General features: G+C 49.5%; 2 protein-coding genes across 14 annotated transcripts; both read left to right on the top strand.

Annotated features, from left to right (window-relative positions):
* Positions 1 to 16,267: 16,267 nt before the first annotated feature.
* On the top strand, positions 16,268 to 38,614 carry LOC116952822 (protein FAM3C-like). Of its 3 annotated transcripts, none has more exons than XM_032972512.2 (10): positions 16,269 to 16,512; positions 23,533 to 23,593; positions 25,108 to 25,206; positions 25,644 to 25,673; positions 27,813 to 27,936; positions 28,286 to 28,344; positions 29,814 to 29,864; positions 30,563 to 30,647; positions 31,927 to 32,053; positions 33,089 to 38,614. In XM_032972512.2, exons 2-10 carry the CDS (start codon positions 23,578 to 23,580, stop codon positions 33,176 to 33,178), a joined length of 681 nt encoding a protein of 226 aa, XP_032828403.1. In that variant the 5' UTR covers positions 16,269 to 16,512; positions 23,533 to 23,577; the 3' UTR covers positions 33,179 to 38,614. The 3 variants fall into 3 exon arrangements, with proteins under 3 accessions (XP_075930641.1, XP_032828403.1, XP_032828401.1); XM_032972510.2 differs by having other exon boundaries at positions 27,810 to 27,936; XM_076074526.1 differs by lacking the exon at positions 23,533 to 23,593 and having other exon boundaries at positions 16,268 to 16,512; positions 27,810 to 27,936.
* Positions 38,615 to 47,407: 8,793 nt separating this feature from the next.
* On the top strand, positions 47,408 to 115,515 carry LOC116952782 (cyclin-dependent kinase 17-like). Of its 11 annotated transcripts, XM_032972413.2 has the most exons (19): positions 58,591 to 59,940; positions 60,984 to 61,059; positions 87,890 to 88,037; positions 91,922 to 92,191; positions 95,748 to 95,881; positions 96,691 to 96,816; positions 97,134 to 97,190; positions 99,686 to 99,800; positions 100,456 to 100,550; positions 100,730 to 100,792; positions 102,447 to 102,570; positions 102,729 to 102,849; positions 103,563 to 103,660; positions 105,914 to 106,019; positions 107,215 to 107,257; positions 108,605 to 108,695; positions 109,441 to 109,518; positions 110,698 to 110,769; positions 111,813 to 115,515. In XM_032972413.2, exons 3-19 carry the CDS (start codon positions 87,899 to 87,901, stop codon positions 111,848 to 111,850), a joined length of 1,770 nt encoding a protein of 589 aa, XP_032828304.2. In that variant the 5' UTR covers positions 58,591 to 59,940; positions 60,984 to 61,059; positions 87,890 to 87,898; the 3' UTR covers positions 111,851 to 115,515. The 11 variants fall into 11 exon arrangements, with proteins under 11 accessions (XP_032828303.2, XP_032828300.2, XP_032828299.2 ...); XM_032972412.2 differs by lacking the exons at positions 58,591 to 59,940; positions 60,984 to 61,059 and adding an exon at positions 47,408 to 47,530; XM_032972409.2 differs by lacking the exons at positions 58,591 to 59,940; positions 60,984 to 61,059 and adding an exon at positions 48,290 to 48,367 and having other exon boundaries at positions 87,890 to 88,025.
* Positions 115,516 to 116,387: the final 872 nt, after the last annotated feature.

The raw sequence follows: 116,387 nt of genomic DNA, 5'->3' as shown, positions 1-116,387 counted from the left end.
CGAGTGAAAGTTGTTTGGAAGTTTGACGTTCGTTTGCTATTCGCAAGCACGGCACTTAAGTTAATGTCGTCACAGATGTCACGTAAAGGAAGGCAATTGTGTAAATGGGTGGTACCATTGATTTCACTGTGAATCCTAAACAAACAAAAGCAATTACAAAGCCGACAAAATAAATCCTACAACACAACTGCACTATGATCATTGTGGACGTCTGCTGCTGGCCACGACGAGAGAGAGAGGGCTTCAGGCGTGCATGGTCCATAGTTTGGGTTGCATGGACACAACAATCAAATCCTCCTATTAATATATCAACGTGCACAGCATTGCACAACAATGCTCCACGTACTCTTCGGTTTTTTCGGTAAAGTCACGTAGAGAGAAAATAAAATAATAGAATACGACGTTTCGATTGCAACACAAGTAACCGTCATCAGGTGTGAATGAATGCAAGCTCGGAGAGAGACACATATACAGAGACACATAAAGAAACACAGAGAGACACATAGAGAGAGACACGCAGAGAGAGAGAGAGACACACAAAGACACAGAGCTCCACTTTACATCAGAAACCTCACTCACACACTCACTCACTCATCCACTCACCCACTCACTCATCCACACACCCACTCACTCACCCACTCGCTCACTCATCCACACACCCACTCACTCACCCACTTACTCACCAACTCACTCACCCACTCACCCACCCACTCACACTCACTCAACATCACAGCCATCATCACTATCAACATCACAGCCATCACCATGACAACTATCACGACCATCATAGCAACCATCAACATCACAGCCATCATCAACATCACAGCCATCATGAGCATCACAGCAATCAACATGGCAACTATCACTACCATCATCATAGCAACCATCAACATCACAGCCATCATCACTATCAACATCACAGCCATCATGAGCATCACAGCCATCAACATGGCAACTATCACTACCATCGTCATAGCAACCATCAACATCACAACCATCATCACCATCAACATCACAGCCATCACCATGACAAATATCACTACCATCATCATAGCAACCATCAACATCACAACCATCATCACTATCAACATCACAGCCATCACGATGACAACTATCACTACCATCATCATAGCAACCATCAACATCACAGCCATCATCACTATCAACATCACAGCCATCATGAGCATCACAGCCATCAACATGGCAACTATCACTACCATCGTCATAGCAACCATCAACATCACAACCATCATCACCATCAACATCACAGCCATCACCATGACAACTATCACTACCATCATCATAGCAACCATCAACATCACAGCCATCATCACTATCAACATCACATCCATCACGATGACAACTATCACTACCATCATCATAGCAACCATCAACATCACAGCCATCATCACTATCAACATCACAGCCATCATGAGCATCACAGCCATCACCATGACAACTATCACTACCATCATCATAGCAACCATCAACATCACAGCCATCATCACTATCAACATCACAGCCATCACCATGACAACTATCACTACCATCATCATAGCAACTATCAACATCACAGCCATCATCACCATCAAAATCACAGCCATCATGAGCATCACAGCCATCAACATGGCAACTATCACTACCATCATCATAGCAACCATCAACATCACAGCCATCAACATGGCAACTATCACAACCATCGTCATAGCATCCATCAACATCACAGCCATCATCAACATCACAACAGCAAATCATCGCCACCGCTACAACCTTCGTCTTGGCTAAGAGGTCAGTGCACGTAGCCTGGCACCGCTGAGATCATAGCGCACTGTGACAGCTGTCAAGGGGCCGTCAATAAATGACGTCACGCACCTGGGGGGGCGGAGTCAGACATTTGTGACGATGAGTGACGAGACGGGGGGGTGAGAAATGTGACGTCACATCTAAATGCGCAACTTTAAATAAATATAGACAACACGTTCTACTTAAATTTTGATTTAAAGCTTTCGTGACTGCAGTAATTCATATTCTTAGTTCTTTCGGTAAAGTCACGTTGAAGGGAAACAATAAAATAATTATTATATATAATAAAATATTATTATTATTATATATAATAAAATATTATTGTTTCCCTGCAACGTGACTTTACCGAAAGAACTAAGAATACGTTCTACTTAATTAAATAGACTTTTTAATAAATGTTTTCTCCTACAACATCAGAGTGCAGCGCCACATTAAATACGCACTACAATGACAATAGTTTAAAGCGAATTGAAGCATGTTTTATTTTTAAAATGGAAATCTGGTTTTGGGGGGGGTGGGGGTGAAGAACTTTGTGACGTCATATTTGAGGGTGGGGGGTCTGACTTTTAGTGACGCCGTGTGACGAGGGGGAGGGGTAAAAAAATCCCCCAAAATCGCGTGACGTCATTTATGGACGGCGCCCAATGTGTTTTTGAGTTTCCAGGCCAGTCTTAAATGGCGAAGCTGTTGAGTTGTTTTGGGTGCCAAGTGCTGCACCCATTTCCAATGCGTACAATGCTTCAAAAATCGTATTGTTCAACAAGTTGACGTTATTGTTATGAATTTTAGGCGTTTCAAATGTGTTCATTTTTTTCTACCTACCACGTGACTTTACCGAAAGTACCAAAGAGTACGGATTCCCGCAGTCACGAAAGCTTCAAATCAAGAGTGGTTCATTCTTTATTTAACATAATACCATATTTTGGCAGGGAATGAGAATCCCAATTGGATGTTTTCTTTAATTGTGTGTAGCGCAGGTGGCAGGTCAATGAGTCTGCGCCACCAAATATCGTGGGTTTGAATGCCGGCATGCGACCCGTGATTCAACTGGTATATCAAGTACTAGCTTTACCTACCCGGCCGCCTTTGTCTCCCCAGTTGGCGATGTTCACACACCACAGCAGTTACTCGTTTGAGGCTGAGTCGACCTAGGGGAGGCCCAGGACCGGTTAAAATAATCGTCCCCGGTTTGTGGCAGTGAACGGGAATCGAAGTCGGGTCGCCGGGTTCGTAGCGCGGCGTAGCGCTAACCACTACACTATAATGCGTTACGCTTCCATACACACAGACAGACACACACACAGACACATACACAGCGCGCTAACCGCTACATTCCAATGCGTTACGCTTCCACACACACAGACAGACACACACACAGACACATACACAGCGCGCTAACCACTACACTATAATGCGTTACACTTCCACAACAACAACAACAACCGCCATTCGCCACTAAGTGGCGGTGACGTCACCACGACGCTTGTGCCAGGCTATGTACACCCTGAGGCCACGTGAAGTGTCGAACGCCCGCTGGCAGGAGGTCACGGGGCAGACCCAGGTGCCACGGGTCGACTGACTGAGATGACTGGCTGATGCACCACCTGTGCCCCCTACTGTGCCAACCTGCTGTGCTTTAGCCACCCGGCGCTCCGCTCGCTGTTGTGAGCGTCGCTCCTCCGCCCTCCGTTGTTGTTGGAGGGCGACTGCCTCCAACTGCCCAGTAGCATCCTTCACGAGCCTCCTCCACAGAGGCCGATCTTGACACCGCTGGTACCAGTCATCGGCAAGTCCACTCAGCTCCACGTCCTCCCGTACCACATCACTCCATCTCTTCTCTAGCCCGTGCCGCGCCCGCTTAGCCCCCTCAATCCGGCCAAACAAAAGCTGTTTCGGCATGCGGTGGCTGGGCATGCGGGCTACATGACCCAGCCATCGCAGCCTTGCCTGCCGGAGGAGCTCACCGATGGGACCCTGCCCAGATCTTTCAAGGATTTGTGAGCTCCTCACACAATCCAGTCTGGTTAAACCCAGGATGGATCATAGGCAGGCCAGCCTCAATGCTTCCAACCGGCGAAGATGTTCCATTAGGGGGGTCCACGTTTCGCAAGCGTAGAGAAGGGAGGGAATGACCGTGGCCGAGAAGACCTGAAGCTTAGTGCGGAGCGACAGACCAGGTAGCTTCCACACAGCGTTACGCAACCGATGAAAAGATATTGCCGCTCGACTGATTCGGAGTGAGACCTCTGCTGTTAAACTGGAGCCAGTCATAAGCACACTGCCCAGGTATGGGAAACTCTCCACTCTCTCCACAACTGCCCCATCACCGATTGGGAGTTGTGGGGGTGGAGTGTCCGATGGTACAAAATACCCAGGCAGGTGCTTAGTTTTGGTGGGGCTGATAGTAAGGCCCCACCTCTTAGTGGCACGCTCCAGTCTCAGCAGCAGCGTCTCCAACTCCTCCTCTGACTGAGCAGCTATTACCAAGTCATCAGCATACATAACGTGGTTGAGCAATAGGGAGCCATCCCTTGACCGCACCCGGGCATCGATTAGCCTCCCATTATATCTGTACCATATGGAGATTCCCCCGGTACAGCTATTGAAGGCTTCACGAACTACGTGGTCAAAATAGATGTTAAATAATGTGGGAGCCAGAGGACATCCCTGTCGCACCCCAAGGTGTACAGGGAATGGCTCTGACTCCTGGCCACGTAGTTTTACCCGGGCCCGCTCACCATCATGAAGGTCCTTAATGATCGTGAGCAGAGGGTCAGGTACTCCAAAAGCACGAAGAACGACCCAGAGCCCAGGCCTACTGATGGTATCATAGGCCTTGACCAGGTCAATAAAGCAGAGATGTAGGTCTTGTTGGAATTCCCTACACCTCTGCTGTAGCAGACGGACAGAAAATATGGCATCTGTGCAGGACCGCCCTTTCCTGAAACCGCATTGGGGCTCCGCAAGCCTCTCCTCAGCGTGCCTGGCAAGGCGATGCTGAATAATCCTTGCCAGGACCTTTCCCGGCACACTGAGGAGTGAGATGCCCCTGTAGTTGTTACAGTCTGTGCGGTCCCCCTTCTTAAAAAGGGGGACCACCAGGGCATCCTTCCAATCCTGCGGAACCCGTCCAGTGGTCCAGACTGTTGTTATGATGTCATATAGGGCAGTCTGTGCACAAACGCCACCCTCCCTCAGCATTTCGCTTGGGAGATCATCTCTGCCCGCTGCCTTTCCTGGTCTCAGACTCCGGATCGCCTTCAATACTTCATCAGCAGCTGGCACCTCAGCCAGCCACTCACAGGGGGTGACTTCATCCAATATTTGAGGCACCGCAGCCTCAGCAGGGTCATCCTCACTTTGTGCCACGATGTTTTCCTGGCTGAGGGATTTTCCCTCCCCCAGGACCTCACAGAAATGCTCAGCAAATCTGCGAACCTGTTCCTGGGGGTCGGAAATTGGATCACCGTTTTTTCCCCTAACGATGGTAATAGGTGTGGCGCTGCAGGTTACTTTTTTGATGGAGTTAAATAGAGATTTGTGATCACGGGCCACTGAGGCAGACTCCATCTCCTCAGCAACCCGCGACCACCACCCATCCTTGCAGCGCCTCACGGCTCTCCGAACCTCCGAGCGAAGGCTGCGGTAAGCCTCCTCATTCTCTGACGTGGGATTCTGTAGCCGATGACAGTGGGCCTGTCGCTTTTTCTCAACCATCCTGAACAACTCCTCTGTCATCCAGGGTGTCTGGGGAGGTCTGGACCGCGTACCCAAAGCAGCCATTGCAGCTGCATGAGTCACAGTCCTAAACCTCGCCCATTTACCCTCGACATCAGGAGGAGTCGGGGACGATGCCAATCCCAGCCGCAAGCGATGATGAAATTCTCGCTTGCAACTTTCATCAGATAACTGAGACCAGGCCACTTTAGGTTGGAATGGGGTCCTGGGTGTACACCCACCACCGGAGTGGAAGAATGGCAGGCGCATCTTACAGATGACTAGTCGATGGTCAGAGGGCAGATCAGCTCCACGGTAGGTCCTGGTGTCAAGGACATGGGCTCGCATTCGCTGGTCCGTCACTATGTAGTCCAGCAGATGTTCTTGCTTGGACCCGGCATGCATCCATGATGTTGTGTGGATGCGCCGATGCCGGAACAGCGTGTTGGTAATTACAAGCCCATGGGCTGCACAAAAATCTAGCAGCCTCCTACCGTTGTTATTGAACTGATCTGGCCCATGCCCTCCAATCACTTCAGACCAGGTGCCAGTATCATGACCAACTCGGGCATTGAAGTCACCCAACATGATGACTCTATCCCGAGGGGCCACTTTAGCCAGCACCTGTGACAGGAGGTCATAGAAGGCATCTGACTCATCGGCTTTGCCTGCATCCCTCCATGGATGTTCATCTTCGGTGGGGGCATAAGTAACCACGACCACCATTCCTCGCCTCCGGTTGATGGGAAGGCGAGCCCAAAGTAGCCTGGGGCTTACAGCTTCCCACACCTCACCGCCACGCTCCCACGCCCCCTTCATTCTTTTGTTCAAAAGAAGACCCACACCCTGTTGTTTGGCAGTCTGCTGCCCCGAGTAGAGGACTGTCCACCCCTCATGGTGGCAGGAGCCAGAGCCGGTCCACCGGACCTCCTGAATGCCGCATAGATCCAGGCGGTACCGGTCCAGCTCCCGACAGAGGAGTGGCAGCCTCTCCTCTGCAGTGAGCGTTCGAACATTCCACGTGGCCAACCGTAGTGGCTTTTCGTTGTTTCTGGAGTAGCCCCGAGGGTAGGTATTCAATCTCCTGGCTCCGCCAATTGGGGTTTGGCCAGGAGACGTCATAGACGCCTGGCCCCCCGGGGCCTCCGGCACAAGCTTAGTTGTTACATATTTCAGTTTAATTCGTAGTTTCGTGGTAATTAATTGAAGGTGGAGGGGTTACCAGCCGCTCGCACCCGTCCAGAGCCCCCGTTTAGCCCCTGTGGTGGACACATATGCCATGAGGGGAGGAGCCAATCAAAATTGGATCTCCCCCCACAGCGCTGTCCACGACAGAGTTGCCCGTCCGGCACCGCGAGGAGGTAGGGGGTTGTTTTGCCGGACTACACACACACACAGACACATACACAGCGCGCTAACCACTACACTACAATGCGTTACGCTTCCACACAGACACACACACAGACACATACACAGCGTGCTAACCACTACACTACAATGCGTTACGCTACCACACACAAAGACACACACAGACACACACACAGACACATACACAGCGCGCTAACCACTGCACTACAATGCGTTACGCTTCCACACACACAGACACACACACAGACACATACACAGACACACACATACACACAGACACATACACAGCGCGCTAACCACTACACAACAATTCGTTACGCTTCCACACAGACACACACAGACACATACACAGACAACAACAACAACACCGCCATTCGCCACTAAGTGGCGGTGACGTCACCACAACGCTTGTGCCAGGCTATGTGCACCCTGAGGCCACGTGAAGTGTCGAACGCCCGCTGGCAGGAGGTCACGGGGCAGACCCAGGTGGCACGGGTCGACTGACTGAGATGACTGGCTGATGCACCACCTGTGCCCCCTACTGTGCCAACCTGCTGTGCTTTAGCCACCCGGCGCTCCGCTCGCTGTTGTGAGCGTCGCTCCTCCGCCCTCCATTGTTGTTGGAGGGCGACTGCCTCCAACTGCCCAGTAGCATCCTTCACGAGCCTCCTCCACAGAGGCCGATCTTGACACCGCTGGTACCAGTCATCGGCAAGTCCACTCAGCTCCACGTCCTCCTGTACCACATCACTCCATCTCTTCTCTAGCCCGTGCCGCGCCCGCTTAGCCCCCTCAATCCGGCCGAACAAAAGCTGTTTCGGCATGCGGTGGCTGGGCATGCGGGCTACATGACCCAGCCATCGCAGCCTTGCCTGCCGGAGGAGCTCACTGATGGGACCCTGCCCAGATCTTTCAAGGATTTGTGAGCTCCTCACACAATCCAGTCTGGTTAAACCCAGGATGGATCGTAGGCAGGCCAGCCTAAATGTTTCTAACCGGCGAAGATGTTCCATTAGGGGGGTCCACGTTTCACAAGCGTAGAGAAGGGAGGGAATGACCGTGGCCGAGAAGACCTGAAGCTTAGTGCGGAGCGACAGACCAGGTAGCTTCCACACAGCGTTACGCAACCGATGAAAAGATATTGCCGCTCGACTGATTCGGAGTGAGACCTCTGCTGTTAAACTGGAGCCAGTCATAAGCACACTGCCCAGGTATGGGAAACTCTCCACTCTCTCCACAACTGCCCCATCACCGATTGGGAGTTGTGGGGGTGGAGTGTCCGATGGTACAAAATACCCAGGCAGGTGCTTAGTTTTGGTGGGGCTGATGGTAAGGCCCCACCTCTTAGTGGCACGCTCCAGTCTCAGCAGCAGCGTCTCCAACTCCTCCTCTGACTGAGCAGCTATTACCAAATCATCAGCATACATAACGTGGTTGAGCAATAGGGAGCCATCCCTTGACCGCACCCGGGCATCGATTAACCTCCCATTATATCTGTACCATATGGAGATTCCCCCGGTACAGCTATTGAAGGCTTCACGAACTACGTGGTCAAAATAGATGTTAAATAATGTGGGAGCCAGAGGACATCCCTGTCACACCCCAAGGTGTACAGTGAATGGCTCTGACTCCCGGTCACGTAGTTTTACCCGGGTCCGCTCACCATCATGAAGGTCCTTAATGATCGTGAGCAGAGGGTGAGGTACTCCAAAAGCACGAAGAACGACCCAGAGCCCAGGCCTACTGATGGTATCATAGGCCTTGACCAGGTCAATAAAGCAGAAATGTAGGTTTTGTTGGAATTCCCTACACCTCTGCTGTAGCAGACGGACAGAAAATATGGCATCTGTGCAGGACCGCCCTTTCCTGAAACCGCATTGGGGCTCCGCAAGCCTCTCCTCAGCGTGCCTGGCAAGGCGATGCTGAATAATCCTTGCCAGGACCTTTCCCGGCACACTGAGGAGTGAGATGCCCCTGTAGTTGTTACAGTCTGTGCGGTCCCCCTTCTTAAAAAGGGGGACCACCAGGGCATCCTTCCAATCCTGCGGAACCCGTCCAGTGGTCCAGACTGTTGTTATGATGTCATATAGGGCAGTCTTTGCACAAACGCCACCCTCCCTCAGCATTTCGCTTGGGAGATCATCTCTGCCCGCTGCCTTTCCTGGTCTCAGACTCCGGATCGCCTTCAATACTTCCTCAGCAGATGGCACCTCAGCCAGCCACTCACAGGGGGTGACTTCATCCAATATTTGAGGCACCGCAGCCTCAGCAGGGTCATCCTCACTTTGTGCCACGATGTTTTCCTGGCTGAGGGATTTTCCCTCCCCCAGGACCTCACAGAAATGCTCAGCAAATCTGCGAACCTGTTCCTGGGGGTCGGAAATTGGATCACCGTTTTTTCCCCTAATGATGGTAATAGGTGTGGCGCTGCAGGTTACTTTTTTGATGGAGTTAAATAGAGATTTGTGATCACGGGCCACTGAGGCAGACTCCATCTCCTCAGCAACCCGCGACCACCACCCATCCTTGCAGCGACTCACGGCTCTCCGAACCTCCGAGCGAAGGCTGCGGTAAGCCTCCTCATTCTCTGACGTGGGATTCTGTAGCCGATGACAGTGGGCCTGTCGCTTTTTCTCAACCATCCTGAACAACTCCTCTGTCAGCCAGGGTGTCTGGGGAGGTCTGGACCGCGTACCCAAAGCAGCCATTGCAGCTGCATGAGTCACAGTCCTAAACCTCGCCCATTTACCCTCGACATCAGGAGGAGTCGGGGACGATGCCAATCCCAGCCGCAAGCGATGATGAAATTCTCGCTTGCAACTTTCATCAGATAACTGAGACCAGGCCACTTTAGGTTGGAATGGGGTCCTGGGTGTACACCCACCACCGGAGTGGAAGAATGGCAGGCGCATCTTACAGATGACTAGTCGATGGTCAGAGGGCAGATCAGCTCCACGGTAGGTCCTGGTGTCAAGGACATGGGCTCGCATTCGCTGGTCCGTCACTATGTAGTCCAGCAGATGTTCTTGCTTGGACCCGGCATGCATCCATGATGTTGTGTGGATGCGCCGATGCCGGAACAGCGTGTTGGTAATTACAAGCCCATGGGCTGCACAAAAATCTAGCAGCCTCCTACCGTTGTTATTGAACTGATCTGGCCCATGCCCTCCAATCACTCCAGACCAGGTGCCAGTATCATGACCAACTCGGGCATTGAAGTCACCCAACATGATGACTCTATCCCGAGGGGCCACTTTAGCCAGCACCTGTGACAGGAGGTCATAGAAGGCATCTGACTCATCGGCTTTGCCTGCATCCCTCCACGGATGTTCATCTTCGGTGGGGGCATAAGTAACCACGACCACCATTCCTCGCCTCCGGTTGATGGGAAGGCGAGCCCAAAGTAGCCTGGGGCTTACAGCTTCCCACACCTCACCGCCACGCTCCCACGCCCCCTTCATTCTTTTGTTCAAAAGAAGACCCACACCCTGTTGTTTGGCAGTCTGCTGCCCCGAGTAGAGGACTGTCCACCCCTCATGGTGGCAGGAGCCAGAGCCGGTCCACCGGACCTCCTGAATGCCGCATAGATCCAGGCGGTACCGGTCCAGCTCCCGACAGAGGAGTGGCAGCCTCTCCTCTGCAGTGAGCGTTCGAACATTCCACGTGGCCACCCGTAGTGGCTTTTCGTTGTTTCTGGAGTAGCCCCGAGGGTAGGTATTCAATCTCCTGGCTCCGCCAATTGGGGTTTGGCCAGGAGACGTCATAGACGCCTGGCCCCCCGGGGCCTCCGGCACAAGCTTAGTTGTTACATATTTCAGTTTAATTCGTGGTTTCGTGGTAATTAATTGAAGGTGAAGGGGTTACCAGCCCCTCGCACCCGTCCAGAGCCCCCGTTTAGCCCCTGTGGTGGACACATATGCCATGAGGGGAGGAGCCAATCAAAATTGGATCTCCCCCCACAGCGCTGTCCACGACAGAGTTGCCCGTCCGGCACCGCGAGGAGGTAGGGGGTTGTTTTGCCGGACATACACAGACACACACATACACACACACAGACACAGCGCGCTAACCACTACACTACAATGCGTTACGCTTCCACATGCGCGGGTCACATGACAGATTTGACGTCACAGCTCACTTACCGTGCAAAAAATATATTGATTATATGAGCATCCCCCCCTAAAAAAAAGGTGTATTTTTATAATTTTCGCATGATGTACAGTCTGGAAAGTACCCACATGGCAAATGTCAAGTTTGTTGCATGTCGGGAAGTACGCCAAACATTTTGAACAGACACACATATTCACAACTTTGCCTTTTATATATATGGAGATAGTGAGTCCATGATGGTTTCAGCATTGCCACTAATTATTCTATAACGCTTGTTTAACGAGGAGAGCCTCGTCGAGTCTAATAACGCTTATTTATTACGAGAGTCCTGGCAAGGTTTCTCAATCGGTGGGAGGGGGGGGGGTAATTATTACGTGTGATAACCTCATTCCAGTTATTTGGGGGGGCGGGGGGGGGATGGGAAATTGATCTAATTTGGCCCATGGGGCTCGTATATGAGTCTCGGCGCCTCTCGCCTGCCTCACTCTCACTGAGGTGGCTGTTAGCCGGGCGAAACAAAAATAAAGTGAAATTTTGATTTAAAGCTTTCGTGACTGCAGTAATTCACATTCTTAGCTCTTTCGGTAAAGTCACGTTGGAGGGAAACAATAAAATAATAAAATATATATAAACCACTATATATTATATATAAACCACTATATATTATTTTATTGTTTCCCTTAAACGTGACTTTACCGAAAGAGCTAAGATATAAAAATAAAGTGCTTCAGAAAGTTTGAAAAACTCTTGAAAAAGGTGATTGTCGAGTTTTTATTTTGACAAAAAAACATATTCGTAAAATAAATAGTTGGAAAGAGAGGTGAGTGTCACGGTATTGTTCAACACACAAATCTATTTCATTAGACCTCCTTCGCCTTTTGGCGTCATCTGGTCCAGCACTAATTGGGTCGAGGCTCAAAAGAAAGCCGTCCCTTGGTGTGAACCAATCAGTTTCAAGGACAATGCATATATTATCATAGTATGTTTTTTGTTTGCATTTTGACTGCAGGTATTGTGGTTAATGCAGACATGAATCCTTGTAAAAAGGTTTCAGTTTTGTTGCCAGAAAAAAGGGGAAAACACCTACGTGACTTTACCGAATAGAACCAAAGAGTATGGATCCTTGCAGTCACGAAAGCTTCAAATCTAGAATTCCGAGGTAAAGTTAAACAGTTGCGTTGCTTCACCGGTTTAGTTCGTACATGTTTTAAAGTTATAAAGTGCTTCTACCGCGATGTGATGTGTGTGTGTGTATATACAACGTAGGTGACTGAGTTCATCAACAACACTTGTTTTTGGATGTCGGTGGTTATCACGCGATTATTTAGATAAATCGATTTGATGAGGTGGCCCCACTTAAGTTGTAATAGGGCTGAATGACCGCTGTAAAGTATGGTCTTGAGTTTTGATTATAGTGTGTGCTGACCTTTAAAGGTGTATTGAAAATGTTGATACTGCTTCTGATACTCCAGCTGTTATAGAGTGACTCGTGCAGCCCAGCTATGGCTGCAAATTTGGTCGTACGTGTTATGTACATATCGTTTATTGTTAAATTTGAATCACAGTGCCTACGATCACTGTTGCATTGTTTTTATAGCTTTGTTTTGGTGATTTTGAAAACGTTTTAGTTTTGCCATGTTTGTTGTAGTACAGAGTTAGCCTGATAACTTTAATCAAAATAGTTTTATGGTTGTTATTGTTTGACTTGCATCCCACTGGGATTTTTGCACACAGCGTTGAAATACGGTGTTTTTTTCCGGAAGACTTTGCTGTTTTTTTTCCTGGATTTTTCTGTTGCGCGTAGTCACTTTAAGATGTTTCTTGTTCGTGTTTTTGTCTTGTTGCTGTTGCACCCGAGTGAAGAGCCACGTGGCTATACCTAACAAATGAAACTCCACAACAACGCCGCTCTCTGCACTTGCATACAGCAGCTAACTCGCAGCCACAACTTGCTGATCTTTTATTTCTTCACCGTAGTATCGTTTGTAAGAAGTGTAATGAATATCTTGATTTAAAGCTTTCGTGACTGCTAGGATCCATACTCTTTGGTTCTATTGCGTAAAGTCACGTAGGTGAAAATAAAATAACAAAAAATCACGACACTCCAGCGCTGTCCTCCAGACAGTCTCGTCCCTTCACCTGATGAAGGCCGCTTGTGTTGTGGCCGAAACGTCGTGATTTTTTGTTATTTTATTTTCACCTACATGACTTTACCCAATAGAACCAAAGAGTAATGAATATCTTCTCTCATTGTTTGGAATCTTTCTAATTTGATGGTGGGCCTGAACGAGGAGATGATTTGTGCTCGAAAGGCGGCCACGTGTGTCAACAAAAGTAGGACGGACTCGACGATCGTGGGACGGCGACTATCTTTCATCTTCAGTTCGTGAAGTCTGTGCGCGCGTTCAGCCCGGCCGGTGATGTTCTTATGCGGTTAAGGGTTCCGCCAGAGTTTAAGTTTGGCTAAACGGGGATCATCCGTGGAACAGAACAGTTTCTTCGATATGAATCTTGATTTGAAGCTTTCGTGACTGCAGTGATCAATACTCTTTGGTTCTTTCGGTAAAGTCACGTTGAAGGGAAACAATGAAATAATTTAAAAATATATATATAAAACAAAAACATTTCTCACGACGTTTCGACCGTAACACAAACAGCCATCGTCAGGTGTGTGAAAACCAACGGCAAGAAGCATTTGAAAGAAGTGGCGGTTTGTATTTATTTATTTAGTTTACTCTTTGGTTCTTTCGGTAAAGTCAACGTCTTTGACACGGGAGATCCGTGGTGCTTGGTGAGCACAATAACATAAACACAATGGGAGTGCAGAGTTACAGGAAAGGTAGACAAATCACCCAGACACAAAAAAATACAACACGAAACCATCCCCGTCCTACCAGACAAAGCCCACTGAGGTGTTAACTTAGGGCCCCGACCATAAATGACGTCACGCACCTCGGGGGGGGGGGGGTCAGACATTTGTGACGAGGGGGGGGGGTTTGAGAAATGTGACGTCACATCAAAATGCGCAACTTTAAATAAATATAGACACCTTCTGCTTATATTCTTGGTTCTTTCGCTAAAGTCACGTAGAAGGGAAACAATAAAATAATAAAAATATAAAACAATACAATTTTCACGACGTTTCGACTGCAACACAAGCAATCACCATGGTTTTCACACCTGATGATCATTGCTTGTGTTGCAGTCGAAACGTCGTGAGAATTTTATTGTTTTATATTTTTATTATTTTGTTTCCCTTCTACGTGGTGACTTTACCGAAAGAACCAAGAATATGAATCCCTGCAGTCACGAAAGCTTTAAATCACGTTCTACTTAATTAAATAGAATTGTTATAAGAACACTAATTTTGATTAATTTTCATTATTAACTATTTGATTATTTAAATTTACCAAGGTCACCTTTTTATTCCATGAAGGAGCATTTAATTATTTGAATGATTGATTGATATTAAACATTTTCATTTTTATGATTCTACCAGGGCTTTTCATTCTGTGGAATGAATATTTGAATGTTATAATTGTACTCTCCATTTTGTTTCGTACTACTTTCAAGTATTTTTTAATAGTTATAATTGATTTTAATATTTGATAATTATAAGAGAATTTCAATAAAATATTCGGAACATCTGCAGTTTTAGTTTGACGTTGAATATTTTCAAGTGACTTTTATGCTAAATTTCAGCTTTCCGACGACTCCTTTTTAATAAATGTTTTCTCCTACAACATCAGAGTGCAGCGCCACATTAAATACGCACTACAATGACAATAGTTAAAAGTTATTTGAAGCATGTTTTATTTCCAAAATGGAAATGTTTTTTTTGGGGGGGGGGCAGAGCTTTGTGACGTCATATTTGAGGGGGGTCTGACTTGTGACGGGGGGGGAGGTAAAAAAATCGGCCAAATTCGCGTGACGTCATTTATGGACGGCCCTCTAATGTTGCCCAACAAAAAGACCGGTGTCTTCGAGGAGGAATGTCAAAGCCAGCAGGAGGGTGAGACGATGGAGTCTCGACTGAGGAGGCGTTTGCTCTGTTTGCGCGTAGTCACTTTAAGATGTTTTCTTGTTCATGTTTTTGTTTGTTGCGGTTGCACCCGAGTCAAGAGCCGCACGGCTCACAGGGCTATACCAAAACATTCCTGCGGGGGGAGCTGGTAGGAACGTTGGGTTGCTCGGTCAATGGCCAGGGTCAACGGTGGCACCACCACGTGGTGTATTCCGCACAATATGCCCGACTGTGAGGGCGGGCACAAGCCGGCGTGAGTAGGTTAAACGTTGAATTTTATAAGGGCACCACGGGGTGACCAGCCCAGCCCCTCCCTACCCAGCCCCTCCCCACCCTCCCCTCTCCACCCAGCCCCACCCCTCCCATTTTATCCGGGTGTCCGGATACACGTGGACAGACATCCACAGACGTACACAATTAATCCCCTGCCTCCTGTGAATTAATCCCGGTTGGGCTTCCAGTCCACTGCGTTTCCTACCAGTATAAATGAAATGTAAGGCACGGTGTCCCCCCCTCTCTCTCTCTCTGCGTGATCTGCTCACGGGGAAAAGGGAGCCTTGCAGAGCAAGGACGTTGAGCTTGCAGACTGCCCGGCTGCCCACGCATTTCACTCCGCTTAGGGGCCGTCCATAAATGACGTCACGCGATTTTTGACCCCCCCCTCCCTTCGTCACGCGGCGTCACAAAAAGTCAGACGCCCCTCAAATATGACGTCACAAAGCTCTGCCCCCCCCCCCCAAAATATATATAAAACATGCTTCAAATCGCATTCAACTATTGTCATTGTAGTGCGTGTTTAATGTGGCGCTGCACTCTGATGTTGTAGGATTGTAGGACAAAACATTTATTAAAAAGTATATTTAATTAAGTAGAACGTGTTGTCTATATTTATTTAAAGTTGCGCATTTTGATGTGACGTCACATTTCTAACCCCCCCCTCTCTCGTCACACATCGTCACAAATGTCTGACCCCCCCCCACCCCTCTAGGTGCGTGACGTCATTTATGGACGGCCACTAATAATAATAGGTTCACAGGTGAAGAGGTCTCGTTGAGCTTGCGCGTCGCATCTGGCCGGGAATTAAGCTGTGTTGGCGTGCGTGCGATTACAATAAGCGACATACGAGGTCGGTGATTGACAGCTCGCCTTAGTCCCTCCCCCTACCGCGACCCCTCCTTCCCCCGTGCATTAGCTCCGCCCCTTGTCTGGGCCCCTCCCCCTCGCGACCCCCCGCAGCAGGCCGCTCGTTGTGGTGGAGGGGGGAGGCGCCTCCGGAAGTGACGTCGCGCGCAGGGCGTCGCCATGGCCACGTGAGGAGGTGGAGGAGATGGAGCGGCGGGGTTTGTAGCGTAGAGCGATTGGCAGTGCGGGGCCCCCGTGCAGCAACAACAACAGCAGCAGCAACAACATCAGCGGCGGCGGCGGCAGCAGCGGGGGAAGCAGCAGCCGCACAAGGGGGAGCGCCCGCGCTTCGCAGCGCGGCGGGCAAGGTACGAACCTGTCACGTGTACTGCAGCACTGTACAGTGTTGCTCTTGTACTGTACAGTGCGTTACGGTCTCAAGTGCTGCAGCAGTACAGTGGCTGCCCATTCAGTCAAGTCTCGCTGCGTGTGGGACGTCGAGGTTGTTGTGGCCAGACTTCACGGCGGTCGGTGCGGGTTTGTGAAGGCGGAGGCGGTTAGACGTACAGTACAGGCAGGGCAGCACCGAGGCGCTACAGATCCCCGTGAGAAACCGATTTGTTCGCATGTTTCTAACCGTCCTAGATTTAAAGCTTTCGTGACTGCTAGGATCCATACTCTTTGGTTCTATTGGGTAAAGTCACGTAGGTGAAAATAAAATAACAAAAAGTCACGACGTTTCGGCCACAACACAAGGGGCCTTCATCAGGTGAAGGGACGAGACTGTCCGGAGGACAGCGCTGGAGTGGGAGAAGCCACGCTTAGATCACGACCTTTAAGCTTGTGATCGTGATCTAAGCGTGGCTTCTCCCACTCCAGCGCTGTCCTCCAGACAGCCCCGTCCCTTCACCTGATGAAGGCCGCTTGTGTTGTGGCCGAAACGTCGTGATTTTTCTAACCGTCGTTCATTCGGTCAGAACAAGCACCGTGGCACGTCTCACGACTCTGGTTTTGCCGATTGGCAAACACAAAGGGAGGAGGCGTCATCACGGCGAGGCCACTGCAACCCACGGAATTACCTCAACGCAGTTGTTGCTTTACGATGTCAACATCGACCATACGAAGAAGAAGAAGTTCCATTCACTATCCAGGCCTTAAGCCCAGCTTAAAGTACTCTCGTCATATTATCATACGTTTTGATACCGTAAGTGTTCAATGTACAATGACGGCTACTTTAGGTGTCGTGCAATGTGAAATGTAGCACTGTCGTATTTGTACTATGATATACGTTGCTGTGTGATGTGTATTATAATATACAACATCGTGCAAGCCGCGTGAGAGGTGGCGGTGTTTGCCAAGCCACTGTCTCGCCTCCGTCCCTGCCAGTGCCTGTGGGCGACACGGGAATCCGTGGCCAGCCGCACGAGACGACTTGGCTGTAGAGTGTAGACGGACCAGCAAAGCTTTTCAATGGTCACAATGTAACCATTTGTTTTTTGTTCCTGGTTACTAAGTGGTGTTATTTCCTAATTTCGTATGCCCAAGAGTACGGGGAAACTGGCTATTATTCCCCGCAAACTTTGCTTTTGCGACCGGGGACGGTGATGTTTTGAAATGTACCTATTTTCGATGGGGAGAACGGGCGAATTCGTGCGTGCGTCTGCATGTATTTATGCTAAAGTAATACAAAAATGACTACGAAAGATGTGGACACCGAGGCACACTACCACAGGCGGGACTGGCCACAGCGGACCGAGTTCTCTGTGGGGAGGAGGAGCAACGTCAAGTGGGAGCCACTGGTGGACCCCCGGGAGGTGCTGATGCCACCACTGCACATCAAATTGGGCCTCGTGAAACAATGTGTCAGAGTTATTCTTGGTTCTTTCGGTAAAGTCACGTGGATAGAAAAATAATAATAAAATAATAAATATCCAATAATTAAAGCATAAAAAATCCACGACATTTCGATCGTAACACAAGCGGGCTTGTATTATTTTTATTTTTTTTAACCGAAAGAACCAAGAATATGAAGTCCTGCAGTCACGAAAGTTTTAAGTGAAAATTTTAATATGTCAGAGCTGTAGATAAGGAGTCGGCAGCCTTCAAGTACCTTCAAGACTTCTAAGCTGTCTGAGGCAAAGGTCAAAGCCGGTGTCTTCGTCAGACCACAGATAAAGAAGATCCTGGAGTGCAGTGAATTCCCCAAGAAGCTCACTAGTAAGGAGAAAGCTGCTTGGACCAGCTTTGTCGCAGTGGTTCGTGGCTTCCTGGGCAATAACAAGGTCGAAAACTATGCGAAGCTGGTTGAGACTGGTGAAGAACTACAGCACAGTGGGCTGTAGGATGTCCCTCAAAGTCCATATCCTTGATGCTCTTCTTGATAAATTCAAGGAGAGCATGGGAGCGTACTCGGAGGAGCAAGGCGAGCGCTTCCACCAGGATATACTGAGACTTTGAATGCCGCTACCAAGGACAGTATAACGAGAACATGATGGGAGGCTACGTTTGGGGGCTGATTCGTGAAAATGATTTACAGTATAATCGTAAATCTCGATAAACTACTAAATCTTTTGTAGTCATTTTTGTATTACTTTAGTATAAATACATGTTGATTTTGATTAATATGTAGGTTTTTTCTGATTTTATGTGAACGAAAAAAACACAAATTCGCCCGTTTTCTCATTGAAAAAAGATAAATTTTTAAATATCACTGTCGTGGTCACGAAAGGAAAGTTTGTGGGGAATAATAGGCATGTTCTATACTTTTTAGGCATTAAGCAATTACGAAATAACACTTACTACCCAGGAACAAACATTGTGTTACATAGCGTCATCAGTGTGGATGCAACTCTTCACGACTTTCGACACGTCTGGTGACATAGCAGTGATATTTTAGGTTTGGTGACCAGCTTTTAAGGAGTTAGCAACACTGCAAACATTAACCAACACGAGACATTCATGCAAAGAAAAAAAAACTTTCTTTAACAGCATAACATAAATTCCAGCATGCTTTGTACCTCGAAAATTTTCAGTATAGTGGTTTACCATGGCCCCCGGTTCCTTTTATTCACTCATAATTTTGTTCGTAGGACAGTGATGTAGATGTTTATATCAGTAACGTCGAACTTGATTTTGTCTATCACTGTCTTAAATTTCACACTTAACTTACAATTTAACAACCTTTGAAACAGCTAATTCAACCAAACCATGCGTTAATTGTGTTTTAACCGACCGTCTGTGTTGCGTTATATAGTTTACAAATTTTGCTAAACCCTGTTTGATTTCTTTGTGATGTTCCGTCTCTCTGTATCTCCTGGTATATATCTGTGTTAATTCCCCCTACTTAAGACTTTAAGTAGGGGGAATAATCTGGGAATAATCTGCGGTTATGTGTTTCCTCTACCTGATGATGATTGCTTGTGTTGCGATCAAAACGTCGTATGCTATTATATAATTTTATTTTTTATTATTTCTACGTGACTTTACCGAAAAAACCAAAGAGTAATCAGTAACGTCGTCTGATGTTACCGCGTAACGTAATCGATGAGAGTTAATACGTTTCTTGAATTTAACAAGGTTATTATCAGAACTTGGGAAACAAGACGAGGATAGGGAATTGACAATTAGAGCAGTGCAAGGGAAGAAGCAGAAAGAGAATTGTCGTCACATGCAGTGTGTGAGTGGGTGGGTGAGTGAGTGTGTTGTTGTGACCTGCAGTGGTACTGGTGGTTGAACACAGTATGGATGATAGACCGGATCCTTGGCATGCGCAGAACAAAAATGAACGAGTGACGTTTATGGGAACCGGTGGCTTGATCCGGCACACACCGATTCACGAGCGGTCAGTCGTCTTGTTATCTCTCTTCTATCCCCACTTCCATGGTTGCCGTTTCCCATACATTTCACTCGTTACATTTTTGTACCCGTGTTGACGACGCGGTCGGTCCACCATACACCCTTTGTTGACTCATCTCTACTGCGTTTTACCGCCATACTGTAGGTCACAGCACTTCCCTTTCTGATTATTTCCTTGAACTGCTGCACTTGGGAATTCTCTCCCATTTCCCGCAATATAAAAAAAAATGCCTGTCCTTGTGAAGCGGATTACGCTGTGTTACGTATTTAAACGTTACTATCACTTTTAGAACATTGTCTAGCAACATGACCTGCTTCGGCACCTGTTGGATGGGGGGGGGGTGGGGGCAGTAGAGTGGCTTTGTGTGCAACCATAACTGTGGCGTTCCACCAAGGAGCGTGAACTTGGGTGGAGGGCCAGAGGGACATGTGGTGGTGGTGCAGGACCCACCCCAGCGCCCTCTGAGTGGCAAGATGCAGATACCGTGGGCCCTCGTGTACATATCGGGTGGGTACCGAGGGCCCATGTGTAAGAGGCAGGCCAGCATTTGTAGACCGCTGAAACCTCACCTCTTGGGCTAAGTCCAATCTACATCATTAGACCTCCTTTGCCAGTACAAAAATGTAATAATAGGGTTTTTCCCCTTTTTTATGGCAGCAAAACTGAAACTTTTTACAAGGATTCATGTCTGCATTAACCGCCTTTTGTAGTGTACTTGGCGTCATCTGGTCGAGCACCAATTGTGTCGAGGCTCAAAAGAAAGCCGTCCCTTGGTGTGGACCAATCAGTTTCAAGGACAATGCATATATTATCATAGTATGTTTTTTGTTTGCATTTTGACTGCAGGTATTGTGGTTAATGCAGACATGAATCCTTGTAAAAAGGTTTCGGTCTTGTTGCCAGAAAAACGGGGGAAAACCCTATTATTACTAAGTCAATCTGTTAGCCTTTAGCGACCCCCCCCCAGTAATGTAAGCCACTTGTGTGTTGTGTGTAGATGTATTGTCCCTACAGGATGCACTGCAAAGAGCAAGGCATGTTCATTCTTGTAAATACGCTTACGTAAGTGCTGTTAATTTTAAAACCATTGCCCACCGCTGCTAATTAGCGCGGTTGGCTACGTACGCTGCAAGAGAAGTTCAACATACATGCACGCTGGGCGAGGACCTTCCCCGTGCCGTGAGGGTTGTTTGACGATAAGGTGGGGAGCATAGGTGCAAGAGCACACAAGTACACTACAACAATAGATTGTGCTGGATTTGCCTCCTGCTGCCCACAGGTTAATATGGAGACAACTCTATTCGTTGCTCTTTTGTCAGCACACCTGCTATTTTATGGCCACTCCATTGGTTGTGGGATTTCTACCACTGGCTCTGCGCTACCACAAGCAATGCCCTGTTTGAGCACGGGGACACGTTAACTTGCCTATTGGTATATTATTATTGTGTTGGGCTGTTGCCAAACCAGACATTTGGCTGTTTGATGGCTGGAGCAAACGGAAATCAGCAGCGTAAGAGCAGACTCGTGCATTTCAAGCACATTAACTGTATGCAAGTCATACCGATTTAATTTGTATTTATCCATTTGTGATTCAAAATTATGTACAATTATTAATGCAAATGAATCGCAAATATATTTCAGACATCATTCTCGGTCTCTCCATTTCGGCAATCTGCCACGGACCTGCTTAATGAAGTATGGTCATCTGTCAGTGGACTTACGGAGCTGTATTATTATTTATTGTTACGAAGGAGGAATTTGGAGACCGCAGAAGCAGCAACCCCCTCAATGAGGGGCGTTAAATGGTGTGGTTCCAAGGTCTTAGTCGCTTGGCATGTCATCATTATTTTGGCCATTGTATATGCTTTGAATATTACGTGTATAAATAAATTATTCAAAATTTATACCAATGCACATTTGATAGAATACGACGAAACAAAACCAGACGATACAAACACAACCGAACCCTTCAGAACACAGGAGATCTCATTCACGAAATATATCTCAGATTTTTCTTGGCACTCGACATAGTAATGTGGAATTTCGGCTGCTGATTCAGAGGCTGCAGACAGAGGTAGCACTGCCCCATGCTCGGTTGAGCACGAATACTCTACGATGGCTTTACATATATATGTGTTGGGCTGTGATTCATAATCCTGTACAGAACCTGTCCCCTATGTAATGATAATTGCTGTCCTGCATGCGCATAACCTGTTTCTCATGTGCAGGCTATAATTAGCGAGCACACCGCAGGCCAGCGATCAAAACGCAAAACACGCGGCTGTTGTACTTTTGAATGAGATGCTCTCTTCAGACCGCACCGATGACATCAACTGCTGTCCAGCGATATGAAGGCTCTTGGGTTTGTGTGCCTGGTGGTCACTCATCCAAGCGCTATCCAGGCTCCAATTTGCTTAGCTTCCAAAGTCTGACGAGATTGGGCACATTCCGGAAGATTTTGTCTGGGTCAAATCATTACATTTATATAACTTGAAATAAAACATTGATTTTCAAATGCGCAATACAGACATACTGGTTACATAACAGCATACGCTCGTTGCTACTATATTAGTGTTTTATTTTTTGGCAATTAAATGTTCGATTTATGGTGGAAACCACAGAAATGTCTGGGCAGCAGTGGATAAATCAGCCAAGAAGAAGAAAACAACACACGTTGGAAACATTAACGTATTACAATTTTGGAAAGAATTTCCAGAAAGTTATTTGCTGATTTATTATATAGTCTCATTCACTACTTGTGCCAAATTTAATTGGTGTAAAGTTCACGTTATGTAGCCATCTGGAACTCTGGACTCTGTCTGGCAGGACTACCAACTATCTCCCAAACTGATTCGCATCAGGCCTACTAAAGCCTTCATGTGACCCGCTCTTGCACGCCTCTGTTATTTTTATCCCCACCTAAACAAGCATCTGATATAGGATCCTCCCATCGCTGAGCCACCTGGTACGGACTAAAAGCAACAAACCAATCTGCACGACCCACAATGCTAGGTCAGGTCACCATTTTCATTTGTGGAAAAAACAGAGGAAGCCCGAAATGCGACTGCGGACACCTTGACCAAAACACACAGCGCATTGTGAACCATTCAGTGAACGTCGAATCTTGGAGCGCGTTATGAACCAGCGCCAACTTTGCAAATTCAATGGAAGTATGGCAGCAGGAGCAGTTCATTCAGCTTCACCTGAAACAGTCACGTGGTTCTCAAACGTGTATATACATCTCTAAATTGTTATTCACTTTGTCATACACAACAATAAGAATTGCCACTTCTGACGACATGAAACGTTTCCTTTGATCGGATGATTCCCCACCCCTCACTGCAAGGTTTTGTAAGTGCAATGCTGCACTCCTTTGTGTGTTAACGCTGTTCGTTTCCAGCCTGCATTGATTGCTCCGTTGTGATAGATTTTCCCATCATGTACAGACGAGTGCTTCACCAAAGCCTACCAAGTGTGCATTTACGCACACACTCACACACTTTGGTGTGGGTGTCTCTGTGTCCCATTGCAGCGTGAGCGACGTCGTAAGGGAACGGTTTCTGCTGCTGCACCGAGAATGATGAGGTTACGAGGTGCGACGGGGTTCACACGCATTCGCCGGGGCCGTGAGACCACATCGCCACAGTCCGCGGATCCCTCCACTGGCTCCCGGCCCACTCTTGTCAATTACAAGAGTCCCTCGCCGTTCTCAGTACCCTCCATGGACTCGTCCCTATCTGCCTCTCCCCTCTCCTCATCTCACATTATTCCCCATCACATACACTCCTAATCTCACCCATGTCCTATCACTCTACTCCCTTCCGCACATTCTCCATTGTCTCCCATGTCATCTCACTTCTCCGCCATATGCTCACTCCTACCTCTCATCTCACTCTACGACCCTACACCTGCTGGAGCAACCAAAACATTGACAGAATCTCGATTTAAAGCTTTCGTGACTGCAATGATTCATCTTCTTTGGTTCTTTCGGTAAAGTCACGTAGAATGAGAATAAAATAATAAATTGATAAAATAAAATAACACAATAATATTCTCACGACGTCCCTTCACCTGATGAAGGCCGCTTGTGTTGTGGCCGAAACGTCGTGAGAATATTATTGTGTTATTTTATTTTATCAATTTATTATTTTATTCTCATTCTACGTGACTTTACCGAAAGAACCAAAGAAGATTGACAGAATCATCAACCAACCGTCTTGTCAGCTGCTGCTCTGTGATCTGTGCTATTGACATTCTGCTGCTGTTCATGTTGCGGACTCGAGACCTCCCTCATTTCCCCTCCCTGTCAATTGCTGTCTCCCACCTATAAAGGTTAATCAAGGAGGTGTATATCAATATATTAAATAGTTGATAGCATGGATGGCTGGGGGGAGGTTCAGAACACACAGGTAGCAGAGGAAAATGAGCAACCTCCCACTGAATGAAGATTGACTTGTTACTCTGGTATATATCCTGCTTTGCTGGAGCGCAGAGCACGTGGTGGGGAGTAGAGTGAGATGAAAGGGGAGGGGCAAGGTAAAAAGGGGCATTGAAAGCGCAGAGGGTTCTTGTACTTGACTCGAAATGGATTGGGAGCAAGTGCCGGGATCCGAGGTAGGAAACTGCGTCATCCACTCACCTCCGATTAGCATGGTTGGCTAGAAGTTGGACATACATACATCTAAACGTGCTTCATTACTTCCCGCTCGGGCTCGCTGAGCGGCAGGATGTCGCAGTGGGTAACACCTGTGCCTCGTAGCAAGAAGCACCTCGGCTCGATTCCTGACTGGGGAACCTTTCTGGGTTGTGTTTGTTTTGAAACCTGTTCCGCATAGATTCCCTCTGGGTTCTCCAGTTTCCTGCCATTGCTGAAAAAAAACCTACAATGTCATTCGTGTTGGCCAAATACCCCAATACAGGACCCTCCTTCAAAAGAGTGTCCGTACTCTGTTATTCCTGGGTAAATAAGTAATTTGAAAAAATTATCGCATGTGCAGATGCAGGCTTCCATGCCTGTAGGATGAATGCCCCCGTTGGGAGAGTGAATCGCTCACTGCCAGCTGTGTGACTCTACCCCCCTGCCGTGCGCCCGCTGGCTGTGCCGTAGGTGTGGTGCGTCTGGCCATGGTCACCACCACCGTGCTGCTCATGTGGTACATGGCCACACAGCTCTTGGACATCCGGCTGGAAGCCAGCTTTCGCAGAGGTGAGGCTCGCCGCAGGTGCGCGCGAGAACCAGCACGTGACACCGCAAGCCTTGCGACGGCGTTCCTGAGCTCACCGACGCCGAGTCTCGGCGTTTAACGCTGAACATTTAACTTGAAGAACACTCCTCTTATCCGAGACCCTATCATCCATACTTCCTTTCATTCGTGCACTTGGCACTAGTCACAGTTTATACCACCCACCACCTTCTTCAAGGTCAAGAGGTCATTATGAACAATGCCAACACACACCTTGCCATCGCTTCCCTTGCTCTGCCAGATTGTACAATTGTCACGCAGTTGAAATCGAACCTTAAAACACCACAAATTGTTGTCATTTTGCTGTCCCAGGTCACCTTTGCAAATGATAATATCCTAGTCTCTGGAGTTCTCACCGGGGTTATCTTCACCTTTGTCTTGTTTCTCTTTTCATTTACAGATCAAGTGACATCGCAGTCAACAAATGGCAGTACGTTGTTACTTCTCAACTGCTTGGGTTTTTACCTACACGGGTTTGGCAACTGGATAATTCCAATTGTGATTTCATACAGTGAGGGAAAAAAGTATTTGATCCCCTGCTGATTTTGTACGTTTGCCCACTGACAAAGAAATGATTAGTCTCTAATTTTAAAGGTAGGTTTATTTAAACAGTGAGAGAATAACAACAAAAAAATCCAGAAAGACGCATGTCAAAAATGTTATAAATTGATTTGCATTTTAATGAGGGAAATAAGTATTTGACCCCCTTTCAATCAGAAAGATTTCTGGCTCCCAGGTGTCTTTTATACAGGTAACGAGCTGAGATTAGGAGCACACTCTTAAAGGGAGTGCTCCTAATCTCAGCTTGTTACCTGTATAAAATACACCTGTCCACAGAAGCAATCAATCAGATTCCAAACTCTCCACCATGGCCAAGACCAAAGAGCTCTCCAAGGATGTCAGGGACATGATTGTAGACCTACACAAGGCTGGAATGGGCTACAAGACCATTGCCAAGCAGCTTGGTGGGAAGGTGACAACAGTTGGTGCGATTATTCGCAAATGAAAGAAACACAAAAGAACTGTCAATCTCCCTCGGCCTGGGGCTCCATGCAAGATCTCACTTCGTGGAGTTGCAATGATCATGAGAACGGTGAGGAATCAGCCCAGAACTACACGGGAGGATTTTGTCAATGATCTCAAGGCAGCTGGGACCATAGTCACCAAGAAAACAATTGGTAACACACTACGCCATGAAGGACTGAAATCCTGCAGTGCCCGCAAGGTCCCCCTGCTCAAGAAAGCAGAGGATAACTGGGTGAAAGTGTTGTGGTCAGATCAGACCAAAATGGAGCTCTTTGGCATCAACTCAACTCGCCGTGTTTGGAGGAGGAGGAATGCTACATATGACCCCAAGAACACCATCCTCACCGTCAAACATGGAGGTGGAAACATTATGCTTTGAGGGTGTTTTTCTGCTAAGAGGACAGGACAACTTCACCGCATCAAAGGGACGATGGACGGGGCCATGTACCGTCAAATCTTGGGTGAGAACTTCCTTCCCTCAGCCAGGGCATTGAAAATGGGTCGTGGATGGGTATCCCATCATGACAATGACCCAAAACACACGGCCAAAGCAACAAAGGAGTGGTTCAAGAAGAAGCACATTAAAGTCCTGGAGTGGCCTAGCCAGTCTCCAGACCTTAATCCCATAGAAAATCTGTGGAGGGAGCTGAAGGTTTGAGTTGCCAAACGTCAGACTCGAATCCTTAATGACTTGGAGAAGATCTGCAAAGAGGAGGAGTGGGACAAATTCCTCCTGAGATGTGTGCAAACCTGGTGGCCAACTACAAGAAACGTCTGACCTCTGTGATTGCCAACAAGGGTTTTTCCACCAAGTACTAAGTCATGTTTTGCAGAGGGGTCAAATACTTATTTCCCTCATTAAAATGCAAATCAATATATTACATTTTTGACATACGTTTTTCTGGATTTTTGTTGTTATTCTGTCTCTCACTGTTCAAATAAATCTACCATTAAAATTATAGACTGATCATTTTTTTTGTCAGTGGGCAAACGTACAAAATCAGCAGGGGATCAAATACTTTTTTCCCTCACTGTAAGTATTTAGAGTTCCGAGTATTTTGACGAGAAGTCGCCTGCAATATAAATGATAGTGCTTGACCATACTTCACCATGCTGGTCAGTGTGGATTAATGAGAAGGGGGAGCTGGGACCAGTTCAGATATCATTCGCCACTGACTTTTAGGTGTGGCCAGGAATCAAACTCAGCTTTCCAGGTTCATCGTGCACTGTGCCAATCGGTGCGCTGCCGTTTCACTCTGATGAATACATTGGCCATTGTCAAATCAAAATCAATCAATCTTTATTTTGCGTACCAGTATTTCCCTGAATAAAGTTAGCATCACTGCACATTGCAACGAATTCATAAAAACAACCACGGCTCTCCAGAAAAGATGCGAGGCTTATGTCATTCAGAAAATATACGCTGCGACCGTTGCCTTGACCTGGCGACACGGGGCTGCTGAGCATTTTGAGGAGCTCGCCGCCGCTCTGCCGAGCCGCTCGCGAAGCCGGGGACCTGTCCCGTGTTCCCCCTTTCCAGCAGCGCCCCGACCCGTTCGCTTCAAGTGCGGCCTCACCGAGCCCTGCCCCGACAAGCACTTCTCCTTCCGGGTCGTCAGCGGCTCGGCCAGCATCGTCGGGCCCAAGATCTGCTTCGAGGACGTCGTGTGAGGCCCGGCAGAGCGAGCCGCTCGCGTTTGCGCAGACGCACACACGCGCCGTGAGAACCGAGCGCCGCCACCGGTGGCGGGGGGGGGATGCAGCCCCGTTGCGGATATTGAGCAGGGGTCGCTTTGCGACGCACGCGTCGGTGCATGCCTCCCCGTGAGGCACCGGTAGGGAAGGGATTGCCGCACCACGACCGATGTCGCTTCGCGTAACTTGCCTAGTCGCTGGACGTTCACCGGTGGTAACGCTCGGCAGCGGTCTGAAAAAAACCTGTTCAGCATCGTGTTTCTGTTCATTGATGACCGAGCACGAGCCCTTGTTGTTTTTGTGCCCTGTTGTGTCTCTCAGACTGATGAGCAGCATAAAAAATAACGTGGGGAGAGGCCTCAACTTTGCTGTGGTTAATGGTGAGTTGTGCGAGTGTTAACACGCGCTTACATTGCGGGGGTATTCGTGGTTTATTATCAACTGTAACGTGTAGCGAGTCCAACTGAGTCGCAGACGTTATTCTTACGAGGCAACACATTTATTATATCAACACGTAATACACAAAGGGGTAACTGCCCCTTCACCAGATACAGCCTAGGGTGGTGACCACCCAGCTAACTACACTATACGGAGGAGTTACAGCTACGAAGGGTCGGACCCTCACTCGGGTCCCGGCCACTTGTTGATGCTCCTCGTAGGACGTAGAGCTTCCAGTTTGTAAAACGAAGTGACTCTCCCGCTCCCCCTTGTGGGAGCCCGCGCTGCACGCTATGCGCGGTGCCCGTGCTATACCAGCGCTCACCAAACCCCGCTAGGGCTGGTACTACACCCATGTACGGGGTGTACGCGATGACGGTGCATCGCACGCCGTGCTGTAGTAAACCCGGCATCACACAGCAAACTCACCCGGTGCTGTCCGCGACGTAGGAACGTCGCATGCCACGACCCTCCCCGGCCGGCACCATACAGTGACATCCCCGATGTCACTGCACATGCATTTCACGGTTGCCCTACGTACGGTGCGAAAGAAGTTCAACACACGTGTATTTAATTCGTTATGTGTCGTGCATTGTGGGAGCCGGCACGACTATCGCGTTGTGATATGCAGTGCATGCTGGGAGTTGTCTACGCTAACCCAGTGAAAATTGGACGCACTCTGGGCGATCTCCAGACGCAAGGTGGTCGCAGCCCGGGGGGCGGGGGGGGGGCTGTGAGATGGGACTACAGAGACAAATTTAAAAGTTGCTGTTTATGCCAGCAGTTTCGCACTGCTCGCGCAGTGCCGTGCTTTGATATCACTTGAATAATGAAGCACCACCAATTAGTTTTGCTGTGTTTTCCAACTAAGGGTGAAAGCGTTGATGCATGAGCTTTTGGTGAAAGGGTGGCCCAGTGGCAACGTTTGTGCCTCGCAGCAAGAAGGGGCTGATTTCGATTCCCGACTCGGGTGCCTCTGTGTAGAGCTCGCGTGTTCTCTTGCCCTGCTCCGCGTGTTTTCCGGGTTCTCTGGTTTACTCTCATAGCTACAAAAAGCACTCAACGTAACTGGTATTGGGCCAGACATCCCAATGTCAACAAATTACCCGTAAATTACTGACTTGGGAGGACACACTACAACTTGATGGTAAAAAAAACCAGTGTAAATCAACTTAATCATGCCATGTGCGTGCCACGCTTCCATGCACCGTCATCACGCGTGATGTCACACGCCACCTTAACACGTGGCTTGGAAGGTATCGTAATTGTCAATAGCTGCTGGACACTTCCCATAACAAATGCTATTTTTACATGGTTAGACAATCCATGAATATGCATGGTTTTGCTTCCTTGTGGTGTTTTGTTTTCTCTTTCCGTAAGCGAGTGCGATGCTTGTGTCCCCCCGCCGCAGGTGTGACGGGAGCCCTCCTCGACGTGCGGACGTTCGACATGTGGGCGGGCGGTGAGTGCGCAGGATGCACAAGTCTGCATGATGCGGCAACACCGCGGTACATCGCGCACAGTTTCAGGGTGGCGGTGCAGTGGTAACACGCGCACCTCGCGGCAAGAAGCGCAAGGGTTCGATTCCTGACTCGGCACCTCTCCGTGTGGAGTCTGTATGTTTGTCCCTCTGTTGTTCAGCATTGCTTTCCTCCGGGTCCTTCAGTTTTTTCTTCTCTAGCTAAAAGAAGACATGCATTCTAACTGGCGTTGGCCAAACACCCCATTGCTTAAAGATGACCTGCGCATTACTCACTTGGGATTGCACGTGGCAACATCGCCCCCTCTGCGAAATCCTGAATAGAAGCTTGAAGCTCGCTGAGGCCTCGCTGGGTTAACAAGCTTTGTTATAATATGCGTGGGAAACTGATATTGTGATAATTGTGACGTCGTGAGAAATGATATTGCAGGAACGCCGATTTGGACAAAGCTCTCTAACACGCGAATGCTGTCCAGTTGTACGCTACTGGTGCCCAGGTAGTTTACTCCCACGGATCATTAATTGTAAAAGGAATTAATCGGACTTGGAAAATTCGTGAATATTCAGGCCTTTATCAAATCGCTGCTTCATCAAGCCCTTCCCACTGGCGTGACTGAGCAGGGAGAGGCGTCGTGAGTGACGGCGCATGCTCGCTGTGTCTGTGTGCTTTCGCGTGTCAGACGTGGAGGAGCTCCTCAAGTTTCTGAGGACCATCCAGCGTGGCTCTATTGTGCTGGTGGCCACCTTCGATGATGGGGCCACAAAGTAAGATCATCTTCGCCACACCGCTGTGACACACATCACTTGTGTGCCATGGTCACGCTCGTCCCTCACTGCAAGAAGGGTATTTGTTTGATTCCCGACTCGGCGGCCTGTTTGTTTGGAGTTTGTATTGTTCTCCCCTTGTTCTGTATACTATTCGTCCGGGCTCTCCGGTTTCCTCCCATAGCTAAGAAAACATACAATGTGTGACCGATATTGGCCAAACATTCCAATGTAAAAACAAAAAATACATCTTCAAATTGCTCGGTTGGGATACACACAGCAGCATCATCTCTCCCCCTTGCGCAAAAACTTGGCAGGACCCCTCCTGAAACAAGAGTCTTGAGTCTCGGTGAGCCTTCCCTTGGTAACAAGCATACAAATAATAGCACGAAACTAACATGTAATTGCGAAGGAAGTGGACAGCGTCCCCCAGTGCTGTTTAGATTTCACAACTCTCGGTTTCCCAATCACCGTGGTCTCTTTCGGCGAGGGAGTAGCGTCCCGCGGAAACGGTCCGCTGTTTGTAGAAGCTGTAATACCGTATCTCGTCTTTGAAGCCAACATTGCGTGCACGCTTGATACTTTATGATGACTATGACTCCTACTGTTCCCGTGCACAATTCGATCATTGGGGCGCCCTGCAGGATGCTTCCACCCGTCGGTATCCTCCGACATGCGGTCTTGGGACTTGTGATGGAGCAGCTCCGGTAGCGTTGCTCTGCTCCACTGCATGACATCATCCGAACCAGGTCTTTTGTTTTTCTCGTTCTACCGCTGCCTCGTGAAGCACCGTTTTCAAGAAGTGGGTGTTGCTTCTCATGCGACGGACAAACCATTGCAGTTTCATCTTCATGATGGCGTTAAAGAGAGACGCTCTCTCTTTAACACCATCTGCTATTACACGTTGATAACATTTATTTAGATGAATCCTCAGGATCCTAGGGTAATATTTCATTTCAAATGCTTGCAGATGTTTTTCTATCTCGGCTGTCAGTCCACTTTTCACAGACATGCATGACATGGCAAATTGTTAATACATTTATTGTTATGCTTGTTACAAAAGAAAGGCTTACTGAGTCTCAAGACTTTTTCAGGAGGGTCCTTCCAAGCTTTCCCGGTTGGGGTTGATGTTGCAGCTGTGTTGTAATCCAAATTGAGTAACTTGTAGGTAATGTTTCAGCATTTAGATGTTTGACCAATACCAGTCGCATTGTATAATCCATGCAAACAAATACTCTTCCTAAAGCAAAGTGAGGTGGTGTGAATTGTTTCTGTGCAGGCTCAGCGTGGAGGCCCGTCAGCTGCTGTCCCATCTGGGCAGCACGGCAGTGAACAGCCTCGCGTTCCGGGACAGCTGGGTGTTTGTCGGGGCTCAGGGAATCTACGCCAAGAGCCCATTTGAGCTGGTGAGCGTGGGGGGTAGAGCTGGTTGGTGAGCGTGGGGGGTTGAGCTGGTGAGCGTGGGGGGTAGAGCTGGTTGGTGAGTGTGGGGGGTTGAGCTGGTGAGCGTGGGGGGTTGAGCTGGTTGGTGAGCGTGGGGGGTTGAGCTGGTGAGCGTGGGGGGTTGAGCTGGTTGGTGAGTGTGGGGGTAGAGCTGGTTGGTGAGCGTGGGGGGTTGAGCTGGTGAGCGTGGGGGGTAGAGCTGGTTGGTGAGCGTGGGGGGTAGAGTTGGTGAGCGTGGGGGGTAGAGCTGGTTGGTGAGCATGGGGGTAGAGCTGGTGAGCGTGGGGGTAGAGCTGGTGAGTGTGGGGGGTGGAGCTGGTGAGCGTGGGGGTAGAGCTGGTTGGTGAGTGTGGGGGTAGAGCTGGTTGGTGAGTGTGGGGGTAGAGCTGGTTGGTGAGCGTGGGGGGTTGAGCTGGTGAGCGTGGGGGGTAGAGCTGGTTGGTGAGCGTGGGGGGTAGAGTTGGTGAGCGTGGGGGGTTGAGCTGGTGAGCGTGGGGGGTAGAGCTGGTGAGCGTGGGGGTAGAGCTAGTTGGTGAGCGTGGGGGGTGGAGCTGGTTGGTGAGTGTGGGGGGTGGAGCTGGTTGGTGAGCGTGGGGAGTAGAGCTGGTGAGCGTGGGGGGTGTAGAGTTGGTGAGCGTGGGGGGTAGACCTGGTGAGTGTGGGTGTAGAGCTGGTGAGTGTGGGGGGTGGAGCTGGTGAGCGTGGGGGTAGAGCTGGTGAGCGTGGGGGGTGGAGCTGGTGAGCGTGGGGGTTGCAGTGTTGTTGCTTGTATGTAATCCCACTTGAGTAATTTGCAGGTTATTTTTCAGCTTTGGGGTGTTTGCCCAATAGCAGTTGCATCTTGTCGTTTCATTAGCTATGGGGGGGAAACTGGAGAACCTGGAGCAAACCCATGCCACCCCGCTGCCCAATTCATACGCGCTCAGTGTAGATGTTCACCGTCTCGCCACTTGAACTCGCGTGTGCCTCCTCTCTCCGTCTGTGCGTGACACCGCTAGCATGTGAGGAACAACCAGGACACAAACAAGTACGAAGGCTGGCCCGAAGCCCTGGAGCTTGAGGGCTGTGTTCCCGTGAAGGAGAACTGAAAGGAGGAGGCCTGCTGTGAAGGTCACGTGATGAGGAACCACCGTGAAGGAAATGGCAGTGCTCAAGCCACAGAGAGAGGGGGGCGGGGGGGGGACCCTTGGCTGGTGAGAGATTCTCACGGCCAGTCCAGCTGATGCCACTGCACCTCTCCGCTGCTCACTTCTGCCACATCCCATAGCTGCTGAAACCAACACCCAAGCAGCAGAGCCAGCTCCTGTAATACCCCCCACCCCACCCACCACCTCCAGGGCTGTAGAGAGATGGGTGGTGGGGTGGGGGGGGGGCTTCAGGGCTTCCCCTTGACCGCAGAGCTGTGGACACCACTCCAATGCCGGTCTCAGCGACCTGCCCTCCTCCCCCACACGTCCCCTCCACCGTAACCTCCTCTTTCTGAATATAACCCCCCGTCTCTTTTCTGCCACGTTCCTGCCACGTTCTTGCCACGTTCTTTTCTAAACGTCCACGTTGCGAACGTTCTCCTGCCAGGATATTCCTAGAATTCTCCATGTGCAATTATACACGTACGGTGAATATCTTTAAGCCCGGTTTTCTAGATGTTTATAGCAACGTCCACATTAATCCTGTCTATCTCTGATAGGGCATCTTCTCTGTTTTTTTTTTTAAAGTAGGAGTTTATATCGTTGGTGAAAATCAAAGCGGTTTACGTATTCCATTAAAACCCAACTCGTATAGTGCAATACTTAGCTTGAGCTCCTCACACCTCTTATGTAACCGACGGAAATCCACAAAGTCCTCTACTACCTCCACGCTCTCTCTTCCTGCTGACAACCTGAGATGAAGGTGCTGCAAGGGCCCCCTTTCTCAGCAGCATCACTGCCAACAACGTAGTTGCGGGGAGCTCACTCCGAGACCCCCGTCTCTAGAGCCCTTGAGCAGCTCCAAAGTCCCAGCCGAGGTCCTCGCGACCAAACCTCCCAAATTTGCATCATCTACACGCTCCAAGTCTCCCAGCTATCCGTCTGAGCCACTGCGCTCTCCAAGATGTCTTCACGGCGACCTTGTCCGTGGTTCGGTGAACACGCGGGTGACCGGTGAAAACGGACGCCTGTTGACGCCGGCTTTTAGTGCAAGTCACTCGGTCGGTCTCTCCTCGATGGCACACACGAGTTCTTAAGCCGCTCTGCTCAACTTATCTTAAATGCCCTAACATCGATATCCCCCGTTCTCTATCTACCAACGGATCTATGCTTGCTTAAAGTCTACAACAACAAAAATCCAAAGATCCTTGCGATATTCCCCGAATTTCATTGCTATCTGCCTGAAAGTGAACGTCAAGATTGCTACAGCCCAATCTTATTTTTATTATGAATATGATGCTCTTTCACTCAGGACAGTCTCACTAATCAATAATCTTTTCAGGGGCCATGCTTGTATGTGCAAACTCTATCCATTTATTTTCAGGTTATTTTTCAGCATTGGTATGTTTGGTCAATACCAGTTACATTGCGTGGCCTTTCAGCCATGAGAACCAGAAGGAAACCCTTGCAGCGCAGGAGAAGAACATACAAACGTCACACAAAGGCATCCAAGTCGGTCGTTGAACCCAGGTCCGAGTTGCCGTGAGGCGCGAGTATTGCCACTGCGTTGCCACCCCTGCCCCACGCTGTTTCTCAATCGTACTTGCATATATATTTATACCGCAAAGCTCTGCTAAACACCTTCCTCGGAATGCCGAATGAACCTACCTCTAGAGGTATCGCACTTCTCTCTCCCTTTGTCCACGTGGTTTAAAGCCATTGGCGGCCGCTGACGGGATCGGTTCCTATGCGAAGGGCGAGCCGCTCTATTCTCCGCCCTGCCCGCTCCTTCGTGTGGACGTTGTGTAGCGATGGGGCGCACGCCCACGCTGCTTTCCTGGATGTCTCGTTTGCCTCCTGTTGGCTTAATGGTTGTGCGAGCTGCGCCGCGCAGTGTTATTTTGCTTTCTGTGGTGATTATTTATTGGAAAAGGATTTCTCGCTGCCTCGGCATCAGCTTCGACACAGAGGCCCGCCACCACGCGTGACCGCACAAAGGGAACCGGCGTCTCCATTGCCGTAAGGTGCCCCGATTGGCTCGGCGGGACCGCAGTGGCCATGTCTGAGCCGCAGAGCCGACACCACGGAGGGTCTTGGTACGAACACGGCGTTCGACGGCCGCTGATGGCGCTGGGCTTTCGAGTGTCGCGTGTCGACGGTCTCGACCCATTCGCCGCAGACAACCGAGAAGCCCTTCGCGTTGTTAAACTTGGCGTGTCTCGCAATGCCACGCGGGGAATACACGTTTCGGTTTGGTTGTCATGGAATGGGCAATATTTATAGACCGCATAAGGGGAGTGCCCTTGTGTTGAGCGAGGGATATTGGTTTGACTCCAGAAGTGTTGCACCGTTCTCTTGGGTGCGCTGGAAAGTGATTTCATCGCATGGCATGAGACTGATGGCACTTGGAATGTAGCTGAGAAGAAAGATGAAACAAAACTGCGTAAGATTTTTTTTGTATTTCCGCTCCATGAGCAGCAGCAGCAGCACATGCTCGCGCCCACGTGGGTAGGCCTCTGTAGCTGTGCCAGGGCAGAAAATAATGTAGCATCATTTGTGTTGTCCGTCTCCTTCCAAAGCGCTTTGGTTGGAAATGTAGAAATGGTTGGAAGGGCCACGCACACTGCCCTCATCGCAGCCTTTAGTGGTTGTGCAAGAACGCACTTTCGGTACAAACTCAACCCATAGTTCCTTGCCATGAGACAGTCGGTGAGGTTTAAGGCCCCGTGTGAAATTGTGCCTTTTACTAAACACGTCGGTATAGGAATAGGTGCATAGGTGCAGCTCAAAACGCAAACAAGTATTGTTTTAGTTGCTCTCCTTGGCTGTGTGGTACCATGGGATGAGATGAAGCCTAGTTGAGCAAAATTATTTTACTTCCTAGCCATGTGACTTTTCACCGCTGCAGCGCCCTCTACTCGCTAGGTGGTGGCCCCGTAAGCTCCCTCCGTGACCTCCTGCCGTGACCCTGGCGTCACGGCACCCAGTGCGTGTTGCAGGGATCCGCTCCAGTTCAGTCGGTGCAGCACTCCCCCTACCTGTAGCTGCAAACCCAGGGTGAGTGGTGATTCAATAGCTTTTATTTACAGATGCGGATTTCCAACTCCAGCATCGCCACGTATCGATATTCTTTTGACGCTCGTTTATATTGGGTAGCATCTTTTAAAGTACGAAAGGTCAAATCACGGAAGTTACGAATTAAGTGTACTAAAAAAAAGTGCAATATGCTGACGCTGATGAAAGTAAATTAGTTGATTTTGTGAAGGTTGCCTGTCGTGGAAGTCTCGAAGTGCACAGCGAGGATGCTGCTTAAACGCGCGCGAGCCTTGGGCTGACGGCATTGTAAATGGTGCTTTGTTTTTAACTTCATTCATGCCACTTTCCCCGCACAGTGCTGCATAAGTGTGTGAATTTACGTACGATATTTTTTATTTAGAATATTAAAACAATACACTACGCTCTCGGGTGACACTGGTTAAATCGCCTAGCACCACAATTGGAACTTTCGGATCTCAGTCACGGGTCGTCAAAATCGACCATCCTTCAGGAGAGGGAAAAAATGCGTACTTACTTAGGTTTGCATTGCTCATCTTGTGGAGAGCCTCTCTGCTGCCATGGGAATGTGGATTTTGTTGGCGCTGGCTCGTGCTCGTGATGAAGAAGACCTTTTGAGCATTGGAAAATAACTTTTTTCTTTGATCTATAAAATAACTTTCACGTTAAATATGACAATCTTCATTTGAAGTTTTCGTGACTGTAGGAATCCATACTCTTTGGTTCTTTCGGTAAAGTCGACGTAGGTAGAAAATTAATAATAGATCACGACGTTTCACGCAAGCGACCGTCGCTTGTGTTGCGATCTATTAATTAAATATCACAGGCTAAAATTCCATTGAAAAGTTAAAGTGTTACTTTCAAATGCATTTTTTGACAATAAGTCAATCTAAAAAGATGTCCCCTTGCATGAGTGAGCAATGTGGTTCTCCGTAATGCCCATAGGTGACTTAGCCGGAAATTCCACTTTTCATGATGGCAACGGTTTATCCATATGATGACCACATGATTTCTATACAATGCGGAAAGATGATGTCCAGAGTTGACTAATGGGAAATTATGGTTGGTTCGGCAACATCCAATGCTTCAAGAGCATTTTCAGAGAACGCAGTTGACCACCACACACCTAGGCTTCACATTTGTTCGTGCTGGTGGAGTTCGTGTGATTGTGGTAAATATTAATCGAGTAACAATCCCTGCCAACAGCATCATCATCGCCAATGTGAGGCACTGATGAAAGAAAACTCGTATATTTGGGGAACACGTTTCTTTCCACCCTCTCATCGCACCCTGGGCAGCCTTACCCCACTCTGATTTGCGATGGCCTCATCTCGTATTGATTCTGTGGATCAAATTCCCCACTAGGGGGGCTCTCGACAACTCCCGTCACTTGGCAAAAACTCGTAACACTCCGATCACATTTTATGCCCTCTCTACGATCAAATAATAAGTCCTTTTTATTTTCTTTAAGTTTTGCACACCGTCACGGCCTGAGTAGATGAATCATGTTCGATAAGACTTGTGCAAGACATTTGTACTCGGTGAGGCTTATCATATTACCCTGGGAACTCTTGGACATGAGATATTCCATTCAGATAAAATAGTTTAATGAATACAATTAAAAGCATGTACTCCGTGGGTAAGAACATAGCCCACACAGAAATACCGCAGGGTGCTTCTCATCGGAAAGCCCTCCAGTTATACACAAATTCAAACTCGTGTACACAGCAGCCCTGTATGGTTTAATTAACAACTTTATTGATACTCTACCATACTTATTTAAAGAGGTGATCGTGTGGCTCACGGGCCGAGTTGACCCTACCACACACAACCTGCCGATCGACTCGCTGTAGCGAACCAAATTCTACTGCTGCGTTGAGGGGCGGCAGGGGCCATTTAAGAAACTTGAACTGATGTTTGCGGCAAATCGACAACCGGTTTATTTCTATCGTTTATTCGCCATGAGGTTACCGCTAATGGACACAAATTGAGTTTAACAATCCTGATGTATACTATAGACACGGTACACCAGAGGTACAACGCAAATCTGCCGATGAATGAAAAATAATGTTATCAATCAGCTGCTGCCTGTGTAATGTGTGCGATGTGTATCCCTTTAATTATATTTATATTTGACTGTAAGATCAGTTTATAAACAAGTGTTTGTATTTCATACAGGTACGCAGTGACCTTAATTGTCTAGCATTTACCGAATTGGCTTTTAAACATAATTGTTCAATTTATACTACGTAAATAGTCATGTAATTTGCACATTGCCGTTTGAGTGCTGTGTTGTACGTTTAAAGGTCGTGTTTGTTTTCGCAAGTAAAGGTAATTTCAGCACGTCACGTGTACCATTGTTTTTACTACAAGTCACGCGGTGAGCCAGATAGTCCTGCCCATTCCAGACAACTGATCCTGCCATAGGAATGTGGAATTTACAACACTGGGTGGTGACCTCCACTGGAGATGTCAATCGGCTGCCTGGTGGGTCGCCCTGCTCGTCACGAGGGCATGGGTTGGCACACCTCCCTGGGTGACCCTGAGCCAGTGGTGGAAATTACCCATTCCGAAAGCATAACCCCATTTTACCACTGGAAAACCGGTGACTTTCCACAAAGTGGTACCTATTTTATCTTCATTCTTGATTTGAAGCTTTCGTGACTGCAGGAACCCATACTCTTTGGTCCTTTCGGTCAAGTCACGTAGATAGAAAAATAAAATAAAACAAAATCTATCGCGACGTTTCGATCGCAACACAAGCGGTCCGTCCTCGGGCAGAAAAAAATATATTTCTATAAATAACCCCTTGTTGTTGTAACAGCTCTCTCGCTGGTTCAGCAATTCCACTGCTGGATTGTTTCTTTTTCCGCCTGAGGACGGACCGCTTGTGTTGCGATCGAAACGTCGTGATTTTTTTATTTATATTTTCTACCTACGTGACTTTACCGAAAGCACCAAAGAGTATTTTGTCATCCCCGTGGTATGTGGGAGCACATCTCCGCTCTGTTTTACATGGTCTGTCCCAGATGATGTGTGCATTTAGCTGTAATGCCTATGAGCAAGCCACGCTGAATCCACCTCGTCTCATCAGATATCAGAAGCTCAGCTGGTTCGAGTCTGGTAAGTTACTGTATGGGAGACTGCACGGGAATAGCAAGTGTGAAAGTGTCAAGCATGAGGTGGGTGCAGTGGTAATACTCGAGCCTTTCACACAAAATGCCCTGCGTTCGATTCCCGAATCGGGCACCTTTCTGCGCGCAGTTTGTTCTCGCCCTGTTTTCCATGGGTTTCCTCCCACAGCTAAAAAGTATATAAGGGGCCATCCCTAAATGACGTCACGCACCGGGGGGGGGGGGGGGGGGGTCAGACATTTGTGACGAGAGAGGGAGGGGGTGAGAAATGTGACGTCACACCAAAATGCGCAACTTTAAAATAAATATAGACAACACGTTCTACTTAATTAAATAGACTTTTTAATGTTTTATCCAACAGAGTGCAGCGGCACATTAAATACGCACTACAATGACAATAGTTTAAAGCGATTTGAAGCATGTTTTTTGGTTCTTTCGGTAAAGTCACGTAGAATGAGAATAAAATAATAAATTGATTAAATAAAATAACACTATTCTCACGACGTTTCGGCCACAACACAAGCGGCCTTCATCAGGTGTTGTGGCCGAAACGTAAGAATATTGTGTTATTTTATCAATTTATTATTTTATTCTCATTCTACGTGACTTTACCGAAAGAACCAAAGAAGATGAATCATTGCAGTCACGAAAGCTTTAGATTTGAAGCATGTTTTATTTTTGGGGGGGGGGGGGGTGGGCAGAGCTTTGTGACGTCATATTTGAGGGGGGGGGGTCTGACTTTTTTGTGGCGATGAGGGGGGCGGGTCAAAAATCGTCCAAAATCACGTGACGTCGTTTATGGACGGCCCCTAATGCATCTGCTATTGGTGAAATATCCCAGTGGTGGAAAAGGACATGCACATTACTCGATCGGAATTACACGCAGCAGCAGCAGCAACATTGCCCCCTTCCGACAAAACTTGTCAAAAACCCTGTTGGAAAAAAAAAAGTTCAGACCAAATGAGGAGGCTTTTCGAAGTAAACAATCGTAATCTTCAAACATTGTACAGTAATTGAATTATTGAATATGTGCAGCGCTTTGCCGGTTAGTGTATCGTATACATGGATTGGATAGCTTATCGCTGATGGACTTATAAACACACACTCTCTGAAATTGTGCGGAGACAAATGTAGGTCAAGCTCCATGACCCGTGCCGCTCCATGACACCGCGGGACATCAATGGGTCTTGTGTAACGTGGACAGCCGCACCTCAGGCGTATCAGGAGGGGGCGCTACGGTTTCTCGGTCAACGGAGGCGAGGAGGCTTCTGGCTGGTATCGGGCAGCCTCACGTCGGCTGGCTTGCCTGGTGGTGGCGAAGGGGAACCCATTTCGGAGCAGTTGTAACCTATTTTGGAGAGAACGGAGGCCTAGCGAATTTCGTTTGAACAGCCCTGGGCCAAGAGAATATTCTCCATGCCTATGGTGGGGGTGAATATCTCGATTGGCCGATCATGGTCCACTTCCCCAGCAAGAAAACCTGGGTTCGACTCCCAACTCGGACATCTCTTTGTATGGAGAGGCGTCCTGCATGGGATTTCTCCCAAGTTTTTTTGTTTTCATCCCATGGCAACAAAAAAAAACTTGACATTGTATTCTTTGAGTCTTTAAGTAAAGCCACATAGATAGAAAAATAATAAAAACATCACGACGTTTCGATCATAACACAAGCAATCGTCATCAGGTGAATTGTTTTTATAATGTATTTCACCTGATGACGATTGCTTGTGTTGCGATCGAAACGTCGTGATATGTTTTATTATTTTTCTATCTACGTGGCTTTACCGAAAGACCCAAAGAATATGAATTCCTGCAGTCACGAAAGCTTTAAATTGTCGGAACTTCCCAATGCTGAATATAACCTGGAATTTACTCTATTGGGATTCCACACACGGCATTAGCAACATCACCCACTACACGCCACATTGTAGGACTCCCCCATCCTCCCCCGTGAACAATTGACAGGACCCTCCTAAACAGAGAGAATAGACACCGAGTGAGGCTTGCCTAGGGTAAACAATCTTAATATCAATACAAATGGTGAGCAAACTCCACAGCACCGGCCGGCGGCAGGAGGAGCAAGTGCGTGTCCCTGAACCCGTAGAACTCGATGCTGATCACGAGATGAGACTGCTGCTGCTGCCGCAGATGACGATTCCACCATCAACAGAGGTGAGAAGCCAGGGGTGAACAAACACGCCGTGTTTGCTTTGGCTACATCAGCGGGCGCGCGTGAGAGCGAGAGAGCGAGAGCGAGAGAGAGGCTGCCCAAAGCGAAACACGAACTCGAAGCGACACTTTGCCTCCGGCTCGCCCGCTCGCCAACTCGGTCTGGATTTGCCGGTTCGATTTCCCGGCGCGGCATGTTTCTGAAATATACTCCTTGCCCCCTGCCGCGGCTATGGGGCCGTCCATAAATGACGTCACGCACCTGGGGGGGGGGGAGTCAGACATTTGTGACGATGTGGACGATGGGGGGGAGGGGTGATAAATGTGACGTCACATCAAAATGCGCAACTTTAAATAAATATAGACAACACGTTCTACTTAATTAAATAGACTTTAAAAAAATGTTTCTTCCTACAACATCAGAGTGCAGCGCCACATTAAATACGCACTACAATGACAATAGTTTAAAGCGATTTGAAGCATGTTTCATGTTTAAAATAGAAATATGGTTTTGGTGGCGGAGGGGGGGCAGAGCTTTGTGACGTCATATGAGGGGGGGGTCTGACTTTTTGTGACGCCGTGTGACGAGGGGGGGGGGGTTCAAAAAGCGTCCAAAATCGCGTGACGTCATTTATGGACAGCCCTTTATGCACCCAGCAGCAGAAGTCCGTCCAATACACCGCAGTCGATGGGCAGGTGGGGTCAAGGTGCGCGTACGCCCACCACTTCCAAGAGGTCCGCTCGGCGTGGAAGAGTAGGCCAAATATCAACGAGGGCTCCCTCCTGAGCTCCGCTTTTGCCAGCCGTGGCGTGGGCAAGCGGGCGACGGGAGATGGAAGCCACGAGCTGTCCGACGCTTCCGTTCCGGTGTATCGCTCTCGGAAGCCAACTCGGTGCGATGGGTTCCCCGGGTAGTTCTTGTCACTTCCACTCCGAGCCTCTCCGCCCGTGTTCTCGCCCCGTAGCGGGCACACGACGGCCTCCTCTTGCCAATGACGCCACGGCCATCTCAAACGTGCGCTGTGCGGCACCAGCAAGCAAGTGGTGCGTGCTCGGGCTGAGCGATTAATCGATTTGAAATCGATTAATCGCTATGTGAAAAATGCGATTAGCAGATCGCAAAGGCTGAGATTTTTTTTTTCGATTTGAAAAGTCCTATTACTTTACTCTTTGGTTCTATTCGGTAAAGTCACGTAGGTAAAAAAATAAAACAACAAAAATCACGACGTTTCGGCCACAACACAAGCGGCCTTCATCAGGTGAAGGGACCAGACTGTCTCGAGGACAGCGCTGGAGTGAACACAGCCAAGCTCAGACCGCGACCTTTAAGCTGTGTGAGAGAAATTAAGGTGCCTTGACAAAGGAATTAGCATAAAAATTTGCATTTTAATAGGCGGACTTAACATGATGAAAGGTAGGGAGGGGGTCGACCTGTGCAGGCTGGCGAGGGGGCACGGTAGCGTCCACATGCTGGTGGTGTGAAAAGGGGATTTTAAGCTGCGAAAGTTTGGGGTTTCACTCCAGCACTGTCCTCGAGACAGTCTGGTCCCTTCACTTGATGAAGGCCGCTTGTGTTGTGGCCGAAACGTGATTTTTGTTGTTTTATTTTTTACCTACGTGACTTTACCGAATAGAACCAAAGAGTATGGATCCTTGCAGTCACGAAAGCTTCAAATCTAGAATCCTATTACTTTCTTATTGGAATTGTTTTATTTTTTATTCTTATAAATTTAACACGTAGGCTTTCGCGACCAATATTATTCATAATAAAGGTTTTTGGGTTAGATCGCGTTATTTACAAATGTGTCGCAACCCTCCACCACCCGACACGGCCAATCAGCAAAAAAAAGTGTCACGTTGTCAGAAGACAAATAGTTCACTACTTTATCCCCACCGGTGTGTTGAAGAGTGAATCCACAACATTTACAATTTTTGAGTACGACGTTTCGCTGGTAATTACATCCAGCATCATCGGGCAATTTGCCAGCATCGTGAGGCCCCCTCCACTTGCTCCCGGTCTTAAATAGAGCAGCGGCATGGTGACGTCATCGTCATTTAACCCATTCAGGTGCAGTGATTTGAGGCGGAGAGATTAGTAATCAGTTAATTGTTATGATTAGTAATGAGTTGTAGATTAGTAATTAGTTGTAATGTGTGTTATTTAATAACTAAACCCAATTACTATAACCACTCAGGTGCAGAAATTAGAGGTGAGGGGGGTATTGTAATTATATAATAGATTAGTAATCAGTTAATTATTATTCAATAACTTAATCCAATTATTATACCCAAGCAGGTGCAGAAATCAGAAGGGCGCAGAGGGGGGGAGATGGTTATTGTAATTATATACTACGTTAGTAATCAGTTAATTAGTATGTTTCCCCTATAAGGAATTGTAATATGCATTATTTATTTATATTATTATCACTTTTTTATTTAACTTAACAATTGTACGTTTGATTGTTCTATTTCAAATAAAACATTTTAATAAATACATGTTGGAAGCAATTCATATCTTTTAAGTTCTCATCCTTGCATTATAATATATAGAACAGTTCATATTTTGATGGTATCACGTGGTAACGCTCCATCACGTGGTTTAAATCTATTACACAGTGAATATTGAACTAAAGTTCGACTTTGAAAAAATGTAATCGCAAATCAAATCGCAATGTCAATGAGATATTTTCATATTCTTTGGGTCTTTCGGTAAAGTCACGTAGATACGTTCAAAGAACATAACAAAAAAAATACAAAAAACTACGACGTTTCGATCGCAACACAAGCGTTCGTCATCAGCCACAGTGGTGCATTGTCGTAGTAGAGTGGTGTTGCTGCTGCTGCTGCACTGGCAGTGATGCACAAACAACATAACACGAAGCGATGAATGGCCGTTGCTCGAAACGTCGCCCCACGTATCTATACATATATAAAATATATAAAAGGCAAAGTTGTGATTATGTGTGTCTGTTCAAGATGTTTACCGTACTTCCCGACATGCAACAAACTTGAAATTTGCCATTTGGGGTACTTTCCAGACTGTACACCATGCAAAAAATAATAAAAATACACTTTTTTTTAGGGGGGGGGGGGGAGCTCAAAAATGCACATTTAGTGCAAGGCAAGTGAGCTGTGACGTCAAATCTGTCATGTGACCCGCGCATGTGGAAGCGTAACGCATTGTAGTGTAGCGGTTAGCGCTACGCCGCGCTACGAAGCCGGCGACCCGAGTTTGATTCCCGCTCAGGGCCACCACCGGTGACGATTATTTCAACCGCTCCTGGGCCTCCCCAAGGTCGACTCAGCCTCAAACGAGTAATTGCTGTGGTGTGTGAACATCGCCACTGGGGAGACAAAGGCGGCCGCGCGTGGTGGATCCAAGTCCCGGGCGAAGCCGGGTAGTACAGCTAGTTTATAATAAAATAAAAAAAATTGTGCGTGGGTTTGTGTGTTCGCACGCTTGGCTCTCCAACGGTGGGGTTTACGTAAAATAAAAATAGCCAGGTACCACGCCGCAAGCCCCGCCGTGAGCAAGCGCTCTTCCTTTTTCACATCTGTCAACTTTAAATTAGTTTAATTAGCGATTTAGTGCGATTTTTGTGCGCTATCTATTTATGTATTTATGCTGCGTGCATGACCATACCAACTCACACACCTTCGGTGAGAGTGAGGGGGTCATTTTCTTTCGCGTTAAAAATCCTATAAAAAATACACTAAACGCTGAAGTAAATTCTTCACTGTGTCATGCCCCCCCCACCCCCCACCCCGATGCGTGCAGTTACTACTACTGTACAATCGGTAGATGCTACCACTATCGGCCCTAGATATTACTCCAGAGCGGCTGGGGAGATCGTGGCTGGGGGGGTGGGGGGGTTCAGGGGTAGCAGCCCAGCCTGCCAAGGTGCCACCTCGGCCGGCTGGACAATCTAGGCGAGGCCGGAGGCTCTGCACGGGACTAGGCCTCACCACGCCACTCTGTCAGGTGAGTACTTTGTACTATAGAGTCCATAAATACTGCTATAGAATCAGCACGTACTATTGGAGTGATAGCAGGTACCACCACAGTCGGTATGCACTGCTGTAATCATAGCAGGTACCACCACAGTATGCACTGCTGTAATCATAGCAGGTACCACCACAGTCGGTATGCACTGCTGTAATCATAGCAGGTACCACCACAGTCAGTATGCACTGCTGTAATCATAGCAGGTAACACCACAGTCGGCATGCACTGCTGTAATCATAGCAGGTACCACCACAGTCGGCATGCACTGCTGTAATCATAGCAGGTACCACCACAGTCGGCATGCACTGCTGTAATCATAGCAGGTACCACCACAGTCGGTATGCACTGCTGTAATCATAGCAGGTACCACCACAATCGGTATGCACTGCTGTAATCATAGCAGCATAGCAGGTACCACCACAGTATGCACTGCTGTTAGATTTTTAAGAGTAGTTTTGAAATATTTTTTTGACCCGGGCAACGCCGGTTTTGTCCCGCTAATATTGTATAAATTGGATACAGCGCAGAGTTTGTGGCATTCGCAGAGCTGTCGAACCATCACGGTTTAGCTCGGAGTCTTGTACAGGGGAAGTTCATTCGCCAGGTTTCAATGCAGGAAACAACAACAAATGTGTTATCTATTTGTTTGTGTTCCTCCCTTGCGATGGGACTTTGTAGGATGAACGTTGAGATGTATAAGGGGCACGGGGTGACCAGTAATGTCTGAATTGTTCTGTAATAAGAAGGCAATGATAAGGGGTTGACAGGTTTGGGTGGTCTTTTCACCCCCTCACAGTAGGCCTCGGCAAGGTAAGGTAAAAACGAGCCTACCTTTACTCTACCCTTTACCTTACCACAATACAATCACTCTACCCTTACCTTTTACACTTCAGCAGGTAAGGTAGGTAAAAGGTTAAAAGCAACGAGCCTACCTTTACCCTACCTTTTACCCTTACCCCATACAAATTACCCGATCACAGGGTAATTACTGGGGTACTACACATGAACAAGGTTTATAACAGGTAAATGCTAGGTAGAGCGCTTTATTCATATAGAATACTCTCGATTATTCCAATTTTACACGCTTTCTTTAAACTCGCTCTGTTGTAGTATCTTCCAATCTTGTAACTCAATGTTAACCCACTTCCCAATGTGGTTTCGACTGCGAACTTGGTATACTTATGTCATACTGATGACAATACTATATTCTATCATTAAAAATAAAATATTTGTAAACATTTTTTTTTAATACTTTATGTTTTGGCTTGGGTCTAATTGTCCACGGTAAACTGACGTTGGCTGTAATTACGTTGTGGCGAGCTTCGGGGCCACCTCCTGGAGTCGTGGAGTTCTGCCATGACTTGTACATTTCTTAAAAGCGTGTTTTTAAAATAAGTTTTGTTAAAAAAAAATATAACTTATTAAATGGGGGGCCACGGACTGCGCCACGGAGCTTTTAGCGGTAAACAAGGCACCGTATAATTCTTGCCGAGCTACCCTTTACCTTACCCTTTACCTTACCCCTCGGCATGTCGACTCCTTTACCTTTTTACCCGGTAAAAAAAGGTAAATTACTTTACCTTAAATTTTGATTTAAAGCTTTCGTGACTGCAGTAATTCATACTCTTAGTTCTGTCGGTAAAGTCACGTTGAAGGGAAACAACAAAATAATAAAATATATATAAAACAATTATTACTTTACCTTGTCGAGGCCTACCTCACAGCCCCTCCTCCCTTATAGCCACGCCCCCCTCAAATCCCCGCCCCCCCCTCAAATCCCCGCCCCCCTCAAATCCCCGCCCCCCTCACCACTCGAGCCCCTCCCCCTTATAGCCCCGCCCCCTCCCGTGTGTGTGCGCGGGGCACGCTGGGAGCAGCAGCAGCAGCGAGTGGCGGCGGCGGCGGCGCTGCGTGACGGAGCCGCGCGGACCTCGCGCCACCACCACCCAGGTGAGGACGGGGGGCGCCTCGCATCGCCTCGCCCGGCCGGCCCGCTCGCGCGCTACTCGGCAAGCCGCGCAGCAGCAGCTACAGCAGCTGCTGTTGTTGTCGGGGCGCTCAGAGGACACAGCGGCGTAGGTGGTGGTGGGGGCGCTATTGTTGTAAGGGGAGGTAGCGTGTTGTGGCGGCGCGCTCCGCAGTGTGCGCCGTCTCCGCGATTTAGCTACCCCCCCCCCTTCTCACCCCCCCCCCTTCTCACCCCCCCCCCTTCTCACCCCCCCCCCTTCTCACCCCCCCCGTCTCACCCCCCCCGTCTCACCCCCCCTTCTCACCCCCCCCCTTCTCACCCCCCGTCTCACCCCCCCGTCTCTTCCCCCAGTCCCCCCCTCCTCTCTCCCCCCCCCTTCTCACCCCCCCCCCACTTCTCCCTCCCCCCGTCTCTTCCCCCGGTACCCCCCCTCCTCTCTCCCCCCCTTCTCCCCCCCCCTTCTCCCTCCCCCCGTCTCACCCCCCCCCCCCGTCTCACCCCCCCCCCTCTCCCCCATCTCACCCCCCCCCCCGTCTCACCCCCCCTTCCCCCCCCTTCCCCCCCCCCCCTTCTCCTCTCTCCCCGCGCCTCACACCGGGCCGGCTCGCGTTGTAATTCCCAGCCCGCATAAGCGGCCGCTTGTCGCCGCTGATTGGCTGGCGGTATGGGGGGGAGAGGGGAGTCCCCCCCCCGGTGGGGTGCGCGAAGTCGCCGCTGATTGGCCGCAGGCCGCGAGGCCCTCGTCCATTGGAATGGCGTCGCGGCCTGCGGGTGCCGCCGCCTGTGCGCAGTGGGGAATGTGGCGGCGAGGTGATGAGGTGATGATGATGATGAGGTGATGATGATGATGATGAGGTGATGATGATGATGATGACAGTGGTGGTCATCGCGGTGTCCTTCCACTCGGTTCCTTCCGCCTCTCGTCTCCTCGGTTAGTCTCACGACTCTCTCGAAGCGACACGGGGGGGTCGAGGCCGGTTGTTGGGTTGGCCCCGCTTGGTTGACTTCTGGGTGCCGAGTTGGTGACTTCATTACGACGCCTTTATTACCTTAGCGAGGTTTTTTTTCTTTCCCCCTACGGTATCCGATTGTTACACGGTTACCGTGTTGTTCGGTGGAGGGAGGAGGGCTCCTTGGCGCGAGCTGCTTGTTTGTACGGGCTGAGGTGGCTGGATGGCAACAACTTTTAAAATGTCACGTTCGTTCGGGCGGTGAAGCGAGACTAAGCGGAGTTGTCGCCTTCGTCGAGCGGACTTTGCGTCGTTGTACTTACAAAAAAAAAATTCCGCAGACTACCTGCTGGATCTCCTCTCTGTTTCAAAGAACAAATTTGACCTCAGGTCTTCGCTCATTTACCAGCTTCACATTCCCTATTGCCGTACTAAAACTGGAGGGAAGGGCCTTTGCTATTGATGCCCCCAGGGTCTGGAATGTTATTGCCAATAAACTGCAACTTGAATCACTACCTGTGAGATCTTCACTCAAAACTGCTCTAGAGGAGTTGTACAACCCCTAGCTGCCACTGCTATTCGGTGGCCTAAAATATGGCTCTAGATTTTGGTGTTAAAATTTATTTATGTAGTTTATTGTAAAAAATTCGGTCAGTCCCTATGATCACTGTTACATTGGATTTATGGCTTTTATTTTGGTGATTTCGAAAAGTTTTTTTTTGTTTTGGCCATGTTTTTGTTTATTGTAGTACGGAGTTAGACTGATGGCTTTAATCTTAGTTGTCTTGTGGTGGTTGTTGTTATTTGACTTGCATCCCACTGGGATTTTTGCACACAGCGTTGGTGTACGGTGCTATTTCAGGAATATTTTGATGTTTTTTTCCTGTATTTTCTGTTTGCACAGTCACATAATCACTTTAAGATGTTTTCTTGTTCATGTTTTTTGTTTGTTGCGGTTGCACCCGATTCAAGAGCCGAATGGCTCACAGGGCGATACCAACATAAATGAACTGTGAACTATGAACTATGCTATGTTGCACCGCCGTCTCTTCTGGAAGACCGCAGTTGTGGTCCCTGTGTAATGACGGAGTCGTCGTCCCTGAGTCATGACGGAGTCGTGGTCCCTGTGTCGTGACGGAGTCGTGGTCCCTGTGTCATGGTGGAGTCGTGGTCCCTGTGTCATGGTGGAGTCGTGGTCCCTGTGTCGTGACGGAGTCGTGGTCCCTGTATCATGGTGGAGTCGTGGTCCCTGTCTCATGGTGGAGTCGTGGTCCCTGTGTCATGACGGAGTCGTGGTCCCTGAGTCATGACGGAGTCGTGGTCCCTGAGTCATGACGGAGTCGTGGTCCCTGTGTCATGACGGAGTCGTGGTCCCTGTGTCGTGGTGGAGTCGTGGTCCCTGTGTCATGGTGGAGTCGTGGTCCCTGAGTCATGACGGAGTCGTGGTCCCTGTGTCGTGGTGGAGTCGTGGTCCCTGTGTCATGATGGAGTCGTGGTCCCTGTGTCATGGTGGAGTCGTGGTCCCTGTCATGGTGGAGTCGTGGTCCCTGTGTCATGACGGAGTCGTGGTCCCTGTGTCATGGTGGTGTCGTGGTCCCTGTGTCATGATGGAGTCGTGGTCCCTGTGTCATGGTGGAGTCGTGGTCCCTGTGTCATGGTGGAGTCGTGGTCCCTGTGTCATGGTGGAGTCGTGGTCCCTGTGTCATGACGGAGTCGTGGTCCCTGTGTCATGGTGGTGTCGTGGTCCCTGTGTCATGGTGGAGTCGTGGTCCCTGTGTCAATGTGGAGTCGTGGTCCCTGTGTCATGGTGGAGTCGTGGTCCCTGTGTCATGGTGGAGTCGTGGTCCCTGTGTCAATGTGGAGTCGTGGTCCCTGTGTCGTGGTGGAGTCGTGGTCCCTGTGTCGTGGTGGAGTCGTGGTCCCTGTGTCATGGTGGAGTCGTGGTCCCTGTGTCATGACGGAGTCGTGGTCTCTGTGTAATGATGGAGTCGTGGTCCCTGTGTCATGACGGAGTCGTGGTCCCTGTGTCATGGTGGAGTCGTGGTCCCTGTGTCGTGACGGAGTCGTGGTCCCTGTGTCATGGTGGAGTCGTGGTCCCTGTGTCGTGACGGAGTCGTGGTCCCTGTGTCATGACGGAGTCGTGGTCCCTGTGTCATGACGGAGTCGTGGTCCCTGTGTAATGATGGAGTCGTGGTCCCTGTGTCATGGTGGAGTCGTGGTCCCTGTGTCATGACGGAGTCGTGGTCCCTGTGTCATGACGGAGTCGTGGTCCCTGTGTAATGATGGAGTCGTGGTCCCTGTGTCATGGTGGAGTCGTGGTCCCTGTGTCATGACGGAGTCGTGGTCCCTGTGTCATGACGGAGTCGTGGTCCCTGTGTAATGATGGAGTCGTGGTCCCTGTGTCATGATGGAGTCGTGGTCCCTGAGTCGTGGTGGAGTCGTGGTCCCTGTGTCATGGTGGAGTCGTGGTCCCTGTGTCATGGTGGAGTCGTGGTCCCTGTGTCATGGTGGAGTCGTGGTCCCTGTGTCATGGTGGAGTCGTGGTCCCTGAGTCATGGTGGAGTCGTGGTCCCTGTGTCATGGTGGAGTCGTGGTCCCTGTGTCATGACGGAGTCGTGGTCTCTGTGTAATGATGGAGTCGTGGTCCCTGTGTCATGACGGAGTCGTGGTCCCTGTGTCATGGTGGAGTCGTGGTCCCTGAGTCATGACGGAGTCGTGGTCCCTGAGTCATGACGGAGTCGTGGTCCCTGAGTCATGACGGAGTCGTGGTCCCTGAGTCATGACGGAGTCGTGGTCCCTGTGTCATGACGGAGTCGTGGTCCCTGTGTCATGGTGGAGTCGTGGTCCCTGTGTCATGGTGGAGTCGTGGTCCCTGTGTCGTGACGGAGTCGTGGTCCCTGTGTCATGGTGGAGTCGTGGTCCCTGTGTCGTGACGGAGTCGTGGTCCCTGTGTCATGACGGAGTCGTGGTCCCTGTGTCATGACGGAGTCGTGGTCCCTGTGTAATGATGGAGTCGTGGTCCCTGTGTCATGGTGGAGTCGTGGTCCCTGTGTCATGACGGAGTCGTGGTCCCTGTGTCATGACGGAGTCGTGGTCCCTGTGTAATGATGGAGTCGTGGTCCCTGTGTCATGGTGGAGTCGTGGTCCCTGTGTCATGACGGAGTCGTGGTCCCTGTGTCATGACGGAGTCGTGGTCCCTGTGTAATGATGGAGTCGTGGTCCCTGTGTAATGATGGAGTCGTGGTCCCTGTGTCATGATGGAGTCGTGGTCCCTGAGTCGTGGTGGAGTCGTGGTCCCTGTGTCATGGTGGAGTCGTGGTCCCTGTGTCATGGTGGAGTCGTGGTCCCTGTGTCATGGTGGAGTCGTGGTCCCTGTGTCATGGTGGAGTCGTGGTCCCTGAGTCATGGTGGAGTCGTGGTCCCTGTGTCATGGTGGAGTCGTGGTCCCTGTGTCATGATGGAGTCGTGGTCCCTGAGTCGTGGTGGAGTCGTGGTCCCTGTGTCATGGTGGAGTCGTGGTCCCTGTGTCATGGTGGAGTCGTGGTCCCTGTGTCATGGTGGAGTCGTGGTCCCTGTGTCATGGTGGAGTCGTGGGCCCTGTGTCGTGGTGGAGTCGTGGTCCCTGAGTCGTGGTGGAGTCGTGGTCCCTGTGTCATGGTGGAGTCGTGGTCCCTGAGTCATGACGGAGTCGTGGTCCCTGTGTCATGATGGAGTCGTGGTCCCTGTGTCATGGTGGTGTCGTGGTCCCTGTCATGGTGGAGTCGTGGTCCCTGTGTCATGACGGAGTCGTGGTCCCTGTGTCATGACGGAGTCGTGGTCCCTGTGTCATGGTGGAGTCGTGGTCCCTGTGTCATGGTGGAGTCGTGGTCCCTGTGTCATGGTGGAGTCGTGGTCCCTGTGTCGTGACGGAGTCGTGGTCCCTGTGTCATGACGGAGTCGTGGTCCCTGTGTCATGACGGAGTCGTGGTCCCTGTGTCATGACGGAGTCGTGGTCCCTGTGTAATGATGGAGTCGTGGTCCCTGTGTCATGGTGGAGTCGTGTCCCTGTGTCATGACGGAGTCGTGGTCCCTGTGTCATGACGGAGTCGTGGTCCCTGTGTAATGATGGAGTCGTGGTCCCTGTGTCATGATGGAGTCGTGGTCCCTGAGTCGTGGTGGAGTCGTGGTCCCTGTGTCATGGTGGAGTCGTGGTCCCTGTGTCATGGTGGAGTCGTGGTCCCTGTGTCATGGTGGAGTCGTGGTCCCTGTGTCATGGTGGAGTCGTGGTCCCTGTGTCATGGTGGAGTCGTGGTCCCTGAGTCATGGTGGAGTCGTGGTCCCTGAGTCATGGTGGAGTCGTGGTCCCTGTGTCATGGTGGAGTCGTGGTCCCTGTGTCATGGTGGAGTCGTGGTCCCTGTGTCGTGGTGGAGTCGTGGTCCCTGAGTCGTGGTGGAGTCGTGGTCCCTGTGTCATGGTGGAGTCGTGGTCCCTGAGTCATGACGGAGTCGTGGTCCCTGTGTCATGATGGAGTCGTGGTCCCTGTGTCATGGTGGTGTCGTGGTCCCTGTCATGGTGGAGTCGTGGTCCCTGTGTCATGACGGAGTCGTGGTCCCTGTGTCATGACGGAGTCGTGGTCCCTGTGTCATGGTGGAGTCGTGGTCCCTGTGTCATGGTGGAGTCGTGGTCCCTGTGTCATGGTGGAGTCGTGGTCCCTGAGTCGTGGTGGAGTCGTGGTCCCTGTGTCATGGTGGAGTCGTGGTCCCTGTGTCATGACGGAGTCGTGGTCCCTGTGTCGTGACGGAGTCGTGGTCCCTGTGTCATGGTGGAGTCGTGGTCCCTGAGTCGTGGTGGAGTCGTGGTCCCTGTGTAATCATGGAATCGTCGTTATCTGAAAGGCGTTTTGATGTCACGGGGGTGGGGGGGGGAGTGACTTTGTATGTCTACACGTACAGTAGGACTTACTACCACACTGGCAGTGAGGTCATCCTCCCGCTGCGCCACCCCCACCGTCTGGAACACAGTCAATAGATCTTCATCGCCAATGCCGTTCACGGCGTCACACTTCAACATCGCGTCCCGCCTTCCTGCCAGGTTTACACAACACTAGAACAGTATCCACTCAACCTTCAAGAACCCCTTATGTGGGACCGTCGCTATCTGCCTTGAGGTCTGCCGTCTAGGTGTCACCCTATCTATCACCCGTCCATCATGCACCGGGTCCGACTAATCACAAGCTGCTCCTCCTCTTCCTGATTATACCTCCACTGATCCTCCCAAATAGTTTCTTCTGTTTGTCCCCAAGCTACGAGTTGGGGCGCCCTTGATAGCCAGCGTGAGATAGGTTTTTCAACAGCATTGGGGTCCCACCTGACCGATTGCCGCACCTCCTGAGCTAATAATGTAGTTACGCAACTAGGGTCAAGACCTTCCTCGTCTCTGCTTATGATTGACTGTCCGATACCACATTGTCATCTGTGGTATTCATACTCTTCACTTTCCTCGTGCACGTGCCTACCTACACATTCGCAGTCTCTACTGCTGGTCAGCTTCTGCAAAGAGTGTTATTACTCTCTTTTGAAGCCCTCTCATGGTGGCTAACAAACCTCGACATTGGTGTTTAGCTCCACAACCTTGTCACGTACAAGAATATAATTACAAATACACTTCTTTGGTTCTTTCGGTAAAGTCACGTAGAATGAGAATAAAATAATAAATTGATAAAATAAAATAACACAATAATATTCTCACGACGTTTTGGCCACAACACAAGCGGCCTTCATCAGGTGAAGGGACGAGACTGTCTGGTAGGACAGCGCTGGAGTGAAAGAGCCACGTTCAGATCGCGACCTTTAAGCTGTGTGAGAGGAAACAAAGCGCCTTGACAAAGGAATTAGCATATAATTTAGCATTGAAATGGCTTTGTTTCCTCTCACACAGCTTAAAGGTCGTGATCTGAGCGTGGCTTTTTCACTCCAGCGCTGTCCTACCAGACAGTCTCGTCCCTTCACCTGATGAAGGCCGCTTGTGTTGTGGCCGAAACGTCGTGAGAATATTATTGTGCTATTTTATTTTATCAATGTATTATTTTATTCTCATTCTACGTGACTTTACCGAAAGAACCAAAGAAGATGAATCATTGCAGTCACGAAAGCTTTAAATCGAAATTACAAATACACTCTTACATTCACATTGAATTCCTGTATCCAGAGGACGAATTGCACAGTGCAGTCTTCAGTATTCAGCCTGGAGTTCTTATATGAGGAGCAAAGGAACTGAAGTAAAAGACAGTGATAGGTACCACGTGCTAAGGAAACTAATTCCACATAACAGGATGATTCATGAAGCAATCCTGCGGTCTCGGTTGTTCCTCGTGACGGTCGTAGACAGATTTAGGTTTCTCATCACTAAAACATCGACTCACTGAGGCAGAAGGGAAACTGCTGCTCTGATTACCGCTGGGTTCTACTATGTAGAACAGTGGCCGGTGCAGAAACCACCTTCAGGAAGGGGAAGTTTACTTGAGCTTATCCTTGATACAGATTGACAACTGAAATTTAAATGTCACTTTAAGTATTTCCATGGAGGCAAAGAGTTGTTCGGGTGGCATTGTCTCCAGTTGTGAGACACATCAGGTGAAGTGATCAGTCCATGGGCCAGAGCTGAAATCTATACCACTTAAGATAGAAAAACTATCATCGTACCGGTTTATACAATTAATAAGAGTATTTTTTTTTGTATCCACTCCATTGATTGATCACATAACTCACTATTATTGGCCACAGAAAGAACTGGGAACGATTGAACTTACGCCACCTCATGTGGTACTGACAAGAGAGAAATACGTTGTCTGGGCTCATGGGCTGAGGAGAGCACGCAGAGTGGTATGCCTTGGTGCCTGCTGCATGAGAAGTGTGGCGGGCACGTGAATCGCACGATGAACAGCAGTGCGCACCTATCCTGTGACGAACAAACAATTCACGCACACAGGGTCTGCAGATTGCATTCAAGTCCAGCAAGGACACGTTCTGCATGCCCTGCGGCATGTTAAAAAAAAAATTGACAGTAAGCACACAACACTAATTACCCAGTGACTTGAAATTGATTTCCAGCCAAAACTAACATCAGTGATGAGTGATATTTGAACTGCCCTGGCGCCTAACGCTGCACCACCCCAAGCTGACATGCGTAGCAAAGTACAGTCAAACTATTCCCATGACCAGCATTGTGTATGAGTGCATTCATATAACAGTGGCTTGACACTTAATATATAAATGCATTCTCTAAATCGATTTGATATCACACTGAGAGGAAGAAGAACACATGAATCTGAGGCATATTGACTGTTTAGGAAAGTAAATGGGTTTGGCCAGGACACGCTGCTTGAAGTGATTTTGGCCAATGGTTACAAATAATGATAAAGTGTCTACCACAGAAGGGATTGTGCACAACAGAGAATGTCCATCACGTATATGGAACAATAAAATCGTTTGTGTGCAGCAGGTGCTAGGTGGATTGTTACATCTCAGGACTGTTGGAGATGGTGATGAATTAGGGAAGAGTGGATTAATCACGATTGATGATGGATGTTATGTGCAGGCCGGCTCGTGCTTTGGTTAGGGTGCTCGACTCGTAATTGGAAGGTTGTGAGTTCAAATCCCGATCTGGGGTCAACTCAGCCCGTCACTCATCCAGGGCCGATACTCTATTTTGCAAGTTGATGGGATGTCAGCAGTGGTTGTACTGTTGAGGGCCTGGTCCCCAATATGGAAATATGTCATTTGCACCCCGTAAATAGGGGGCAGTCGGTGATACGTTTCAATGCATGCTTCATATAAGCAGGGAGACGCTTACGGTTGGCTTGAGAGGGAGAGAGCGATGTCTCGGTCGCACCTCGTTGCTGCAATTTGTCCGTTAAGCTCGCTTGCTGAATGCCTCCGCTTAAGAAAATCAATACGTAGCATCATGCGCACTGGAGACTTGAAGCAAGAGGCACATGACACTAGGCTGTGTGGACAGTACGTGCAAGAGTGTCGATGTTCGCTTGACATCTTGGCCTTGCCCTCAGTGTTTTTTCTATGAGACACCGTTTTTGCTTGTGTATTATCAACATCGGTGCTCTTGTGAGACATGCATTTAACTCTATACTTTTTAGGTTATATGTGAAAAGGGAATTGGCAAAGCCACAGAGCTATGTTTCATTTTATTTTCGTAAGCTTAAAAACACAGCATACGCGGCTTACGGATTGTGCTGCGGTTCACGTTTCCAAGAGGCCAGTTTCCATCACCGCAACCTACTTCCGTCAATTATACGTCAACTGTTTACCTCCGACAGTTAGCAGGTTGTGCGTGAATATACTGGATAATTTGATATCCCTTAACAAATACTGTACTGACGCAGACTCTAAAGCTTCCAGATGGGTACTGCAGCCGTCATCTTGGTGACGGTCACGTTTGTATAATAGTGGGACGGATGGCATTGTGGTGAGAGTGCTTAAATCATTACTAGAAAGTCGTGCGTTTAAATCTCAGTTTAGGATCAACTCAAACCGTGATGCCTCACCCTAGGAGGTGACTCTCTCCGATCATGAAAGCGTGGATATTTTCCACTGGCTTAGGGCTACTAGCAGAGGATCACCGTCCCAGAACCTGCAGGAGACGCTTTGACTTGAGTCGCACACACGGCCGAGTGGCAGTGCAATTTGCCGCTTGTTGCAGATGTTCGCTGTTCATGTCTGTCGGCCGCCAAGAGTCAACACCGGGGGAATATTAAACATTCATTTGAATCGTCTTGCTTCACAGTGGACGTTAAAGATACCGTGACATTCGAAAGGTGCCTCACGTGTGCTCTTGCCACGGTCCAAATGAGAAAAATGACACGCAAATTGTTTAAATTGGAATAATCGTGTAGTAATATGGCCCCTTCCAGGAAGACTATACTTGTCTGTGAAACATAGTGCCTTTGCTCTAGCCTTCCGTTGTAAGAAAGGCGCAACTACAAAATGTACAAATTGTTTCCTTTAATAAATGCAAAGTTTTTGTTACGAAGCTGACGAGCCAGCAGTCTGCTAACAGATCCTCTAACACCGAGCCGATCTAAACTCACGCGTCTTGCTGAATGTGTCGTGGGGGAGAAATTTCCCCAGTTAGCCCCCCCCCCCCACACAGCCGGCTGTTATTTTTGGAAACGCTTGACACTGACAAGAGCCAAGCTCAGGCACCGTACGATGACAAATTGTGCGCGTTAAATTCTTCTACAATAATAGGGAAGGTGGTAATAGCTTCTGGAAACCCGCATGGGGTGTGAGGATCATGCTCGCCTGTGTCTGAAGGCAGCCGTGATGCGCCAGGAGGCTGGGTAGCTCCTCCGTTGCGTTGGTCAACTCGGGCTCCAGTGGAACTCTTCACTTGTAGGTTGCTAATATGAATGAATATGACTCCTATATGCATGTCTGTTCACGTATATTGGTACAATAGTTGGCCTATATTTGTTAAATGTTTCTGTAACTTGTTTTTGTACTCTGATCACTATAAATATTTTAATAATGATTTGTATATAGAATATTTACATTTCTCATGTGACAGTTGTTTGTGTTTCGATTTATATTTGCTTGATTGTTGTACTTTACATTATGAGACCTCCTTTGCCAGTAACAAGATATAGAAATAGGTTTTACCCTTTTAGCTGGCACAAAAACTGACACCTTTATTCAAGGCATCATGTTTGCAAAAACCACAACACAAGCAGTCAAAATGCAAACAAAAGAGACAACTCTGATAATAATATGCACTGTCCTTGAATTTGATTGGTCCACACCCGAGACGGCTTTTCTTAGAGCCTAGTCTCCACTGGTGTTGGACCAGAAGACGCCAAAAGGCGTACAACTCAAAAACAGCGCACTATCAGAGTATTGAGGGCTCGGGGTGAGCATTTACATTATGAAACCTCCTTTGCCAGTAACAAGATATAGAAATAGGTTTTACCCTTTTAACTGGCACAAAAACTGACACCTTTATTCAAGGCATCATGTTTGCAAAAACCACAACACAAGCTGCTTGTGTTGTGGTTTTTGCAAACATGATGCCTTGAATAAGGGTGTCAGTTTTTGTGCCAGTTAAAAGGGTAAAACCTATTTCTATACTGCTGTACTTTATTTTACGTGTTTTGCTTTTGTGATTTTGCTGACCCCACAGTCGCTCCCGCAAATTAACCTCATCCTAATCTCTTAAATTCTCATCTGATTATACCACGTAACCTTATACAAATTTCACCAGGATAGCATCCCTGAGTCTCCAGACTATTTTTCAGGAGGGTTCTGCCAACTGAGTTATTTACAGGTAATTTCTCAGCATTAACATTTTTGACCAATACCAGCTACAGCTACTGTTTTTTTTTCAATGGAAGGAACCCCATTTAGAACAGGCAGATAACTAAAAAAGTCCATACGGACAGGTGCCAGATTTGGAAATCGAACCCAGGAACTTATTTCTTTGAGGCACAAGTGTTACCACTGATGCCACTGACAGTGAGAGACACCATTGATTCCGTGTCACAACTGTTTTTGACACAAATTACAGCATCCTGCAGAAACGTTTTTGGGTCAGACGTAGGTCACGGGGTCAGCATGTATGGGTCCATTTAGAAAATTACGCCGAAACCTATTGATTGAGCTCTTGCTCGTTGTAAACGAGGAGACAGATCGATGAAAGCTTTGGCGTAGAGATGGGCAGCTTCGTATGAGTGTAATCCACCTGGGCACATGCCAGGATATTGGGTGGGTGATGAGTTCTATGTCTGGGCTACAGAGTGGGTGATGAGTTCTAGGTCTGGGCTATAGAGTGGGTGTTGAGTTCTAGATTTGGGCTATAGAGTGGATGATGAGTTATGGGTCTGGGCTATAGAGTGGGTGATGAGTTCTATGTCTGTGCTATAGAGTGGGTGATGAGTTCTATGTCTGTGCTATAGAGTGGGTGATGAGTTCTATATCTGGGCTATAAAGTGGGTGCCGTAGCTGCTGTAGCCGTGTTCCTCCCCCTTGGTGGTGCATACAGAGATGGTAAGCAGCAATGTGTTGTGGGGTCATTGTTGTGAAGGAGGAGTCATGGCATGCTGCGCTCGCGAACGAAGCAAGCGGCCCCCTCCGGCATCGGCGGTGTTTCCTCCTCCCACCGAAACGGGGATTCTACCCATTGCGGGTGCCCTGCCCCCGTGTGTATTTTTCCTAAGCTCCATGGTGCGGGACAGACCATGGTGTGAGGTTTCACTTTGGCATTCGCCAGCCGCTTGGTTGGCAACACACGGCCAGACCTGACTCAATGAGCAAGCGGGCGCGGCGTCCGCTGGGCAGGTGGGAGCGAGCGATGCAGCCACCCAGGGAATGACGGGAACGACGTCTGCCGCCGTTTGGTGAAGGGCAACTCTCATGGGGAAGTATTGATCGGTCAAACAACTCTTCATTTGGAGGTTGGGGACTGATGGCCTCTTGAGATATGCAGCGTTTTTAAATTACAAAAGGACATTTGGGTTGAGAAAAGCAAGCGGTTTTTAAATAAATTGACATTAACAGTGAATCACAAGGATCACTTAGTCTGGCTGACTGAGCTTCAGACACGAAAAACAACTATAAGAATGCTTGTGGGTGCTTTTGTTTGACTGAGCCTCAATCAACAAGAATGAATCCTAAGAATTCTAAAAGTGCCTAAGTCTGTGAGCCTGTGATAATTAACTGAGCTCTATGAATGCTTTAGTCTTGCTTTGGCCATTAGCAGTTAAATCCTATGGATTCTGTTGTGTGCCCTTAGTATGCTCTATCAGGCATTGACTAACCCTATACATCTAGAATATGCCATAGTCTGGCTGCCAGAGCCTCCGGCATTCAAAGGGAACAATCTTCATGCTTGAGAGTACCTGACTGATTTAGCTTGTGCTAGAAAACGGTTCTTTGTGGAACGTTTTGTAACCTAAGACATTGTTAAGCACTAGAGGGAACGAGCTAGCAACATTTCAACATTCCATGTTTTAAGGGCTTAGTTGCCAGAGGCCTTGCAGACACTCAGCCGGGGAAGGGGCGCGCAACAAAGTGCTCGAGTCGCAGCAGGTAATCGATGATGCGTTGTTATGCGTACGAGTCGTGCTTAATCTCGCACGAGGAAAGCCTCCGGGCGGCGTGCCACGCGCTACCTTGAAAAATGCAGGCGCCCATTACCGTGCAGGTTCTCTTTCCCAGGGAACCAGGCTTGTGTGTGGAGAGTTGTGTGTTGTCGAGCACAGCGATGAAGAAAGGGGAAGTTGAAATGAGTTAACTTCCGTCTGGTAACTCCCCGCAAGTGATGTGTCAACAAGGAGTGGCATTTAAGTCTCGGATTGTTTGCATTGCAGCAAGCAGCAGTTTTTGTTGTCTTGGGACTTGCCGTGGCATACCAGATGTGGCCTGCTATGGCTTGGAGACAGTTGACGTCTTTTAAGAAAATGAGGCTGTGATGGGGTGGCCTTACCTGTCTGTGCAGGTTGGAGGAGACACCCACAAGGTTGGCGAGCAAGGGGAAGATTTACAGCCGGAGTTCCGCACATTTCACAGCATTGGTATGTTTGGTCAATGTCAGTTACATTGCATGTTGGTTTTTTGCTATGTGAGGAAATACTCCCAAATCAAGGGTGAGAAAAGTATACAAACTCCACGGAGAAAGGCACCTGAATCGGGAGTCAAACCCCGAGGCTCTTCTTGCAGTGAATGATGCTCGGGCGTTACCACTGCACCAACCTCTCGCTCATAATAAGTAATATATTTTTTAAAAAACTTTTTTTAAACACGCTTTAATGAAATGTAACCTACTAGTAATGGAAGAACTCCACGACTCCAGGAAGTGGCCCCGAAGCTCGCCACAACGTAAGGGGACCGTGGTGAACTACAGCCAACGTGAGTTGAGCGTGGACAATTAGACCCAAGCCGAAACATAACGTATAAAAAAAACAAGTTTAATTTAATTTTTAATGATAGAATACAGTATTGTCATCAGTATGACACAAGTATACCAAGTTTGCAGTCGATACCACATTGGGAAGTGGGTTACAATTGAGTTACAATATTTAAATGATACAACGACAACAACAACAACAGACCGAGTGAGGTTAATAGAAAGCGTGTTATAAAAGTGGAAGATATTTAGTTTGGACAATCTTGCCTGAAGACAGGTAGACCCTGTGTATGAATCCGATGTTGGCAGTCAGGTGTGAACTGATAACGAGGTGAGGAATGCAGCAGACGGAAATGATGACGAGGTGAGGTGGAATCGCCAGCATTGGCCATGATGACCTTTTGATCTTTTTTTATCTTAGCAGTGTTAGATTAAAAGTTATTGTGAATAACAATGTTATCATTAGTTATTGAATAGTCTTTGTGCTCCCAGGCCACACAAGAGCCCATTGAGACAGCTGGTCTCTTGGATAGCGGAGACCTATTGCATGGTGTTTGGACTAAGTGCCGTAGCTAGGCAGAGTGTAAGTCAGGACTAATCGTGTTATGGATATGATCAGTTTTAGTGCTCGTATTTTTTGCGTTGTGGATAGCGACAGTAATAGTGCTGTGGTTTCGGATGGTTACCCGTATGATTAAGTACTAGGTTAAAAAATCTAGTTGCTGCGGGTGCTGCTGGTTTTAAGCTTTCGTGACTGCAGGGATTCATGCACTTTGGTTCTTTCGGTAAAGTCACGTGGGTAGAAAAATAAAATAAAACACCTACGTGACTTTGGCGATAGAACCAAAGAATACGAGTGCTGCCGGTGTTGAGCTTAAGGGTAAGAGGCACAGGTTTGCGCTCGCCTTGTGCTCTCGTCCGTTGACTCGACGCCAACGACGAATCGATGTTGATCGTTGTTGGTTCGTCGTTACTTGTTGTTGGGTGCCTGGGTGGTACTGCTAATCTCGTGGGGCGAGGGCGGACGGTGGCGCCAACAGGCTCGTGCGTCGCGTTGGTGATGCAGTTGGCAAACGTCGCGTGGTAATTTTGCCCTTTACCAGTAAACAAGTTGGAATGTAAACATGTTTCACTGTTAGCTTCGCTTGGCCTCGTTGGAGGCGGTGCGTCACTGGGGGGGGGGGGGTGGTGGTGGTGATGGTGGCACTGGCAGGCTGAGAGTGAGAGAGGGGAATTGAACCCGGGTCTCGGGCTTGTGTTGGAGCTTCTTCATCGGCACACCCTGTCGGGCAGCCAGCGCCGCACAAACGGGTGCCGACGCGACCCAGCAAATACACGCCGCCGTTTCCCCGCCGAGCCGAGTTTTAGATTAGTTAATTTTATTGAATGCACTTGCCAGCAGTGGCGAAGTTGTTGAGTGTATTCCAAATTGAGTGATTGACGGTGTCTTTTTGTTTTTAAATTCAGACCATGACGCCGGCACACAATGTCCCCGTATTTTTGAACGGAATAAGGGCATCTTTAACATGCATCGTGAAGCAGACGGTGCTTATTTGAACAGTCAATACGCCAGCATTGACGGCCAGGGCAGCCTGCTGGAATCGAACCATGATACCTCTGCAACAAGCGGCTAACACGCTGCCGCTGGGCCATGTCACCGCCGGTCCGGGTAGGGGATCGTATTTGAGAGGCGGCATGGGAGCATCCTAATTTAATTAGTGCTCAATGTGGGCTGCCACATAACAACAGCCGCATACATATTTAATGTGTTGTGAGGTGTCTCCGTGGTTATTGTGCGTGCGGATTTGTCTTTTGTACGTGTGCTTGGCGGGAGCGGTGGCTTTGTAATTGGCGCACTGTGCTTCGAATTCGGAAACCTGAATTCTATTGCAAGTCAAGGCTAAAATAATTGATGAGAGATATCAGAACTGGTTGAGTCAGCCGGAAATCAGAACTGTACCTGGTGTGATGTATGTAAACAACATCGCTTGGGAGACGGAGATGACCCAGCAATGATGTTTCCCACTACACCCCTTGCGCGTCCCTCTGGCATGAACAGGCGTCCGCTAACAGCGCTTACTCTTACGGTGTACGTACCCATAGCAAATCGTGCCTGCAGATCGTTATCGTGCATTTCCGCGACCACACGTTCCGTTGAGTTCCTGCCCTGCACCTTTTCAGTCGCACGTGTGAGTTGCGTGGAAGGTGGCTTGCAGCTCGCAGCACGAGGCTGCTGCTTGCTCTGCCCGTGGCCAGTGCTTTGTTGGTGCGTGCGTGCGGGCCATAGCGCGCAGGTCTTGCCCTCTTGCGCCATGCTTATCTCTCCAGCACCAGCGCGGTGTGGCAATCGTTGGTTCAGGGCCCGCATGGTTGGTGAGGTGATCCTTTATCCAGGTTGAGTTTGCACTTAGTTATTTTTATATATATATTGCATACTGTACCATTGGATTCCAAGAAATGGCTCGAAAAAAGTTTGTATCGGTTTCATCAGAATTTCTCAACGTTTGGAGAGGTTAAATTAGTTGGACTTCTTCGCGAAAGTCCAATGCAGCGGCACCGGCATGGCCAAAGTTCTCTCAAGATGATCGTCATTGTCATCGTCGCCCTTATCATTGTTGCCTTGACCACGATATCATTTTAAACGTGGGGAAATAGTGCAGTTACTGTAGTCTTCTTATCAAAGGTTTCTACTGGCAAATCCCATATTCCTACATCTGCCAATGCTTAGCATGTACGGTTGATTACTTTTCATAATCGTCATCAACGGGCATCATCTCTCCACTGCTGGATGAAGGCCTCCCCAAGCTCTCGCAATCCCAAATGGTCATTCGATGCATCAATGCTTCTCGCTTCTGCGCACGAGCTGATCTCATTGCTCCGTCTCCACAGTGGACGACTTTGTGGATGTGTTCCCTACTCTGGTTGCCACTCTGTCGTTAGTCTTGACAACTCGCCGTCACCTCTTCTTGTGACGTCTTCTGCCCAAGCTCCACTTTCTTAACACTCCTTTTGATTTCGATTTAAAGCTTTCGTGGCTGTTGGGATTCATTCTTGGTTCTTTTGGTAAAGTCATGTAGAATGGAAATAATAAAATAACACAAATAAAACAATACAATTTTACAATAAAATTGTATATTTTTTATTTGTATTTTTTTATTATTTCCCTTCTACGTGACTTTACCGAAAGAACCAAGAATATGAACTCCTTTTGATGTTTTTAACTTGCGTATGCTCTCTGATCCATGGGTTCCTCTGCGTCTCTCGGTAATTTCAAGTGTACCCTTCTCTCCAGGCTGCTTTGCACACTTTTTGGCTTGTATTCCATTTTCGTTGTCAGTGCCGATGTTTGAGAATACTCTGAATGGTGAACGATTGTGCCAGCAACTTAGACAAATGTGAGGGCAGCAGGAGCCAGTATACTCAGATCGTGACATAGCCTGCGCTGTTATTCCTGAGGTTAAAACAGCCGTAAGCTAATGCAGCACAATCATACAATTAATCAAGTAATCGGGTCATGTTACTTTGAATGTACTGAACGTGGGATACATTACATTTGCAGCATCGAGTGATCAATCACTATAGACTGGTTACTTTAAAAGTCACCCCTTCATAACTGATCACATAATTGTCTTTTATTGGAACATTTTAATGTTTACTGGCCATTAAAGCATATATTTGAAAAAAAAAACTACTTTGAAAATAACCTTAAAGTGAAGTACATTCTATGGGTGTTTCGTTAAGAGGTTTTTTTTACATATAAGGTCCTGTTTTTGAGGATTTTGTCATAAAATCAGTCTCTATCCCATCAGCACCACCGCCCTCTGGATTTAGGTCTTGCCCTTGGTAATCTCTCTCCTCCACGCCGTGCCCGTGCCCCAATATTCACAACATCCTCTTACTGATTGCATCTATGGTGCTTTCTTGCGATGTTCTGTCCCCAACCTCAACATCAAATTTAACCTATCCTGCCAGGAAATGCCGAGCATCCTCCACATGCCTCCAGCCGGGCGGTGGTGGCACACGCCACCACTGTGGAGATAGCGAGGTTCAGTGGATCGCACAAATCTTGTGACTCCCTTCCCGTGGGCATCGAGGTGCCATACCCCTATCTTGCCACGAGAAGTCTGGAACAGCATAGTGTGGACTAATCTCCATCTGTTCCGTCTTTATGGGAGAGTTTCCCACTCGTCATAGCAACACAGCGCTGACATTCCCTGTGTTCATTCGAAATATCTCCTGCACGATGCCCATTGCTTAGTCTGCGCCCTAACCTGGAGAGGTGTTGTGTTCTCCACAACTTTAAAACTGCCGTGGTAGAACGTCTTTCCAGCCTACTGCCATCAGCTCGTGTCCGTGAGCGTGGCTGCGTGAGCGTGGTTGCGTGAGTGTGGCTGTGTGAGCGGGGGGGGGGAGTTCGTGAGCATGGATCTATTCCTGGCCTCTGATGCCGCTCCCTGCCGGAGCCGTGACTCTGACTCCCCTCTTGAACTCCGTTCACTCGGGTGCATCGCTTGGTGCCAGCAGACACGGTGGCCGCGTGATGGGAGAACGCACCGCTACGTACACCCCCCCCCACACCCCACACGCACACCACACACACACACACGCACACCCCACACACCCCACACACACACGAAGTTGATAAGAACAGCTAACAGAGCTTTTGAGATCGTTGCCATTTATCCGACGTGACATTTCCCTCCCATGGTCTCTTTTTTTCCTAAGCGTTTACCCAGGGCGGCCTTAATAAATCTCAAGTACTTTTTTCAGGAGGTTGCTGCCAAGATTCTCTTGTCTGACGACAATGTTGCGATGTCGAATTTATAATTGGATAGTTTGCATGCAAGATTTCAGCATTGTGATGTGGTTTGGCCAATACCAGTCACAGTGTGTTTTTATAGCTATGGGGGGAATCTGGAGATCCCAGAGGAAACCCATGCAGAACAGCCGGGAGAACATATAGACTCCATATAGAATGATGCCTGAGTTGGGAATCGAACCCAGGACCCTTCTTTCTGTGAGGCGCGAGTGTTACGATCACCCTGCCAGTCACGCCATTTCAACTTTTAATTAATGAATTCGTTCTCAATCTAAATGCTGATTGGGCTGCCTCCTGTTGGTGCTTGACATTTTGGGCCTGTGTTCGGCAAGGTGCGTTTCAGACATTTTTGCGCGCTTAAGCGTAGCTGGCAGCCGCATGTCGTTTAAGCGTGAATAAATAAATATTAAAATCCCTCGATGTCTTCCAGACATGATGTCATGAAATGAAACACTTTCCATTCACAACTCTGAAGGGCGCCGTGTTACATCACCTTGTGACAGACAACTGCCGAGGAAGATTATGATGTAGAACTACTTCTGAATTTGCTTTGGGAGGACTGGCATGCATCCATGCCGAGCGGAGATTACTATTTGGTATGCCAACAGTATTCACTGTAATGTTTAGCCTTTGAGCTTGAATAACTGAAATGAAGTATTTCACTATGTTATGCATCTTCGAGTGATGGGATTGAGACGATGGACTCCGCACACGTCAGAATACATATGCTGCGGCGTAAATGACGACTCCGAGGCAGGTTGCTGTTAGGGGCTCCACGTTTATTAGGGGCTTACGCCTACCCACCCCCCTAGTGATAACTCCCCAGGGGACAGGGGTACCCAGATTCCCTACAACCCCAACCTCGGCCCGTCGGGCGTAGTGTCCTCCCCTACCCTCGGGTGAGGATCAGCTCCCCTGAGTCCCCACTCCTACCCCCGACGACCCCCTTTACATCCCCGGGTCCCCCTTTAAATACCCCCCTGGGGCATGACGTCACCGTCCCCCCAGGGTCCGCCTGACGTCACGTTCTGCGACGCCACTCTCCGAGGGCGAGCGTGACGTGACGTCACCCACTACTCCCCTACACATATATGAAAATCATTTTCGAAAATCCATGTTTATTCTCTGACATGGCCATTATGAACTTCCAAGTCACTCTGTATTCTCTCTGATGGAATTAGTAGGTAACAAGTAGTTGAGCTATTTTGGTCACGAACAAAGCCTTTCTTTTTCAGTATCAATGTTTCAACCAACCCCTAAGAAGCTCAGAGCCTCAACACTCATTCTTAGGAGGGTCCTGCTTGGAACATTTGTCTAATTTTTTTGGGAAATTCTCCATGTGAGAAGATGTGGGAGTCCCCAGAGAAAACCCATGGACATGGGGGGGGGGGGGTATGGGATAACACAAGAATGCCACGTAAATAGGTCACAAACCTATTTGCTGTAATGCCTCTGGTGCATTGTGTGGATTACAGTTATACATCGTCCCCGCCACTGCTCATGTTTGACGTCCGTATCTGGGTTGGTGATGCGGCCCAGCGGTAGTGCATTCGCCGCTCGATGCAGAGGTTCACGGGTTGAATCCAGCAACCGCCCTGGTAAATACTGCGGCTGTGTTGACTTTAAAGCTACATTGCGCGCCGCCTGCTTCACCGCCGACGATAAAGATCCCGTCGCGTCATTCGCAAGAGTTGGCCATTGTGTGCGCGTGCCAAATTACCTTCGATTTGTTCAAATGGAATTTTATTTCTATACCAATCGTCGCCCTCTTACTCTGAAATCTTGGCAGGATCCTCCTGAATCAGTCATGAGCTTCAGTGAGACCTTTCTGGCTTAACAATGTGAAGTAGTAGTAATAGTAAGTGATGGTAGCAATGGTTTTTCACATTTTAAGATTCCAAAGCACACATAATCAGTGGCGGTGTTGCTTTTTGAGATGCCCTCCGGCCGCGCGATACAAACGGAGCTCTCCCCGCTGTTTTTCCATTGGCGCGTTGTCTTGTTGATCCTGCCTTGCCACTCTCCTCACCATGGCAACATTTGTTTTACCTAAGACTGTAGGATGGGCCTCGTGCCATGGAGGGTGGAGAGAGAAAAATTGCCAATAAGCGGATTTGACAAATAAATAAATGAATGGAGATATTACTGCAGGGACTGTGATTATTGTCTTCCTGCAGGGATAAATGTGTTGGTGCGCTGAGGCACTGAGAAGGCTCGGTGGCTGTGGCTCATGACCTGTGTACGCACCAACGCACAACGACCCCCATACAGCCTTAACAGACTGATGGGGGCAAGCGCTCTTAGTGAGGTCTGCACCTGACACGAGACGATGTGGTGTTGCTCGCACCACGTCTGGCCGCATTGTCTCCTCACTGTTGGTGTGTTTGGACATTGCAACTGTACTCATTTGAGGCGGAGTCAACAAAGAGGAGGTCCAGGACTGCTTCAAATATTCGTCTCCGATGCTGGTCGTGACCATGAAGCGAGCTCCGTTAACTGGGTTCAAATTCAGACATGCAAGGGCACACAACAACAACCGCCATTCGCCACTAAGTGGCGGTGACGTCACCACGACGCTTGTGCCAGGCTATGTGCACCCTGAGGCCACGTGAAGTGTCGAACGCCCGCTGGCAGGAGGTCACGGGGCAGACCCAAGTGCCACGGGTCGACTAACTGAGATGACTGGCTGATGCACCACCTGTGCCCCCTACTGTGCCAATCTGCTGTGCTTTAGCCACCCGGCGCTCCGCTCGTTGTTCTGAGCGTCGTTCCTCCGCCCTCCGTTGTTGTTGGAGGGCGACTGCCTCCAACTGCCCAGTAGCAGCGTCCTTCACGAGCCTCCTCCACAGAGGCCGATCTTGACACCGCTGGTACCAGTCATCGGCAAGTCCACTCAGCTCCACGTCCTCCTGCACCACATCACTCCATCTCCTCTCTAGCCCGTGCCGCGCCCGCTTAGCACACACACGCTCATGCACATGCTCACAAATTCACACACAAATTCCTAAACAGTCAGTGTGGGCTTTGTTGATTGGGTGGCACGCGACTCGCTGAAGTTCGCATTTAGTCACAGACATTTCGGTTTAGGTCAAATGTCATATGTCAAATAAAATAGCACTTGCCCCTGGTTTCTTTCAGTCAGAACGAGCTCTCCCCGGATCAAATGTGACGAAGATTACTCGTGTAAATACTGTGACAGACTTACAGATGCACAGACACACATTAACTTAGTTATATGTAGATACTAGCTTTTGAGGCTGAGTCGACCTAGCGGAGGGCCCAGGACCGGTTAAAATAATCACCGGTAGTGGCCGTGAGCGGGAATCGAACTCGGGTCGCCGGGTTCGTAGCGCAGCGCGCTAACCACTACACTACCGCTCCCCCCCACACACACACACACAGACACACACAGCGCGCTAACCACTACACCACCGCTCCCCCCCACACATACAAAGACAAAGATCCCCCGTATAGCCTTGACAGACTGTTTGGGCAAGTGCTGTTAGCGAGCACCTATCAAGGCCGGAACGGTACACGAGGGGGTGGGTGGCCAGCACCACGCCCGACCGCCTTTGTCTCCCTGGTGGCAATGTTTACACACCGCACCAGGTACTCATTTGAGGCTGAGTCGACCTAGGGGAGGCCCGGGACCGGTTCAGATAATCGTCACTGGTGTTGGCCGTGAGCGGGAATCGAACCCGGGTCGCCAGGTTCATAGCACAGCGCGCTAACCACTACACCACCGCTCCCCCCCACACAGACACACACAGACACACACAGCGCGCTAACCGCTACACTACCGCTCCCCCCACACACACACACACGCGCTCGCGTCCATAGGTACACATACACGCGCGTGCTGCAGACACACCACGCAACTTTGAGGGTGCGTACGGCAGTAAACGACTCAAATAATAAAGCAATGCTGCGCGAAGAACTCCTTAGACCTGAAACACATTTGTATGGCACTTTACTCGCGGAGGGTTGGAGGTGGGGGGGGAATGCATGACGTCAGCAGGCACATTGCGTAACGCTTCCGCATGCGCGGGTCACGTGACAGATGTGACGTCACAGCTCACTTGCCGTGCAAAATATATCCATTATTGAGCCCCCCCCCCCTCCCAAAAAAATATACAAAAGTCTATTTTTATACTTTTTGCATGGTGTACAGTCTGGAAAGTACCCACATGGCAAATTTCAAGTTTGTTGCATGTCGGGAAGTACGCCAAACATTTTGAACAGACACATATTCACAACTTTGCCTTTAATATATGGAGATTAATAGTAGTTATGCAGTGGTTAGTGCACTCACGTCACTGTGAACCTGGTAATGCGAGTTTGACTCATCCTTGTAAAATAACTGTTTAGGTCCGTGGGCCTTACCAGCTGATATCAAATCTGAGTCTTGAGATTCCCGGCTAAAGCCGATAGCACTCAAACTTCCCACCAATTAATCGTAGGATTACTCCCCCGTACACGCACACACACACACACCACCACCTCATTGGCCAGCTACTCTAATCAATGCGTGTTGTCCAGATCTGTGGAAGCAGAGTTGGGTGGTTCACACTGAGACCACTGCTAGTAGACTCACAATGTGCTCGGCTGTAAGGTTGACCGGAGATGACTGTATAGCAGCAAGTGGGTTGATGAGTCATCTTCGTGATCCCAGGCATGCGGTGGGTTTTCTATAGATACCCAAGCTTCTGACATCATAAATATAAGCGAAGCAACGATTTTTACCCCCTTTTTACACTGGTGAATGGTCTTGATTCAAGGTCAAAATTGTATTCCCATTTGTATTTTTCTGGCTAGCGTTTCATGTAGAATGTACATTGCTTTAACTGTAAAGAATCTTTCATCACACAAAGACACACACAATTTGATGCACGTATCGAGAGCGTAGGAATCGTTTTGTATCTCTGAATAAATTTCCTGATCGCTACCCTACCCATTTATTCACCCGCCCACCTTGCATACCTTCTGTATATGGGGAAACTCCAATTTCCCCCCACATGCAAAGCTCATAGCAAAGGTATTTACCAAGCACCCTAATGCAGGAACCCTCCTGAGAAAGTGGCTTACGACTCTGTGAAGCTGTTACTGGATGAAAGAGACAATTGTCTATTTATTGCTTTGTTTATTTCTCGCCGTGACTCACGGCCCTTCCTGGGTTGGGGGCCTCTCGCAGGCCTGTGTGATTCACCAGTCCGGCCTCGGCCGAGCTCGTGTGAAACACGACGACGCTGAGAAACCCCCGCCAAGCACTCGAAACCCGATAGCGCCAAGTGTGTAAGGGTTTAATTATAAGCATAATGTGTGTACACGCAGCGGCGTGGCGTTCGAATCATTGAGTTGAACCTGTCTCTCTAAGCCAAAAGGTCAAAGTGTCCCCATTCCACATTGAGCGTTGGGCAGTGCTCCGCCACCGGCAGTTGGCCAGAACCAAGTGGAAAGGAATTCCGCAGTGTTATAACAGTAACAAGAGTCACGTTTTAGTTTCATGCGGCGTCATTCATGCGGATTGCATTTTGGACTACTTTGCAGTTTGTAACGCACAGGGGCGTGAGGAGGAACCACAGACAAACCGGAATGCAGCATCCAGGTAGTGAGCTGTTGCTGTCAAACAGTTGCCCTAGCTCTGTGGTCCTCTCTATATGAAGATGTTTAGAGCCAATGAGTGTTTTATATAAACTTGGGAGGAAACTGGAGCAACCAGAGGAAAAAAAACCCTTGTGTGAGGGGGAAACGCTCTATCTCGTCAAGTTGGAACAGATGGAGATTATGCCGCATGTGCTCTACTGCCTTGTTGCAAGCCCGGGGTATTATGGCACGTCGATGTCCATGGGAAGGGAGTTTCACAACAATTCTGTCATTCACCGACGCTCAGTGTTTTCACAGTGCTGGGTCACAGGCATGCATAGTCTCCACCCCTGGTGGGGGTCATGCCTGCCCATGGAAGAGCAATGTTGATTTCCATAATTGTGCTGCTCGTGGGTTTATCAACCTTGGAGATGATGATTGCTTGTGTTGCAGCCGAAACGTCGTGAGAATTCTATTGTTTTATATATTTTTTTATTATTATTTTCTTGTTTCCCTTCTACGTGACTTTACCGAAAGAACCAAGAATATGAATCCCTGCAGTCACGAAAGCTTTAAATAAAAATTTGTCACTCCATCGTTCATCTTCGAGCGATGACCTGTTCCACCCAAGCTTGCTCACACTTCCTAAGTCAAGACTTTGTCTGTTACTTGTTTTTGCTCTTTATGTCTCCGTAATTCGAAGTATGCACCTAATCTACGCTTTTTTGCACTTGTCTGAAATATGCATTCGTTTGCTTTCTGCATGCAATTTTGATGGAGCCATTTTATCTTATCGATGTGTTTTTTTATTAATTACTAATCATTATGCTTGGCCTTGTAGACTATTACAAGGCATTTGATTATTTGGAAATTGATGCAATTGCCCAGGCTCTCAGAAACCATGGCGTTGCAGCGTGCTGCCACCCGTTTTGAATTTCTATGGCAATGATCGGTAACTATGGAAATGGGAAATGTGAATCGTGATGGGGAGTGGTATCTAGTTTGGCAAACTACGCTTTAAAAGCTATCGCAGGGCAGTTTAGTGAGCTTATAATGGCCATGCCGGAGTGCTGAGGCCAGCGTTACTGACCTTCTCAGTTTTAATTTGGGAAAACGTTTGTGACTGAACCAGGTTTGCGTCTGTAGCGAGCTGATTGCTTCAGGGCCCTCGTCGGTGACTGCACAAACCCCTCCCACCCCCCTGGGTGTTGCGGCTCTGAGTCCTATAATGCAGATTAACCTGCATACCCCACACGCTCGTTGCAGGACAGAACCGGTCCACGGTCGTCGTCTGTCACTGCCTGTCACGTGGTCACGTTTGCTCAAATGTATTTTGACGGTGACCTAAGACCGGAGGACCCAAAGTGTACTTCATTGGGAACTATTGAATGTTTTTTGTTGTTTTACAAAATTGACACAAAGGTTGAGTGCCCTTTGTACGTTTGTGTGTCTTGTATGACACCATTTTTTAAAAGGGATTATGATCTGGAAATGAGGCCATTTGAGCCAAATTGAAGGCGAAAAGCGGAGAGAACGGAGGTCAGCTTTAGCGATAACAGATGAGCGTTTGAGGCAAGAGTAATTCCTGATGCTGTCAAGTCTAGATTGTTTGTATAACCAGATGAGAAATCAAGAGAACACGATAGTATAACTTACAAGGGTGACTTGTACGGTTCAGAGAGCTAGACTTTATCAGAGCAGATAGAAAATTATCATCCCGCCTTGTGAATGCTGGCGTGTTCAAGAAGATGTTCGGAATTTAATTGCAGTGTAGGGTCAGCAACTTATAGTTTTCGTGTAGAAAATAACAATAGCGCCTTTGTAGATGTTAGAAAGAAGAGGAGGGTTGTAATGGGTGGGACACGTGTGCAGGAGGGAAGGGTACTGAGAGACGGTCATCGGAGTGGCATCCAGAGGTCGATGACCAGGGGGGGGCCTAGAGCCAGATGGTGACGAACTGTGAGAGTGGGCATTGAATGCCACTTGTCAGTGTGCAACTGATGCGAAGTCTGGCTGATAGAAGTAGACCATGGTGAGACGTCGAGGGTGGCATCAATGGCCCAAGGCTGTGATAACTGCTCGAGCTAAGACGGCGTATGGGGACGATTAGGGGGAGAGGGATTGACTTTCCGCGTCGTTTCGCATGGTGCCCTTGCTCGTATCCCAGCACTCTACTCAGTTTAGTACTGGGTAGACACTGGTATTGAGTTGAAAATATGACACCTTCAAAAAAAAACATGGGACACGGAGAAGACAGGGATGTTGAACTGGAAGATGTGAAATCGATGCGCGCGTGTGTGTGTGTGTTAGACGTTCCGGGTGGATGAAACGCAATAACGCCCTGCGCATCCTGCAATAAACCCTTCCCTAAAAACACAATTCCTGCAACCCACATTTGTCATTTTAATTAGCTTCATAGTTGCACGGTACCATGACATGACTGTTAAATTCACACGTCGCCCATTGAAGCGTATTGTCTTGAACAATTGTGTTTTATTTTATTGTCAGGGACTTTAGGACGTGGTATCTATCATATGCACATCACTGTGCATTCATTTCACTTGTAATTTGCATGAACTCTTGCCGGTGGCCTCTTCCAGAGCACTCGAGGGATTTTGAATAAGGTCGTTTTTTCATTTCATCTCTCGCCAAGTTTCCATAGCCACGCGAAGGTGGGGGGGGAGCTAACGGAGGATGCATCTCAATAGCTGTTGGGTGGTATTGTAATATAATAGTATAAGCGCAATATTGATTCAGTTATACATTATCTTTATTTAAATCTAAAACTCAAAAATCCCGGCTCCTGGCTACAGGACGCTCAGCCCTCCCCTCTTTGTCGGGACGTTGCCCGGGTAACAGGACTTGCATTCAATCTAGATTTGAAGTTTTCGTGTCTGCAGGGATCCATACTCTTTGGTTCTTTCGGTAATTTATTTTATTTTATACCTACGTGACTTTACTGAAAGAACCAAGGAATAGGACTTCCATTCTCAAATGAAAAGACTCGAACGTGGCTGCGAGTCTGCGTTGAGGCTGTGCGTTAGTGCCGAGGCCATGGGTGGAGTGTTGAGGTTGCAGGTGTATGGAACCGTTACCACATGCAAATGAGTGGGGAGGCCTACTGATTTCATTGTCCACTCAGATGCTTCCCATCTACACTAATTATTCAATACATTGGGGGCTTTTGTCCCAATAAAAATCACTAGAGAGCATTGTCGCTGTGCACCCCAGAGTTTGTTGTGACGCCAAAATGAAATGTTTTGACACGATAATGAGCCAGTAGTGTAACTTCTATCCCCGGTTCAGGGCCAAGAATGGAGATGACCATTCTGTTTGTTTGACAGGAGAGATGCTGAGGTTGAATTTGATTCAATATTGGCATTAACAGCCCTCTACTACAACCGTCGGGATTATCGTGTCATCTGTACTTCTTGGCTGTCGCTTTCAGACATTAACCCCAGATGATTGCATTTACTCCTTTGAAATTATGGTATTTGAGAAATTGCCGCATTTCCACCAATAATGAGAGCGCGATCAAACGACCAAGTGGAATAATGATGTGGGATCACATGGCTGTCCTTGTGACACGGGGCGGCCCACCGTGGCCGCTATGAAGGCCCTCGGAGAGGAGGAGGAGGAGGGGATGGGGGGCGTTGGTTGTGAGTTTGTGAGGTCCGTGGTTGCATCATAATTTCCCTAACAGCTCTCGTGTCAACACTTGCACCTGGAACATTAACCCCAAGCTAGCCCTGGTTATAACTAACCCAATGTCGATTAATGCTCCCAAGTGGCCTGAACTAAAGAAATAAATATAGACTGAAAGCCTGGGGCAGAGGTTGAGAAAACACAGCAATGTTTATCATTACCACAATATCATAGCACCACCAGCGCTGGATGAAGGATAGCTTCTCTCTACCCCTCTTGATGTCACCTACTTCCTACTACCCACCTGGAGGAAAATTCTCCACCTTTATTTACTCTTTATGCCCATTATGTCCCCATATACGTACCCCCATTACACGCGCAGAAGGACTTGCCAAACAAATCCGTCAAAGCCAGACGCTTTCTAAAATAGTTTTTATCGTGATTCCTCTTATTTTCAAGTTGTACTTGTGATTTAATGTTATGAGACAAATACATTTCCCTTGAACGTTACAGCTAGCAGTGCATCACCCTGTGTCGGAGAACAGCCCTGGAAGATGATGTCACAGAACACATAAAATGCACTTGGGGCACAACCTTTTAATTCCTGCCAATGTTGTCAGTCAACCCAAATGAAATTAAGTCTCTAAAAGTTGAAGTCACAAATTACGTGAATAAATAATGTCGGCAACCAATTTTACTGAATGTTTTGTGCAGTCGCTTTTGACTGGGCTAATGCAATGAATTTGCAGCACTTGGGAACCTGGTTTAATCATGGGCGGTTGAAACCCATTCAAACGCAGGGTCTCAGCGGCCTCGACTGCGCTGTGACCCCTGTGCTGCGCGAACGCCCATTCCCACTATCATCGTCATGTTACTTATCGCCAACAAAAGGTAGCATGCCCCTTTTTACCTGATACAGTATGTGCGTTACATCACAGTGATGCCTTCAGAGCCCAAGAACGCAAAGTGAGGTGGAAGAGCAGATTGAATATGATTGGCTTATTTTCACATTGGTGACCTGTCTCAGATTATCAACTTGTCAAACTTGTCAACCTGTATTAAGGCTGTCAGCTCGGTGCCCGAACACGGCCATTGTGAATCCCGTAAGTCACCTAGCCACCTTTGAACGGCGCACCATACATGGTAAACAGTGGGCACATTTAACAGCCGCTCGCGGTCGATTGGGTTGGAGGAGTCTTGCAGCCGGCCAAGCCTCATGCCCATTTGCCGCCCATTATCTGATGCCCCGAGTCCACGTGGCGGGGTGGCCCCGTGTCACCTCCAGCTATCGCTGGGTGACGTCGCGAGCCGTACCGACGGCAGGGATGGCCACGCCATGGGCCAGTGCCAGCAGGGGTTAATTGCCGGAAGGATTAATTGCCGTCGCGGTCTCGCTGTAGCGGCGCGGAGCCAGCAACGCCTGGCGCCGTATCTGGCCGTGATGTCAGTGAGGGCACCTTCGCTATGGCCGTGGGAGCGGCTCGCAGCAGCAGCAACAGCAACATTTACGTTCGTGCGCAAAATAATTAATGTGATCACTTGCGTCTTGCTGGCGAATGTGCGTAACAAAATAAAAATAACACAATGAATAAGCTTACGGTAGCTTCTGGGTGTTACGGGGTGGGGGGGGGGGAGGTCCCCTATATACAAAATAATGGACTGCATGAAGAATTGATAAATGTCTCGTTGACTGTCACCTAACTAGTGCCTAGTACTAGGCCTGTTCCATTCCTAATCAACAGGTGTATGCCGAACTACATTGTTCGGCATACACTTCAACAAGGCTTGTTTTTATCGGCTAGAGAGAGCTCTTATCACTTAGTTCCGTTGCCCACCAAAGTTGCCACATTCGCTCAGGATCATGACCTCCGAAGCACTAACTCAATCTTGGAAGCAAAAAAAACAGTGCTAAAAGGTTTTTGCCTTGGGGTCTCCACCGTGGCTACGGTAGGGCTGCTCGCTCCCCCCTCCCCCACTTTCTCTCTTCTGCCTAGGACAAAACCACACCTGGCGTTGTGCAGCCTGAAATTTAACGTGATTCGTGCGAATGAAACACTTCTGCGGACAAACGCACCTTGGAAAGCATTGCAGATTACAGTACATGGGCGTACATCATTTGTTTTCCTTGTTTAATTGTCACCACTTGTTTTTGGTATGAGCACTTGACTAGCAAATGAAAGGATGAGAGTTCAAATCCTGGTCGGAGGCCGACAGCCCATCACACATCCGTTGTTGACACAATGAGTACCGCTTTGTTGGAATCGTTAGCAGTTGCCAAGTGGCAGACTGAATCCCAGCCATGGCAATGTGGAATTTCCAGCACTGGCTCAGGGGGACCATGAAAGGAAGTGAGTGCAGCCCACGTGTGGTTTGAGCAGGGGGAGAACTCTGCCTTGTGTTTACATGCAAGAGCTGTAACTTGTGAATGTGTGTATGATTGCGTGTGTGTGTGTGCAATAAATTACAGCCGAGTTGGATCTGCTTGACGTTTATGAGCTTCTAACGGTGGTTTCCTAAAAGCCGATGCAAGCAATCCCAGCAATAGTGAGTCTCCTTGTCAGGTAGCGGATGTAGAATGTCTTGATGCGGCTCTGTGGTGCAGGAGGCCACCTGCTGACTGCTGGGGAAAATGAGGCAAATCGGCCCTCCAGCCGCCTGCGATTACACCTGATACTCCAACCCAGCAAGTTGAGGTCTCGGCACAGTTACCGATGCCGACGAGAAACCCCCTCCTCTCTCATTCCGCTCATATTTAATTTAGATTGTCACCTAATTTGGCTCGGTTCAATATTTCCAATATTCGTTTAATTACCAGGGTATGTACAATATTGGCAGGACACGTGAAACAGTGCGTCGTTTAGGGGGTTTGTGAAGAAACTTAAAAATCAGTTCTGTGATATCCTCGATGGAGACATATATTTATTATTCTTATAATAAATAATCTTTTCAGGAGGGGCTTACCAAGTTTTCTCAGTAATTGAGCCCATGCCCTTCTTGCTGGGAGGCACGGGCGTTAATATCTCACCACCACCACCCCTCTGATCGGCTGTTGTGGTTGTGCTGCTCGCCGCGGTTATCCCACCAGCTGTGTAATTGTTATTGGATCACGACTTGACGCCGGTAATTAACGCGAGTGCGAGGCAAAATAAAGTGGTTGAGCTCGCATTGCTATAAAAAAAAATATACTGACGCTGACAAATACGCGACGGCTCACAATGAACGATTCCACAATTAGACTCTCTCTTTGGTTTTCTTCTTCGGTAAAGTCACGTATAAATAAGAGATAATAAAATATCATAATAGCGTACGACGTTTCGGTTGCAACACAAGCAGCCATCAGGTACAGAAGAGCTAAATTTACGAGAGAGAGGAAACGCATAACCCCGGATGTATATACAGACACCCAAGTAGGGGGGGAACTAACACAGATACAACAGGGGACACCGAGAGAGAAGCATACCAAACAAACAGGGTTTAGCAAAATTTGGAAACCATATAAAGCAACACAGATGGTCGGTTAAAACACAATTAACGCATAGTCTGGTTGATTACGCTATTTCAAAGATTGCTCAATTGTAAGTTAAGTATGAAATTTAAAATACAGACCACGCACACACACACACAGACATCCAAGTAGAGCGAACCAGCACAGACACGCACACAGTGAAGTCGCCTTAAATAGGCAGAGAAGGTAAGGCTGAGAGACAATGGGACAATTTAGCATGAGGTATGCATGGAGCAAAGTGGGGTGCGGCAGCACACACTCGGAAACACCAAGGGCCCACACACAGGCAGAGACAGCACAGAGACACAAATCCAAGCCAAGACACAAAGGCAGACACACAAGCAGAGACAACACAGAGATACAAACCTCATGCCTCCCCGTAGAGGTGGTCCAGACTTGATTCGAAGCTTTCGTGACTGCAGGAATTACTGTTTTTTTTTTTCCGATAAAGTCACGTATAAATAAGAGATAATGAAATAACATAATAGCGTACGACGTTTCGGTCGCAACACAAGCAGCCATCATCAGGCTGCTTGTGTTGCAACCGAGTAATTCCTGCAGTCACGAAAGCTTCGAATCAAATTAGACTCTCGTAGACCTCGGCGCTTGAAAATATTCCTTTAAAGCAAATGCTGCTCCTTGATCAAAGTTGTTTTTGATGTGCGAGTATCAAAGCCTCCGACGCATTATCTCGATGTCATTAAGCAAATATTGTGTTTTTGTTTTGATGGGCACTGCAAAATGCTTTGAGGGCCACAATATTTAGACATTTTTGTTTCACATTTGAACTTATTCCTTGTTGCCCCCTTTTGTTAATGTTTAGAAATTTTTTTAACGTCAAGTGCATTTATGGGTGAGTGTATGGGGAGTGGGGTTATGTATTGGTCAGCAAACTGTGCTTTGGTCTCATTGACCTGAGTTTCATTCCCGGCGGTGGATAAAAGCGAGTGGCACACGGTATCTGAACCTGTCCTGGGACTACACCAGGTCAACTTGGCCCTATGAGTATCCGGTGCACTGTTAAACATCAACACTCTGGAGACAGCTATCCAAGTATGGTGATGCTCACACCACAACCTCTCATGCTGTGGTGACCGTAATAGGTGCTCGCAGCATTTCCCCAAAAAAACTAGGTGAATCTTTGTATTTGTGTGGAGGATCCAGTACTATATCCACTACCATTGTCATTATCGTGATCACCACTATACTCAATCATCATGCCCATCCTCAATTGGTTTGGTCACTACCAAAGCAACTAAAGTAACAGTTGTATTTGCTGCCCGTTGCTACTTTTTTGTGATTAAATAGTGTTTGTAAATGAATGTATCCGGCCAGTGTGTGCTGTGTCAGGTGATGAAAAACCGCATTACCACCCTCCCTGCACCTCTTGGGTCGTAGGTCGTGTTTACTTGCGAACTGTAATGACGCAGCCTGCCGCTATATACGTATTGTCAAACAAGCTCCGGCCACTTCCTCTCTTCCTGGAGCTCCTGATCAATGCTGCCTTGTAACAGCTTTGAATTTTAAAATCGCAGGAACAAATGGGCAAGTGTAATAATAGCAGTGAGAATACCACATTGTCACGGCAGTGACGGGTGTCTCCGTTGGACAAACCACTTTTGACTTCCAACGGTGGCGCTCGCTTTATCGACCCTGGAGGAATGATAGGCCGAGCTGAACCCCAATCGGAATTCCAACTCACGGCCTTGCAATGAAGTTCAGGGGACTTTCTGCACTTGCACCCCGGATGATGCAAGCATTGTGAGATGCAGTTTCACAACAGCAAAGACTCTGTGCCTGCAGGGTGGTGGGACACTGCGCAGTGCATTCCATGAGTGCATTTCAATTTGAATGAACTAATAATTGAAATCTTTCTCATTAACGTAGTTAATTATATAGTCATCTTTAACGTAATTGTGTGTTAACACACTGCAGTATTTGACATGCTCAAATCTCCCCCTCTGTATGGATTCGCTTCTTGTTTTGGGCACCTATCTGTGTGTGGTGTTTGTACATTCTCCCCTGTTCTGTATTGGTTTTCGCTGGGGTCTCTGGTTTCTTCCCATCGCTAAAAGAAACAGGCAATGAACTGGTATTGGCCAAACATTGCAATGCTGATTAATGTACCTGCAAATTACTCGATTCGGGGGGGGGGGGCTAAAGATTCCCCACCCTCCCTAGCAATCCCATTACACGTTGTGATTCAAGGCCATGATTTGATTAAAGAATAAATAATTTTCATCTCGTTTTTTATGATCTCACTTATATTGATGAGTGCTTGTTGTGCCTTGTCTGTTCACTGGTTTGACTCGTACACGTGACTTGGGCGTTTGCCATTTGGATGCAATTTGTATGGATTCTTACAAATGCGACCCATGTATGACCGATCGTGTGTGAATTCGTGACGCTTTATTTACAACACTGCTGAAGGGAGTTGCCCTTGTGTAATGGTTAACACAATGGACTTGCGATCCAGAGGTCGTCAGTTCTATTCCGTCTCCCAAGTGCTGCTAGTGCCCCCCACCCGCCACTGTCCGTGTGAATGGGTTCACGACAGTGAGTCTACGATTGGCGGGTCTCGTCTGGTGGGGTAAAGCCTATGGACGTCCACCTCTTCCAACACTTTTGGTGAAGGTGAAAGAGTGGAATGCCCACGAGACTTTCCTTCATTGGGGGGGCCCTTCCACTGGCACTCGCTTGAGCGGGGGAACTCCCGGGGCCGCTCCGTTACGTTTCTGCCACACGGGCGCTCAACACCGAAGCCTTCACGACTCGTAGGGTGATTCATAATTGATGTTTGGGTCAGGCCACTTAAGTCGAGTGAAGCAGTAATAAACTGGCACGTCACGCGTAGTCGTTATTCATAATAGTTTTTTTTGGGTTAGATCCCGTGAATATAAATGTGTCGTTAAACCCGCCACCACCCGACACAGACAATTAGTAAGGGTTGTCACGTAAATCGACATGGCAATTCGTTACTTGTACAGCACAAACCCACAACATTTACGAGCATTACGATTATTATTGATGATATTAGTGGCGAAAGGCTACGTGTTAAGTAGTCGTTATTGTGGGTGGAGTGGTATTCTGAGTGCGTTGATGTGGAGGCCACGGTACGCTGCCCCTGTAGGGTAACAGGGTTCCCGGCATCGTGGTTCTGCCGCTGTGCGGTGACTAGTGGGGTTAACCACGGTGGCGAGAAGTTAGCTGCCTCATCTGGTATACAAGAAGTTGTGGGTTCGATCCCGACCCCAATGGCCATATTTTTGAAGTTTACATGCTCTCCCTCTGGTTGCCTGGATTTTTCTCCGGGACTTCTGGTATTTCCCTCCACATTTTAGAAGCGTGCGTTTTAGAGTAATTTTTTCTGCTATAAATTTCCACGTGATGAGCCATTTCATTGAGCTATGACTTGTGGCCAGGTCGCTTCTGACAAAAAAAGCTATATAGCTCGTGGGCCTTACCTGGTATAATAAAAATAATGTCGTTTTTAAATCGTTGTATATAGCTCTTTGTACGGCGGTGGCGGTGGTGCCAGCCATCCACAGGCGCCGTCAAAGTACGGGCACTATCTGCCACGCGCGATACCGACCGAGCAGCCGTGTTCGGACTCCGCATTGGGTGCCGCGGTTTGTTGTTTTCCTTCCAACGCTAATCGTGGTGTCGGCCGCCCGACCCTTCAACGCTCGGCGTCGTCCCATTGTCGGTCGGAAAATTCCTGGATATTTGCGACCGAGCCCTGCGGGGGTCGGTCGCTCTCAGCGGTGCCAGAGATGCCGCCGCGTCGACTGTACGCAATACGGAATAGAGGCGGCGGCGGCAGCGGCAAGGTCTATATTCGGCTCACTGTAGAGGATGGATCTTGCCTGAGTGGTTAGACCACACGGCGCTCGCAAGCAAAATGTCGCAAGTTCAAATCCCCCCCCTCCCCCCTTGAGGTGGTGATGGCTCGGCCCATGTTCCCTGTGTGGTTGATAAAACAGGTACCGCTTTGTGGATAGTCGGTCAATCGCCGTTGTCTTTTGGTGTGGCCGACCCCCGTGTCATGTCAAGTGTCTATCACCAGCTGATCGCTGCAGCTGGAGGGGAGCACTGACCCAGTGTTCATCTAAGCTGGAAAACACTTTAACTTTGTGAACTTTTTTAATGTTTGCAGTTGTCAGTTATGTAGAGATATTGCTAGTATTGTTTGTTGTTATTATTACGTTGCTTGTTTGCCCAGGAAAGCTTCACTGGGTTTCACGACTCTTTTCCAGAAAGGTCCTGCCAAGTTTTAATAGTTTTGCGACATCATTGCTATGTACTTTCCAGTTCAGTAATTTGCGGGTAATTGAAGAAATTTGGCCTAATTTTGGACCGCGACGCCAGCACACAACTTCCAACTTTTGCGAATTACATCTCGGGATCTTGAACATCCCCCGTGAAGCAGACGGTGATTCACATTTCTTTGGTTAATACAACGCAGTGTGGAGGATATTTGCGACACCACAAACAACTAAGCTGTTCAACGATGATAAAAAAAAATATTTTTCCCCCTTTTTCTGGCAACAAAACTGAAACCTTTTTACAAGGAATCATGTTTACATTAACCACAATACCTCGGGTCAGAATGCAAACAAAAAACACACTCTGATAATGTATGCATTGTCCTTGAAATTGATTATTTTGGTACTGGCAAAGGAGGCCTCGTGATGTAAATGCTTACCCCGAGCCCTCATTACTCTGATAGTGCGTTGCCTTTGAGTTGTGCGCCTTTTGGCGTCATCTGTTCAACGATGTTTTGTCAATGAGTTTGGAACTTGGTTAAATGATTGAAAGTTTTGAAAGATACGTAACTTTCAGGCACACTGCCGTAGCGCCCTCTCGTGGCCACACAGCCACACTGGCGCCCCCTCACCTCCACTCGCCAGGTGGGGGCCCCGTGACCTCGCCCCGTGACCTGGCCCCGTGACCTCCCTCTGTGACGCCGGCTTTGTCACAACACACGGTGCATGCTGGGAGCTGCTCTTGTTTGTCTCTGCAGCCCAGCGCGATGCATGCTGGGAGCGCAGCGCAGTGCTTGCTGGGACCCGCTTCGTGTTGGTCTGTAGAGCCCAGTGCATGGAGGGGAAGTTGAACCTTGTCTTGACGGCACTCTGGCCTCTTGCTGGGTTTTTAAAGATCAATTGACAGTTTTTTAGCAGACTTCAGGATTGATACGATGATGAAAAAAAGAGCACCAAACTGTTATTGAGCGAGATATTGTCCTTAAAGCCAAAACCCACGTTTAATACAATCTTCATTAACCATGGTCAATCAACTGCGGATGGAGGCCTCCCCAAGTCGCCGCCATCTGGCATGGTCCTGTGACGTAACAATATACACAACACCTGCAAATGAGCTGATTTCATTGTTCCATCTCCATGCTAAATGTGCTGTCTGGCGTGTTTACCTACCTTGGCTTCGACTGAGGCATTAGTCTTGACCACTGGACATACTTTCTACCCGTGTGTCTGCGCAAGCCCAGTTACATTTATTAAGCCAGGATGATATGTTTAACCTTTGTACGTTCTCTCATCCACATGGTCCTATTGCTTTTTCTCAATGCATTCCCAAACATGCATCTTCCATGCCTTTTTTGCCTACTTTTTTTTCGCTTTTATTACATTTTCATAATTAATATCCACCTTATGTTGCTTTTAATGATAAAATCTTGATTTGAAGCTTTCGTGACTGCAGGAATCCATACTCTTTTTGGTTCTTTCGGTAAAGTCACGTGGTAGGTAGAAAATAAAATAAATCACGACGTTTCGGGGCGCAACACAAGCGTCCGTCATCCGGATGCTTGTGTTGCGCCCGAAACGTCGTGATTTATTTTAATTTAATGATGATGTTCAGCTTAGAAACAAGCGCTCCAACCTGCTGCCACCTCTCTTTGCGTATAGCTCTGAACAGGCCGAGGCCTCCGTCTCGCCACACTCGATCACGCGGTGTCATCGCGTTCAGCTGCGTCCCGGATTCAAGGCGATACCAACACGGCCAATTATGAGCCACCTGGCCACTTGACATGAAAGGGGACCCAACTCAATTGCGTCCAGCTTTGCAATAAGGGATGACACATTGCTTCCTTGTGCAACACTTGATGTTTGCTATGAGCTCTATGTCAATTAGCCATTGGCCCAGAGACCACCCCCCCCCACCCACCGCTTGTCACTAATGCTTTTCGATCGTGCAACCCTTGGTTTAAATGTGCGAGGCAGCTGCTGTCACCGCGAAGTAATTTACGGGAGGTTGTGGCGAGAGCTTCAGAACTAGGGTAATCGCTAACGGCAGCGGCTCGCCGGGAAGCATCCTGCCTTCATCACTTACCCTCCCCACCCCTCCCTGAGGAATCGTGGTCCTGTGTGACTAATCCTTTGGCTCGTTCTGACCCCAATAAACATTGCCTATAAATTAAGCCTTACCTTAGACTTTAGTCCTTCCTGTGCTGTACAGCTCATTTGGCAAACAGCTTCACTGCAACGTCACGCCTTTCTTTTTTAGCGAAGTGGTGGAAGAAAGTTTTAAAAAAGCGAACCTCTGTGCTGTAATACGAGCACACACGCAGCCACGATTTAATCTCAAGCTGCTGAACCCCTACGGACTGGAGCGCGGTGACGTCCTGGCAGAAGCGGGTTTGCCGCTTTTTTGCAGAGAATCACGGTTCGGGTCCAGCAGCCCACCCTGGTTATCACTGCGGTGTGTACTCAGCAGAATAGTACAACTGCTACCATGCGCCGTCTGCTTCACAGTGGACGTTAAAGGTTCCACAGCGCCCGAGTTGGCCAATGTGTGCCAGTGTCATCATAAAAATTTGCCATATTTTGAAAACTTTGCAGTACCCTCCTGAAAAAGAATCACGAGGCTTTCCTGGGTAAACCCACGGACTAACGGGAATAATCGTGAGTGGTCGGCCGATGGGCGGTCCGCGCACCAGTGCCAAAGACGGTGGCACCGTCAAGCGAAGCGATTGCATTCTGTTGTTTAACAAGGCAATGAGTTACGGAATTTGTTTACGCTGAATTAAACATGTTACATTACTCATCATTGATATATTTTAAATATAATCGTCTTGAATTGTATTCCACAAGTACATCAAATCATGAATAGTTTGTCAGGGTTTCGCACCTATTCAGTTTGTAATTGGTGCTGGCAAACTACAAACCTCGTGAGCGATATCTAAACTGGTCCTGGGCTTCCCCTGGGTCGACTCTGCCTTGAATTATTACCTGGTGCAGTATGTAAACAGCAGCACTGGGAAGACAAAGGTGGCAGGGCGTGGTGCTGGCCTCACCACGACCACCACCACCTGTGTTCGTGCATGCCTTATTAGGTCCTCGCTAACAGCACTTGCTTCATTAGCCTTGTCTTTGATAATTATCAGTGTGTGTGTGTGTAGTGAGTGTGACCGTGTGTTGGAGTGGGTGGCTGTTTATTGTACTAAGTAGGTGGCTGTGTTGTTGTGTCGGCGTGTTGTTGTAGCGAGTGAGTGGATGACTGTATTATAGTGAGTGGTGTGTGACTGTGTGTTGTAGTGCGTGAGTGGGTGACTACGTATTGCAGCGAAGGCGGTGGTGCGGTTGTGAATTGTGGCGAGCGAGTGTCGTTGGCGGGAGGGCGGGCTGATCGAGTGGAGCTGCGTGTGCCGCTCCACGGCTGAGGGCTCTCTTCGTCTGTCGTGAGCGTTCACGTGCGTGCACCGCCTCGTGGCTATGAACACACGCAGCAGCGCGCCCGGCGCGAATGGCTCCATCACACGGCTTCATCGCAGGCCAACAAGCCCGGACACGGCCTGCATGCGCTCCGCCAAGCACGCACAATGCACTCCGCTCCACTCCGCCCTATTTATCTCGCCATGTGCTCGCATATTTATACGTGTGCCTGTCTGTTTGTTACTTTATATATATTTATTTGGCTTAGCTCGCTCCGCCGATTGTGCGCGGTGCTTTTGTGTGGGCGGTTGCGTAATGTCTCCTTTGAATGAGAACTGGGATGGAAAAGGAATAATGTGTTTTTTATAGTGCTGTGAACAATTGGGGCAGCTGGCTGGCTGGCTGATTAACTCGACTAGCTTGCCTAGTCGCTTTGTGTTGCTGGTCAGTTGATGGCGCTTTTGTTAATAAGTAGACAGGCCCAAGTAGGTACATGTGTTCATGTATGTGCGTATGTATGTAAATATTGTTAAATCGGCGTGGATTTCCTGGAATGGTACGGAACAGAAACACGGACATTGACAAAAAAACTGAAACGCCACTGAGGCGCATGCGAGATGCACGCTCGGAATGACATTGGGAGATAAGAAAGAGGAACACGCGTACACCGCTTAATAAATGTAAGTGTGCTTGGGAAGGGGACGTTGCAAGGGATAATGGTCAAGAATATTGAGGGAATGACAGCCAAAGGAGGGAACTCATCCCCTGCAGAGATGGAGTGCTGAAATCAGCTCGTGTGTCGGTGCTAGACAGATTGTTGACAATGGGGAGGCCTTCATCCAGCAGTGAAATGATCATGGCTTATGATAACGCTGTTTGGCACAGTGATTTCCCTGCCCTGCAACGTCACTGACCTGGGTTCAATTCCCATCCATTCGCATGATTAGTTTCCAGCGATCGCCTAACGTGTCCTGGGCTTCCCATAAGTCCACCCTCTAGACATTAGCAACTGGGAGACAGGTGGCCGAGCGTGGTTCTGGACACACAACCTCGGGTGTGCCGTGCAGGCCTCAAAAGGTGCTCGCCAAAAACAAATGCACTTACAGTCCGTGGAGCTTAGTGGAGGCCTTCATCATTATCACGTGATATATTGGTGTGTGTACGTATAACACCACGCAGAGGCTCTTCATGTCCGTGGTTTGTAGACGAGTGTGTGTTTGAACAGGGCTAAGTAGTCGGTCTCATCTGTGCGTGATGCGTGCGATGTTGCGTGTAGATCCCAGCGATGGATCGCATGAAGAAGCTGAAGCGGCGTCTGTCGCTGACGCTGCGTGGAGGCCGCCCTGTGGACGAGGCGCTCTCCGAGCTCGCAGAGCAGATGACCATGGAGGATGGCACCATCAAAGACAACGGTAGCGCCCCGGGTGCGGCCCCACAGCTTCACCAGCAGTGGCTCTAATACCACCACCACGTCTGTTAGCACCGCTCCTTTCCGCAGTAGCTCATGCCTATGCCTCCACTCCCTCCGGCGTCGGCACCACCGCCACTTCCATGACCACCACCGCTCTCACCAGCAGCATCACCGCTCTCACCAGCAACACCACCGCTCTCACCAGCAACACCACCGCTCTCACCAGCACCACCACCACTCTCACCAGCAACACCACCACCGCTCTCACCAGCAGCACCACCACTCTCACCAGCAGCACCACCACTCTCACCAGCAGCACCACCACTCTCACCAGCAGCATCACCGCTCTCACCAGCAACACCACCGCTCTCACCAGCAACACCACCGCTCTCACCAGCACCACCACCACTCTCACCAGCAACACCACCGCTCTCACCAGCACCAACACCGCTGTCACCAGCAGCATCACCACTCTCACCTGCAGAACCACCACCGCTCTCACCAGCAGCACCACCGCTCTCACCAGCAACACCACCACTCTCACCAGCAACACCACCGCTCTCACCCTCAGCACCACCACTCTCACCAGCAGCATCACCACTCTCACCTGCAGAACCACCACCGCTCTCACCAGCAGCATGACCGCTCTCACCAGCAACACCACCGCTCTCACCAGCACCACCACCGCCGACACATCCTTTACTGTCTCCAGCGGCAGCAGCAATCTCCAACATTCCCATTACCACCACCGCTTCCAGCAACAACACAACCAGCACCATCAGTGATAAAACTGCGTTCACCACCATCGCCATCATTTCTTGCAACTCCAGCACTACCACCACCATCTCTAGCAAAGCCAGCACCAACACTACCTTCATCACCATCAACTTTAGCAAGCCTATCACCACCACTATAATCTCCAGCAACTTTAGCACCACGAGCATCGTCGTTAAGCAACGCAAACTCTGCCACTATCTCCACTGCATCCAGCGTCATCACCACTGCTACTCGCACCACCAACATAATTACGGCAGGGTGGCGCAGTTGTTACACTTGTGCCTCAGCAATAAGGGCCTGGAGAACAGGGGGAGAACATACAAACTCCACAGAGCAGCAAGGCACTCGAGTCGGGAATCGAACCCATGCTGTTCTTGCTATGAGGCACAAGTGTCGCTACCGTGCCACTCACCTGCCGCCTACTCGCGTCACTCAGCTGCCCTGATCATCAGCCCCTTTTCGGGTTGAAGTTTTTTTTGTGTTTAGCGATACGGAGCGGTGATTTATGCCCACGGCTAACATCCATGGCCGGCGATATCTGAACCAGACCTGGCCCTCCCGCCCCCCATTACCCCCGCTCTTTACTGAACATCACTGGCCGCTCATACAATCACATTGCCAAAACGTGATGGGGAGACGTTCACATAAGTACTATATAAATGTATTTTTAAACTTTATATGTATTGTGCTGTGCTGTTTTATCAAATCGTGATTCAGTGACGGTTTGCTGACCTCTGCTACCAGAACATAGTCATTGCAATGATTTCGTCTTAACAGTGAACCTATTGATGGCATATGTGGTGGATAAGACCACATGCAGGTGTAGTATTCATTACCAGCAAAAACAGGACTGGCAATACCAGCTGTTAATGTGGTTGTTCACGTTGGATGTTAGTGTTGCTGGTGACTTGGGGATTGTGATCTTTTCCTCTTGCCTATATCCCAACCCATTTTGCAAGATGGACAATGTGTTACAATTTCCAACACCTTAATATTGACAATGTGTTGTTCATTATAGGCAACGCCACCATAATAGCTACATCACGTGGCATTTAATGAACAAAGGTATTACCGTAGTATTGACATTTTCACAATGCAATACTCAACCTAACACGTTGATATTGCTTATCGCAGGACATAAGCTCAACGTCGATACGTGCTACTCGGTGTAAGCGGTGTCTTCCAATTGCCTTATCAATGGAAGCAATCACTTCGTATTGCTTACATTTGCTGGGTGTTGCTGGTCCAAAGCAATAACTGCTTTGGACCAATTTTCTGTCGTGGTTGGCGAGAAGAGCCGTGCACGAAGCACGCACAGACCGCAGTGGAGCGCAGAGACGATGGCACTGCGACGATGCAGCAGTGGCACGTTAAGGCTGCCCTTACTCTCCCTGGCTCTCGGGTTATTTGTGTTTCCCCGCATTGGTTCGACGTAATGCTGGCCGCCTTGGTGGCGGGGTCATGCTCCCGACTATGCCTGAGCTACCTTGCCTGGCCTCTCGCTCTTGGTTTGCTGACAGGGCACGTGTAATGACGAGCACACATCGGGGCGGGGCAGTGCGAGCTCTATATCTTACTCCACGTTGCCTACGGAAAGTGAAGCTGTCTCCCTGCTCGAATGAGCATTGGGGCGGCACTCATCTCTGTTAGCGGCCCAGAGACGGCAGTGGAAAATTCACATTCCCTTGGCAGAGAACAGTATCTCCATGATGTGGCTACTGGTGACTTCCAATAAAGTGGTACCTATTTTATCGGCCATGGAGGAATGGTGAGCTGAGTTGACCAACGGATTGGGATTTAAACTCATGACCAATCTGTGCAGTGGCAATATGCGATCTGTTCGCTTGCAGTAATTCAATTCGGCTAACATCTCTCCCAAGGTCAATGAAACAAATACCTCTGTATGGGATGTCAGCAGTGTTATCTAATGGGACAGACTGCATGGGAATGAGGGATATCCACGACTGGCCCGAAGGCAGACAAACAAGAAAAGCGCCGTCCAGGAGTTTGTTTAAGGAGGGAAGGCACTTGGACTTGTTTGAGGAATGTTGCGTAAACTCTCAGAATACTCGCTTTAAAATCCGACTCCGCCGCCTCGCTCCCGTGTGTGCCTGTCAGCGACCGGGCACGCCGGCACAGAGACCTCCCTTGTGTTATGATTTATTCTTGTTTCATTTTTTGCTGTTGCTTTTGTTTCTCTTTTGTTTGCTCCTCTTCTTCCTCCTCGTCCGTCCTTCCCACCCCGTTCCTCGTTTGGCTCGTGCGCCTCCCTCTTCCACCCCCCCCCTGCTCCCTGTGCCCACCCGCGTGCCCTCCAACATCGTCGCTGCCGCTTGTGACCGCACGGACGCCACGTTTCTGTCTCTGGACGCCCCCGGCGAGTCCGGACACACGACGTGCGTACCGCACGTTCGGTTTGTGCGTGTGCATGCACGTGTGCGTCTGTCCGTGTGCGTCTGTCTGCTTGTGTGTGTGTGTGTCTTTGCCTGTTCTGTGTGTGTACATGTACGCACGTCTGCTTGTATCTTTGCATGTGTGTGTGTGTGCCTGTGTTTTATTTATTTGTTTGCGTATATGTGTGCATGTGTGTCTATGTGCATGTGTGTCTGTGTGCGTGTGGTTGCGCATGTGTGCACTTGTGTGAACGTGTCTATGCGTTTGCATGTTTGTATATATGTGTATCTGCACATGTCTGTCTGCATTTGCAAAGCACTTTCTGTGCCCCTCGCACACATTCACACGTCTGTTGCACACATTACTTTGCGTGCACCCTTCTCGCTGCACGTGCCATGCTATCGCTGCTGCTCCCAATGTTATGATTTGTTTAACCTTTTCCTTACGGTTCTGCTCGACTGCTCTCCGCCCTCCCGGGCATTCGGATCACGTGCGCATCTCCGCTTGCCCCCGCCGCCACACTCCACGCATGATTGGCCATCCACCGAATGTCGAACGCACGGCGTGTAAACCGACGGCCTCCACCGAAACGCAAACGGGGTCCGAACACGCGGCCGCCTGGGTCCTTAACGCATCCCCCCCCCTCCCTCCCTCCCCCGCACGCTCGCACGCACACTCTGCGATATCGTACACCCTCGTGGCGCGCGCACGCGCGCGCGCGCTCAGGCACAGGCACAGGCACGCGCACGCGCACGGACGCCGTGGTGCGCAACGGAAAGCCGCCCGCCTCGCACAGCATGCACTCCTTCCTGCACCAGTACGCGGGCAGCCTGCGCAAGCCGCCCCTACGGAGGCCTCGCAGCGTGATGGGTGGCCCCGTGCTGCCGGCCAACCTCTCCGTACCGCGGCACAGGGGCGACGGCGGCGACGCCGGGGTTGGCGACGCCGTTGGAGGAAGCGGCGGCGGCAGCAACGGCGGCGGCAGGCATCACCTCGGTGCTTCCAGCCGCCCGGGGCCGGGGAGGGGATTGCGGTCGGAGGAGATTGCGGGGGGGGGGGGGTGTAGGGCTGCGAGGATCCGTACGGGATCGTAACGCCTCCTTGTTTTTGTACTCCGAGTCGGCACCCGCAGGACTCCTTGTATTCTCAGCCATTAGCAATTCCCCACGGGGCACAGGAACCGTGGCGCAGAGAGGGCTTTGGGAAGGCCCCGAGTACCACCCATGCTTCCCGTCTCCCACACCAGAACCCCCCCGTTAGTTGCGAGTCGCTTTTGCTCCGTGCCTGGGCAGGCGTGCAACGGTGGGCTTAGCCAACTTTTATAAACTTTCAAAACTAATAGAGTAATTACTCGATATTACCTCATTAGACCTCCTTTTCTGGCAACAAAGCTGAAACGATTTACGAGGAATCATGTCCGCATTAACCACAATACTTGTGTTCAAAATGCTGGCAAATGAGGTCTAATGATGTCGATCCTTACCCCGAGCCCTCATTACTTTGATAGTGGCATTGTCTTTGAGCTGTACGCCTTTTGGCGTCCTCTGGTCTAGCACCAATTGAGACGAGGCTCAAAAGAAAGCCGTCTCTGGTGTGGACCAATCAGTTTCGAGGACAATGCATATATCATCATAGTGTGTTTTTTGTTTGCATTTTGACCACAAGTATTGTGGTTAATGCACACGTGATTTCTCGTAAAAAGGTTTCGGTTTTGTTGCCAGACCAAAAAGGGGGAAAACCCTATTTTTCTCTATTACCTGTTTGACAGTTTCGAGAGCACGCGAGGAGATTTACTCCAAACTGTGCGGTGCTGTTTCGCTGTTTCCTCTCGCTGCCTGGCACCGCCGAGGGCAGTGCCTTCCTTCTCCAGTGGGCAGCGTCGTCTCCCTCGTTCACCTGGGGCGGTGCGCCGCCAATCTCCGTGAGACAGCCGCTGGTTACGAAGCTCTCTATGCAGGGGGAAGCCTCATGGATGGAGCCTCAGGAAGGTCTTACATTGGGATGTTTGGCCACTCTCCATTCACGAGCGTTTGGCTTGCGCGGCGGAGATTGGGGTGGCCAGAGAGAACCAATGCGTTCATAGCCTCACTGTGATTGGCTGTTGTGAGGTCACACAGGTTTGACTGTTGTCAAGGACAACGCCTTTGTGTTGAGACGAAAATGGCAGCACAATGTGTATATCGGAGGTCCTGCAGAAAATAATAGAACTGTACGTATCAGTATTTTAAAGGTGCACGGTGCTGTCTTCACATTCTTGAATGTCACTCTTATCCCTTGTGATCAACGACTTCGTCACGTGTCAGTCATGGTAAAGTCGCGGAAGCAAATGGTTTCCATTGGTGCCGTCAGAGGCGACCGCTGTTTTGGGACGCTGTGTGTAGGGCTGTGTTTTTTGCAATAGTTTTAGTTGTCTCGTGTCCTGCTGGGTGGTGCTCTATTCAGAGCACTCGGCGGCCGGTCGAAACGTGGGGGCGCTCGCAAAACCTCGTCAGGGTTCACCCTAGGCCTCGGCAAGATAAGGTAATTTACCCTTTTTACCGGGTTAAAGGGTAAAGGTAGCGCTGAGGAATTACCCGGTAGGGTAAAGGTAGCGTGAAGTGTTACCCAGTAAATACCTTGTTTACCGCTCGCTAAAAGCTCCGTGGCGCAGTCTGTGGCCTCCATTTAAAATTGGAATCATCTTCTATATGAATAAAGCGCTCTACCTAACATTTACCTGTTATAAACCTTGTTCATGTGTAGTAGTGCCCCAGTAATTACCCTGTGATCGGGTAAGTTGTATGGGGTAAGGGTAAAGGTAGGCTCGTTGTTTTTGCCTTACCTTGCCGAGGCCTAGTTCACCCACCATCCCTCCCAGGTCGATGGCACATTGAACCCTTTTACCCATGGCAGTGTTATTTGGTGTGTTCTGCCAGTGCTGTATCTGAGAGCCCGTCCAACCCATGCTCACGAGTCACGCCACGTGTCTCTTTGTGCAGGTTTCCCCATATCCCGGTGTGTTTGTCTTCATGTCTCCGGGTTCCTGAGTCTTTGTGCCATCAGCTGTGTCCCCATTTACCCGTGTCTCCATTTACCCGTGTCCACGTGTGAGGTGCCTTCCTGTCTTTAAGTCCGCCCCCCTCACCCTGCCGTGTGTACGTGTCTCCTTGTACCCAGGTGTCCCCATAACCCAGTGCGTCCGTGTGCCCCTTGTCACCTTAATTTATTTACTTATGACAATTCCTTATAGGGGAAACACATACTAATTAACTGATTACTAACGTAGTGTATAATTGCAATAACCATGTCCCCCCCTCTGCCCCCTTCTGATCTCTGCACCTGCTTGGGTATAATAATTGTGTTAAGTTATTGAATAACACACATTGCAAATACCCCCCCTCAAATCACTGCACCTGAATGGGTTAAATGACGATGACGTCACCCTGCCGCTGCTCTATTTAAGACCGGGAGCAAGTGGAGGGGGCCTCACTATGCTGGCAAATTGCCCGATGATGCTGGATGTAATTACCAGCGAAACGTCGTACTCAAAAATTGTAAATGCTGTGGATTCACTCTTCAACACACCGGTGGGCTAAAGTAGTGTGAACTATTTTGTCTTTTGTCAACGTGACACATTTTTTACTGATTGGCCGTGTCGGGTGGTGGAGGGTTACGACACATTTATAAATAACACGATCCAACCCAATAACGCTTATTATGTTTAAAGCTTTTGTGACTGCAGGAATTCATTTTCTTTGGGTCTTTCAGTAAAGTCCCGTAGATAGGTACACATGTATTAAAATAATAATAAATTAACATGCTGATCTCTCACATTAACATCACTAGCCCCACCCACTTCGTTTATGACCCTAGGGCTACACCCTACAAAACAGTCTGCATTCAGCAGCTTTTCCCCCCATTTCCTCCTGATGACAGTCGCTGGTGTTGTGATCGAAACGTCGTAGTTTTTGTGTTTATTTTATATTCATTATTTTTTTATAAAATTTGTACCTATCTACGTGACTTTACCGAAAGACCCAAAGCATATCCTTAAATTTCTGTTTGCCAAGGCATCGCTGTTCGCCTGCGTCTTCCCGTATTTATTCCTGTGCAGGGTGGTGCAGTGCTAACGCTTGTGCCTCACGGCAAAAAGGCCCTGGATTTGATTTCCGACTGGCACTTTTCTGTGTGGAGTTTACATGTTCTCCCCCTTTTCTGCGTGGGTTTCCTCTGGGTTGCCCTGGTTCCCCCACCTCCCACCCCATAACTGTGTGTGTGTGTATATATATACACATATATGAAAAGAATCTCAGTTCAAATTTGCAAAACAATACAAAAAAAACATTCATCACTGCATACTGGCAGAATGTCTCGTCGCTGAGCCAGGTGTTGAGTCGCCTTGTGCTGTACAGGGGCAGCTTTGCACTCGGAGACCCTCCGTTAGGCGATGGAGCGCAATACATGTGTGCGTTCACCACATGAATTTGTTCATGTAACGCCCCTTGCCACCCTACGCGATTGCTCGCTCTCATCCGCCGCGCGCTCTCCTCCCCGCCACTGCCGGGCGGCGCAGGCGTTGTGCACGAGAATCTCAAGATGGGCTCGGACGGAGAGAGCGATCAGGCGTCGGGGACCTCGTCGGACGAAGTGCAGTCGCCCGTCCGCGTGCGCATGCGGAACCACCCTCACCGGCGCATCTCGCAGGAGGTGAGCGACGCGTGGACGAATGGGCGTGCACACTCGTCCAGACGCGGACTGCTCTCTCAGACCGACACACACACACACACGCGCACACGCATACACGTACAGACCAACACATGTGGACTTTTGGGGCAAGTGCTGTGAGCGAGCATCTATGAAAGGCCGGCACGGCACATGAGGGGTTGGGTGGTCAGCACCATGCCCTGGCTACCATTTGTCTCCCCGGTGCTGATGTTTACACACCGCGCCAGATACTCATTCAAGGCTGAGTCGACCTAGGGGAGGCCCAGGAGGGGTTCAGATATTCGTCACCGATTTTGGCCATGAGCTAAACTCAAACTCAGGTCACTGGGTTATTGGCACAGCACACTAACTACTTTGCTACCGCTTGCCACAATCGTGCACACCAACACACGTCAACACCCCAACACACCTACACACGGCGCACACGCAATGCACCTCTCCAACAGGCACACTGAGATGCACACATTGTTGCACACCAGCCCCATACATCTACGCACACGCAACAGCTACCCACGTGCCCATATGTATATGCGTGAACACATGCTTACACGACAATTCCCAGAAGAGTGCACACGTACACATGTATACACATCACATGTACCAATGGACGTACACGCGCACACACACATACAGTAAATGGACCGTGCGCAATTGCACCCTGGCGACGCACGCACGCGTGCGTTTACACGGAGGCTCCCGTGCACGGGAGCGTGCACGGGAGCGTGCATGCGGGCTAGGGGAGGATGGATGCCAGTGGTGGTGATCGCCGTTTCTCTGCCCGTTTCTTGCAGGATCTCAACAAGAGGTTATCGCTCCCTGCCGACATCCGGCTGCCCGAGGGCTACCTGGAGAAGATGCAGCTCAACAGCCCGCCCTTCGACAAGCCGCTGAGCAGACGGCTCCGCAGGGCCTCGCTGGTGCGTGCCCTGCCGCCCCGCTCTGCTCGGCAGAGCCGCGTCCAGAAGCGCTCTCACTCAAATCACCACTCGCACATCCACGCCACTACTCGCTCGTACACACCACTACTCATCCACAAGCATACCATTTTCAGATTAAACACTACTCAAATGCTACTTGTAAACTACTCGGTAATCAGACGCATAACTTACACACGTGTCCCTCCCAACACATTGCACAGTGGCGCAGGGTTGGAGAGACTTGTCTCTCTGTCCGTGTCGCTGGCAGTGCCGGTCTCATCGATCGTTCGTGATCCCTCTGTGTTTGTGTTGCGCAGTCGGAGATTGGCTTTGGCAAGCTGGAAACGTACACGAAGCTTGACAAGCTGGGGGAGGTGGGTGTTCCTCGGACACGCGCGTGCACTCACAAGCCTTCTTGCGCGTTGCCCTGCGACATCCACGTCTTTGTTACGTGCAACTCACAAGTCAAACGGCGTGCCTGCTTTGATGGGTGTGCGGTGCTGTGTGTGTCTCTCCTGCACAGTGAGGGAAAAAAGTATTTGATCCCCTGCTGATATTGTACGTTTGCCCACTGACAAAGAAATGATCAGTCTATAATTTTAATGGTAGGTTTATTTGAACAGTGAGAGACAGAATAACAACAACAAAATCCAGAAAAACGCATGTCAAAAATATTATAAATTGATTTGCATTTTAATGAGGGAAATAAGTATTTGACCCCTCTGCAAAACATGACTTAGTACTTGGTGGCAAAACCCTTGTTGGCAATCATAGAGGTCAGACGTTTCTTGTCGTTGGCCACCAGGTTTGCACACATCTCAGGAGGGATTTTGTCCCACTCCTCTTTGCAGATCTTCTCCAAGTCATTAAGGTTTCGAGGCTGACGTTTGGCAACTCGAACCTTTAGCTCCCTCCACAGATTTTCTATGGGATTAAGGTCTGGAGACTGGCTAGGCCACTCCAGGACCTTAATGTGCTTCTTCTTGAGCCACTCCTTTGTTGCCGTGGCTGTGTGTTTTGGGTCATTGTCATGTTGGAATACCCATCCACTACCCATTTTCAATGCCCTGGCTGAGGGAAGGAGGTTCTCACCCAAGATTTGACGGTACATGGCCCCGTTCATCGTCCCTTTGATGCGGTGAAGTTGTCCTGTCCCCTTAGCAGAAAAACACCCCCAAAGCATAATGTTTCCACCTCCATGTTTGACGGTGGGGATGGTGTTCTTGGGGTCATAGGCAGCATTCCTCCTCCACCAAACACCGCGAGTTGAGTTGATGTCAAAGAGCTCCATTTTGGTCTCATCTGACCACAACACTTTCACCCAGTTGTCCTCTGAATCATTTAGATGTTCATTGGCAAACTTCAGACGGGAATGTATATGTGCTTTCTTGAGCAGGGGGACCTTGCAGGTACTGCAGGATTTCAGTCCTTCACGGTGTAGTGTGTTACCAATTGTTTTCTTGGTGACTATGGTCCCAGCTGCCTTGAGATAATTGACAAGATCCTCCCGTGTAGTTCTGGGCTGATTCCTCACCGTTCTCATGATCATTGCAACTCCACGAGGTGAGATCTTGCATGGAGCCCCAGGCCGAGGTAGATTGACAGTTCTTTTGTGTTTCCTTCATTTGCGAATAATCGCACCACCTGTTGTCACCTTCCCACCAAGCTGCTTGGCAATGGTCTTGTAGCCCATTCCAGCCTTGTGTTGGTCTACAATCTTGTCTCTGACATCCTTGGAGAGCTCTTTGGTCTTGGCCATGGTGGAGAGTTTGGAATTTGATTGATTGCTTCTGTGGACAGGTGTATTTTATACAGGTAACAAGCTGAGATTAGGAGCACTCCCTTTAAGAGTGTGCTCCTAATCTCAGCTCGTTACCTGTTTAAAAGACACCTGGGAGCCAGAAATCTTTCTGATTAAGTGGGGGTCAAATACTTATTTCTCTCATTAAAATGCAAATCAATTTCTAACATTTTTGACATGCGTTTTTCTGGATTTTCTTGTTATTCTGTCTCTCACTGTTCAAATAAACCTACCATTAAAATTATAGACTGATCATTTCTTTGGCAGTGGGCAAACGTACAAAATCAGCAGGGGATCAAATACTTTTTTCCCTCGCTGTAACAGCCCTCAGCCAGCTGTATAACAATTCGCCATTCGTATGGCAGCAGCCAGTCTTGGTGTTTGAGCTCTTGTCTGTCTACAAAGTTGTACTCACATTCAGAATGTTGAGAGTGAATATGCTCGTCACTATACACTCTGCTCATATCCTACCTGTGGGAGTTGACTGTGACTCAGTTCATGTGATTGTCGTATATATCGACTCTCCATGCTGTGTCGTTCATGGGGATTGTTTTGGTCATACTTCACCACGCTGGTCAGTTCGGATTGGTGAAGATGTCAAGCACAGGACCAGTTCTGATAGAACTTGCAACTGATGTTAACCTTTGCCGGGAATTGAACTCGGCCCATGCTGGGTTCTTAGTGCAGCGTGCTAACCACTGTGCCACCACCTCTTTTAATCCTCGCTAGGGTCAACTTAGCCCATTATCCTTCTGGGGTCAATAAAAGGGCCGTGCTAACCACTGTGCCACCACCTCTTTATTGCACCTCTTCAAATCCTCGCTAGGGTCAACTTAGCCCATTATCCTTCTGGGGTCAATAAAATAAGTACACATTTGTGAGACTGTATCCGTGTATGTGCTATGGGCAAAAGAACTCCTGCCATTGGCATGTGGAGCCTACTCCACTTGACTGAGTTGGTGCTAATAGAGAGGTGTAAGTAGAGGAACTCGAGTCGTGACCGTGTGGTCGTGTCGCCCGTGGTGGAGAGTGACTCCCCCCCCCCCCGCTCCGCCCCCCGGTGTGTAGGGCACCTACGCCACGGTCTACAAGGGCCGCAGCAAACTCACCGACAACCTCGTCGCCCTCAAGGAGATCCGCCTGGAGCACGAGGAGGGCGCGCCCTGCACCGCGATCCGCGAGGGTGCGCAGCAGCACACCCACGGGGGCACGGCACCCACAGCCAGCGGGCAGCTCCTCACCCTCACCAACACCCACAGCCAGCGGGCAGCTCCTCACCCTCACCAACACCCACAGCCAGGGGGCAGCTCCTCACCAACACCCACAGCCAGGGGGCAGCTCCTCACCAACACCCACAACCAGGGGGCAGCTCCTCACCAACACCCACAGCCAGGGGGCAGCTCCTCACCAACACCCACAGCCAGGGGGCAGCTCCTCACCAACACCAACACCCACAGCCAGGGAGCAGCTCCTCACCAACACTAACACCCACAGCCAAGGGGCAGCTCCTCACCCTCACCAACACCCACAGCCAGGGGGCAGCTCCTCACCAACACCCATAGCCAGGGGGCAGCTCCTCACCAACACCCACAGCCAGGGGGCAGCTCCTCACCAACACCCACAACCAGGGGGCAGCTCCTCACTAACACTGCTTATGCTTGTGTGGGGCAAGGGGGTGGATCATGCAAGGATGGGGCCTCTGAGACCCTTATCCGACCAGGTAGCTGGTTGTGTAGGTAGGAATGTGTTTTGATAGACGAGCGAAGCGGTCAGTGTCAGCGTCGGCATCGTTGCCCATGGCGATCTCTTGACTGTCACGATGTTCTCCTCGCCCGCAGTGTCCCTGCTGAAGGACCTAAAGCACGCGAACATCGTCACGCTGCACGACATCATCCACACCGACAAGTCCCTCACTCTCGTCTTTGAGTACCTGGTACGTGCCGTGCCCCCCTCCACATCGGCATTGTTCGTCATGTATGTATTCATCGCTTCCAGCACCTGCAGTTGCACTGCGCTCGTGCTGCCCGGTGTCCGTTGCGATTTGGCGTCGCCCTTGAACCCGCGGGTGTTCAGATTGTGGCGTGTCCGCGTGCCCCTGATTGTGTTCGACAGGAAAAGGACCTGAAGCAATACATGGACGACTGTGGAAACATCATGCACATGCACAACGTCAAGGCGAGTTCCGAACTCTCGTGGGCCTGCCTCCGCCCTAGCTCGCCCCGTAGTGCTCTTTATCCCACCACACGGAACATTCCTTTTACATACGACCTTTGCTTTCGATTTACAACGCGTTTTTTTTGGAGCCGACGCAGCAGCCGTCCGGTCGGCTGGATGGCACCAAGGGTCAGATTGCTCGACTTGCAATTGGGGTGGCCGCATGGGTCGACACGGCCCGTCATCCGTCGGCGAGATCGATAAAATGAACACGGGTTTTGTGAGAAATCCTTATGGATTGTCTGGCCCATGGACTGGTGCCTGCCACAGGCATGTGGAATGTTTACCACCGGCTCAGAAGCACCGCTGGCTCAGGAGCGTGGCGTTGCTGCTCCCTTTCGCAGGGGAGACTCTTTGTTTCACTTGAGTCACGGCCTAATTTTAACCGTTGATCTCGGCAGTGCTGGGGCTGAGAGGCTACCCTCGTGTCCTCCGCTCTTGCCTGGATGGCTCGTCTCGGAGCCCAGTCGAATGCAAGGAATTGTGTCCACTACCCTGTGCCAGTTGTATCTGACTTAAAACATAATGTCCCAGAATAATAATTGTTAACGGTGCACGCACATAAGGCAGAGGGGCCTGCAAGGGATACCATGGGAAAAGCATGTGATGTGCGCATGTATTGTTTAAGTGATATCGAGTTTATTATTATTGTTTTTATGATGCTCATTTACCCGGGAGAGCTCGCTGGGTCTCAAGAGTTTTTTCGGAACATCTTGCCAAGTTTTCGCTGTAGGGGGCGATGTTGCTGTTGTGTGCAACACCAACTTGAGCATCTACATCATGGGGGGACCTCCTTTGCCAGGAACAAAAAGAGGTTTTCCTGGCAACAAAACAGCTGTGTTAAGATGTTAAAACACCAAACTGAAACCTTTTACAAGGAATCATGTCTGCATTAACCACAATACTTGTGGTCAGAATGCAAACAAAAAACATACTCTGATAATATGATGCATTTTCCTAGAAACTGATTGGTCCACACCAGAGACAGCTTTCTTTTGAGCCTCGTCTCAAACCTGTGTTAGGCCAGAGGACGCCAAAAGGCGTTCAGCTGTCTCTGGTGTGGACCAATCAGTTTCAAAGACATTGCATATATTATCAGAGTAGTTTTTGTTTGCATTCTGACCACAAGTACTGGTATTGTGGTTAATGCAGACATGATTCCTTGTAAAAGATTTCAGTTTGGTGTTTTAACATCTTAACACAGCTGTTTTGTTGCCAGAAAAAAGGCGAAAACCTATTCTCACCAACTGAGTAATGTACAGCTATTTTTTTCAGCATTGGGATGTTTTGAGCAATAGCAATTACACTGTCATGTTTAATTCATCCATGCGAGGAACCCCATGCAGAACAAGGGAGAAAACGTACAAACTCCACACAGGCGCCAGAGCCAGGAATTGAACCCCCCAGGAGCTGGTTGCAGTAAAGGGCGAGCGTGAACTCTGCACGGCCCTGCCGCCCGTGACACCTACAGATGTTGCCACAGCTCGGTGGCACGGAGTACCGCAGTGCGTCCTCGGGATGGCCCGGCGTGCGTGCCGGCACCGCTTGAGTGGCGGCGCCGCTAATGGGCCCGCGGCTGCTGCTTGGCGGCTGTCTGTGCGGTGCTCGCGTGCAGCTGTTCCTGTACCAGCTGCTGCGGGGCCTGGCGTACTGTCACAAGCGGAGGGTGCTACACCGGGACCTCAAGCCCCAGAACCTGCTCATCAACGACAAGGGCGAGCTCAAGCTGGCCGACTTCGGTACCCCCACAACCCCGGGTCACCCTCGCTCACACTCGCTCACACTCGCTCACCCTTCACTCACCCTCGCCAGCCTCTCACAGGCACCGTGACCCCTCCTATTGGAATGTTAGCAAGGGAATGGTTCACGATGGTGGTGACCGCGATTCCCTTGCCAGGCCTCGCCCGAGCCAAGTCTGTGCCGACCAAGACGTACTCAAACGAGGTGGTGACGCTGTGGTACCGGCCTCCCGACGTGCTGCTGGGCTCCACCGAGTACTCAACGCCCATCGACATGTGGTAAGCCTGGACGTGTGGGGCACGTCCCGTTGACAGGTGACGAGCCCGGTGCCACGGATCGATCTTCTCTTGAGACCAGCAGGGGTCACACCCATCCCATTGCCTGCAGGACGGACAGACAACATGTTCTTGTGCACACATTTTGGCTCGCCAAGAGATGGTAGTAAGTCAAGTGGATTAATCTCCGTCCGTTTCCATCTGTACGGAAATAGAGCATTGGCGACCTCGCACGCGTAGGATTTCTCCGTGTTCTCCGGTCTCCTCCCATATGTATTAACACTCATGAATTGTCTGACTCATCTTCAAATGTAGAAGACCACAGAGCTTGGGCAGTTGTTGGTGCCGGCTCAATTCCCTGCAAGAACCACATTTGATTTGACCATGTGGCTGGCGAATGCAGAGCCCTCTAGTGGCTGCAGGGGTCACGTGATCCCATTGCATGCGAATGGAAAGCACATTGGCTTCCAACGCGTGACTCGACGCACTTGTCACGGAGCCCAAACACTTCTATCCGTCGACGAATCGACGCATCGCATCCCCGCTGTTAATGCTTGAGGCTCACAGAGCCAGACGGAGACACAGCCTGTATCAGTACCGTTGAACGATGACGCCAAGGCTCGGGGGTCCGGTTTGCAGAGAGGTGTAGCCCTGGTGTTAGGAGATGGTTCATTAATACCTGCGTGTGCGTGCGTGCGTGCGTGCATCTGTGGCAGGGGAGTTGGGTGTATATTTTTTGAAATGGCTGCGGGGAGGCCCCTGTTCCCGGGGTCTACGGTCGAGGATGAGCTGCTTCTCATCTTCAGGATGCTGGGTACGTTGCGTGTGTGCGGCGCCGCTCTCTATGTTTTACGGCTCTCGAGGTTTGGGCGATGACGCTGCCGGGCGGTAGCGCATGCTTGTGGCAGCGGTTCAAGGTTCAAATCCGGCGGCCTTCCCCGGTTTATGAACCACAGAAGTACCGCGCGCCGTCTGCTTCACTGTGGACGTTAAAGATCCCGTGACGTCATTCGCTAGAGCAGGCCGTTGTGTGCTGGTGCCGCGGGTCCACATTTTGGCAAATTTGAAAACCTGCCTGCTTGATTGGAATGCACCTCGCAATGAATGTCCCCCCCAACTGCAAAATTATTGCAGGACCCATCATCATGGGCAGATAGCCCCTAGGTGTCCACTGCACATTTCGTCATTTGTTTCCAATACAAAAACAAGCATAGCAATATTCTTGGTTCTTTCGGTAAAGTCACGTAGAAGGGAAACAGTAAAATACTAATAAATATATATAAAACAATAAAATTATCACGACGTTTCGACTGCAATCATCATCAGGTGTGAAAACCACAGCAAGAAAATTTGAAAAAAAGTCGCGTTTTTTTATTAACGTTAGCACCACGGAGAGCGATATGTCTCGGACAGCATCCGTGAACACAAAGCAGACCTAAAACACGGTAGGACCAACACCTCGGCCGTGGCAGATCACTGTTATAATTCAGTGGGCTCACATGACATTGACTTCTCCAAGACGGAGGTTCTCTGCAAGCCATCTGGCTACCATGAGAGATTCGTTCATGAGGCCATCCACATATACAAGCACAGAGACAATTTCAACCGAGAAGATGGATTCTGGCTTAGCAATCATTGGAAGGATTTGATAAACCATTTCGGGTCTTAATTGATTGTTCACGCTTACGGTGGCTGTCAGACCGCATCCATTATTTTCGTCTCCCCCCTCCTCTTTTCTGAGCATAGATGGACTCGTCCATCCCTGCAGTCACGAACATAGATGGACTCGTCCATCTGAATAACTGCCAAATCGCTCTCCGTGGTGCTAACGTTAAAAAAAACGCCACTTTTTTCAAATTTTCTTGCTGTGGTTTTCACACCTGATGATGACTGCTTGTGTTGCAGTCGAAACGCCATGATAATTTTATTGTTTTATATATTTATTATTTTATTGTTTCCCTTCTACGTGACTTTACCGAAAGAACCAATAATGTGAATACCTGCAGTCACGACAGCTTTAAATAAAATGTAAGCATAGCAATAATGAAGATGATGCTATACACCGGGAATTAACGATCGGCTCCTCCTCACCCTACGATTTAACAAATATTTTTTCTTCCTGATGACGAACGCTTGCGTTGCGATGGAAACGTAGTTTTTTGTTATTTTTTGTTATTATTTTTTTTTTATCTATCTACGTGACTTTACCGAAAGACCCAAAGAATATGAATTCCTGCAGTCACGAAAGCTTTAAGTCCAGATTATTTATTTGTTATTCAATTCAAATTGTGTGTTATGTGTTTACTGTCGGTCGTATTTTGATAGTCCAGTTTGTACTTCTTGTACTTTCATTGTTGTCTGCATTGTAATATCTCCCTTGTTTCGACCTTTTGTGCCGAAACGTTCAAATGATTTGTGTACTTCAGAATAACCGTTTCTCTTGTGCTGGATTCAGTGCTTGTGTTGTGAGCTTAAGAATGACATTCGGTCGACGCTCCTGACGGACGCGTGGCTCTTCACACGCGCACGCGTCTCTTCACACGCACGTGTTTTACGCGCGGCTCTAATTGGGGCACTTGACCTACAGTCAGAAAGGTCACGGCTTCCAATCCCCAGCCAGGTGTTGACTCGGCCGGTCATCCCAAGGCAGATAAATTGAGCATTATTTGTGGGCGGTCAAGGGTTGCTATCCTGTAAATGAACTGGCACTTGGCATAAGAATGAGGAATTTCCACCGAAAGCCCATGGTTGCCACCGTGGGTTAGAAGTGCGCCACGCTGGTTGGAGCAGGGAGACGCTTGGCCATATATTTTGGGTTTTAATCGCTGTGACGCAGGGGACAGTGTTGGGGGTCAAGAGCTTGAGAATTGTCCATCCTGAACTCTCCAGGTGCCCTGTCAGGGAACTACCCTGAAAGGCAGCAGCAGCAGCAACAACAACAACAACATATAAGCAACAACAAACAACCGTATAAGCAATCGGGCATTTGCTTATTGAAATTAGTGAACGATCGGAAAGTCTGGTAGAGCTCAGATCCCCCCCGCTCGGTGCGTGTGCGCGCGTCTAGGGACGCCCTCGGAGGACACGTGGCCGGCGATTCTGGCACACGAAGAGTACAAGGCCTACAAATTCCCCAAGTACAAGGCGGAGCCCCTCATCAACCACGCTCCGCGGTGAGGCCCTGCTGCCCAGCCAGCACCCCCGCCCCCCTTCCCCTTCCTGGGCTTCACGGCACAACGCCGGCCACCGTCGCGGCTCGCGTCCGGGTCGCTTGAGCAAAGCGGCGCTGCGTCTGGGCTTGTCGATGACGGGACGAGCGGCGACGCTCGCGCTCCCGCCGTGCACCTTCACCATCGATCTGGATAAAGCAAAATGGGGCACCCTAACGTCCTACCTTGCTTACTTCTGCCACATACTTGCCTTGGGCTGCCATTCTGTCACTGCTCTTGTCCATTTGGCTGTCCCTTCCAGCTACGTGTCCTCCCCAAGTCCACTTCCCTGTTCTTAACAGTTTGTGTGTTGTCTCCGATTTGCATATCTTTCCGTGATCCGCGTGTTTCTCTTCCTGTCACTCAGCGTAATTCCCAGCGTGCATCTCTCTACGCTTATTTGTCACTTTTCATCTTTTGATGCATGTTCATTGTCTATCTCTCTGATGTGTGCACTGATTAAAACTTTTATTCTTCAGTCGTTTCATCCCTTAGAGGCCCATAAAATTCGTACCGATTTGTGGGACGTCAGCAGTGATAATCTTGTGAATATACTGGTTCCTATAATTTTGGCGGTGACATGGCCCAGGGGTAGGTACGTGTTTTGCTGATGTTCGTGGTTGGAATCCCGCAGGCCACCCTGGTTATTACTGCCGGTGTAGTAACAATAAAATACGTGCCGTCCGCTTCACCGCGGACGTTGCAAAACCCGTGACGTAATTGAAACATGTTGGGCATCGTGTGCCGGCGTCGTGGTCCCAAGATTACTAGATAAAAAAATGACCCGCAAATTACCAAGTTGGGATTACACAATAGCAATCATTGTCCCGCATGGACAGACGAATGCCCCTCTTTACAAGGTCAGGTGCTGAGCCTCCTTGTGCCATTACAGGGACAGCTGCCACTTGGGGGGGGGGGGGGCATGATTGGAATGTTTGAGATGTGATCACGTGTAAAGCGCCCCTGCGTGAAGGGGGGCGCGGCTCTATCAGCAACGTCTCATTGACAACGTTGGTGCAATGGGGATGTGACATTTACACTTTTGGTTCAGGGCTGCCTGTTGAGAGGGTGTCCCTACCCCATCGCTGGTTTGAGCGAAGAAACGCTCTTGACTTTGATCGCTGCTTCACGTGATCGCCTCTGTCGACGTGTGTTGCAGGCTTGATGCGGATGGCCTGGATCTGCTCTCGAAGCTTTTGCAGGTGAGCCTTTGTGAACGCACACGCCCTGATCAGTTAGGGAACCTGGCCAAAAGATTGTCATCCACAAACACCTGATATGTTTTAAGGATTCAACCAGTTAAGGGTGGAATTTCAAGCGGTACCTTTTTTAGACAGCTTGTTGGTGCACGCCTGTCGTAGAATGCTTTGGAGGCGCGGGTTGGGTGGCTTGTGATAGGTTTGTTACATTCCTAGACCCTCCGAGCTTCGAGGTAGCCAGGAGATGGCAGTACAGCAAGTAGTTTTGCGAACCCATCAATCCATATGAATAAAAGTCATCCAGTGGTCAACTAGTGTGGGTTTTCTCCATTGGTAAATTTTAACGTTGACCCTCGTGTTGCATTCCCATTACTAACTCATTGCTGGGCCTCTGTCGTCTACGGAGACTGGGCGGAATCGGCAACCAGTGGTGGAGTGACGCATGCAGTGACTCGAATGAAAGTTTTAAAATTAGTTCCATGGAATTATTGGTATAAATATAAAGAACAGTGAGTGCCCTGTCGTGGTGAGAGTGATTGCGGGGAGCTTGTGACCACCACTTCGGTGTGTACGATTGATGGTATTATTTGATTTCGTGTATAATTTATTTTGCCTATTGTGTGAGAGGCTTCCATTACGAGTGCCATATTGTTTGTTTGTACGAGTGCCACATTGTTTAGTCTCGTATTGTTTCCATTGTTCCATAACGTGCGCTCGTTTTCCATTGACTTTGTGTACGAGGGCTCTGTTTACTTATTTTTCGTTGGAACACACGTACGAATTTTCACCCGAGGTCGGAGAGAGGTTTCCTGGGTTTTTAATCCCTAAGTTCAAATCCCAGCCAGGGTTATCACCACGAGCCATCCCTCTGTGGTGCTTGGTGAGGTTCATCATTGTGTGCCGGGAAGCCACCAGTGACCGCATTTCTCCAAGACAGCGTTGTGGATGTATTCAGGAAGAGGAGGTTGTGATTGGTGGGTCACCTGTGCAGGATGGAGGAGGGCGGGTCGCCGACATGGGCATCGGAGTGGCACCCAGATGTCGGTGATGGATGGGAAGGCCCCAGGCCAGACGGTGGTGGTGATGAGTCTGTAAGAGAGAGAGAGATTGTTGAAGGACGTGTCGACTAAGTAACAATGGAAAGAGCTCAAGCGAGACTGTGGTGGTCCGGTGTCGACTGGAACAACTGCAAGATGGTGAGGTGTGGCAGCGCAATCGGCGTTGGCCCACGACGGCCTCTTGACATTATCGCGTGCAGTGTGAGACCGCGTGCTCTGTGCCGCCACCGCCGCCGCCGCGTGACTCTGCCTCCATGAGTGCGTTGCGCCTGCCCCGCCCTGTGCCCGCCAGTACGAGGCGAGGCGGAGGGTGTCCGCCGAGGAGGGCATGCGGCACCCGTACTTCAAGAGCCTCGGGGAGAGACTGCACAAGCTGCCCGACGGTACGACGCGAGCGAGGCGCGTGTGGCGAGCGTTCGACGTGCCAGCGGCGTCTCCGCGCGGCTGCCTCCCTTGCGACGCGGAGATGTGACAACGTGACGGGATCAGGGGCGGGGCAGCAGGCTCATGGAGTTCATAATCGTTGAGTCTGAGATGCTGAGCTCGCAACTGATATCCGAAGTTGAAGTGTCCGGCCTCTGCCTCTCTCCCAGGGGGTTCACAATGGCTGTCGGCGATGCAGAGTTCGCAACGCTCGAGTCTTATGTTCAACCAATGGGACTGACTGAGTGTGTGTGTGTGTTTCTCTGGGGATTCATAACGGCTGCGTGAGAGACAAGAGCCGTAGCTATTTGTGTTGGCACCCGGGGCAAAGTGCCATCCTCGCCCAACCCCCCTTCCCACCGCTCTACGGCTCCGGCGCCGCCCCACCACGAATTGGAGCCACCGGCCACCACCGCTCGCTTCGTTTGCAACAAATTCGGGCGGCACCGCCGCCCTTGCTCCGGCACCGACGTTGAGCTTGCGTCGCCGAGATGGGAGGCTTGAGCTGGGGGGACCTGGTGAGGGTTTCGGTTCAATCCCTGGGGGTCTGTACGTGCGTCGCTTTCAAGGTGCCCCCTTTTTGCCGAGGTGCCCGGGTTTCAGTCTCTGGAACTGGGCGCGGACCGCTGTGAGACATCTTCCCCTGCGCTCATGCTTTCGCTGTTTTGTGTCGATCTATGTTTCCCCCCCGCCCCCCCCCCCCAGTTGTGTCGATATTCGCACTCAAGGAAGTGCAGCTGCAGCGAGACCTCGGTCACAGGACGACGCCTTACCACGAAGCAGGTACTCGCACCGGGGACGGCGTGGCCCTTTCTGTAGCGCCACATGTCGCAGCATTTCTCCGTCCATTCTACCTTCCCTTGCCTGCCAGTGGGTTGTTCTTTGCTCGTGAATTACGCGTGGGTAATGCAATGCCACCTATTCCGTATCCTTTGGAGAAAGACATTGTTCAACCAGGACAGCGGATATACTTATTGAACATCAGTCCTCGGTAAATCCGATGTTATTGATCTAGCCACAGGGAGCCAATGGGAAACGCTTGACTCACAATTGGAAAGTTGCGAAGTCACATCCTGGTCGGAGTTTGACGATCGCCATTGCACCATGGTCGATCAAATGTGAACCACTTTGTGAGAAGTCGGTGGTGGCTGTATTATGCGGAGAAATGATCCCGACCATGCTAATGCGGAGTTCCCACCACTAGTGCAAGTCCATAAACAGCTGTGAGCAGTGCCACGTGCTGATTGAGCAGCACCTTGACCAGTGCACGTCACCCGCAGTCCACGGTTTAATACCAGCAGCAACGATTGATGAAGCTGCATGGGCGGGACCCCCTGAGGTGCGGTGCGCTGGGCCAGCAATGCCCCCTGCCCCCTCGTCTCTCGCCCCTGCCCAGAAGCGAGTTTTGTCTCGTCACCCATGCCGCCCGCTCACAGCGCACTCCCCACCCCCCGTTCACTCCTCACTCGCGGGTTTTTCGCGAGTGGACGCTCTCTTCTCCGCGAGGCACGCGGACGGCACGGGAGGGAGGGCAGAATTGTATAGTAGTTTATGGGATTTTGTGTCCCGTATGTCACGCAGGGTGTTCTCAGTCCTTTCCCCTGGACGCGCTCATCAATACAATTTCAATGCCTGTAAAACAACAAGAGTTTTTTTTTTCTGCTGCTGCCTTAAAGTGTTGTGACCCTTCGAAATAAGACTTCCTTGAACGGCACGGAACGTTCGTCCTTGGTTGCAGTGCTGCTCATTCTGTGTGGTGGGCCACAAACCTTTCGCGACCTCCCTTTCATGCAGACGTGCGGCTGTCGCGCTCACTCGGGCCTGTGCCCTGTGTTGTCTGCCCGTGCTCGTCTGCGTGCTCTCTGCTGCTGCTGCTGCCGCTGTGCCGTGTGTCTCCTGTGCTCATCTCCTCCGTAAGCTTTCTCTGCCTCCCTTGAGATGAGGCCTCTCTCCGCGGCTCAGTGTCACGCTCACAAGCACCTGGCAAACTGACGGGGAGGGCTCCCCCCCCCCCACAACGCGGGGCCCAAACGGGTACGCAATCCTTCCCTCGCCCCCCACACACCCCTTCCCCCCCACACACCCATCTTTACTCCCCGTGGACCCCCTCCTCTCTCTGTCTCTCTATCTCCTTGTCGTTTCACACCCACCCTCCGCCTATCGCCATTCCATTCCAAGCTTAGCCTTCAGAGTCGTGCGAGGAGAGGGAAGGTGTGTGTTTGTGCCCATGTGGTCGCGCCAGAACGTTACGAGCTGCGGGGATAACGTTACGGTCATTTGCGTAGGGGATGGGCTTCGGGATTAGGGTTTAGATTAGGGTGAAGACCTGCGGTTAGGTTTAGGGGTTATGGTTAGGATTAAGACCGCCTTTAATGGTAGCATTATGGATTCGGATTATTGGTTACCATGGTTCCTGCATTATAATATATCGTACGATGTAAGATCCACCATTATTGTTGTCGTCCATTTTCGCACGGTATTGTCATATCGCGATTGTCGTGGCTGGTATGAAGATTTCTTTTTTTCCAGACGGCATTTAAGAGATAACGAAAGCACATGAATAAAAATTCCAAACACATTAACGATTTAAGCTCCACAGGCTTGGAGGTAATTTATTGAACCATACCGTGGTGTAATGGTGAGCACACCGGCAGTCGAAACGATGGGGAAGGTTTATTCAACCTCCCCGTCTCTGTCACCCAGCGGCATACACGGGTTCACCACAGTGAGTCGGCGACAGGTTCCGCTCGGTGCGCTAAAGTGTGGGTACTCCAGCCTCCTCCACGACTCGGTGCCTGCATGGAAGAGTAGGCCAAAATATACCCCCTTGAGTTACTCTCTTTAGAGCTCCCTCTCGCGGGAGGCCCTTCTGCCAGCAGTAGCGGGAACTTGCAGGGATGCACCTGCACCTCTCTTGATGCCTTCGCCCCACGCGTCCTGCAGTCTACCGAGACGCAGCGTGTGGCGACTAGTGTCGCTCGGCTACCCCAGGGCACACACGGGGACACGCGCACACGGAGCCCCCTTGTTTCCCCACCGCCGTGAACGCGCCCTCTCGCCCTTCTGCCCCTTCGCAGCCAACGGCAAGAGCAGGCGGCAGAGCATGCTGTTCTGAGACACGGAGTGGGGGGGGGCGACGCCAGGAGAGAGTGGCGGCCGTGGGCACGGCCGGAAGCCGCCGCCCGTGGCGGTGACGCCGCTCGGAGAGAAGTCACCTGGAGGGGGGGGGGGGCGGCACGTTGTGACGGTGATGAGGTGTTGGCGATGATTGCGGTGGAGGTTGATGACGATAATGGCGAGGGTGGTGATGACGACGACGACGATGATGATGATATACTGTATGGGGAAGGCGGTGAGCGGCGTGATGTGACCCCCTTCTCTACCTTCCTCGAGGAGGCCCCTGGTGCCGTGCACACAAACACCCCCTCCCCCCTCCTCCTTCCCTCCTGAGCATGGTGGGTGGTGGGCACTCGGACTGTGTGTGAGCAGTGCGGAGCGTGTGGGTGTAGTGTGCTTCGTTTGTGAGCAGTGCGGAGCGTGTGGGTGTAGTGTGCTTCGTTTGTGAGCAGTGCGGAGCGTGTGTGGGTGTAGTGTGCTTCGTTTGTGAGCAGTGCGGAGCGTGTGGGTGTAGTGTGCTTCGTTTGTGAGCAGTGCGGAGCGTGTGTGGGTGTAGTGTGCTTCGTTTGTGAGCAGTGCGGAGCGTGTGTGGGTGTAGTGTGCTTCGTTTGTGAGCAGTGCGGAGCGTGTGGGGAGCGCGTGCTGTGCTTGTGAGCGGTGCGCTCCGAGAGCAGTGCATTGTGTACAAGCGATGCGTTGGAGCGCGTGCGAGCGCTGCGCTAGTGAGACAGTTGTGTGTGTGTGGAAGCAGTATGCATGTGTGACTGGTGGTTTGTCTGTGTATTTGTAGTCTGCGTAAGTGCTGTGTGTATGGCGAGTGTCGGCAGTGTTTTGTGTCCCACTGATTTGTCGTTCCCTGCTTGCAAATCTGGCACCTGGGTTCCTTGAGCTTCCATCCAAACGCAAGGGGGTGACCCTTGGTTCGTGTGCGGTATAATATTTTGCCATCCTTTGTAGATTTTTTTTTATCTTTTTATTTGTAATGTTTTGTAAATTGTTCAGTTACTAGGTCGTAGCTATTTGATTTATTTAATTTATTTGTACCCGTTTTGGTTTGCCTCCTCTCCCCGTGTCCAGTCGGGGGTTTCCTGGTTTTCAATAACACTAGAACACGTGCTTGGTGCACAATCGGTTTGCCCATGTGCCTGCACTCCAGCGTGTGCATGCGGTGTCACTTGCGCGTGTGTGCGCGCCTGCTCGTGTGCATGTGCTTGTGTGTTTGTATATGGTAGTGTGTGTGGGGAGCGGTTAGCGCTATGCTGCGCTCAGAACCCGGCAACCCGGGTTCAATTCCCGCTCACGGCCAAGCACCGGTGACTATCATCTGAACCGGTCCTGGGCCTCCCCTAGGTCCACTCTGCCTCAAATGAGTACCTGGTGCGGGTGTGTAAACATCACCACTGTCTATGTGCTGGTGTGCGTGTGTGGGTATGCGAGCATATGCACGTGTTGTATTTGTGTATACCGGTGTGTGTGTGTGTGTGCGCGCACGTAGCTCTGTGCGTGTGGGTGTGCATCGACTATCGCGTGTACCGTGTCTATTTGAACTTGTGCGTACGTACACGCATTGCAGCTTTGACCCTTTGTAGACTGTTTGGCCAGTTTGTGTTTAGAAGAAAACACGGAAAATAAAATAAAAAGTTGCCCTTCTCACCTGCCCTGAGACACTCGCCCTCCTGTTGAGCTGCAGTGGGCAGTCGTGTGAGTGTGGGTGCACTCGCTCGCGTTTGTAATCTTTGTGAAATAAATCCCCGTATTTTATTGCATTCGTTTGCTGCTTGTACAGTGAGACTGCTGACAGTGGCGTTTTAAATGCCCGCCCCTCGTGACGATTCCCTCGGCACACTGGCGGAGTTGCGCCAAGGCTTTCCGTGGAGAAAGAGGCGGGCGCGGTCCTCGCAGAGGAGGGATGTGCGTCCAGTAAAGGATCGTCCCTGACGTTCCTAAGCAATCGGATGAATGAGCGAATGAATGACGGATGATTTACGGAAATGCGCAAAAGAAGAGGACTGCCGCTGCGCGTTTGAACCCGATGATTGTACATTCTGTAATTTGTACGTCCGTGTAAACGCGTCCGAAAGCAATGCCCGTGTTTCCTTTCAACCACTGGCTGTGTCCCGTGCCATGGGGCACTCGTCTGCCCACACCACGTTGGCTTTTGCCTCCAGAAAACCGGAATGCAAACGTGCGGCAATTGGCAGCTGGCGGCGTGTTTCTCAGCGCGGCTCGAGCACGGGGCCTTGCCCGTTCAGCGACCTGGCCTGGTTGTGTGTCCGGGGAAGAGGCCGTGCAGCCGTGCGGAACTCACCTGAGGATCTCCCGTGCAGAGCAGGTGCAGAGAGGATTTGAATAAAATGTTTATTAGATGTTTTTTTTTCTCGTAGCAATCTGGATGGGGTTACAGAGCGCGCACCGCTTTCAAACAGATTACGAGTCAAAACTCACCATTGGGGGATGCAACTCGGCCCGCCGGCAATATCCCGTTGGGTAGCATACGATGCATCTCAATTGGACGCAGTCTCGAGCAGACGTATGTTCTGGATCGGCGAGAAGCCTCGATTAAACGCATTTCTTGGTTGGACAATCTCCGTGCAGAGGACGGGTCTCCGTTGAACATGATCCCGATCGGTCTCGATTGGCTGACATGTTAGCGCCGTATCGGCACGGCTCGTGCCGCGAGTGATCCTGTGCCAGGGTTGAATGGTGGAAGTTTACTTGAGCTCGGTCCTGATTAGACAATCGAGCCTGCCAGGTTAGGACGCATCGAGCGAAGCGTCTATCGCTGGGCGAAGTCGACGCAAACAGGTTAGGCCGGCGCCAGTTTTTTTTCCGTTCTTGTCAAGTCGTGAGAAAGTGGTTAACGACCCCCACAATGGAATGAGAAACTTCTTGTCAACCTACCGAGCGCTTATTACCAACTTTAGTTGCTAGGCACAGTTTGTGCGTGTGTCTGCACGCACCCCGGTCCATTCCCAGGCAAGGAGGACGTTGCACCCTGGCCTTCTCGTTCTGTTCTTCCTGCCCAAAGTAGCGAAGTTTATTCAAGAGAAAAGTTAAGAATGACACAGATTAAAATAATTAAACCTCCACGAATAAATATTTCTCACTGCAGAACAGGACAAATATTTGCACAGCCTTATTTTGTTTTGCATCGAATAAATTTTAACATGTTATTGAGCAGCAAGGAGACTTTTTTGTTCGTAGTTTTTCTCTTCTAATTGGAAAACCCGGTGACGAGTGAACGCGCGGATCAGTGGTGCGCGGATCTGTGTGGTGCGTGGGGCGAAACCGCTTCAGCTGCTGTTTTTTTTGCCAGCAATTGGACTTCATTGTTGTGTTTCATTGAACAATTGCGAGCCCCCCCCCCCCCCCCCCCCGTGATGCCATCGACGGGGCGACCTCTCGGTGCGAACGTTTGCTTTTTGCATCGCGTTGGCTTCCCGCCGACGTTTTGTTGGTGTGACGATGGCAGGGGGGGCGACTTGTGGCCTTAGAGTAGCAAACCCCCGAGCCAGCGGCCCCGTGGCGAGGGCGCAGAGAGGGCCCGCCCGCCCTCGTTAACGTGGAGCTGCTTTTATTTCTCATTCTTGTCCTCTCGCGTCTCACCTTTGTAAACTCATGTTCATGCCGCATGTGTAATTTATAAAAACGGATGGAAAGCAACTGGGCCCCCGAGTGCGTTTCCTGTTACGACCGCGCACGGACGCAACCGGTGCTCGCCCCTCGCCTGCGGGCCTGCAAGCAAGGGTTGGTGGATCGGGCGGAAAAATCGATGTGTGCTGCGAGCATCGCGAGCTTGGAGGCCTGAGGGTGGCCAGGAGGCAGCAGTGGAGACGTGGGTTTCTGACCCTTCTGCGTGGACCTCTTGAGCGTCTTCCCCTCCCGTGTCCCGAGTTTTGTCTGCAACAACTCTTGTTACCTACGTAACTATCTAGACACCATTATGAGACCTCCTTTGCCAGTAGCAAGATATAATAATAGGTTTATATCCTTTTTTTCATGGCGACAAAACTGATACCTTTTTACAAGGGATCATACGTTGCATTAACCACAACACCTGCGGTCAAAATGCAAACAAAAAGACGACACTGATAATGTATTGGCACTGTCCTTGAAATTGATTGGTCCACACCCGAGACAGCTTTTCTTAGAGCCCAGTCTAACATTGGTGTTGGACCAGATGACGCCAAAAGGCGCACAACTCAAAGACAACGCACCATCAGAGTATTGAGAGCTCGGGGTTAAACTTTTACATTATGAGACCTCCTTTGCCAGTGCTGTAAATTCTTCATTCCTGTGGCAATGGGTGGTCTCCAGGGCCGGATGAAGATTTTGTAGGCCCCTGGGCTACAGGTACTGTGAGGCCCCCCAGTAATATTTTCAAAAGGAAAACAAAGTTAAAGAAAAATAACACTTACGAGGCTAACAACAGCATTCACGAATGAAATAACTTTTCACTTCATCTCTGGAGGCCCTCAAACTGGCCGGAGGCCCCTGGGCTGCATCCCCTAAAGCCCCCCGTGCCTTAATCCGGT

The sequence above is a fragment of the Petromyzon marinus genome, chromosome 48 (assembly GCF_048934315.1).
Source record: "Petromyzon marinus isolate PM22_M1 ecotype Great Lakes invasive population chromosome 48, UKy_Petmar_22M1.pri1.0, whole genome shotgun sequence".
In the NCBI taxonomy this organism is placed as follows: Eukaryota; Metazoa; Chordata; class Hyperoartia; order Petromyzontiformes; family Petromyzontidae; genus Petromyzon; species Petromyzon marinus.
Note: the sequence above shows the minus strand (reverse complement) of the source record. Positions and strands in the feature narration are given on the sequence as shown.

What these genes read in the sequence shown, in the direction of transcription:
- LOC116952782 (XM_032972408.2), top strand. Translation starts at nt 48,302, where the DNA reads ATGGCGTCGCGGCCTGCGGGTGCCGCCGCCTGTGCGCAGTGGGGAATG. An exon ending in ACCGGCGCATCTCGCAGGAG is followed by an intron (nt 95,882 to 96,690) that starts GTGAGCGACGCG and finishes CGTTTCTTGCAG; the next exon opens with GATCTCAACAAGAGGTTATC. An exon ending in TCTCATCTTCAGGATGCTGG is followed by an intron (nt 103,661 to 105,913) that starts GTACGTTGCGTG and finishes GCGCGCGTCTAG; the next exon opens with GGACGCCCTCGGAGGACACG.
- LOC116952822 (XM_032972510.2), top strand. An exon ending in GGAAGCCAGCTTTCGCAGAG is followed by an intron (nt 25,207 to 25,643) that starts GTGAGGCTCGCC and finishes TTTCATTTACAG; the next exon opens with ATCAAGTGACATCGCAGTCA. An exon ending in CAACTTTGCTGTGGTTAATG is followed by an intron (nt 28,345 to 29,813) that starts GTGAGTTGTGCG and finishes CCCCCGCCGCAG; the next exon opens with GTGTGACGGGAGCCCTCCTC.